The sequence below is a fragment of the Lampetra fluviatilis genome, chromosome 25 (genome assembly GCF_964198595.1).
Source record: "Lampetra fluviatilis chromosome 25, kcLamFluv1.1, whole genome shotgun sequence".
NCBI lineage: Eukaryota > Metazoa > Chordata > Hyperoartia > Petromyzontiformes > Petromyzontidae > Lampetra > Lampetra fluviatilis.
The window spans coordinates 13,350,044-13,463,058 of NC_136299.1; the positions used below are offsets into that span (position 1 = coordinate 13,350,044).

The 113,015-nt window shown below is 43.7% G+C and overlaps 3 protein-coding genes across 6 annotated transcripts in view; 2 read left to right on the forward strand and 1 right to left on the reverse strand.

The window, feature by feature from the left end:
• Nucleotides 1-21,389, forward strand: part of LOC144941840 (potassium channel subfamily K member 2-like) — a 151,189-nt gene extending 129,800 nt beyond the window's left edge. The window contains exons 8-9 of the mRNA XM_078868326.1: nucleotides 16,601-16,873; nucleotides 20,333-21,389. Of these exons, the coding sequence (XP_078724452.1) occupies nucleotides 16,601-16,873; nucleotides 20,333-20,725 (666 nt within the window). The 3' untranslated portion in view covers nucleotides 20,726-21,389. The remainder of the gene's footprint in view (nucleotides 1-16,600; nucleotides 16,874-20,332) is intronic.
• A 21,890-nt stretch (nucleotides 21,390-43,279) lies between these two features.
• LOC144941841 (uncharacterized) lies at nucleotides 43,280-49,064 on the reverse strand. The gene is made up of 2 exons (XM_078868327.1): nucleotides 47,654-49,064; nucleotides 43,280-43,839 (listed from the first exon to the last, which is right to left on the reverse strand). The coding sequence occupies exons 1-2, from the start codon at nucleotides 48,926-48,928 to the stop codon at nucleotides 43,825-43,827; spliced, it is 1,290 nt and encodes a 429-aa protein (XP_078724453.1). The 5' UTR covers nucleotides 48,929-49,064; the 3' UTR covers nucleotides 43,280-43,824.
• Nucleotides 49,065-50,960: 1,896 nt separating this feature from the next.
• LOC144941842 (pantothenate kinase 3-like) lies at nucleotides 50,961-85,225 on the forward strand. Of its 4 annotated transcripts, none has more exons than XM_078868331.1 (9): nucleotides 50,961-51,355; nucleotides 59,459-59,811; nucleotides 61,283-61,536; nucleotides 62,080-62,256; nucleotides 70,871-70,994; nucleotides 74,390-74,515; nucleotides 76,619-76,670; nucleotides 82,977-83,006; nucleotides 85,074-85,225. In XM_078868331.1, exons 1-7 carry the CDS (start codon nucleotides 51,058-51,060, stop codon nucleotides 76,667-76,669), a joined length of 1,383 nt encoding a protein of 460 aa, XP_078724457.1. In that variant the 5' UTR covers nucleotides 50,961-51,057; the 3' UTR covers nucleotide 76,670; nucleotides 82,977-83,006; nucleotides 85,074-85,225. The 4 variants fall into 4 exon arrangements, with proteins under 4 accessions (XP_078724457.1, XP_078724456.1, XP_078724455.1 ...); XM_078868330.1 differs by lacking the exon at nucleotides 85,074-85,225 and adding an exon at nucleotides 83,458-84,463; XM_078868329.1 differs by lacking the exon at nucleotides 85,074-85,225 and having other exon boundaries at nucleotides 82,977-84,463.
• Nucleotides 85,226-113,015: the final 27,790 nt, after the last annotated feature.

Here is a 113,015-nt window from a genome sequence, read left to right on the forward strand (position 1 = left end):
TCATTTCGTCTTGCTGGCATTTAGAGTGAATGCGTTCCGTCGTCACCAGAGGTAGGGGTTGTTTACATCGGCTCCGTGGGCCAAACAAGAAGTTTGAGAAGCAGTGAGTGAGTGGGGCTCTCGCGAGCTCCCTCCAGCGGGGAGCCCTTCTGCCAGCAGCGGCGTTGGCAAGCAGTTGCAGGGCTGCAGCTCTACCCGTTTTATAGTTTTGCTAAAACCACGAGCTGTATGCAGCAGTCATTATACATTGCATGTTGACACTAAGCTGCGAAAGAGAAAGCTAACTCTGATTGCATCCCTTAACGTTGCAACAAGTTAATCATTAAACTTTAAACTGATCTACTTAAAGAGCGGTGTTTTTACCAGACAAAATGAAGCACATATGTATTTGTTGACAGTGTGTACATAAAAAGAATCAATCACCACATAAACCAGTCGGAACGCCCCCAGCCTGGCGCTTGCTCCGCGAGGTTTCATTCGATGTTTGATTCGATGTTTCTGTGGTGACGGCTCACTCTGTAGTGGGAGTGCTCTTGCCAATAACAGCTGGTGAGGCGGCAGTGTTCACTCAGCACCATTCACTGTTGACAAGCACCCAGAAGAGTTTGTATGCTTGAATACATTCTGCTGGTTGACATGCTTGTGGAAGTCCAGTAGTCCAATATAATAATAGATACTGTCCAATATAATAATATATACTGTCCAAATATAGTTGGTGTGATAATATGCAAGGAAAACTAAGTTATTTAGTTAATTGGTTATAATGCGGCTGTTTTTGAACAAATACCAAATGGGTTTGATGCAGTGTTTTGAGTGTGACTATACACTGTACATATAGTGAGCTACAGACTGTATACTTTATATATAGTGAGCTACAGACTGTATACTTTATATATATAGTGAGCAACAGATGAAGGGATATGAATCCTAGACAAATTTAGGTGTAGCCAGGCAGTGCTGAATGCAGCAATCCGGATTAAGTGTCATAAGAGAGTTTGTTTATTGTATTGTGGGGGCCGTTGGCCCCCGGGGTCTCTCCCGCCATCATCCTCTATTCCGTTTATGTTACCCCACCTCCCTAATACCCGCTAGGGTTTCGCCGGCCTTCGAACGCGACGCCCCTACCCATACGGCTTCACGCAGCGCTCCCACACCGCAAGCATACGTGCGCACGGCATCATCAATCAAACGCCATACTCCCCCTCTTTACGCCGCTACGTACAGCGCTCGCACGCTGCGAGCGTGCGCCCGTCTACAGCCCTGTGCGGCACTCGCCTCCACGTCGAATAATCACGTTACCAATGCGCACCCGTATCCGACACGTAGCGAACGTACGCACACTCACGCACACAGCTCCCCGCGGCACTCACTCACCACGGAGCACTCACGTTGTGATCGCGCACCTGTATCATACACGTAGTGAACACACGCGCACCCACACGCGCAGCTCCGCGCCGCGCTCACTCACGTGGCGAACCACTGTGTACGCAGGACCACACACGTGCACACCTCTCCACGAGATCACACGAGGCCACGATTCGCTATTAATGATTTATTGTCCGCTACCTGGAACTAGGTGTTAAATCAGTGAGTCGACGAGGCTGGCCCACGCTGATACCTTTATGCCTATTCCCGATTTATCTGCTATGATTATAATTCACCTCCTTACTCACTGTTAGGTGCTCACGGCGGTTCGTTGATCCCGTACTCGCAGCGTGCCTCGATGCGTCTCACGGACGTTCGGGTCGCTGGACTGGAGAGCGTCCTGTCGCCTGGCGCTGGAGAGAAGAGAGCCCGATCTCTCCTTTGCCCCCCTTTTTTATCCTCCCTACATCAAAGGGATGCGGCTCCGCGCCGGACGGTGGCCCTCAGCTTTTCCTTAACAATGGGCTCGCGTCCTCTAGCACGCGCACCGCGGTTCCGGACGCCTGTGATATGCTAATCAGTGTGCGGCGTTGCGCGGCGTACATTCTAATTAATCCCTTTCCCTCCCTAACAATGGGGCCTGCGCGCTCAAGCGTAATTATCCCAACCATCCGTGACTATGCGCAAGAGCCCCTGCGGTCCCGCTACTCATGCTGTCCCGTCCCTCCCCTGCTTGCCCCGTCGACACGTGGGTGGTGTGTGTGGGGGATGCGCTTCAACCGCGGTGGCCGAATGCCCCTCGCCGCGGCCATGCCATCTTAAGGCAGGTCGCAGCGCCGCGGTGCAACGTAGCGTCGGGGGAGGCCGTCCAATTCCCTGATCGCCGGAAACCGTGAGAGTTAATCCCAATAAGGGTTTCTCGGATAAAAACCGGTCGATCAGGTGACCTTCCCTTCCAGCTCTATGGGGGGGGGGGGGGGGAATGCGTGCAGGTGTGTTCATGTGAGGTGAGGTGAGGGGGACGAGGGGTTGGCTCCGTTGCTTGGTGGTGGCGAGGTCGGGGATGGGGCGCCTGCTGAACGGCTTCGTGGTGGCGGCATCACAGTATCGCTGACATCTGCTCCTGCTGTGGAATCTGGCACCCTTTCAGTGGCTACTCAATAAGAAACGGAGTTGCCGCATTTCCAGCAATACTCACTTTCTTTCCAGCATGTCTTCAAAATTAGTTTTCTTTTAAAAGCTTAAAACTTTAAAAGTATCAGTGCAGTTCACCTTATTTTACTTAGCTATTCGCCTCTGTGTAAAGTGATTGTCAAATATAAAATGTTTTTTTTTTATATATATTGTATTATTTTATAAATGAGTCGATGCAATCCAGGTTGCCCTTGCAAAATAGGCCATTTATCAATGTGCCCGTATTTGATCTATTGGGTATATAAAGGATACTAACCAACCCAAGGAAATGTATAATACATTGCAGGATCTCTAGAATTGGCAGCAGCTTGGGGAGGCCTTCATTCAGCAGTTGATTGACCGTGGCTTCTTTTGGAATTAACGATAAAAAGCAATAAAAAAAATAGTCCATGTTTATGCTGAAATTAATACACGTTTGAAAACATGACCGTTAATATTATATTTCAACCTTACATTCCATTATAACAAAAAAGGTGTCCCATTTAATTACGAGACATTTTCCCATTACACCGTTACATTAGTGAAGCACAGGACGTTTCTTGACGTTGAACCTACGCACAGAACAAAATGTGGTCTGCATCTCTTTAGCCACTGGGTATTTGTACGCGTGGCGAGCTAGGAAAGTATTTAAAGGCAGCCTGGGTACACACGGCTACGATATTCGGCAGCCTTCTGCTACTGGGGTCCTGGGCCTTGAAAATTGTTGAACTAAGGAGGGATTTATTATGATTACCATTCTGACTGCCTGAGCATGAGATCGCAATGGTTGGGGTGTTGTGGTGGTTTTGTGCTCTGTCAGCGTTCAGCATGTTACGATGTTGGATTATTATAAGCAAAACAGACACACACATACTGCATGTATATATGCACATCTGTGCGCCTATCTAATATTTCATTATTTTGCCTTTCTTCTCAGAAGCTATCCGAATTGTACCGTGATACATTTGCAGGGAAGGCAACGTTTGTATTGTGCATCTTCTAGGAAGTCTATAACGCAACTGCCACACAGAGGAATTATATCAAAAGCACTGTAATACATTTCCCATGCGAGTTAAATTTGTATTTTGTGTTGTGACGTGAAAATAACCAGCCTTCACATTGTGCAGCTGTTCACTGTTATTTCCCGTGTTGGATGTTCTCTCACTTTTAGCCACGTTCAGAGAAACGTGAAAATGAGATGAAACAATAAATATAATCGGAGCGAGTGTGTTCAGGTGTGACGGGAGCATCGTCACTTCGATTTGAGGCCCATATTTCCGCGTGTGGCGTTGGGTCTGAGATTGTGCTTAGAGGTGGTGGGAGGTTGGCAGGGTCACAGCGGGGCTTTCATTTGCATTTAATAACAAAGCTATAATCACCGGCGCTTCCCAGTGGCATCGATAATGTAATCACACCCACAGCTGTTCAGGTGCATGCATGGTTCTGCAGTATTTGAGAATGCCGGGGTCTTTTAACTCGGGTTGCGCAAGTGTTGTTAAGCGGTCGGGTTAGCTATGGGGCGGTGACATGGCCGAGGGGCAGTGCTAATGCCACTCATTGCAGCGGTTTGCGGTGTGAGCCCGGCGGCCTTCCTGGTTAAAACTGCAGATGGTGTTAGCCAATGGTACGCCCCACCTGCTTCGTGCGTCGTCAAACAAAGACCCTGCGATGTTAATCGTTAAAATTAGGCCACGTTTGCCAATGGTACGGTCCAAATTAACCATATTTGAAGAATTACCCACAAAATATTTAATTTGCTAAAACTATATAGCACATTGCCTCTTACTGGACGACTTAACCATTTGCCAAACATAACGCCTCCATCATACTGTAGGTTAATGGTATGCCAATGACACAGGCATTAAATGTATGAATACAGTCATTATAGACAGCCTTGGTGCCTGTAAGTGAATGGTCAATGGACCAAGTCACTTAATTTATTAATGTAAAATAATACGTAATTGTCAACCTTAAATCGCATAATTGCAGAAATAAAACCTGAATATGTAATTCCTATTATCTTTTAGTGGATAGAAAATTACGTGAGAAATGTGATCAATCGTGAGTGCTGTACTCGCATTTCCTGAGTTGTTTCCTGGGACATCACCTGCTTCGCCACTCCCTGCCGACATTTATCATTTGGCGAAATTCGTTAAGTTCAGCTGGGGGAAGCTGCCCTGCTGTAATGGTTAGCGCAGCAGATTTGCAACTCGGAGGTTGGCAGTTCCATTCGATGGCCCTGCACAGTAGCAGGTTTTTAATTTCAAACCAGGCAAAGCACACGGAGCTATTCGGTGTTTTTCAGAAGCAACCTGGTCACACATTATAGCTTATCAAAGAAACATTTTTTTATTTTACCAGGTAAGACCCACTTAGCTATGTAGCGCTTTTTCAGAGCGACTTGGCCACAAATGATTGCCCAATGAAGTGGCTTATCATGTGGGAATGTATAGTTGCTGCCATATAGTCTAATGCATGTTTCTCAATGTGGAGTGCAATACTAGAGGACCCGGAGAAAATGTGTGTGAATAAATGCTGCACGTTTATTAAATCCTCCCGCTTCCATCGAGCCAGCAGAATAAATTGTTCACCTTAGTTAGTCGATGGACAACATACGCGTGGTGGGGTAAAGAGTGGGTAGCTTCCTCCTCTTGTCGGTGGAAGTAGACAGTTTTTCTTTTGAAAGTCTAATCACCTATTTACGTATAAAATATAGACCTTAAGGTTATTCATAATCATTAACCAATCGTTAAGATTTGGTGAAAAATGTCCTGCGTGATTACAGATGCGATTAAGAAATGCTACTTAGGGTGAGCAGCTAACGTCTACGCCAATGATGATTTCGCAAATTGCGTCCAAAAGTAATTTTGCTTAACTTAATATTCTGACGACATACTGGCAACAGATTAGCATAATTGACGTTCGAGCAGTTTTGTGAGGAGTGCTGGAAGGAGCCCCAGAGAGACGTCAATCAAGGATGACGCTCGGCAGCTAAATCCAAATCGATATTCTCTTCTGCGGAGGTGACGGCGAGAGTGCTTCACTGTTGTGTCACTTGTGAGCTGTTGAAAAACACATTTACTGTTTGTTGTGATGCCTTGTATTGTGTCACCACCAGCAGTGATATATCCTCTGCTGAGTGAAAGTGTGCCCAAGCCGTTGCCATACCTCGCTGTTGCGCGATTGTAATGCTCCAGCTCGCCCCTGCACACAACCTGATTTCATTGCTCCATGTTTTTTATTTGTATTGTGTAAAATTTTATTTTATTAATCTCGCTCGAAAATGTAAATTTTGTCAGAGACTTGAATTTATGCACGCGAGAAGGAAAGTTAAGGAGCTCCGCTTCATACAGATGTCCTATTTGTAGATAACGTGTTGGTGATGAAGATAAATGTGTGATCCCCTACTGAATGTATAAGTATTTCACTCTGTGAGGGAGGAACTAGAAATGTATTTAGCAGCTGTTGTAAATTAGTAATTTGTGAATATTAGCAGAGATGAGTGCTAACTTGATTAGTCGCTTCCTAACAACTAGATAGCCAATCTACGCTTGCACACAATTGCCTGGGTGAGAGTCAATAGCGCCATTTCCCACGCTTCAGCAGATGCTCAACTTGCAGGGATGTGTCCCTGACCTTACCTGTTAGATCATCAAACCTTCAGCACAGAGGCTTGCACACCACCACCTCAGTCACAATTAGCAGCTAATAAGTCGACCAAAGAGCATATTACAATTACGCAACCTATTACAATTGTATTTCTTTCTTGCATATGACAATATGTTTAGGAGCTAAATGCCAATGTTGAGGTCTGATAGCCACAAGAGAGCTTTAGGAGAAAGTTTGTGTCGTTTTGCCTTTCCTCCATTGAAGGATCGCAGACGACATTGATTTACGATATGGTCCATCATTGGGGTTTCAGGGCCACAGTCGCACTTTGGCTAGTCTCTAATTCCCCATTTATAAGATGTGTGCATCGGTCTGTTTATGTTCTAATGTAGTTGATCGTTACACCACCAGTATCTTCAGGGAATTTCAAAGCTGAAAGGTGCAATGTTTGGGTCTCGAAGGAGGTGTTTATTCTGGACATCTGCATTGTTCCTCTCTGTCCTCCAGCATTCTTCCAGATCTGGTTGGGATTTTATGATGGTCACAGCGTGAAGCCAGAGGGGGAATCGGAACTTGAGTGGGCAGTGAGGTACATTGTTGAGGTATTGGTTGATGGGTATGTTGTTGTCGTGGGAAACAAAACGTGTAGACTCCCTTGCAGTTTGCATCGCATTATTTAACGTTGCATCTGGCAGTTTTGTGTATGAGCTACCGGACCAGGCTGCAGCGCGATGGCTCTGCCACTGAGGAGATCGGTGAGAGAGAGGGAGGCAGTTCGCAGAACATCAGCTGAGGTGCCCCCACGTCATTCCTGCAAGTGTTTTGACGCAGGATGATTCTTGATTTGGTATAATTGTATTAGTAGTAGTTTAAGCACAGTTTCATTTTTATATTTAGTTTATTCCTGTTTGTCAGTGTATATTGTCTATACTGCTATATTTTTGAACATTGTATTTGGTCCGCAATTACTTTCACACAGAGTTATTCTCTTGTTATTATCTCAAATACCCTTTACTATTCCAGTACAGTATAGTATTTCACGAGTTTACCCAGGAAAGCCTCACCAGGGCTGATGATTATTTTTCCCAGGAGGGGACAATGTTGCAATGTGTCCTTTTCAGCTAATTTCACAGGATTGAGATGTTTGGTCCATATCAGTGAAATTCTGTTTTGTTTTTAACTTTGGGACAAAACTGGAGAACCCAGAAGAAGCCCGCGCAGGACAGGGGGAGAATACACAAACGACACACGGAAAGGCGCCCAAGTTGGCAATGTAACCCAGGCCCTTGTTGCTGTGAGGCGCGAGTGTGACCACTGCGCCACCCCTGCCGCCCCGACACCTTTTGCTGCAGTGCCTCGAGCTGCCCTGTGGGAGGTGTGGTATAAATAATAATAAACGATGATAATATAATCGGTGGTGGTACACGCCTGTGATCCAGCACTGTGGAGACGATGGTTGCTGGATCACTAACATTTTGTAAAATCTAAAACCCGCTGGGCTGTGAGGGTAGCCAAGAGATGGTAGTGCAGCCAAAAGGGGTTTGTTAACCCTTCTGTGCAGACAGTTCAATGTTTTCTGACTGTTCTCTGGTTTCCTGCCATATGCTAGAAATACACTCACGAAAATGAAATCGACCGAACTTCAAAGTACAAAACCTTCCTTAAAATGTCATGAGAGTTACGATTTCTTGCTTAAATAAATATAATCACTACCCATCCTGCATTATGCATGACAACACACCACCTACTGTATATGCATTTACTACCAGAGCATGTGTTTTGTTTGCATGGTCACCGCAAGTAAGTATATGTGGTTAATGCAGACATGATTTCTTGCAAAAGGTTTTAGTTTGGTGTTTTAACATACCTGTTTTATTTCCAGAAAGGGTAAAATCTATTCTTATAGCCTACTGTAACATCACTTAACATTTCTTTGGTCTTTTTAAAATTCATTGGGATTGCTGGAGAGTCATGTGTTGAACTTGGGCGTTATATAGACTCTCTAGGTACCTATTCTAGGATTTGACCCTCAATGCACTTATTCCAGTTGTGTCAACCTTCGTTCAGTGCAGAACTCAGTATAATGAATGGAATAACTTACCGGGATCAGGGTCCAAACCGAAGTTTAGCCCTTAACCCCCTCCCCAACCTATCGGCTGCATACGCTGCCAGCCACTGGGAACAGCAGGAGCAGGAGAGGCTGCATGCACAACGGCACGCCCCCGTATGGATTCTATCGTGCTCACTCCCACCCCCGCCACGCACTCAGCTCTCCTCTGTCCACCTGAGCCTTCCGCCACACGGGACGCTCGGCCAGCGTGCAGCACGGGGTCAGCCCACTTGGCATGCCGCTCGTGATTTGGGGCTTTGGGCTGCCTTCCTGCTTAAAGGCACAATTACTCAATGCAACCCTGCTTTTTTGTACGTGTGAAACACAGCAGCAGTATATGTGAAGACAAATGTTCCATTGTTGCCGCGCAGGCTTGAACAAGCATTGGTTGCATTCATCTGCAAAGATTTTCGGAATCGTGCTGCATGGCTCTCCGAGGTTTTTTCACATTTAACTCAATTTAGCTCCTGAGGAAACTGGACAGCCATGGCCCATGAATTTGCTTTAAGAAAGCTTGCACAATGCAACATTCACATGCTACACCAAGACATGTAATACATGCCCTACAATGCTAGAATCTTTATTCTAGCTCTGCCAGGTATATTAGCGTGTGTACATTTGTGTAGATGCCAGTAGAACACTCTGTATGCATCATATGCCATCACTCTGGACGTCAAACAGTAAAATGGTAAATAGAACACCGCAGTGTTAACTGTTCACCTGATTGTTGCTGGTATTGCGCGGGTGCATACTTTGTTACAACGGCAGCACCTTCAAAGAACGCCCCACGTGGACATTCTCTGACATACAAAAGAGGACACCTTCTCATTCCAGTTTCCCTCACCTCTCTCTAGTAGAGGCCCTTCTGCCAGCTGTGACCCGAACAGGAATTTGCATGACTGCACCACCGATGAGCATGATTGGTTATGTACGGTGTAAAAGAAATCCAACATACACACGTACATGTTCTTGGCATGGGTCACCTGCCTTGAGTCCGAATAATGAAAGCAGTATGTTTTATAATGTGCCGACATCCGCACTACGAATTGCACTGGGACCGCCCCCCACAGTCTCTCATCCTAACCCTAAATAGAACTTGCTGCAGCTGCCTCAGCATTAGAGCACACTCAACGGTGTCGGTATTTGTGCATGCGCTTATAACCGCCATTTTGTATATTGCAGAACATAATGATAAATACATAAAGATACATTTCAGCCTTTGTCAATCCATCAATGGATGCAAGCCTCCCCATGTCATGATGGTTATTTATCTATTTGTGTTTCCTTGCTTCATCAAGGTGGTCAGTGTGGGATTGGTGAATGGCAAGGGATGGCAGGACCCATTCTGATCTCACTCGCCATTGACATTAGCCGTGGCCAGGTATTAAACTTGGGTCACCGGTTTCACAATGTGGCATTGTGTACTGCACCTTCACCACAGATGTAGCCCATGTGGCAGTGTGACTTTTATAATGTCTGGCCAATAATAAAAACAAACAACATGCGGTTCTCTTTCGAGTTTGTGACTTGAATGTAGCTAATACAGAATATTTAGCTTTCCTTGATCCTCTTGTTTTAACGTTCACTTTCAATTCATAATTGTACATATTATGCTGTGTCGGCATAGGCAGTGCAAAGGAATATTGACACAGAAAAAAACTCCAGTATTATACAAACGTGTGTGGGTTTTTGTTATCCTGCTATGCTAATAACAGTCTTTAAGGCTCGCGTGGTGGTGGCCTCAGATTGGCTCACAATTGTTGCATTGAGACTGGTGAGCAGATAATTGGAGGCATTTCAAATCAGCAGTCTCATGAGTGATGGCTTCATCTTAGGTTTGCATATTGAGGTTTTTACTAGACCGCTTGGTAATGTGTTAATAGAAAGATTGTAGTCGGTCCGAGTTAGCCAACCGCTTATCTAAAATTACGTTTTTAATTGCTTCCTCGGGCTATATGTGGGGAAAGAAATTGTTGGAATATGTGTGTAGGATTTTTTAATGGTAGTTTTATTTTTTTAATTCGTCAGCTTGAGTCGTAGGCTGCATTGATTGTTACACATGAATTAAGACTTGGACAGGGGTTCGTGAGATGAGACAATTTACATTCCACGCCGGGATAGACGCTGGCCCAGCCAGATGCGGTTATTTGATTAACTGTCTCCCTTACATACTTGGCGCAGACAATATAAAATTGACTGCAATCTAAGACTACACTATTTTATCAGAAGCACTTTAACAATACGCATTTAGAAAAAAAATATTGTGTTTACAAATGGAAAGCTTTTTCCCCAAAATACATTTTGGGATTACATTTAAACTAGTGACGGAAACAACACATGACTGAGTAATTTTCACGGCTATCTTGTAAGTTGACAATAATCCATACGTGAAAACAATGCAGTGGATGTTGAAAATATCACCATTGCTCTAAACATAAACAGCAAAATGTCCATCATCGTATGTGCATGTCGGTATTTTTGTATTCTTCACACAGTGCACATTTGATCCTTAGGTACCCCGAGGTACCAAATAACACAAAGCGAATTTAAATATTTTATTTCTGGGACACTATTTTTCCCAAGGGGTGTACTTAACTCCGCGACTGGGGTACCAATCAATCCGAAATCAGTGCTACTCCGCGATGTTGAAAGGCAGCGAGGACAATCGCGCTGAAACCCTGAACGCTCGCGGTACGCACCGTGGTGGTGCAGCATCGTGTACAGCTCGTCGAGATGAGTCGATTGCCGTATCGCCGACCATCAACAGACAAAAAATTACTGCATCACGGACATTATGTGAGAGCCGGGGTACCGCCATAAGGTTCATTTACAAAAGCTATACCTTATCGATAAAACAATTTATACATAAAAGATACTGCTGGAAATATCATTTTTAGAAAAAATTACCTGAATAATGGATTTGTTGTAAAGTAATGTCTCAGACAGTGTAAATTATTAAATTCCCTCCAACTTCTCTCTCCCCGGCAGTATAAATGGGTTCACCGCAGTTCCTTGGCAAGTCACCTGTGGTGGGATACAGCAAAATCCTCCCACCTCTTACAAGATGTCTCGCTATAGTGGGAGAATGTCAAAATATCCTCTCGACACCATGTCTGGGAGCTCCTGCTAGTGGAGGCTTTTCTGCCGGCAGTGGCGTGTGGGATAATTACAGGGCCGTGCATATATTTTCATCTTTTATATTGCAAAAACTACTAATATGTTATGGTTAAGACGATTCTTGGATATGAGATAACCAGAGTGGCTTCTACAAGTTAATATTCTAGCAGATGCTGGTCTGGTTAGATCTACAAATGTACCTTTGCTCTACTCATTGTTTCACATGTTTGTGTGAAGGAGGATATTTGCTCTAGATTTATATAGGCTCTTGTGATTGCCTCGTAATTACACGCTATTTACATCACATTGATGCCTTCACACTTAAAAAAGGGGCCCATTGTGCCGAATTAGTGGATAGCACAATGTACTATTTATTCAGATACCTAAGTTTGATTCAAGGCCATGGCTAACAGTGACGAGTGATATCTGAACTGACCCCCTGAGCCTTCCCACCTACACCAACCCACACTTACTAACATGATGAAGTATGTTAGTCATGCCACGTTGACTAACGTTGACTAACGTGGCATGGGGAGGCCTTCATCCAGCAGTGGATTGACGAAGTGCTGTACCTTTTTGTTGCTTGATATTGGCTGCATGTATATGGCATGAAATAGCAAGCTCTGGGCACGTGTTTGACTTGATACATTGAGATGAGACCTCTAAGCAAGCGATCCAAACCTCCAGACCCTATCCCACTCCAGCCCAATTGGCACACAATTTCTCTGATTCATTACGGTTATATACTGGGGGAACACAAGTAAATTACAATGGTGTAACTTCCGTTTAGGCTGACGTTTTAGTAGATTTGGCTACTCTATAATGAACATTTTCTATACATAAGTCAGGCAGAGGAATATTTCCACCTTTTTAAACCTCGTAACAAAAACAAATTGCGATAAGGAGTTTGCTATTCATAAAAATAAGTGTGCACGCCTGATCACGCAGTGCTTAATTTGCTTATCATCAGGAGATCAAAAACGACACGGCTCTGCGCTGCACTGGAAATCACCGCTGCACCTTCCGTCGTGTTGATGTTTCCCATTGTAGGGGTCACCCTCCACTTCGCAATTGTCCAGCGAACGCATCAGAATAACGGGTCTCCCGGCAGTGTGACGTGACATCCAGCTCTGAGAAGTGCTTCTGCGTCCTAAAAGCATTTGCGCTTTTGGGTTTGGGACACTCACTGTTGGGAAACGCAATTACCTGCTCACGTTTAAGATGATTAATCGGCTTTTTTCACAGTTAAACTAAGCTTGTGCTTGCACCTGTTTGTTTGTTTGCCATGTATGTAAAGTTGCAAGTAAGGTAAAGGTAACACAGATGAAGGTACAGCTCTGCAATTGCTGCCCACAGCACTGCCGACAGAAGGGCCTCTACTCGAGGAGCCACTCTAAACGGTATATTGGCCTACTTTTCCATACTGCCCAGACAGCTTGGAAGTGGGTGGGATGACCCACACTTTGCCCCACCACAAGTGACCAGCCCGTCAACTAACAGCGGTCTTATCCGTTTATAACTGTGGAGTCGTCAGAGGCGGGGTAATTTAAGAAGGTTGCACCATTGTTTCAACTGGCGTGCTGGGAGATTTGAGTCGAACCGGTGACCTCTGGATTGCAAGTCCAGAGGTTGCACCATGACAACAAAGTATGAATGTGTGGCCATTGTATTCAGGTTTTCTATTGGCACAATTTTCTTAAAATAAACATATGTTTGTGTCTAGTTTGTTGTCCTTCCACCGCACCTCCGATTAGCACGGATGGCTATATATGATGTGAAAGAAGTTCACCTTTCTACATCATGACTGCATGTAGGTAAATACTTTTTGATGGTGAGTAATTTTTTTCTGCTTGGAAAATTATTAATTAAAAAGCTATTTATTGCGAAATAAATCATATCCCTTTATATCCAACACATTATTGCGTATTTGGTCTCAACTGTTAGGTATGGGATCAAGTATACACGAGTGCTCATTAGGCCTATGGTTGACTGTTGCAGGGAGAGCAGTCTTTGTGCGATTGGCCTCAAACACCTCAAAGGTCCTGGGTGATGTTTTTCTACCAAGGAACATAGCATCACACACTACTCTGGGTATGCATAGTCAATCTCGTACATGTACACTTAATTGTAAGACCTTTGCTTTACAATATTTACAAGAAAAATATATTTTGACATGTTGTAAAAAAATGTTCATGTCATTTCACTCATTTGACATCGGAAAACTATATCGCTTTTCTTTTTGGATAAATAATAATTTTATTAACAGTATTCATGCTGTCCTACCAAACAACTTTTTTTATACAGTTGGAAAATATCACAATTTACATACGTTTCTACATAGATGTTCTCGTTACAAGGGGACATTTTTAAACTCTTTTAAGAAAACGAGTTGTGCAGTGTGTGGTCAATTTGCCTGGAATGTGCCCTATCATATCGTATCCTGTAAGCTAAGCTGAGTTTGAGCCTGGAGAGTGCTTGGATGAGCTATCACCACGCATTAAGCAGGAGTTTCATGGCTACTTGCAGCGCTGTTAGAGCAGCAGAGAGCAGTGCATAAAACAATCCATCACAGTGCTGCATTATGCTGTATTGTCTACACACAGTGCTGCACCAGGCTGCACTGTCTACACACACAGTGCTGCACTATGATGCACTGTCTACACACACAGTGCTGCACCATGCTGCACTGTCTACACACACAGCGCTGCACTATGATGTATTGTCTATATTGTCGACATTTCCTCGCACCGTGAACAACCCGCACTGCGGGCAGGGGGATTGGTCCTCATCGAGCAATGGATAGTGGCCATGCTCAGTTGCTCACGTAGGGAACGGTGGCAAGAGGAGACCACAACAACAACAACAAGGAAACATTTCCGTGTCCATTAGTTTGTACATCCAGTGATCCAGGCCAAGCAGCTGCTAGTGGAAAGTGGACGTTCCATTTAGCCACGCTTCAATGAATCCTGGTAATGCAACTGGAAAACATGGATTGTAATTATTGTACATTTATATGCAGATTGAGTCTTACAAAGGGAAAAAGGCAAAAATTATCCGTCGAGCAAATGAGTAATGTAGGGTGTGATCAACAATGTTCCAAGCATTGAAAGACACAAACGCATGCGCGTGCGAGTGGCATTTTATTTTAAGCACCTCTCGTAGTAATGAGCTCCTGTTTCATTTGTGGGCAAAATTCGTCATTTAAAACAAATGTAGCACGAGGTCACGATGCTCTTATTTGCGAAGAATTAGTAAAGAGATATAGAACTGCATTTTATTTTAATTTTCACGGAAAATTAGCTGATGTGTCGGATGCCTTCTGACAGAGGCACACGTTACAATCAGAAGCCTGGAAACTCGTCCTTTTATCATCGAGAATAACTATGTCTGCCTTCCTGGCGAAGCTGACATCGCACCCTGTAAATGATGACAACTGCAAGAACAGACATTGTATATGCTATCGTATTTTATCTTTATTTCTGTATGTTTCATGACTGGTGCGGTGGTGTCAGACCTATGATCAAATCACCCAGAATGCACCCGATCTCATAAGACCTCGCAATCCAAGCCGGTCGGAGCTTGGAGAGTGCTCGGTGGGGTGGCCACCACGCGCAACACATCGGTGCAGTAGGCGTTGTGTGCAGTAGAGGGCAGTGTTCTATACTCTCCCTCACCTTCACCAAACCCTATTGACTAGCGCAGTGAAGTATGGTCAAATATCTCTCATGGCCCACATGCCTTACAAAAGTTCTTATCATAAGTGGATTGACATGTACATGCAGTGTTCTGAATGCCTGACTCGGTCCACTTAACCTTTCTTCCTCCTGTGGCTGATGGAATGAGCACTACTTTGTCGCATGTCAACAACCCTGCCATAAGATATGCGGTGGAAAGATGTTATCTCCCTCGCCTGGTATACAGGAGGTCGTGGGTTAAATTGTGACCCTGATGCCTGCTTCATATTTGGAGTTTGCATGTCTCTCTCTCCGTGGTCGCGTGGATTTTTCTCCGGGTCCTTTGTTTTTTACCTCCACATTTAGAATAAACACGCGTTTCGAGTATTTGGCTGCTGGGATTTTTCACGTGATAAGCCACTTCGTTGAGCAATCAATTATGGCCAGGTCGCTTCTGAAAAAGAGATATACAGCTCAGTGGGCCTTACAGGGTTGTGCAGTTGTGGCTGTGAGCAAAATCCGTAACCACGACGAACATTTTAGGTAGATTGACAGGTCACTCGTGATGGAGACCAACCGAGACAAGCAGTGATTGCCGGACACTTACTGTAATAAGTGATTTTCTCTGCAGGCACCTTCATGTGAAATATTTGGAAGTAGCATCACAGAAACTTTCAACAGCAACCCTCCACTTAATGAGTGGTGCTCGACTCCACTTGATGATCACCGAGGCTTTGGCAATGTCGGAGGCTTTCTCTCGCAGGCAGAGTGAACCGCACTCGATCATCTTGATGAATCTCCTCATATTTGTTTATTTGATGAAAAATGGCTCTCTTTGTGATTGAGAGAAAGGGGAGAATATTCGTTTTGCTGGCTTTTCATAGATTTAGAGATTTTTTGCAGCCCCGGCACAAGATGATAAAAGCAAGAACAAAGCAGGCGAGCCAGAGGTAGCAGCGGCCACTTTATTCACTTTCCTGCGTGTTCCTGTGTCTGTTGATGCGCATTCGGGGTGTAACAATGCATCAGTAGTTTTACAATTCTTATATTTTGTATGGAATGGATTATTGTGTCCTACAGGCACTATAGGCAGCTACTTTCATAGTGATAATAATTTGGATGAGTGATGATTATGATTGATAGCGGATGATACATTTGTTTGTCTGATATATGATTAACAATTAGGATGATGGTGATAGAGGATGATGATGATAATTATGGATGGTGGATGATGAAGATTCCATATGATATATGACGATGGATTATAGATAATGATGGATGATGATGACGGAGGGCAATGCGTGACGATGGAATCTGGATGATGATGATGACAACCCGCGGTGGATTCAAATGAAGATGACAAACGAATGGCTATCAATGACGGGCGACGATCGTGACGATCTGAACGACCGCGATTCGAACCCGCGACCTTCCTGTCACAAAAACTACGACCGCACCAGGGCCCCCACAACGCCCACCTCTCGTGTCCCTCTCTCTCCACTCTCTTTGCTCTCTCACCTCCCTCCGCTCTCTCCACGCTCCGGCGCGACAGGTGGGGGAGATCCGGGCGCAGGCCGCCGAGTGGAAGGCCAACGTGACGGCCGAGCTGAAGGTGACGCGGCGGCGCCTGAGCGTGGAGATCCACGACAAGCTGCAGCGTGCCGCCTCCATCCGCAACCTGGAGCGGCGGCACCGGCTGGGCCCGCACGAGCCTCGTCGCCATTCCATGGACGTGCTGACGGCCGAGCGACGCACGCCCTCGCGCGCGTCCTTCCTGGCGCTCGCCAACAAGGCTGAATCCGTCGACCGGATCGTGCCTCCCTCGGTGAGTCGAAGCTAAACTCTTTACGGATAACTATTTTTTATTTTACCAGGTAAAGGCCCACTGAACTGTATGGCTCTTCTTCAGAAGCAGCAAAACACTGTCGACGCGTGACGTTGGTTCTAAACGTGGAGGGGAAAACCGGAGAACCCAGAGAGAAATCCACTGGACCACAGGGAGAGAGACATGCAAACTCCAAAAATACAGCAGCAGGCATCAGGGTCGGAATCGTGCCCACGACCTCCTGTATACCAGGCGAGGGAGTCAACATCTCCGAGACACTGTGGCCCCCCCTACTCCCCGTACCACTGACACCCGAGCGATGCATCGGTCTTCTCGAGCGATGCCTCATTCTTCCCGCTGGAGCGTCGGAGCCGCACGCCGGCGCTGCGGCTCTCAGCCCCGGCCCTGAGCCAGCGAGGCAACCTCGTCCAGGAGGCCCCACGTCGGTTTGTTCCACTGTGGGAAAGCCGAGCCCGGCAGGCTGGTGTCGCTCGATGCGGTTGAGTGGGGAGTCGTGTCTAGACGGTGCAGTGAGATTAGGTAATGAAGAGAATATCCGCGTATAGACTCAGTGTGTGGTTGATAGTATTGATAACGACAATTAAGATTAAACGCAGTGAGCAACTGAGCTTTAATTCGATTGCAAATTGCAGTGAATTGATTCATTAATCAATACACACACTTGCATTTCCTGAATCAAGCATAGGCCAACACTGGGTATCTATTCTACCAACAATTTCAACCGATACCAATTCCCGCTCATGTTGCTGTGTAGACCTGTCCTATTGCAGGACGTAGCATTGACTCAGATTAGTTTAAGGAATTGAGAGCTAAGCAGCTCCTAGCGATGCGGTGTGGATTAAATAGATTCCCAGTTAAGGGGATGCAATGATAATAATTATCCCTGCCCTTGGCCTTGCTAGGCCTCGAGCCAGATTTTGAAGTCTTGTGCGGCCCACATATCACGGTTTTGTTCCAGCTGAACCTGGCAGATATCTACTAGAAAATCACCTGTACCGTGAGGGCTCCTCGCTGGCTAGGCTCACATATGACAGTGAATCTGCCTTGACTCGAACGTGGGGGTTGGTGGATCATGCCGAGATGGTTCTTGCAAAAGAGACCCTCTTGTTACAGCACGGTGCAATGCGCATGTAGGAAGCGGGACGCCAATTATGGTTCTTTGCAGTGCGAGTGTTTTCTCTGGGCACGTCTATTTGATTACTTATGCAAAGACACATCAAAGAGGACAACCAGTGCGGAGATGGAGCATTGAGATCAGTTCACGTGTAGGAGTCAAACTAAACTCAAACGGGTTTTATTTTACCAGGTAAGGCCCACTGAGCTACATAGCTTTTTTCAGAAGCGACCTGGCCACAAATAATAGCTGATACTCCTTAGTGGACAGAGGCAGGGGGATGCAAATTACCAGCACAGTTGTTTCAACGGCCGTGCCTGGAGGTCAAATCCAACCGGTGATCTCTGCATTCCAAGTGCAATGTGTTCACCACCACCCCTAACTAATTGCATACTGTCGTGTAAATGGAAGATCAATGGTTCAGGGAAGTACTTTGGCATCAGAGAGCCAGATAATCCAGTTCCATGCACCAACGCACAAGACTAGCGAATCCGTTTTCATATTCCGTCAATACTTGGCTTGACTTTGCAGGCTTGGCTTGCAGCCTCTACTTGTTTTTGTGCTCTTACACTGGCAATGAACAAGGGACGTGGGACACGCTGCTATGAAGAAGCCAATGGATGTGTGGCACGCCAATCAATAATAAAAATTTATCTGCACGGCTAGAAATGTCTTGGGTAACCCCACAAATACCGAGTGCATGCCTCGTTTAGTAACCTAATTGCATAAAAGGCAAAATTGGTTTAGAGATGTGGTCTGTTGGTCCCTTGGATAAGGGCACAGAAACATCTGGAGTCATTAACAAAAGCAATGCATTTTTGAGTGCTATTGGGGACCAAGAATAAAGCTCTGGGAGAGGAAAGGATTTTCTTTTTTTAGAATATCTTACAAAAAAATACATAAATTCACCTCTTTCATACATCATATCAAACGTGCCCACATTGGGAAGTGCCCTTGTCCATTGGTGGTGTTGGTCCACGTGCGGAAATAAAAAATGACTCAAATTAAGTGAACAAGAGAGCAGTCTCGAGTAGAGTTGACTTCTTCAATCTCATTTATTTATTTATTCTCGTTTTCGGTGGATGTATCATCTACACTGCATTGTGTTTGAGCATCGTAATTGGTCCGTAATCACTTCCTTACACTGAGTGAGTCTCTTGCTATTACCTTAATCACTCCTTTGTTCTGGTGCCTCGGGACGGGCTGCATGAAAGGCAACGTATAAATAATAGATGACAACGATAATCAAATATCTGTGGCATGGAGCAGTCTCGCTGTACAGCAACCAGAGCTGGCGTCCCAGTGAGCGGCGGTGCGTGCATGCTCCACAGCGTGGATGAACTCTCGCCCGGAGGATGAACTTGGCGCAATGCCACTTGGCGAGATTCTCTAATTCGTGAATCCCACATTGAAACCTTCAGCGTAAGAACACCTCCATTTTATTTAAACGAATATTGTAACTGCAATGCGCTCGTTTGGAACTATACATTATTTTTAGAAGGCAATATTGTTTTTGCACAGCCCTTGGTCAATCCACTGCTGGATGAGAGCTTTCCCACACCATGAGTCTTCAAGTTGTATACAGGTTGAAGACTTCCTTCCATATATATTTGGTACACTTGTAGATTTGTTTACGTTTCTTCACAGTGAGTTGAGGCCAACCCAATCGCATAAACGTGAATTACTGTGCCCTGGGGAGAAGTCAACAATAATGGGCATGCTCCCCTGCCTGTGTATGTGTGTGTGCGTGCTATGTGTGTGTGCGTGCTATGTGTGTGTGTGTGCGTGCTATGTGTGTGTGTGTGCGTGTGTACGCGTGCTATCTGTGCTATGTGTATGTGCGTACTATGTGTGTTATTTGTGTGTCTGTCTGCGTGCTATGTGTGCTATGTGTGTCTGTCTACGCGTGCTATCTGTGCTATGTGTGTGCTATGTGTGTTATTTGTGTGTCTGCATGCTATGTGTGTGTGGGTACTGTGTGTGCTATGTGTGTGTCTGTCTGTGTGCTATAGGGAGCAGTAGTGTAGCGGTTAGCGTGCTGCGCTAAAATCCCAGCAATCCGAGTTCGATTCCTACTCACGGCCACCAACACCAGTAACGAATATCTGAACTCGTCCTGGGCCTCCCCTAGGTTGACTCAACCTCAAATGAGTACCTGGTTCGGTGTGTAAACATTGCCACTAGGGCGACAAAGGTGGCCGGGCGTGGTGATGACCACCCACCCCCTCGCTGGCCGTACCGGCCTTCATAGGTGCTCGCTAACAGCACTTGCCCCAAAAGTCTGTTAAGGCTATATGGAGGATCGTTGTCTTTGTCTTGTACAGGAGCTACAGAACGGCGAGGTGCTGCATAAGCCGGCGTCGGGAGAGTCGGTTAACTTCGCCGAGAGCTGCAACGCAGGAGGGAGCGGAGGCAGCATGGGCAGCGGCGACATGAAGCCGTACAGCATCAGATCGGCGTTCTCACGACGCAGCGATCACCGCGGCATCCTCAAGCACACCCGGTGGCAGCTGCAGCAACAGCAGCAACACCAGCAGCAGCAGAGGAATCAGCAGCAGCAGCAAAGTCAACGTAATGTGGACAACAGTTTAGAGAGGGAGAGCGATAGTCAGCAACAGCTGGAGAAACAGCCGACGCCAGACACTGCACATGGATCCTGCGACAGCTTTGGGATTGGAAACAGCCAGGCCCATGCTGATGCTGTCAACCAGGGATGATGAAGCCACACGTGCATTTGGACAACAACAAAATCAAAACGATACAATGGAAACATTGAGGATTGTGACACCCAGCTTTGACGACTTGCTTGAGGCTAAAAAACAATTGTGGTGGCTTCTTGAAGCGATGACGATGACCAAACTGCAAATCGTAAAATGTGCCCGGAAAGTGCAAATGAGAAGAATAGATACGTTTAGTTGCAAGGGTGGCATGTTATCTTGCCAAAGCATCGTTTAAATCGGGAACGTATGTTCCATTGAAGACTCATCAAATTGATTATATTTGTTTTTTTTTCAAACGCCTCCTAACGCGAATAAAAATGCCGCTATGCACAATGGCAAAAACCCTGAAGAGTTTTAAACAGGTAGACAGGCGAGGAGTTTGCTAATACCTACACCGAATGGTGAATGGGAGAAAATTTGCCAAAATACTATGATACATTTTGAAATAAATAATATGAAATGAGCATGTCAGCATTGTGCCTCCATGCTGCGTACGAGGTCAACCGTTTGTCTTCAGTTATGAAAATGTGTCGTGTCGTTATCTGGACAACTGGAATATGTAGTAATCCATTATTCAAATATATGTTGAACAAATATTGTGCCTGCTTACAAAACAATGAGATTTAAACATATATGTCAAAAATATACTTATTTTATTATAAACCCCTGTGTCAATAAATAATCGTGAACCAAATCACATGTAGGCTGCCTCTGAGCTCCTTACTGGGCCTCATGGAAGGGAGCGGAGTAGCCCTGCAACCGCACTCCGTGCCACTGCTGGTGTGGGGCATCCGCCAGAGGCAGCGCTTGGGACTCGCCGCTCCCCCAGTGTATTTTGCCTACTCTTCCATGCATCGCAAGCGTCTTGGGAGAGGTGAGAGTAACCGCACTTTACCCCACTACACGCGACCAGCCGATGGACTTTGGTGAACCCATTTACACTGCTGCTGGGGTGGGGGGGGAGTTGTTTCAGAAACGTAATCATTGGTGTGCCGGAGAAGAGGCATTTCAGAAGGAAAACGTTAAACATTTACGTCCTTTGCTTCGTAATATGAAGCAGAGCAGAACACACATACTCTTTGGTTCTTTCGGTAAAGTCACGTAGGTATAAAATAAAATAAATAACGACGTTTCGGTTGCAACACAAGCATCCGTCATCAGGTGAGAAAGCATTTATTTTATTTTCTAGCTACGTGACTTTACCGAAAGAGCCAAAGAGAATGGATTCCTGCAGTCACGAAAGCTTAAAATCAAGACAGAACACACATCTCAAAGTTTAACTGTCATCCATTCATTTATGCAAGGAGAAGGCTAAATCTGGAATCGGAGACATTTTCATGAGATGACCTGCAAGATTATTTTAATGGCTATCTTACTTTTTAAATTACCAAAATAGTTAAATTTATACTTTAAGAAAAATCTAAAATAGCTATAAAATCTCATAGAAAACTCTAGAAGCCTTGTGCAATTCCTTCATCGCTCTTTCAGGTACTTAAATGAATTTGGGTCACAAAGACCACAACTGATGTAGGTGCACGCCTAGGCACTTTGTTCCTGGGTGCGGGACATCCGTACGAAGCTTTGTGAATGGGGTAAGAGGGCTGCTGCCACGGTGTAATAGATAGCAGTACACCGTGGACTTGCAATGCAGAGGTCGCCAGATTATTTCGATCTCCAGGCACGGCACTGGAAACAAATTGAAACATTTTCTAAATCCCCCCATATCTTTGCCCCAAACGGTACAAATGGGTAAACATCACGGTTGATCGGCAGGTCGCGTGTGGTGGGGTAAAGTGTGAGTACTCCCACCTCTCCCAGGCCGTCTGTCCAGCGTGGCTGAGTAGGCAGCACCTGGAGAGGCTCTGTAAAGTTCCCTCGAATGGGGAGATCCGACCGCTAGCGGTGGCATGAGCAAGCAATTGCAGGACTGCACCTTTATCTGATGAGAAGAAAATACTTTCGTCTGGAGCACACTGAACTGATGTCTGCAGCATCACCTCTCGAACGTCACTGCATACTGTCGCTGCGGTGACTGTGGCTACAATGCTTACTTTCTCATAATAGAGCATTGGACGCTTGCCAGACAGCCTGTGGCTCATAGCCTAAGCGTGTATCTATAAGGAAGAGTGCACTTGTTTCCCGTGTTGAAACTTCATTTAAATGTAGTTCTTCAAACATCGTGTCGAATACGGTCTTTTCTTCATTGAGGAGAACTAGCAAGATTCATCATCCTGCAGAGTGGGCCAACCAAAATCGGCAATGCACCAAGCACATTAAATAGTTTTTTCCCCCCTGGCAGAGGTAGGTCGCCATGAATTTGGTCGTATTTTTTTCCAAACGCTCATTAATTATGTTCACAAAGACACAGCCCAGGTTGTCATTTATGAGAAGATACACTCAAGCTTGTGATTATCAGGGGAAGTCGCCGCCACCGTTGCTCACATTGTTAATGTATTTCGCCTCTACAATTAATTTCCCTTTGGAGCCACTCGAATGTTTACCGTGTGGGTTATCAATCATCACGTTGTCCGGACAAGCCGTGGCCACACACCAGTTTCCTGGAAAACGACCCACGCACATCCTAAAACCACAATTGTAAAGCATGCCATTTAAATCATTAATTCAAGTTCATTTAACCAAAATGTGAGTTACATTGATCCACTGCAGAGTTAAAATAATGTGAAGGATGGATTTTGGACCTGAGAGAATGGGTGGGGAGCAGGTTGCTTTTCTGAGAGACACCACCTGTGCCCATAATGCACCTCTGTGTACCACGAAACATTTGTTGTGGTTTAATTAAATAAACGCATCCTGTATTACCTGGATTATAAGACGAATATAGTATCCCTGTCTTTTAGTTGGGGGATACATCTTATAATCCAAAGAATACACGCACCTTCGAGCAGATGTGTTTGAATATAGTTGCTCAGAATCGTCTGCCAGAAGACGGTTCTCCCCAGAAAAACATCACCACCTCAAGGGCAGAAGACCGACCACACGCAGAATCATTTTCCAGAAGCCATTTTAGAGCAGCTCATTCAGAATAATCTTCTGGAAGACGGCACTCCATTGCAATACCGTATTTCCATGATAATTAAACGCACTTTTTTTGTTCAAAATAACCCCACAGTTTGGAGTGCATCTTGTTGTGTGCATCTCACTACTCTCCGGTGCGTTTTATAATCCAAAGAATGCGGTACGTGCAAAAAACATTCCAGTTTAAAATTGTAGGGCATTTGCCATAGCAAGCCAGACCACACTGGTCACGTGTGTGGTTGTTTGTTGCTCTAAATGTCTCGGTGTTTTCCACACAGTAATACAACAAACGGAAAGTTGCGTTTTCATGTGCGTGCAGCCCGCTGGAGGATTTTCATAATATTGGGATCTTAAAATACAATTTCAGCACTGCTGTAAACCCATCAGCCGAGTCCAAAAAACGTGGTGGAGCAATGCAAAAGTGTTTATTATGTTAATGGTCGCCAGGCTGAATGCGCCCTAGGGTGGAGTGAAGTGCTTTGGAGAAGAGATACGGGACAAGTTACAACGTCGCTTATCTGACTTGATGGACACCAATGTCTAGGAAGATATGTGTGTCGAATTTGTGAATATTTGCAGACAATTATTTGTTATTCCATGCACAGATATTGAATTACGTGTGGGCGGTTAAATGGTCAGGGCGGATATGTGATGGTCAAATATGTGACACTAATAGGAGGCTGCTGTAAATTTTAAGAAAATAGGTTTTATTTTTGTTATTGAAGGAACAAAAATATTGATACAGCAAACATTTAAACCAAAATACAAATAAAAAAGTACGTATTTAAATTAATTACCCGGTGATTATTTTCCAAAGAATCTGAATCGCATGTATCCAGTGTAGCGTTCAACGTTTGTGAGCTTTATATTCGTTTCACTTGCACTCTCTTGGATGCACTCTGCTTGACCACCTTCACCAATACTTGCAAAGCTCATCTCATGTTCTGTGCGTAAGCGTTTGCCCAGAAAGACACTCCTGGAGTTGGACCACCGGACGCACAGCCCAACTATAATAATAATCAACGTCGATTGGCCGGAGAATGATTCAAATTGTGTGGCAGCAGTCCATCTCCACGAACGGCTTACTCAGCGAATGTAAATGTATTTCTAGTTGCCTTTTGCATCTGGGTAGAGAATAACTCTGTGCTGTGTGACTCCGTAAAGCAGGGGCAGCAAGGTTAGAGTTTAGTGATGCTGGCCCGAGTGGAAGAAGTGAGGCTCCTAAAGTTGTATTCGAGTGACTTGCCTATGAATGAAATCTGCCGGAATGCCGCCCGATCTCGTCAGGTTTCAGAAGCTAAACAGGTTTGAGCCTGGATGGATAACCACTATGCATACCAGGTAGTATAGACTGTGGGGATACATAACGGGCAGTAGAGGATACTGCAACAAAATACATTGTTGTACTGTACTGTGCTTCCACATCTATGCTCCACGCCCTGACCCACCCTCACCGGCCAGCGGGGTGAAGTATGATCAAATAACACCCCCCGCCCCCCCCCCCCCCATGATTCGCTTGGCAAGAGGAAGCGCCCTCATCCAGTCGTGGATCGACAAAGGGCTGTACATGTCCGAGTGACCGATTCTAAAATCATTAATGCTGATGATTTTGACATGAAAATTTGATAAATGTGCGTTAAAAGTCATGGTATAATTATATTCTTGCTTTTTATACATGTGTTGAGTGCCTCATTTTAATGGGAGGGGACATTGTTTGGGAAGGATGCTGTACACTTTAAAACACTTTTATGCAAGTGTAAGTACTCATTTCCACGTTAGCATAACATCACGATGCTGCAGAGACCGTTGGACCAAAACTCTTGCCACAACCATTGCCAGCCATTGCTCGGGGCAATGCACGGTTGGACTGGGTCAGCAGGCCACCAAAGCATTTGCCCAGTTTTTCAGTTCTGGAGTGGTTGGCCACCACTCACAGTTTCACAGCCCAAATAAAAGCTCCACTTCAACCGGCTGAAGAATGAATTGTTCACATTGGGTCGAGCGCGTGGCGAGCCCAACTCCAAGACCGGCTTTAGCTCGGCACATGTAAACGCAGCTTAATTTTTCTTTTGCATCGAGGTAAATAGGTACGAGAAAATGTGAATTATGGTCGATAAAGCCCCCATGATCGACGTGGTGCTAGATTGGCCTTCATCCAGCTGCGGCTTTACAAAGGGCTATACTTTACACATACAGATGTGTTTGATCATCTAAAACGGACACCTGAGTGGAAGTGGATGGATGTTGGCCCACGCCCATAGGGTTGTCTTTGGTCTTTGATATTTCAGATACCATCTCATATATAGCCAATAAAGAGTAAGTGTGGTTGTATACAATTTAAATTTTATTTATTTAACAACTTAAGCAAAAAAACATGGAGATGTCTAAAGCACATCACTCTGCTGTCTCAAACTGGCGTTTGTAACTTCTACGCAGTTATGCTGTTAAGTTGTGTTGATGTGGTTTTGGGTTGTACCCTGTGCAGTTTGGCTTGATGTCTGACGTTTCGCTCCGCGTTTTGAGAGCTTCAGGAACTCGGCACGTGGAGCGAAACGGTCGAAATTGTGCCAAACAGCACACGGTACAACCATAAAACGCATTGGAGAGCTGCCATTCAGAATGATTCCTGGGTAGTGAACTGCATCTCTAGGTTTGGAAGGAAGAGGGGAGTACTAAGCTCTATTCCAAATCCCCTTGTGTAATGTTCGTGAACAGCACTGCTTAACATGAGTAAAGTCAACCATTAACAACAACTCGATCTCTTGGTTGCACCCACGTGATTTAGAGGGGGCAGGTGGCTGTCTGACTGCCAAGGAGAGGGAAGGAGGATGAGAGGGTGTGGGGAGAGGGTCGAGGCAATGCTCCACCTTTCTTGGTCACATTGAATAGGACAACACACTCATTCATGTGTAAGTGACGGCTGTAGCTGAAGTCAGAGGGAAACTAGGGAGGCGAATTTAACATGCAAAGCCAACCGTTCAAATCCCCAGCTCAAAGTTTTTATTAATGAAAACAATCCATTAATTATCAAGGAAATACAGTAATATGTACATTTAAACTCAGTTATATTAACTGTAAAAAAACGTGGTACTATAATATTTACAAACTCTACATTTTTCGAGCGTGATGTAAGGAGAGGGTCCCTCGATCTTGGCTACAAGGTCTCTGCTGCGTGATGCTGTTTTTAAATAAATAAAATCTACAATTAATGAACCGTTTAAGATGCAACAGATATTTTAAAAGTCAAATGTTCGTTTAAAAAATAATAATGTTTGCTGTACTTAAATGTCATTAGCTACTACCCACAATCGGTTTACCAGCACTGCATATATCCACATACCTTTATTTTGGTGAGATATTTATTTTGCCTCTTTAATCACGGAACTACACGGTGATATATTGTGCACCCACTGAATTGCCCCACCAATATTGCCACGTTTCCAAAAGTAATTAGTTTAACCACAGGAAGTTATGTGTGTCTTTAGATACAATGCTGACAATGTTGGCATCTCATTTGAATCGATTGCCTCACATTCTGTGAATGTTATTCCAATGAATTCCAAAGTATAATGCGTACGTGTCTTGAGAGACATCGTGCTTACAAACTTTAATTGCGTCACTGGGCTTTTGCTAACAACTGAACAAGCGCATGGTACTCGGGTTGCAAGGCTGATTTTCGTGGATGAAAAAAGTCAACATTTCAAATGTTGCCTGCTAGAGTAGCTATTCAATATACAATCGCTACCATAGCTAAGTGTGAATGCGATGATGGGCTAGCAACAATAATAGTTTAACTGTCAAACCCATGCATCTGCAAGCACCCTCAATCCACTCTGCTCTTATATGCTGATGCCTTTAATTGAATCAGTTAACTTGTGTGTGTGTGTGTTTTAACATAAGTAGCAGAAGAGCTGCTGGTACCACAAAGGAAAGAACAAAACTGTTGGAATGTTGAACAAAATGATAATTTAAAGGTAAAGATAACACTCAGATTGACCTACCAACTATAGCAGATGATGTGATGAACATTGAGTTGACATGTCAATTATGAATGTAAATTATTGATGTTTGTGAAGGCCACTTTATGCGAGGGATAATACCTAGCGAGGTTGATAAGTAAATTAAGATTTGTTTTACACATGAGACACTTTAAATGATAATCTTTACATTTGAAATGCTCTGAAATCAAGCTACATTTGTTTTGTCTATATTTTATACGACATGTTTGAATTGCATCAATAAAATGTTTGCTTTTTGCATCTGTACAATTTTTTTTCTTCAGAGTTATTTCTCATGAATTTAAAACATGACAATTTCATTGTACTGTAAGAGTTGTTCTCAGATAAAGATTCAAATATAATAACGTTAGGTTTAAACATTACAATTTGGCAATAGAAAATGTAAGCAATTTCAGGTGAAGAATAGAAGTAAATTGTTCACATTTTAAATATTTGTTTTAGTGCAAAACATATTCCCATTTGCTTAATTTATTATGTAAACTGCCCAGATGTCAGCAAAATGTCATGAAAAAATTATCTCCATTAATATTTTACTTGTAACGTTTAATTATAAGATTATAATACCCAATCGCATGTATGTTATCTGAATTATCAAAATAAGTAAAGGTGTAGTCCTGCAGTTGCTTGCCCAACCCACTGCTGATGGAGGGCCTCCACTAAAGGGCGCTCTAGAGAGCCCCTTAATATGGTATTTGGCCTACTCTTCCACCCTGGCCAGACATGTTGGACATCTTTGAAGAGGTGGGAGTACCCACTTCTTTACCCCAACACATACAACCTGCCGATCAGAGAGTTGTGGTGTACCCATCGATACTGCTTTTTGGGTCTTACCTGAAATTAAATTAGTGACTGACAGAGAGGGGGATTCAAGCAACCTGCCGATTGCTTAATCGACCGCACCGGGAGATATAAGAGGCGACCTCTAGCCTTGTGTCAAAATACTTCCCATAAAAAATTAAATGTTGGATTTACAAGACACAAAGTGTGGCTTTTGGAGATATTCAAAGTCGGAAGCTTCATTGTCATCCATTGTTAAATGGACGATTAATGGGTGCCGAAGTGGGGGAGCTCATATTTCTAAAGGCAGTCTCAAAGATGTAGAGTTTTATTTTCCTCTCTGTGGTCGACTATCGTTTAAATGCTGCAGAATAACCAATTTCCTGCGCCGTCACTCAAGTCTGCACTGAACCACGTGTGACCTTCACGAGTCAATTTCACTTTGATGACTGTTTTGATAAATGAGCGCAGTAGACTCCCTCTGCAAAATATGTATCGATTAAAAATCATATGCGCCAGAATGGTTTGCATTTTCAGAAGTATGATCATTTAGAGAGATTGTTTAAGATGTACGTTTAGAGCTGTCTAAAATATAAAGTAACATTGGTCATTTTGGAAGTAAAATAATAGATGCATTGTATACCGATGTATTTACATATTTTTATAATAATTCACCAAAGTAAGCAATCAAAAGCAAAGCGATTTACGCACAAATGAATTACACATTTTGCAATACAGTACGTCACACATTTGCCCAACCAATTAACCTCCCGTGCCCAGTGCAGTGTTTGTGTATCATACACCTGTCCATTTCTATACATTTTCACAAATCTAACCGTTTCACGCGTGATATGTCTTCTTAATCTCGCACACAACCGCTTATTTCTAAAGCACAGGAAAACATATCCATACGTACTGAGCAGTTTTCACATTATTTCGTCTTGTAACCAACATGTGCATGACATAACTACACTTTGTTCTAGTTATGTATACATATCTCACATTTTCACATATTCATCCATACCTCAGTGTCCAGTGAGTAGGATACGAGGCATGCTGTATGAATGTATAAGCAAGCTTAGTGCACACAACGGGTGCTCCAGACTGAGCCACACAAGGAACCTGGCCTCATGTCGCAGCGCGAGACACATTCTTGGCTCACGAAATCACGGCGGATGGTGACGACTTGTGAAAGCGTTCATCAAGCAGTGGCTAGATCATGGCTGCTGATGAACATATTTATTAATTGTTACCATTTTTAAATGTACGCTGTCATTTTATGTCATTGGCATTCCCTTCGGGAGTATATTATTTTATCATTGTTTACGGAGCCACCAGAACATAGTTTGTCCATAATCAACGTTTTTGGGTTAGATCGCGTTATTTATAAATGTGTCGCGAGAGCCTACGTGTTAAACAAACATATTTTGTCCGACTGTTCAAAACCGGCCAGAAGTCTTGTAAAAGGTGGAAGTACCCCGCGCTTTATCCCAACACATTCAACTTGCTGGTCGACTACCGTTGGCAATCCCATGTATACTGTTGGGTGTACAGAGGCAGGGGATGCCACCCTGGGATATCAAACGTGGATTGCAAGTGCAGTGCGACAACGAAGACACGATGGCAGCGTCACACATAACGAGGAGTAAATTGAGAGGGTATATATCTGCGAAATTCACTGGAGTCAAATGCAAATTGTAAGTGTAAGAATATTGGCATAAATCATGTGACCTGAAATCAAAAGTCTAATTAACGTCTGCAATTTACACAAACAGTTGACATGCAGACCATTAAACAAAAGAAAAGTAAAAATTTGGCATCTTTCAACGGTCCAGCATTCGTGGTTAAAACGTCCGATATCAAAACCATGTGTTCAATGATGAGCTCTATGGTGTAGAGGTCACAACAAACCCCACCACTTAGTGTAAGAGTCAGCAAATAGCCTGGGACAGCCACGTCTAGAATTCCAAATAAGGCGGCACGAGAAGGTCACAGTCAATGGACCTTAAGGAAAACCAAATCGGGGCAGACCTCAGCATAAGAACATCTCATTAATCCGTAGCGTTTGTATATGTGGTGTATATAGAAATACTGTCATGTTTACAACACATGGCCGTGTTCAATTGCTCGAGAATACTAAAGGATTGCTTTTACTAGCATAGTGTTATTCCAATACATTATAAAGCGACATCACATTACAGTGTAACACCTTAAACACAGTGCTCTGGGGTGTTGGTAGAGGCGAAAATATGAAAAGGTCTGATTTGTATACCATAGCTTTAAAAGTACAAAATGCACAATTTCTGCACTGGGTGCGGGCTGTTCACTTGTCAGGGTGGATATGTGGCGGTCAGATATGCGACGTTGTACTGTTCTCACGATGGTCATTTGTGGGACGTTGTATACTCTACTCGTGTTAATTCAGCAGTGACGAGAACGCTGTGCTTATTTGACTCACTCACACCAGGTGGTCAATATTTCAATAAGTTCCCGAGTGATGTTCGAGATACAATTCACGAACAAACACTCCACGTGTCGTGGACGTTGTCACACAATCCCCACAGGCCAGATGAGGTTTGGTATGAAACTAAATTCCTATCCCACACTGAACGTGTTCACAAGCACTGGTTCACATATTACATGCCCCTGATGCTAGCCATGATTTGGAATTAAACTGGGGTCATAGGGTTCATAGCGCAGTGTGCTACCTCCTGCGTGAAGTTACTGAAATAAAATCAGATTGTCCTGTCCTGTAAATTCCAGGATATTTTGTAACAAAAAGGGTTGGCCCCAACCATAGGGTATTTGATGGTAAAATAGGTCATGCTGCACTGTGATTTATAGCGAAATGCGTTGAGTCATTGAATTCCACTTATCAGCTGTTTTATCTCAACCAGTGATGAACTGTCTCCTGACCCTCCCCATTCCTTTACCCTTCTCACCCTCCCTCCAATCCCCCGATAAACCAGCAATTTGTTAGGGTAAATAATGCGCCATTGCATCGCACTCCTCTTAATGATGCTTCACTAGATCACTTCATACATTGGTGGGTTTGTGTTTCCCCTCACCTGTCTGGTAGAACGCTGTGTGTCCATTGATCAGATTAGCTGCCAGCACATCCATTTGTCTCTGTTGCTGCCACGTTGCAACGGTCAGCGCAGTGGAATTACAATCCAGGGGTCACCGGTTCAGTTCGACCTCCAGGTGCGGCAGTTGAAACAATGTGGCAGGTTTCTTAACCCCCCCCCCCGCCTCTGTCCACCGGCAGTGTAAAGGAGCCCACTACACCACAGTTAGTCCTTCGTCAGATCGTGCGTGTCGGGGCAAAGTGTGTGGACTCCCACCTCGTAAAAGACGCCCGGTCGGTAAGGAAGAGGAGGCCGCATACCTGCGAGATGGATGTCTCGAGCTCCCGATAGTGAAGGCCCTTCCAGCAGCAGTGGTCTGGACAAAAGGTCTTGCAGATGTATGTTCTATACCCCTTTTGTGAAGAAGAGCGATGTATTTGTTCTAGCTAAGCGAATGTAAATAAAACCTTTAACAGTTATAGTTGCCACACCTGAATGGCTTCACGATCCCCGGGAGAGACACCAATGCGGCGCGTTACAACCTCCCAATGCGTTTTACCGTTGGTGACTCCATTTTGCCAATGAATTGCTTATAAATACACCAGGGCGTATACATTTGCACCTTTAGAGCATGTTAGTGAAATTAAACTCTCCATGGTATGTTGGCAGCAGTCTCCTGGTTACTTGCATAACCCAAATCGCTTTCTGACACCAGAGCAACCACAGTGTGAGAGCCTTTACGTTGGGGGTCTCATCGAATACTTAGTTCGAGTCCCTTAACCAGTGTGGTGTTTGATATGAGCAAGGCAAAGATTGAAGATGGGTGGGAGAAGGGGCAGATTGTCCATGCTTGAAATAGGATACAGCAATACATCACTTTTGTCCTGGTTATTTCCCTGTGATTGCAGGGTCACGCTTCGGAAATGACTTTACTCATTTCCTGTTGAAATCACTCTTTTTTTGTATTCACGCAAAACTAAACTGCTAAATTATTGCGTCCTGCAAGAATGTTGACACTCAAAATAAACATTTATTAAACAAACAAGTAAACTAATCTTGCGATTTATAGTAAAAAAAAACAATGCAGCCAGCCTTGGCTTCAGATAGATTTTTCTTCTTCTTATCTATATTACTTGCTCTTACAAAAAATAAAGGGAATTCATGAAATGGGCTCTACTAAACTGGATCTAATTTAAGCAGATTAGCATCTATTTCATCTATTGTATGCAAATTATCTGTGCCTTGCGGCATGTTTAACAAAGATAATACTAACGTGTGTGCAATTTATCTAAGTTTTGTAATGCAGTTGAAAGCAATACTGTATATTACTATCGCCTTTCATTATATTTTATTTTTTGAATGGGGATTGAATTTCGTGTGGGTACCCCCCCCCCCACCTCTGGCTATCGTGGAGGACGAGTCCCATCGTAGCGCCCAGAGTGAGGTCCCCTTCGCTCCCTCCAGCTGTCACTCCTGCAGTGATGTGAGCAAGGGCCGTCACCGCTGCACCTTCACCTTCTGTTTATGCAGACCTCAGTATGTGTGGTCATGTTGGGGGAAACGATATATATCACGTGAATAGTTTAAATGTAAAATGTTTAATTCTTATCCTTTTGTACTTTTTGACTGTTGCTTAAGAATGCAAATATACCAATGAAGAGTCACAATGAAGCATGTCTCTTCTGTTCTTGACATTCTGATTGAGTTACCTCTTCAAGGAAGACTGAATCAAATTTTTTTACTTAAAATTTTCGTGACTGCAGGAATTTACATTCTTTGGTTATTTCGGTAGAGTCACGTAGATAGAAAAATAAGAATAAATAAAGTGAATAAAAAATACATAAAAATACAATACAAATAATATTTTTATTCACTTTATTTTTTATTCTTCTTCTTCTACGTGACTTTACAAAAAGAACCCAAGAATATGAAGACTGAATAACTACAATTCAATGATGACACTGTACAGCAGTGTATTTTTTATTCGAATAACAAAAAAGATACTGTTTTATCCTGATGCGTTCACCTATTTGACTCCAATGTTAACACTTACGGTAAAGATATACTGTACTAAAAATGGTAGACAAAAAATTACAATGTGGTTCAACCATATACAGACTTGAATTATGTGCTTAATCGTATGGCCCATTTGTCTATTGGACATAGTGCAACATTTATGTTTGGTGGTACAATAATTGCCGATTCGAATTTGCAGTTTTCTAGCTCCGAATCTTAAAGTTATCACTGAGCATGGCCTCACCCTGGTGTGTGTGACTCACACATGTTCACGCATGCTGGAAATGAACATCAATTAGAAATACCCGGACATGTTTGGAATGTATTATGTACTTATATAGCATTAGAAATGCTATTTATGATGAATATAAGTACTGCATAATGCCCATCGTTGCTATATTTATAAACTGTCAGATTATACTTAAAGTGGGTTTGATCATTTAATTATCGTCTCTTGTCAAGCCACTGCTGGATGAAGCCCTCCATATCCCATGCCGTTCTCCTGGGCTTAATAGAGCATAAAAAACTGTTTATGCCAATGAGAGAATATCTTTGTAGTGTTAAGAAAATGCTTCATGATATCGTGTAGTTTAACATGTATAACTAACAGCAGTGAGCAGTAAAAACAAGCCCTTGTGTCATGCATCTGTGATTATTTTCCGGAAAAAATCAACTTTTTGATATTCGTTGTGTCTTTTGGTAAAGCCACATAGATAGAAAAAAAACATCACGACGTTTCGATCGCAAATATATCATATATTTTTCCTGCCTCAGCAGCTCTCCCGCTATATTTTTCACCTGATGATGATTGCTTGTGTTGCGATCGAAACGTCGTGATATTTTTGTGGCCCAAAAAATATGAATTCCTACAGTCACGAAAGCTTTAAGTCAAGATTTCACCTTTTTTAATTATGCATAGAAAGAATGTGCACACAATTATTTTAATTATAATCTGCTGACATATTTTGCTTTAAAATTTAAATGTATTTAATTAAAATTACATTTTCTCAGATTTAGAGGCTCGGTAAATTGCTTAATGATGTGCTATTTGAATATAATTGTATAAGTGTTCTGAAAACGTAGTGGGCACACTTTCCTGCAGAATAATTGCTGCACATCGTGCTTATGGCACAACAGTGCTGATGTGTGCATTTACAAACCTGACAATGCTTGAATAATTGGTTTAAAACTAATTTGATAAATTATGAACCATTGCATTCATGGTCAGCTCACAAGTAAATAAAGTCGTGTCTGTGAAGTGAACTATGCATCTAGTAAAGTTTATAATTTCACTTTACTATTGATAACTTGCAAGCAGCTGAATATGCCTCTCTCTCCAACACAATAGTCCAGCCGTGGTGGCTTGGTCAGGGCGTCCGACTCGGAATTTAAATATTATTTTGATCGTAAGCCATGCGCTTCTATTCCATGCCTCTTCTCTCGCCCCACGCACTGCCCTCACGTCTCACTCCACCGCATCACCCCATCCCACCCGAGGTCTCCCCTCGACTCCAACCGCACGGCACTGGTGGCATCTCCATCACACTTCTCTCATAGCACCATCGTTGTCTCTTCTGTACACGTGCATCAATCATCTAAGGATAGCCTCCCTGACCTCATGAATATTTAGTAACCACTGCTTAGAGTCTAACTTCTTCATGCGTATTAATTTCCCTTGGAGACTATCCCAATATCCATCCTCCATTGGGGCTGGCCAACGACGCTTAAAGGAAAGACCAATGACAATCAATTGGAAGGTTGTAAGTGTAACAGCTGTGATGTCTAGTATGAGTTACACATACAATACCATTTCGTTACGTCTTTGTTCCATGTTTGCTGTGGTGTTGGGTGCCTGGGGCAGGTTCACAACCTTACAGCTGTCCTCGCAGCTCGCGTGTCTTAACTTTAGAATGAAACTCATAATGGGGATTCTGCAGAACTTTCTCGAAGCTTCTGCGCCCTGCCCACCAAGAAAAGTAGTTGAGACAAAGTTAATTAAAATGTGGAAATAGAGTATTCTGATCAGCTGTTCAATTGTGGCTGTTGAAATGTGCAGTACACTCTGCATCTAATGTCGTATTATAATAGCAGCAATCGGGCATCATTAAACTAATTCTGCCCGAGGCTCATGGAGGACTGAAACATCATCTCGCATGCGAGGACTTGGGGACATGTTGCATGATTGTGAATGTTGATGGTCGCTAAAAAGAGCCTCATCGTTGGAACGTGGCGTGTCGGCTCCCTCTGGAGAGTGTGTGGGCAAAGTTTCAGCGTCAAGAATGCATCTGCAATCCAACAAAACACACTTCATCATCTACACAGAGTGTCGCCAAGTGCTTTTGCACACATGTTGTGGAATTTCATTGTTAGCTGCCTGTGTGTGAGTGTTGGGTGGGAGACAGTGGTGCCTGCCCAACGTGACGCGACAGCCCCACCAACATTAACGTAACCCCAGTTTGGAGTCAATTCAGCCGATGATGCTTCTGGGGTAGACAAAACAATCTCCCACTATTCTCAAGTCTGCCAACAGTGATATGTTAAAACTTTGAAATGTAATCTACATGCATATGTAGCGTTTGTAATTCCTGAGTAGTCTAAGAGGCTGAGCGCTACCTGCTGAGACCAATGTTGCTGTTTGGAGATTCAGACATATAATAATCGGTTTTAATGTGCGTTACCAATTTTTGTCTCCATATCCTGGCGATTATAAGCCCGTCATGATATTACTAAAGCATGCCACACTGTGTCCTATTTTGGACAATTTTCTCTGCATTGTTTTTTAATACAGGGAGGGACGGACACGCACAATAATGTGGTGCCCGTAGATGAACGGTTTTCCCTTAACTCTCACCTCTGCCTATTCATTGAGCAAAATAACAAAAATGTATCCTCTACTATGAAGTGGACACTTAATACCCTGTGACATCATTGTCAAGGTCAGGGCAGTACTTGACTGGTAGCTTGGATAAAATCAGAAAATGCATTGTTTTTATTTTCACTCATACTAAACGGAGCCGCCTTCTATAGTTAGTTAATACATCATTTTAAACGTCTGTCCTTGGTCAATCCATTGCTGGATAAAGGCCACAGATGTTAGACATCGCCAGCAATCAAACAAAAGTCACCCCATTTATAGCGATATGCACGAACCATTGCACCATCTCCCCCCCACATTCTATAATTATGCCTTTGGTTTCAATAAATCAAAGTCCTGCATATTCCATTGCATATGTGAATATGCTATTGCAGTTTTTGGGTTAGATCGTGTAAGTATAAATGTGTCGTAACCCTCCACCACCCGACACAGCCGGTAAAGTTTGTCACGTAAACAACGTGCCAATTAGTGGCTACTTCAACCCACCGGTGTGTTGGCGAGTAAATCCACAACATTTACAAATTGATTATTTACACCCAACAACATCGGGCGATTTGCCAGAAGCGTGAAGCAATCCACCTGGTTCCGGTCTGAAAGAGCCGCAGGGCGACGTCATCACGGAACCCAATCAGGTGCAGAGATCAGAGGCGGAGGAGGGGGGTATTGTAATTACATAATAGATTAGTAATCCGTTAATTAGTATGTGTTTCCTCTATAAGGAATGCAGTTGTAAGCTGCATTGCTGAAAAATACGCTTCCAGGCCGCACGAAGCCTGCAGCCGTCAGAGCGGTTAAAGTTGTTTTGTATTTCTTTACATTTCAATGGATTCTCGAATTAGTCTCGGCTTGTAATAATTGGTTTTACACAACACTTCAACGTTATCAAAATCAATTGAGTGTCCTTGTTGGCAAGCATGTTCTGCAACTGCCGACAGTTGTGTTTGAGAGTATTTAATATTTATTTGGTGTCCTCTTAGTCTTACGCTAATGTTACGTCCCGTCTATCCAATATTACATCTGCCACATAAGCAATTAATCCAATGCACACCTTCTGTTGATAACTTAGGCAATTAATCTTTAGTACAAGATACTTAATGTTGTGTACCGTGCCAAATAAACAGAACGTGCCAAGTCGTCACTAGTACAGCAACTAACCGGTTGTGTGTTGGAGAGCCAAGCCACAACATGGCTGTCGGGTGGTAGCGGCTTTTAACGACACATTCATATATTTACGCGATCTAACCCAAAGATATCTATTATGGGTCTAACGACCCTTTGCCAAAATGAGAACCACAGTCTTCGATACTTATATCTATGCTATTGTAGTAAAACCCAAAATTGCATGACAACAAAATAACATGTGCATCAACGGTTAGTGGTTCAGTAAGTCTATTATCTGGTTGCGTGTGGTGGGGATAGGTGTGGGTACTCAAATCTCTTGCAAGGCATCAGGTGAGCGGCATGGAAGAGCGGCCAAAATAACATTTGGAGGTATTCTCTAGAGCTCCCTCTAGTGGAGGAGACATTTTAAATTACTGTACCTTTAATAAAACAATATAAAAGTAGACAAACATTGTAATTAAGATCCGTCAAGGCATTTCCCTGTAAAATAATTAATAATACATTCAAGTTATAAAATCTCCCTCCAGATTGTATAAATATTGCATTGAGCAGAATTGTAATGAAGCTTCAAAACAGTTGCTTATTTTGATTTACTTATACATGAGGAAGCTCGTATACTGTCATGGAAAACGATATTGTAACTTTATATCCAGCAGATACATTACATTTAAACTTGAACTCTTATTAAATGCCATGGTTCATACCGTGTTCCCATCAAATACAAATCCTTACAATACAGTCAGCCTGTGGACAATATCTACCTTAATCCCACATGTAATTTATTGACTTGCGCGCATGCCGCGTAAGAATATTTATTTTAAAATAGCAAAGCAATCTTGTTTGCCGTGTTCATTAGCTTGTCTTTGAACGTACAGGTGTTACACATGCATTTTATTTGTATACCTGTTATAAACTATAAGCATGCTATTGTCTGTTGTTGACCAGGATGGCACATTCAAATTCTTCAAAGAAGCTCTTGATCAACTCAATGAGTTTTAGTGGGATGTCATATGTCAGTAAGATCTTCCAAAGACTGTCTCGGTGTATGCTATGAAAAACTTTCTTAAAGTCGATTAAATTTAGGTATCGTGGGGCTTTCCATTGCAGGCACTGCTCTATGATATTGCGTAGAGTGAATATGTGGTCCATGCAGCCTCTCCCTTTTCTAAAACCAGCTTGCTCGTTCCGCATGGTCTGGTCAAGGGCACTGTTAATCCTGTTGAACAGGATTTTGCAGAAGGCCTTATCTAGGAAGCGAAAGGAGTGTAATTCCTCGCCAGTTGTTGCAGTTTCCAAGCTCTCCTTTTTGGGAAGTCTCACGATTAGGCCTTTTGTCAAGTCCTTGTTAATGCTGTCACTCTCCAATGTGCGTTGGAACAGGTCTGTAAGTGAATATGCCGTGGTCTGTGAATCAGCTTTGAGCATCTCAGCATGGATGGTGTCAATGCCTTGGAGCCTTTCCTGATTTTATTGTGGATATGGCCTTGTTGACCTCTTCGTTGGTTGGGGGGGGGTCTGAATTAATTTGTAGTGATGGGCCATATATAACATAGAAAAACATATGTAACATCTTGTAATGAAGAAGTTGGTTGAGGTCTATTTAAGACGGTGTTAAAATGCTCAACGCATCTTTCTGCCTGGGCTTTCTCAGTGGCGATGGTCTTGCCTTTGACTGGTGGAGTTGACTTCTTGTTCCGCAAATTTATTTTGTCATTTTGATAGACTGTGCTAATGTCCCCTACAACCACGGCCTCCTCAACAAGTTTAGCTTTGTTTTCAATGTAAGCTCTTTTATCAGCTCTTGATTTCATTTTGACTACTTTGTCCAATGTTTTGTATGCAATTTTCGTTTTTTCCTTTAACCGAGAAGATTGAGTGTTGAGCAGGTTTCCTTTTTCCTTAGATCTTTCTTCAATTGCATTCCAGGTGGAGTAGGTCAACCATGGCTTTGAGTTCTTCTTTTTGTATCCTATAGTTTCCTCGCTTGACTCTTTGTAGGCTTTCTTGATGTCCCATTTATCCTACACTAGGTTTTCCTCTGTGATGTTGAGATCTTGAAGTGCTTTGAACCAGTTCCTGAGTTCTAGCTTGAACTTCTGTTTTAGTTCTGGGTTTTTGAGTCTTTTGCTGTCCAATCTCTTTCGTACCGGTTTTTAGTCTTGTGTTTTCTTCAGCTTAAGTATGATCCTTGCGATGATGAGATGGTGGTCGTTATACACGTTTTCCCCCCTATGTGCTCTCATATCCAAAAGTGACTTCCTCCACTTGCCATTTATGAGAATGTGATCAATTTGATTTTGATCTCTTCCATTGGAGATGTCCATGCTAACTTGTGATTGTTTTTATGTTGAAAAATAGTCCCTCCAATTACCAGACCGTTTAATGAGCAAAAGTTGGCAAGTCTTTCGCCGTTTTCATTCGTTTATCCATATCCGTGTTTGCCCATGTTCTGTTTGTGGTTTGAGTTGTCATTCCCCACTTTTGTCTCCAGTAATAAGTAGCATGTCATGATGTGGTGTCTGGGAGGGCAGTGTTTTCAAGGCTTTATAGTATGCATCCTGTTTGTTCTTCTGCGTCATTTGTTTGTGCATAGCACTGAATGATTGCTAGTTTGCAGAAATTAGAGTTGAAGCGTGCTCTGATGAGTCTCTTGCTAACTGGTTCCCATTCTATGAGTGATTTAGCATGATTCTTGGATATGATAATGGCCACTCCCTCTGTGTGTTTGTCGTCCTTCCTGCCAGAGTGAAGGATGATGTATCCACTCTGATGAAATTATCCTACCTGATCCAGTCCAGTGACACTCGCTCACTTCGAAAATGTCAATTTGGTAGTGTATCAATCATCTCGTGGACAACTTGGGCCATCTTGCACGTCTGGTACATGAAAAGTACGTTCCAGGCTCCAACCTTGATGTTGTGCTTTGGATCTAGGAGGCCCCCTTTCACCTTTCCAACATCCCTCTGAGGGTTTTGATTGGAGAGGGTCATCTTGCCAGTTCCGTGGCTTGGTGCTTCCTAGTGGTCCTGTATTGAATATGTTCTTGCTGCAGTTTACATAACAATTCAGTTTTTTTTCCGGGGTGGGGTTGTTAGCCCCACACCAAACCCCCAACCTGGAGGACCAGGGATTGTCCATTTCCTCTGTCCTCTACCCTTTGACCAATCCGGCATGGTTGGACCTGCTGGGAGCCTAAAGCTCCTGCCAGCTTTGCTCTCTGGGTCATGGAGGCATACAAGCTTCTCTACCACGACAAGGCGACAACCCATGAGAGAAGACTACTAGATGAAGGTTTTCCCAAACTGTCGCGATCCTTCAAGGTCCCACAAAATGCCACACAGCCAATCTAGCTCCTGCAAATAATATGATCTCATCACTCAATCTCTGCGGTGGACACATTCCGTGCATGTAAAAAAAGTGTATTGATAAGTATATAACAATACTTACCTAAGGCATTTCAAAATATAATTATACAAATGTCATAATAGTAAGGGTTCTCAATTCTCAAACTTATATTTCCCATCATTTCGAAAGTACATGTTTATTATGATCCACTGCTAATTAATCACAATACTGTAATTGTACATTTGCAGATATCTGCTGATTGTTGAATGTGGAAATCTGGGCCAAATGAGGTTTAAATGCTGGAGTTTAAGAACCGCCGATTTTTACTAAAGGCTCTATACAAATGGCAAGCACAGCAGCACGTGTCATGCCGGTGAGATGCATTGGGATTGCAACGGTTGGTGAAAAGGACGCTTCTCTGCTAAACGGCGCAGGTGTCATGTTTTGACATATAGTGATGGTTTAAAATATGAGGTCGGTGCTTTTTCTATAACATTTTATTATGAGGAGTATTTTTAGCTCTCAGCTTGACATCCATCCGATCTAGGAAGGTTGCCATATGACTACACATAAATTACCAATCTTCTAAGAAATCACTTAGCCTTTTAAAACATGCGTGCAACGGAGCTCATCTGTATTAAGAAAACAAATGTTGCCTAGATTTACTATAACATGTGTCATTTATAATAAATATTCCATAAAATATGTATAAGTATGATTGTTCTGCTTGTCTCATATTCATTTGAGACAGCAGAGCGCAGCACCTATTTACAGGAAGGTGCCACCTAGAAAACAAATATTGAGCACAGACACTGCTTTCCTTAAAAGTCAGAGATACTTTTTTTTTATATTTAGCTCAAGTATCACCTATTGGTATGGGAATGGTGCAGTGGTTAGCACAGTGGTGCAATTAATTTATATACCAACCTGCAGTGACCAGCGTGGCAACTATTTCTATCTGGCCATTCCAATTTTTTTGCCAGCACAATACACAATAAATATTTGCCAATGAGGCGAACTAGTTAACCGAGACGAGTTGCTACACTATATGACAGTGTATTGAAGACCTGCTCTTTAGTTGTATCAGCGTGAAGTGTTCTGAGAAAGTGTAATAAAAGATCACCATGATGCTGTTTCAGACAAGCGACAGAGGAAGGTGCTGCCTGTTTGTGTATTGAGTATAGTGAAATATAATGCAGGATACAATAAATATACCACTTTTTATTATCCACCCTTTCCCGGTCAAGTGAAGCAATTTAGATTAAATATATACTACCGAATGCAGTGATCGTAAACGTTAAAAAATTTTGACACATTCAATGCGTGAACACTGCTATCTTGTGGTTGCAAGACGAATATTTAAAGATGGTTGTGGTTTAGGCAGGAATTAAAGTGAATGTGCTGATGAGTATTGAGAGATTTTTGATTGACAAAGCTTGTGAGATGACAATAGTAATAATGACATTACACCACTTTGTGATTGGGAACATGTTTCCATTTTCACGAATAGCATTTATCATGACTTGTGCATCCAGAAGTGGATTTGCAAAGAGCTGCAAATTGTTAAATATGTAGTGTACACACGAGTTGAGTTGGCAGGCATCAGAATTGACAAGTGATGCAATTAAAAGATTGGGCCATATGTAAGCACAGCTTTCAATGCAAGATTATAGAGGGGTGTTAAGGGGATGCATAACGTCATGTGCACACTTTTGTTGATATTGAGGTTACCGTAATTGCAAATATATTTGCAAACTATTGTAGTAACGCTCACGACTCGTTCACACCGGAGTTGGAGGCACACTTGTTTATTTAACACCAACGTTGTGACATACACATTTGAGGGGGTATCGGCCCCCTCACCCGTCTATCTGAGGACACACCTCTCTAGCTAACCCTAGCCTGCCTCTGAGTCCTCCACTAATGGGCTAGGGGAGGCTATCTTGGCCCGACACTGGTCAGTCGGGCCCGGTACCCAGAGTCCAGACCAGCACTGGCTCTGGCTCTGGTACCACGCCACTGGCTCGAGCCTGCGCGGTCCTGATAAGGACGGCGTACCAGGGGGAGTCCAGGGCTCTATCTCAGACGTCTTCCGCCTCCTCTTCTTTAGCTAAACAACACTCCCGAGCCCTTCGATACAATCCCCTTTTATACCCAACCCCTCCCTGAGGGGTGGGGCCCCGGGGGATCATAACGACCGAATCGACCCCCCAGGGTGTCTGGCGCGGACGTCGCAGAGGGCACCTGCTTGTGCACACATGTAGCCCCGCCTACTGTGTTTGTTTACCATAGGCTGCCATGCATAACGGGCTCTCTCTCTAACACCCCTACATCACTCCCCCCCGCATAGCATGCAGCCGTCCCGGCTGCCAACATACAAAAATTTGACAATAAAGGTGCCTTCACCCCCTGACCGCGCGTGTGCCTCACTATTTTTTGAACAATAACAGGAACCAGAACAAGAACGCAACAACAAGATGAGAAACAACCCGACGCACCCCCCCGAATAAATACGAATTCCGTAAAAAAACAGCTTATATACAACCAGCAGGGAACCCACCCCGCACACACAACAAACGGTGAACCCAGCATATGTACATCCGAGGAGCGGGAAACACACCATCCACACAACACCCAATAAACACAACAGCTATGTACACATTTTCCGGCCTCACAACAGTTTGCGCATTTTAGCGCGCGTCCTTGCAGCGGGCCCCTCACACGGGGTAACCCCGCGTGGCGGACAATCAGGTGGCGACTGTCCGTCTTGAGGTGAGCATTCCTCTGACTCCGCGTGACCCTCGGCATCCGCAGGAGGGGTGATCGGGCGTGAGCCCGTCACTCCTGATGCTCCTGAAGGTGGCACAGCCGGCAAGGCATTAGGTGAGAGCGACGGAGACGGACCCAGCAAGTCGGCCGACCCCCCACATGTTTGGCCACGCGCGTGTGAAGTGGGGTTGTGAACCGCAGCGAAGGGTTTTAATCTGGAGGGGTGCACGAACCATCGCCGCTTCCCCCACTTGATGCGCACGCACTGCGGACGTAACACCTCCACCACTTCCACAGGGCCCCGCCACGGCCGCACAAGTTTAGAGGAGGTTGCCAGTGGCACCTGGGGGCAGTGCAACCATGCCTTGTCCCCCGGCTTCCACTGCAGCATGTGCGCTCGACTCAATCTGAGGCGCTCATTTGCCTTCTGACGGAGGTCAGAGTTTTGCATTGCAGCATCCCGTGCCTCGGTCAATTTGTCCAGATTAAATTTAACGTGGTCAGCCAGATTAGTTTTTCCCTGCGGCACGGGGATCCGCAACTGGGCACGAACAGGCGGGTCTGGTTCTCGGCCGTACATAAGGTAAAAGGGAGAAAACCCCGTAGCCGCATGGGGTGCCATCCGGTACGCCGCCAAGACCCCCTGAATTTGTAGGTCCCAATCCGTTTGCGAGTCCGAAACTTGTTGTGATAACATGGACGAGATGGTGCGATGCAAACGTTCGACCATCCCGTCAGTTTGTGGGTGATATGGGGAGGTCCGAATTTTCTTTGTGCCCAGGAGATCGCAGACTTGTCTGAGTAGTTTACCGGAAAAATTTCTGCCCTGGTCGGTCAGCAGCCTCTCCGGAGCACCTTTGTCCAGGACATAACCCTGAACAAAGGCCTCCACGATGGCTGCTGCCGACTGGTTGGCCAAAGGCCAGGCCATAGGCCAACGTGTAAAATACTCGACACCCGTCAACAAATATCTATTCCCTCTGGGGGTGGCGGGGAATGGTCCCAAAATGTCCAGAGCGACCAGCTCGTTTATCCTGGACACTTTGATCGATTGCAAGGGCGGGTTAGACTCCCGTGCCGGCGGTTTGCGTTGTGCACATTGAGGGCACGATCCCAACAAATCCCCCACATCCCTCGTCATGCCAGGCCAGTAAAAATCAAGTTGCAGCAAGGCGAGAGTCTTTTGGGTCCCCAGGTGTAGGAGGCGCTCATGAGCGGCCCATACCACCCTACCCCGCAACCCAGTAGGGACAACCAGCCGATGTCGACGTGACTTCCCGTCCCAATGCATTAGCAGACCTTGGCACATTTCCCATGCGTCGGAACCACCACTTTTTCCCCCCGCCGCACCGCCAACGCGACGTCGCCACCCGAGGAGGGAGACATCCTCCATCTGGAGGCGCCCCCATTCAATGACGGGCAACCCCAACAGGGAATCTTTGCCCTGCTGTTCGATCGAATTAGGAACCATTGCATCGTCGTCGTTGGCGGCCGCCAAGACAGGTACCGATGTGTCCCCTGGAGGCCTGCAACGTCCAGACCCCAGGAGGCATGCACACTCGGAGGTGGTTGGCAAGCGTGACAGAGCGTCCGCGTTGGTGTGGCGAACGCCCTTACGGTATGTGGTTTGGAAATCGTAATCCTGGAGGACCTCCAACCATCGGGACAATTGTCCCGATGGCTGTTGAACCCTCAGGGCGTACTGCAGTGCCGCATGATCTGTGCGGACGGTGAAATGCCGACCGTACAGATATGGGCGATACTGTTGGACGAAATGGACAATTGCCAACAGTTCCCTACGGGTGACACAATACCGTTGCTCCGCTGGAGACAACACCCGACTGCCGTACGCAACCACATGTTCCACGCCGTCAACCACCTGGGAGAGCACGCCCCCAATACCCGTGTTGCTCGCATCGGTGTCGAGCAAGAACGGTTTTGAAAAATCAGGGTAAATCAGGGGAGGAGCGTTTACCAAAGCATCCCGAAGGGAGCAAAAAGCAGCCTCCTCCTCCTGACCCCAGCAAAACCGAACCCCTTTAGATGTTAAAGCATGTAGGGGTTTGGCGATAGTCGCAAAATTAGCGACGAAGCGTCTATAATACGACGCAAACCCAATAAAACTCCTAACCTCTCCCACTGAGGTGGGAGTCGGCCAGGAGCTTACACACTGCGTTTTGGCGGGATCGGTAGAAATACCTGAGCGCCCCACGATGTGCCCCAAATAACGCACCGACTCGCGTAACAAATGGCATTTTTGGGGCTTAAATTTCAAATTAGCAGCCCGCATCTTTAGGAAAACCGCCCGCAACCTCTGGAGATGTTCCTCAAAAGTTTTGCCAAAGACAATGACGTCATCCAAATAAATCAGGCACGACTCCCATTGCAATCCAGCCAAAACCAATTCCATCAACCGCTGGAAAGTTGCCGGCGCTGAGTGTAAGCCCATCGGCAACCGGTTGAATTGAAACAGGCCGTGCGGAGTACGGAAAGCAGTTTTAGGCTTTGAATCATCGTCCAGAGGAAGCTGCCAGAATCCCGAAAGTAAGTCCAATGTGGAGAAGAATCGCGCTCCCGCCAAGGCGTCAAGCGATTCGTCCATCCGTGGGAGCGGGTATGCGTCGGCAACCGTAATTTTATTAAGGCGCCGAAAGTCAACGCAAAACCGCAACGAACCGTCCTGCTTCTTAACCAGGACGATCGGCGCTCCCCAAGGGCTGTTGGAGGGAGAAATTATGTCGGCGGCTAGCATGTCATCAACAGCCGATTTGACATGGTCCTTTTCGGCGGGACTCAACCGAAAAGGATTTTGGCGTATTGGCGCGCTGTCACCCGTATCAATATGGTGACGCAGCAGATGAGTGCAGCCCAAATCGTATTTATCCCGACTGAAAACGTCGGAAAATTCCCTCAGTAGTGTCTTAAGACGTTGGCGCTCTAAATTTGACAGGTCCGTCGATCCCGCGCAAAGCGCCTCGAGCCACCCTTCATCGCTGTCTGAATGTGGTCGCGGTGCAGGGGCAGCACCGACATGACTCGCGACGGGTTCCTCACAGGGCACCGGCGTTGCGTGAGCAAGCACGGTCCCCTGTGGGACCACCACCGTCTGCGAGCCCACATTGAGGACCGCGATGAAGGGTTCTCCATCCCCTCTCACTATGGTCTGGGCCGGGAGTAAATTAGGTCCACTGACCCCGGCCCTAGACGGTCCCAGCAAAACCCCTTGAGCCCCAATGCCCTTAGCGAAGGGCCGCCGAAGTCTCAAAGGAATTAACATTTGCGCCCCCGGAGGAACGCGCACCGTTCTATCTACGTACGCCGGCACCGTCGCGAACGCCGTCCGGCTCGTAGCGGGGGATGGCAAAAACGCCATGCGTCGGCCCGATGGGAGCTCAATGCATCCCTGGTCGATTAATATCCTAATCGGCATTTTGGCCAGGAAATCCGTCCCCAGCAGGCACGGAACCGCCAGCGAGGAGGAAACAAAAATCGGCCCAGATAATTTAATATCCCCGACACAAATTTGGGCTCGAATTTGTCCGATGATGCCAAGTGAACCCCCGTTAGCAGCAAAGAATGGCACATTAACAGGCATCAAAGGACGGCTCTGGGCAGGGAGAATGTTATAAATCAACTCCGAAATAATGGTCGCCGATGCTCCTGTATCGACCAGGATGCGCACCTCGACCCCATCGATGTGACCCACAACGGCCGACGACCCCGATGACGCGGCTACAACCCGATGGGCCAACACGGACCACTGGCTGGGTTCAATGTGAGTACCCAGAGCGGTGCGTGTTGGTGCCATGGTACGCGATATTTGCCCCCCCTTCGCTGCGGTGTTCGAGTGTGTGACGGGCGTGTGCGTGGGCCAAACATGAGGGGTGCCGCGACTCGCCGGATTATGATGGTGGAGCTTGTGACGAGGGCCGGCGTCCCGTTGAGGTGTCGTTCCGCGCTGCCGAGGAGAGCGGCACCCCGAGGCGACGTGGCCCCGGATGCCGCAGTTATAACAGCGTGGAAGCGCTGGTGGCGACGATGGACGTTGTAGACGGCTTGAACCGGCCCGGTCCTCCCGCGCTCCCGCTCCGTGCTGCCGTTGATGGTTGATGGCGCAAACCTCTTCCGCCGGGAGGGTGGCCGCAGCGACGGCGCGCCCGCTCGCCGCCTTGCTGGCCTTCCGTCGTTGAGAGGACAGGTTTGCGTGGAGGAGACGGGCCGCTTGGAGGGAGCACATCTCTGCATCGTCCTGTGCGACAATGACGATGTCTAAGTCGTCCGCCAGCAAAAGTATCTTCTCTGTCACCATGGCGTCGACACCCTCGTCATCCATTCGTGGAAAGGCCTCCTTCGCCAGTGCCAGGAGGCTTGTGCGGTACGCCAGGGGCGACTCCTTCGTCCCCCGCTGGCGATCGTAAAAGAGTTGGCGACAGTCCGATGGTGGACCATATACCGCCGACAGCACCTGCATCGCCTTCCGCAGCGTGGAGCGCCTCTCCTTCGAAGCCGATGTTAGAGTGGCGAGGGCGTCGCTGTCGAGAAGTGCTGGCAGCGCGCGGAGAGCCTCGGCGTCTGTCCACTGTGCCATCTCCTGGTGAGCGAGGAAGCGCCGCTGGAAGCCGCCCCAGTCGCCATCCTCGCCCACAAATTCCTTGAGTGGAGGTAGCCGCTGATGTAAGGCAGCGGCTGCAGAGGAAGAACGCACTCCCTCGTCCGCCTCACTCAACTCAGCGTCGGCACGAACCAGCGATGGCATCGCCGGTCGCACCCGTGGTGACGCGGCAGGCACTGTACTCCCGCCGTTGGACGCGATGCTTAGAGCGGCCACGCCCTCAACAGCAGCTGCGGCGATGGCGGGAGTTTCAAAATGTTGCTCCGTTGAAATGGCGGGAAGGCGCTGTGGTCGTTGGCTGCTGTCGCCTCGTGGCGGTCCCGCAGCCCCCAGCCGCGTGATGTTGTCGAGCATGGCGGCTGCGGCGTACAGCAGCTCGGCCAGCTTCGCGTGCGCCTGCCTCAGCCCCTCCGTCGACGGCTCCCCTTCCTCCAGCTGCTGTGGCGTGGATGCACCCAGCCCCGGCTGCTCGATGGCATCTTCAGCCATCTCGGGCCCTCCGACTGCAGCGGTGTCCTCCGCCCCTGGTACTCCGACTCGAGTCGTCCGGCGTGTATCCATGTTCGTACTTTGTTTCACTTCTGACGCCAGATGTAGTAACGCTCACGACTCGTTCACACCGGAGTTGGAGGCACACTTGTTTATTTAACACCAACGTTGTGACATACACATTTGAGGGGGTATCGGCCCCCTCACCCGTCTATCTGAGGACACACCTCTCTAGCTAACCCTAGCCTGCCTCTGAGTCCTCCACTAATGGGCTAGGGGAGGCTATCTTGGCCCGACACTGGTCAGTCGGGCCCGGTACCCAGAGTCCAGACCAGCACTGGCTCTGGCTCTGGTACCACGCCACTGGCTCGAGCCTGCGCGGTCCTGATAAGGACGGCGTACCAGGGGGAGTCCAGGGCTCTATCTCAGACGTCTTCCGCCTCCTCTTCTTTAGCTAAACAACACTCCCGAGCCCTTCGATACAATCCCCTTTTATACCCAACCCCTCCCTGAGGGGTGGGGCCCCGGGGGATCATAACGACCGAATCGACCCCCCAGGGTGTCTGGCGCGGACGTCGCAGAGGGCACCTGCTTGTGCACACATGTAGCCCCGCCTACTGTGTTTGTTTACCATAGGCTGCCATGCATAACGGGCTCTCTCTCTAACACCCCTACACTATTGTTGTTTACTAGTATACTACCTTGTTTTACTGCCATATTAGGTGGTCAATATTTACTTGAAGACTAACACGATTCTCACTGTACAGTATTTTAAAATTATATAACAGTGTAAGCAAGTCTCAAACGAGTCACTGTATACCATTTTTTATTTCTATACTTTATTTATTATTTCAAATGTATTTCGTTTAGCTGTATTAAAGTAGAATACATTCACATTTTAATAACCGTGCATATTAATTCTCAATATTACTCTATGTGAATGAATATTTGTTGGTATGGCCTCGTAAATGTTTAGGCATATAGTGCATAACTATTCATCACTAGAGTTGGGACGGTGAGTCGCCAAAGGTAATGACTCGACTAACATTTGTAACAGACTAATTGTGTGTGCTTAACTACGTTCTCTTCATAGCAGTGACGTGCGGTGAGGTCAATGGCTGAGTAGGAGGCACTGGCTCGTGTTAGAGCCAGATTCACACTGACGGGGGCGTGGCCTCACTGAGACCAGCAAACCTAAATATCTTAATACACACACGTGAAATAAGTTACCTGGAGTATGGAAGGCGAGGACATGAAATGAAGGGGTCTACAAACATTACATTGGTGACATACTGAGATAGTAACAGGCACGCGCTTATTGCCCGCGCCCCATCCAGTTGCTGAGGGGTTGCGCAATCAGAGGGGAGGCTGAGCTCGTCGCTGCCTCACCTCTCGTCTCTTCCTGTATTTGCAGCGGAGCTCCGCAAATTTGGCGATTTTGACCATAAAAATGATTTGAATCGTACAGAAATTACATTTATAACACAGATCAGTGGGAAATCTTCATATTTATTTCATTTGATTATTCTTTTTTTTCGTAACAGCTATTTTTTCATTGGAGTATGGCAAGGGGAGGCAGAGGCAGAGCCTCCCCTGCTGCTTTAAATGTCCACGTGATAAGCCACTTCGTTGAGCTATCATTTGTGGCCAGGTCATTTCTAAAAAAAAGACTTATACATCTCAGTAGACATTACCTGGTAAAACAATATATATATTACGTACATGGAAAAATCGATATACCATTAGAATCTTTAAAATTGAGATTAAAATAGAAATCTTTAAAATTGTAAACTATTTAATTAAGGACCGCCCCCATCCCTTTCCTCAGTGCACCCGGTCCATCACCACGGAAACCGCAGTCCGCGCCGCTGATTGGCCGAACTACCAACCAATCACAGCACGGCCTAATTTCCGCAACATAACTTTTTTCATTTTCACTTAAAATATTAATCTTTGAACTAATAAATCAAAACACTTACAAAAACTATACCGTAAGGGCACACATAATAATTAATAAAAATGCGTTTAAAACTAATTATATTTTAAGATCATGTTTGGTGATGACGTCACCCGCGCGCGTTCATTCCGCGTACAGTGCGCGCACTGTCCGCACGTCCCCATCGGAGGCGACGCGCGCTCCGCCTCAGGAGGGCCGCCTGCAAATTAACGCAAAATCCTCCACAAACGGAATAGAATTCAACATGCAGCAGCCGTCGGAGCACGACATGGGGGAGCAGAGCGGGCGAACGGACCTGCCAAATGGGCTGCACCGCTGCCGCAGTCACCGCCTGCCGAGCGTCAGCTTGGAGGACGCGGCGGCGGCGGCGACGTCGGCGGCGGCGACCGCCGGGAGCAGCACCGACGATGCGGCGCGGGAGGCTCCGGGATCCCCTCTCGCCTCGCCGCGCTCCCCTCTGTCGCCCTGCTCGCCCAGCAAGATCCCACGCTGCTGCGCCGCCACGCGCAAGCGCCTCGACTCGCTGCGCCGTGGGAGGCCGCGTAAGTGGTGGAGGTGGTGGAGAGAGAGTGGTGGTGAGGTGCTCATGGTGGAGCGAGAGTGGTGGTGAATGGGGTGTTGAAGATAAATGCAGTCGTGATAGGGTGGGCATCGGGTGACTTGGGGTGGCAATGGAGTATTAATTGGCAATTTAGTGGTACTGGAGGGGGTGATTTGAGTGGAGGCAACGGTGTTGGGTGGTTAATTGCGTTTTGGGGATAGTGGAAGGATTTGTTGGGCTGGTGGGGAAGGGAGTGGGTGTGTTTTTGCTTTAGTATCTTCATAACAAATGCTGACATATAACTGAAAACAACGTATACTTCACAGTATCTCCATGCTCAAAATGAGCAAAGGAGTTGGCACTAATCTTCATTAGGTTATGGAAATTATTCCCATATCGCTCCGAGTGTGTGGGGGTGTGTCTTGACGTCCCATCAAGTACGAATATCGACCCATGAAAGGTGATGCGCCAAGGTGACCCTTGGCAGATATTTGAAAACGTGACCTTTCGATTGAGGACTAACCGCCAGGCCCCGCTGCCGAATATAAACAATGCATTGGTAAGTACGTTAAGGGGTAAGAGTCAATGTTTGCAAAATCAATGTATAAGCCCAGATTCATATTTATGGGTCTTTCGGTAAAGTCACGTAGATAGGTTCAAAGAAAATAACAAAAAACTACGACGTTTCGATCGCAACACAAGCGGTCGTCTTCAGGAAGAACCTGGGCTTAGACATTGATTTTGCAAATAGTGACTCTTACCCCTTAACAAGCGGTCGTCTTCCTGAAGACGTTGCGATGTGTTGCGATCGAAACGTCGTAGTTTTTTTTGTTATTTTTTTGTTCTTTTCTTTGAACCTATCTACGTGACTTTACCTAAAGACCCAATAATATGAAATCCTGCAGTCACGAAAGCTTTAAGTCAAGATTTTGTTTGCATTCTGACCACGAGTATTGTGGTTAATGCAGACATGATTCCTTGTAAAAGGTTTCAGTTTGGTGTTTTAACATCTCAACACCTGTTTAAAGCTTTCCTGACTGCAGGGATTCATATTCTTGGTTCTTTCGGTAAAGTCACATAATAATGTATTTTATTATGTTTTATTTTTATTATTTTATTATTTCCCTTCTACGGGACTTTACCGAAAGAACCAAGAATATCTTAACACCTGTTTTGTTGCCATAAAAAAGGGGAAAACTTATTCTCATAATGGTTAAGGGTTTATATATTTTGTCTGCGTATACTGCATATGCACTCTGTAAAGCTTTTCCATATAATACAGTGCAGCTCCAAATGCTTGTTTATGGATTACGTGATGGATTATCAATTGGTAATACATCGTCGTTTAGTGTTCTTTCTTCATCAATGTTGTAATTTGCCGATGGACGGACTTTGTAGCCTATTGATGAAGTGACTCAATATTGAGCCATACATTATAAACACACCAGGCTCTTTATCCTCAAAAGTATACAATTACATTTAGTTCGTTGGTCTCTTGGCCCTCTTAGTCAATATTTTCCAGCATAATTTGTGTCTCAACTTTCCAATGTTTATTATTTACCACAGATATCCCAAGTAAGCTTTTAATATTATTCATAATTGAGCCAGTTTCACAGTTCGATAGTTATAGACAGTTGCACGTGGATTCAATTCAAGCGTGCAGACTGTTATGCACTTAAAGTATTTAAAATGTCCATGAGTTGATTATTTAGTATGTTTCATGGAGTATGTTTCATGGGTTAACCTTAACCACCCCTTCCACCTTGGTTTTTAATGCTACTGTCATTGCTTTCGTTGCCTTTTTCGCCATCGTGTGTTTTAATAGTGATACTACTAAAGCACAGCATTTCTCTGATTTTGAAGGACTTTGCACGGGGTGGTGGTGTGCACATTCAAGTATATTAAACAATCCTTGGCTTCATTCACAGTTGATCAAACTTGGCAATGCAATACATTTCCCCCCGTGTATAAGGATTAATTTATATCTATCATTGTTTATACTAAGTGTACTGTCTGGATGATTACCTTTGTGCTGACATCAACAATAACAACCCGTTTTTCTGCTCTCGAGTTGTGCCGTGATGGCAGACATTGACCTCATATCAAATTGACTTTCCTTTTAATAATATTTTTAAGGTAGCATTTATGGAATTTCCATTATGTTCTGTTCTTTAAATAACCATCAGATCACCCTTTGTACATGTATGTGTGTTGAACTTATTTCGAACCGTACCTAGACACCCATGCTAATTGGAAGTACATGTGTGTATGTAGTCTGCTGTACTCCATTCCAAATATTCACGAGAGTGTCTCTCAGAAAGCATATAGGCCAGAGTAATAATTTTCAAAGAAAATACATGATAACATTGTTATTTGTAAAAACCCACATTATTATAAACTCTGCTATATAATGAGGGGTGGAGAGGTGGCGCAGTCGGTAGGACACTGCGATATGAACTCTGCTACCTGTTAGCTAAGACTAACGACAGGAAGGGGTGAGTAGAATATCTGAACTGGTGCTGAGTGCCTTCTCTACCAGCCCAAAGTGGCCTGCATGGTGAATTTTGGTCAAACAAGTCCCACAACAAACACTGTTCTAGTACCTGACTCTATGATATTGTATTTCATTAGCAATATCATTGCTATAGCTTTCAAGTACTTTTGTATGCAATTATAATTGTTTTTACCGATTTCAACAAGTTTTGAAAAGTAAATTGGCCAAATGTATTGATGTACGCAGAAGCCTTCTTGTGATGGATATTGGATTATTTAAATGGTTTTAAAATTAAACAATGAATCTATTGTTTTTTGCAGAAAACCTTAATACTTATGTAATGAGCGACTTCCGAGACACAACGTGTAGAGGGCTTCCTATTTATTTCTCACACTTGGACACAAACACTGGGCGATATATATAAACATAGCTTCACACAGCCGACCTTTTTACACAGCCCCATCGTCGGCATCTAACTACATAGCCGGTTGACTAATGTAGTGATGACGACGATGGGAGCCGTGCAGAGGATCGGCCATGCGGCCAGACGACGAAGAGAAATGACGGCGAGCAGCGACGCAGCCAGGAGCCGGGACCCCGTGACAGCCCCGAACCTTCGGTTACGTCCCCCCTATACACTTCCCGGCGTGGCCAGGGCCCGCCTCCGGCCACGCCCCGTTCTAGAGCCTTTGAGCAGGTTCCCGGAGCTTCCCGACTGACCCCGCCCTTGACCTTTAACCCAGACACGCCCCCTTCTAGTTTGTTATTATATAACGCGGCCATACCCGTGATTACCCCTCCTGGCCGACAGGTGGCATCCTGTCATTACACTTACATACCAGCTGAAAACTGAAACATGTCACTTGAGCAGTTCTAAGTCTTTTGATGTTACTTCGTACACAAAATCATGATGTTGTGCAGTACATGTGTATTTGTCAAGACCACTACCATTTACAAAGTAGTTTAATCAAAATTTCAAAGCCATTTGTGCTAATTTGAATATGGTAGTCTTGAGTTTGTGCATAAAGAGCATCAGTGATGCTAGCGTTTTGGCAGTGAGTGATCAAAGCTTATTGGTATTGCCGATGTCTGAATTAAGATACATTTTCTTTACAAATTTCACATTTTTGCGCATAAATATTTCAATACAAGTTCATTGACCATTTTTACAGTCCAAGATCTTTCACTTAAAAGGTTTATTTATGTTTACTTGTAATACCTATAATACTATAAACGTTTCATATGTATTGCACCCAGGTCAACCAAAAAAACCCAGAAACCACTACCACAAAGATGTAGTTAATGGTGCATTGCACATCAACCTAATGCTTGCATAATTTACATAAATAATTTACGTGTGATTGAGCATGTTTTTTGAGTGATAACTCTTGTATAAAATTGCTTACAAAGCTAAAATGAGCACTGCCTGAGAATATCTTGTTGTATACAGACTGTAATAAGGAGTTTGTGGTACACAGGACTGTATTTAACTGCCCTGTCATGTCTAGAATGAAATTAATTCTCAATGCCATAATTTTACTGCTGCAAAACCAAGCAAGCTATGTCTGTAAGTGTGACCTTAAACTATGATTACTACAAGTGGGCCTTTTTCCAGCATGCAGGTATAAACCTCCATGTAAGTGTAATGTCATAACAACAATACCCTGTTAAATTTTGTTTTACGCTGATAGAATTAATGTATCCACAGAGACTCTTGAAGCCTTTGTGTAGAGTTGATGATTATGAAAAAACTCAAGTTTTGACTCACAGCAGCAGTGGTGTCCTTGAAAACTCGCATAACCTTGACCGATAAATGTTGCCACATCATGTCACCCTTTAGTTGGATAAATACTTTTATAACTTACACACTCAAACCAAACAAGCACTTTTCCCCATCATATATAATACTGTAACTTAATTCTAAACAAAATTGTACATATATTACAAAAAGTATTTTATCGTACTTTTCATCCCTTTGTCGATTCACTGCTGGATGAAGAACTCACATCATGGGGGGGGGGTTGACCATATTTCACCACATTGGTCATTGCAGGTTGGTGAAAGGGTGGGAACTCAGAACCATATTCTTGGTTCTTTCAGTAAAGTCACGTAGAAGGGAAATAATAATGATGATTGCTTGTGTTGCAGTCGAAACGTTGTGAGAATTTTATTGTTTTATATTTTTATTATTTTATTATTTCCCTTCTACGTGACTTTACCGAAAGAACCAAGAATATGAATCCCGGCAGTCACGAAAGCTTTAAATCAAAATTTAACTCAAGTCTTTAGGATAATTGTGCAGTGTATAAATACACTGCTCTGGCATTCCACCTGTATGTATCATATTGGTTGATAAAGACATTGCATCAAGCTATCATAATGGTTATTTGTCTAAATTAGATCAATTTATAAAATGGATGCATGTGTGCAACAAAGGCTAAACTTCCAGTTCAAACAATGCGAGTTAACCTTTGGTCCAGAAGACTGTTATGTTGGATGATGTATTGCTTGGCAGCATAGCTTGCCTATAAGTAGTGCCTGTACTTAAATTCAAGGTTAACTGGTCAGAAACCTAATACTGACTCTCATGGCCATTTGATGGGCACAACAACACAGAGTACAAAGCGTCCTATACTTGGGAAGAGAGGCCTCTGCAATGGCTGCTTCCCAATGATACATGCTAACGGTCCCAGAATATGCACAACTTTTAAATACTGTTTAACTTTACCTGCATATTGGTTCAAACTGAGTTGTGCTGAGTGACTGATGATGCCAGTTTAACTATTGCTTGCCAGGTAGGTGAAGATAGAGTTTAGCTGACACGCAATTTTAATGGCAATGATTCAACAATGTTACGCTGCATTCCCACAGCGATTAGATACCAGACCCAAGCCATGTTTTGCCTCTTCCTGGAATGGCGAGATGTTAAATACCTCAGCTGGTATACAGGAGGTGGTATGTTCGATCTCGACCTTGACGCCTGTATATTTGGAGTTTGGATATTTTCCCTTAGGCTGCGTGGATTTGCCATCTTGACCCTTAAACTTCATTACTGTTTTTAAGGGTGGCCAGGTTGAAAATCAGGTACAGTGAGGGAAAAAGTATTTGATCCCCTGCTGATTTTGTACGTTTGCCCACTTACAAAGAAATGATCAGTCTATAATTTTAATGGTAGGTTTATTTGAACAGTGAGAGACAGAATAACAACAACAAAATCCCAAAAAACGCATGTCAAAAATGTTATAAATTGATTTGCATTTTAATGAGGGAAATAAGTATTTGACCCCTCTGCAAAACATGACTTCGTACTTGGTGGCAAAACCCTTGTTGGCAATCACAGAGGTCAGACGATTCTTGTAGTTGGCCACCAGGTTTGCACACATCTCAGGAGAGATTTTGTCCCACTCCTCTTTGCAGATCTTCTCCAAGTCATTAAGGTTTCGAGGCTGACGTTTGGCAACTCGAACCTTCGGCTCCCTCCATAGATTTTCTATGGGATTAAGGTTTGGAGACTGGCTAGGCCACTCCAGGACCTTAATGTGCTTCTTCTTGAGCCACTCCTTTGTTGCCTTGGCCGTGTGTTTTGGGTCATTGTCATGCTGGAATACCCATCCACAACCCATTTTCAATGCCCTGGCTGAGGAAAGGAGGTTCTCACCCAAGATTTGACGGTACATGGCCCCGTCCATCGTCCCTTTGATGCGGTGAAGTTGTCCTGTCCCCTTAGCAGAAAAACACCCCCAAAGCATAATGTTTCCACCTCCATGTTTGACGGTGGGGATGGTGTTCTTGGGGTCATAGGTAGCATTCCTCCTCCAAACACGGCGAGTTGAGTTGATGCCAAAGAGCTCTATTTTGGTCTCATCTGACCACAACACTTTCACCCAGTTGTCCTCTGAATCATTCAGATGTTCATTGGCAAACTGCAGACGGGCATGTATATGTGCTTTCTTGAGCAGGGGGACCTTGCGGGCACTGCAGGATTTCATTCCTTGACGGCATAGTGTGTTACCAACTGTTTTCTTGGTGACTATGGTCCCAGCTGCCTTGAGATCATTGACAAGATCCTCCCGTGTAGTTCTGGGCTGATTCCTCACCGTTCTCATGATCATTGCAACTCCATGAGGTGAGATCTTGCATGGAGCCCTAGGCCGAGGGAGATTGACAGTTCTTTTGTGTTTCTTCCATTTGCGAATAATCGCACCAACTGTTGTCACCTCACCAAGATGCTTGGTGAGGGTCTTGTAGCCCATTCCAGCCTTGTGTAGATCTACAATCTTGTCCCTGACATCCTTGGAGAGCTCTTTGGTCTTGGCCATGGTGGAGAGTTTGGAATCTGATTGACTGATTGCTTCTGTGAACAGGTGTCTTTTATACAGGCAACAAGCTGAGATTAGGAGCACTCCCTTTAAGAGTGTGCTCCTAATCTCAGCTCGTTACCTGTATTATAGACTGATCGTTTCTTTGTCAGTGGGCAAATGTACAAAATCAGCAGGGGATCAAATACTTTTTTTCCCTCACTGTAGCTCCTATAGCCAAATAAGCCACTCGGCGCAGGTAATGCGAGGCATATGATCCCTTGTACAGCTCACAGGCTGCCATGTGAATCCTGAAGCAGTGGAATGGATATCAAATCTCGTCATCATTTTGTTATCTGTTGCAATCCCGCAAAATGCCATACGAAAAAAGAATAGTTGATGAAACGACATAGAAACAATGTAATGCTACATTGAAACAATATATTTAGCCCATGTTTTACATTCGTAAGCATTTACATATTTCTGTTAATTTAATCTGTACCCAACTAACAAACTTGTTTTTCTAATTATTGTTGGTAAACATGCCCATTCTATAATTAGTTTTATGCTTTTTTGAGATAATTTCACATTGAGTAGAGCACGTGTATAAATCGAGGGGGGTTTTCTTCTCCAGTGAGTTGTTGGGCAACATCCTAATCACTTGCAGAGTAGATATGCTAATAATTATCTTGTGTCTGTTTTCGTGTCATGGTTAGATTACTTTTTCTCATAAGATTAGCACTTTATTAGTGTCTCAAGTGATCTCGATGGTGGAGTATGGCCATCCATATATCACCTGAAGTTAAGCTTGGCTTAACACGTATTATTTCCTTGTCAATATGTGAATCAGCTTGTTGGACAAAAGGCATTTTAATGTAAAACATCACTGGAAGGATTTATGTCAGGTGCTTTCACGTTTAAAATTTGTAATGTAGCATATATGACATTGCAGTAAATAAAATAAAGACGTTTTAATGGGTTAAATGAGTCATGAGCATGTATATTAAAAGGCTATATTACTAATGCACACAGCAGCTGGGTGGCAACTGATTTTGACAGGGACGCTGGATTGTTGGTAGGCAGTGGACTGCTGAAAACTCTGGAGAGCTTACCCTTCACAGGATTGCTTCCAGTCTATTTCACCTAATACTTGCCACGAGCATTTGTTGCAACTCAAATAAAAACTCTCGCTTTGTGTAAAATAGAACATATGATAAGTGGTATTGCCAAATTTCACGCAGTCTTTGGGCAACTATGGCATCGCTCGCTTGTTAAGTCGCACATGGTGAAGTGACAACCCTGTTGTCGGCAGCGTTCCCCTGGTTTGGCCTGGACATTGGTGGCACGCTTGTCAAGCTGGTGTACTTTGAGCCGAAGGACATCACGGCCGAGGAGGAAGAGGAGGAGGTGGAGAGCCTGAAGAGTATCCGGCACTACCTGACATCGCACGTTGCCTACGGCCAGACGGGCGTACGCGACGTGCATCTGGAGTTGCATGGCCTTACCATGTGCGGCCGGACGGGTAGCCTGCACTTCATCCGTTTCCCAACGGTTGACATGCCGGCCTTCCTGGCCATGGGTCGGGACAAGCACTTCTCCAGCCTGCACACCGCACTCTGCGCCACGGGAGGGGGCGCCTACAAGTTCGAGCTTGACTTCCGCACGGTATGAGCAATGCAGGGGACTGGCTGTGTTGGAGAGTGTGTTTTTTACAGATACATTTTACAAGTCTTACCCAGACAAATAGGGATGTCACGATGCATCGATTTATAATTGACATGAATTATTCCAGCTCGTGATCCATGCATCACTTTTGTAAAATCAACATTTATCAATTGTGTATGTTGAATGAAATGAGAGTATGTGATCCCTTCCAGCCACTGGAGGCTGCTATATTCACTACAATACTGAAATAAATGTGATTCTTAAAGTGAATCACGACTCTTAATTGTGGAAATTTAGCGATTGACCTCTTAAATATTAATTGTACAGACACCGTTTGGGAAAACTCAATTGTAAACAAGTAGATGTGAAGTTCAATAAAAACACACTTTTTTTCATAAATGTTTCATGTAAGAAAATATATTTTAGCTCAGTAGTGTGCTTGTTTATATATTTCTTAGGATGGTGTGTACATATTTAAAATGTGTTGCATACCAGTGAGCACTCGACAACAGGGGGATGTTGCAAAATTGGTCAAACCTTAAGAAGTTTTGCAGCAACCAATAAATTGTGAAAAACACCTTTTAAAAAAATCATAACTTTATGTTGAACATCATGCAACAAAAGCAGGACATAATATAACAAAATATGGAGAATGTTGCTAAAACTTCAAAAAAAATATTCCTAAATGTGTAATCCCTAAAGTAGAATGATTAGGAATAGGAGTGCAAATACCATACAGAAATAAATAGTGAAATTAATGTCCATAAACTGTCGAGCATTTCCGTAACCTTCCCTATTGGTTCCTACTCCCATGTTGAGGACTCGGTCTGCCAAACTGACCAATTCATCTCATTCATGTTGTGTGCTGCCACCAAACTGCACTTTCCCTTCCTACTTAATTCCTCTCACTGCTCGACTTTGGAATTCCCTCCCATCATTTTGTTCCTAAATCCTTATAACCTTACTAAATGCAAGGAATGTCATAACTGCCATCTATTACACTTTAATATGTGATTTGTGTTGCTGCTGGCTGTTTTTTGAGCCTTTGGGCTCATCTCCAGAGAATGTGGTAAAGAAACAAAAATTTGATGCAACAATAGTGGGGCTCTTGCAATGCCACGCTGGCGTGATGTTATTATTCCTCGTTTGGTATGCAAGAAGTTGTGGGTTTGATCCCGACCCGGACGCCTGTATATTTGGAGTTTGCATGTCTCTCTCCCCATTGGTCATATGGATTTTTCTTTGGGTCCTCCGGTTTTTCCCTCACTTTAGAATCAACATACATTTAGAGTATTTGGCTGCAACAAATGTCCACATAAGCGCCTTAGTTGAGATATCATTTGTGGCCAGATTTCTTGTGAAAAATATCTATATAGCTGAGTGGGTCTTACCTGGTCAAATAAAAATAGTTTATCGTTCCAAACAGCACTGGCAGCAGCAGCAGTAAGCACTGGGCTCTCGCTTCCACTAGATGGCCGAGCTGCAGCTGCGCAAGCTGGACGAGCTCGACTGCCTCATCCAGGGCGTGCACTACATCGACTCGGTGGGCTTCAATGGCGTAGCCGAGTGCTACTACTTCTCAAACCCCACGGAGCGCGAGCGCTGCCAAAAGACCCCCTTTGTGCTGGGGGACCTGTACCCCCTGCTGCTCGTGAACATCGGCTCGGGCGTCAGCATCCTGGCCGTGCATTCGCCCAACAACTACAAGCGCGTCACCGGCACGAGGTGCATCCCCTTGTTCTGTGCTATCATGTCCAAGGTCTTGGTACGTGGTATGGCTGGTTTTGCCAATCCGCTGCTGGATGAGGGGCCTCCCCTTGCCTCATGAGTCGTGATGGATATTTAGCCATACTTCACCACGCTGGTCAGTGTGACTTAATGGGAGTAGTGGGAGTGCAGTGCGAGTGATTCTGCTGCACTGCTGTTTACCGCTTTTGGACATTGTGGTCACTCATCCAAGCAGTGTGCAGATGACTCGACCTGACTTAGTGTCTCTATTCTGGGTGATTTGGTCATAGGTCCAGGTTTTCATAGGTGGTAGTTATTGAGTGAATACACATAGGGCAGTTGTAAATATGGATATTCACGAGAAGGATATCACTTGGATGAGTGGCCCTCATGCATAGAACAGGTATTATAGGCTGCTGCGGGTCTACATTGTCATCAGAAATGAGTGCAAAATCCATTGTACTTATTATTCTCCAATTGTCTATAGCGATCCTTTAAACATGACTGCTTTTGTTGTTGCTGCCCTATTCGCTCTTGCAGCCTGGGAGGCGGCACGTTCCTGGGGCTCAGCTGCCTGCTGACGGGGTGCAAAACGTTTGAGGAGGCACTATCCCTTGCCGAGAGAGGGGACAGCACCAACGTAGACAAGCTCGTGCGAGACATCTATGGAGGCGACTACGGTCGCTTTGGCCTTCCCGGCTCTACTGTAGCTTCCAGGTGGGTTCATTGGCTGCCCTGGGTAAGTCTAATTGTCGTAGCAATGTCTTGTGCAAGCGGTGTACAACTCGAGCCATGAAGGGATGCCATCCTGCAGGTTTTATTGATAACTTGAAATCTCTAAATGCTTGACCACCTACGTTGAGGGTTTTGATTAAGTAATTGAGAGCTCAGTTGGACCAAAATACCAGAAGGCAATTGTGGCCCTCGAGAAGCGTAATTGTACACTCCTGGTTTCGTGTGCAGAGTCTGGGATATCAATACAGTTTTAAAAAATCAGGACATTCGGGGATATTAGCCATGACTATTTAGAAGCTACATAGTCTCGGGTATTTTCTCTGCAATCTCACGGTTCGATTACCAACAACCACTCTCGATATATATTGTTTGGACTCCAGTGTACAGGTTTCACTTGATGACTTGGATCAGGTCAGGGATATTGACTAGCAGTATGAAAGACCTATAAGATTGTCAGTGTGGGCACATTGGGGTCTTATTCTATTGGACAATTCAGCCTTGCTCATCTGCAGGTCTGTAGGATACAAACCGACTAGGTTAAATGTTGCATTTCCCATAATCTATAAGTAACCATTGTGATGACTGCATACAACCAAGGTAAGTTTGTGGGTATGCCACTATCTTAAGTGATGGTTCTGACAATAGATCACAGTTACGCCTATAATGCTTATGGGGTCACAAGACCATTTTCAGGTTGTATATTTGATATATGGTGCTCACACATTTAGCATATATAACAGTAAATAATAATGTATAGCCTATTACCAGTCGACTGGTAAATGTGTTTCAAGTTGAGGGATTTTCAAATGTGATGCCCATAAAAAATAGACCAAGTACAGTAGTTGGAACTTTCCGACCCGCCCCTACTGGAAATCTGTGAAAAAGAGCTTCATGGCTCATCATATTTCTCCTGGATAAAAAAAGAGTCTGATTCTGTATGCTGCTTAGCATTTTCAATGTTTATATCCATTAATGTCAAATCTTCACAAAATTATTTTCTTTTTTTATATTACCGCCTTTTATCAATCCAGTAAAATGGCACATTCATTTGATCTTTGTACATTTATAGTAGCAGCGCATGTAGATGGCAGCATGTGCAAGGAGTATAATGTGATTTTTCAATGTCACAGCAAGACAAAACCTATCAATAAAAAAGCCTATTTAGTCTTATTTTACTTTGTCAGAGCCATTAAGGTGTGAGAACTATTTTGCAATACTTGCCTGACCAGGATAATATTAACAGCAGTTACCAAGTGAGTATAGAAGATTTATTGCCTGTCTTCAGTGACACATTAATGCTGATGTCAGCTTTGTCGAAACATCGTGAATTATTTTAAACATTTAGAACAAAATGTGGCTTTCTAACAGAGTGAAGAAAAACCAGATGTTAGGACAATAAGATTGTTTGTCGTTTTTATCCATATACTAGCTTATTAGCCCGTCCTAGAACGGAAGCTGTAATATTTAATATGTAAATTATCGTTTTATTGTGTGATTGATCATTTTATTACGAAATGTATCAAATAAAGAACATTTTCTTAACTTATTACCATAAATTAAATTTAGGACTGTGGAAGATTTCTCGGTATACGATATTTGGAATCGTAAAGTAGACTTACCTTTTGTGGGACGTGCCGAAGAAATAAATTAAGGCACAAAATGCACTGTGATACGGCGTAGAATATATTTATTGCCTTAACTTTCTATAAAGATACGTAAAATCGAAAGAAAATTTGCGTATAAAATTATCATAGCTGCTCGACCTTCTGCTTTAGTAAAACAATCCAGGCACACATAAATAATAACGAGGGGGGGGGGCGCATGTGGAGTGACGTCATACGCGGGACTCGCACACACAGCCTTTTTTGGCTCGTTATATTAGTTGCTGTGTAGATTTATTTTCTAGCTTTACTTTCCATAAAGAAAGCTCAACATGAAAGCTAATTTGCGTAAACAAATTTTCGTTTCCGCTCCACCTTCTTCATGCGGAGTGACGTCATTGATTATGATGAAATAAAAAAAGATTTGAGCTCGCAATGTAGCCTAAAATTACATAGGTAAAATATTGCTTTTTATTTGTATATACTACACATAATCCCTGTAGCCATAAGTGGCCACTACATTCATCACATTGTAAAAAAAAGCTTATTGAATCCAAGCGTGAACCTAAATAACTAGGGGATATGAATATTGGATGTACAATGAACACTACACATTTTAGACAATTAAGTATAGCTAATTATCGGCTTACATTTAAGCCACGTATTTTTACTAAGCTTATAATATAATGAGTTCTGTAATGCAAAGGTTGACTGCAGTTTGTTTAAAATAATTCTATGTGTAATTCACTAAATATATCTAATTACATGTTCCCAAAAATATTTTGAACATCCCTGATATATTACATTTTATATCATGAATCGGTATAGTATTTTAATTCACTGCCTGTACTGTTCAGCTTAAGCAAAGCTCTTAATCATCATGTTCTGTGTATATGCTTAAAGAACACCCTTCTCACCTACACTCATCCAGATTTGTAACCAGTATCCACTTTGGACACGATTAGTTGATTTTCATACAAAGACTCCCTGAAGAAGTCCCTCACTGCTTGCTGCATCGATCACCGTCAGTGGGCAACACAAGCAGCTGATCGCAACTCCTGGCGGCACACAGTCCACCAGGCCACCTCCTTCTTCGAAGATTCCCGCAGGGCCCGTATGGAGGACAAAAGGAGGAGGAGGAAGAACCATGATCCCTCAGCACCCATCCCAGATCAGACCTATACTTGCAGCCATTGTGGCAGGACCTGCTTGTCCCGCATAGGCCTCGTCAGCCACCAGCGTGCCTGCAGAAGACGTGGATGTCCTTCCTAGATCTTTGTTCGCGAAGCCAAGCCATGATGAGTTGATTTTCATATAGTCCAAGGGTCGGCTACCTGCGGCTCCGGAGCCGCATGCGGTGGCTCTTTAAGGGCTGCTGCTTCGTGACGTTGTTTATTAAGGACCACCACAGTGTCATATTCACAACATGCATTGCGGCTCTTGAAATATTTTTTTTACTGAATTCGATCTAGTCTGTATTGAGATTGAAAGTGGAGTGAGCTTTAAATGTTCGTGTAAGTAGTGCACAGTAAACAACTGCGTAATGTCACTTCCATTACGGTAGTGGGGCAAAGTTGCGTTCCTGTGACCCGGGTCCTTAGGCAGAACATGGTGACACCCTTGAAAAATGACACTGCATCACAACGCTTATGATTTACCATGCCAGTGCTGTCACATGATGCAGCTTTCTGTCACGCCAACGCTGCAATTCGTCCAATCGCTACGTTTTTGGCACATGGAGAACAACTTGAATAACTTGGTGGGCACTTTGCTTTCACAAGTCAATTAAATTATTATCAAGGTGCACGCTAAATACAGGCTCTGGTTTATCCCTAGGCCATTAAATAGGTAGCTGGGTGGTCGAGTGGGCATCATCCTCCATTAATTGAGATTGAGGATCTGCAGTTTCTTTTTTCATCTCTGCTATCTCGATGATGTGTCTGTCCACGAAGAAAACATTGAGCATTCTGCTTTTTGTTCCTTTTCACAGATATTTGTAATGATAATAATCTTTAAAAAAAAAATCCAAACATCGTAAGAGACCAGTGCGTGCCCGTGCTGTGGCCAAATTTGCGAATAAAGTATGTCTCCACCAGGGGGAGAATGTTGCCACTTTTAAACAGCACTTCATATGCAGTCAAACAAATACCCAGATGAGTATAAAGGTATTTAGTACATGAATGTGGTTATGACATTTGTTATGAGCTTTCAGAAGTAGAGCAGATACGCAGTGGTTAGCACACTACGCTAAGAACTGCCTTAGTTCGATTCCCAGCCACTGCTAATATTATTGGTAATGCCTGAACCAGTTTTGGGTCCCACCCTTCACCAACCCACACTAACTAGTATGGTGGAGTACATAAAACATCTTACATGACTAACTTCGGCATCCATAATTTGCTAAGAGATATTTGAGTAAGCCTATAAAACCTGCAGTTTGGCATTTTTATTTTACCAGTTTGGCCACTGCTTAGAGAAAGCTGTTTTTCTTGCTTTACGAGTATTATCTTTCATATGAACATACGTAAAATATATCCTTGAAACAATAAACCAATGCTGTTAAGGAGGTGACCAGGTGGCTCTCCGATGTCAGGGTGCCAAGCTGGCGCTGCTGAGAATCCACGGTTTGATCGGGCAGCGGCTCACGAGTCAACCGGGGTCTCTGCCGTCGGCAATTAAACCGGGGTCTCTACCCTCGTGAGTTGTTGGTCTCTGCCCGGACACAATGCCCGTACAAAAATACGTACAAATAAATATGGTTTTGCACTTAATCAGGCTAAAATCCAGGTCTATTACTTTATATGTATATTGGTGTTTCTGTCATGCGACAAATATAGCTGGGCAGGTGGGGAAGTGTTGCCCCTGAGTTGCACTTGAGATTTTAAAAGCAGTTTTGTGATATCTCCTTCTGTGGACTGTTCTCTAGCATGGGATACCAATAGCACAAGTGGGATAAAATTTCGGAAAAGACAACATAACATGGTTATGACTCTGTGGTTGCCAGGCCCCCCACGTTTGCATTATTAGTGTTTTTTATGTATTTTCTTTCCACTAAGTTACACCATTTGTATTTATACTTGAAATGCTAACGTATGAATGATGCATATAAATTATTGCCCGTTATAATCGGACATGTATTGGTTTTATGACAGGGAAATATTTAACATGTAAATGTATGAGATTAGTTGTGTATTTGTGTACCATTTAATTTAACACTTTAAAAAATAACCAGGTACTGTACTATAATCATTAACACTCAGCAATTCCTGCAGGAATTGTCTTAGAATCCTACAATGTTTTGGTTGGAAACGCATACAGGAAACTCAATATCTCTGCTATGGGGGAATCCCATGCTATCTCCATTCTCTTGACTCATTTGTGCTCCGTTATAACTCTATCTTGTGGTTATCCTTTGAATTGCCTCAATGATTGCATTCATTTGAATAGAGATTCAGGAATCTCCATTGAATTTAATCGGGATTATTTGACAACCTAGCAGTCATATATAGGACCCCAAATCATTTCAGTGGTAACTCCGATCGTTATTTGTATGTATGTTCAACTTCTTTCGCAGAGAAGTCCAACATACATTATGCACCATTCTTAGGCGGTCGAAGAATCCCATTTTTTTGGATCGAAATTCAGTAATCACTTTTGAATGAGACCCTTGGACTGCCTTAGAATTTTTCACAGCATTTCTACTATTTTGAATATCAATTCCTTGGTATCCACTCAAATGATTAAATTCTTGATTATGAGATTCACCACTAGATGGCATACTTTGGCAATGTCTTATCGAAATCCTGGCAATTCCGCCCATCTCAGGAACCTATTCAGAGTCGCATGATAATTTGTTGGGATCGCTCAGAACTAATAATCATATTAGTTGTATGGTTTTATTCTGTTACCCCATTACATTCCTAAGTTATGTTTGCAGTGCATTCTTTTGACTGCCAAAGTACGACACAATCGGTTTACGTGTAGACTGCGTTGGGAATGCCTCTTATTCTCGCCTTAGCGAAATTCCAACAGAAAGTAATTTTCAAAGCTCGCAGCCCACGTACTTTTTTTTTTACTTGATTAATCCCCATTTAATTTGGATTTTTCTATAAATCCTTCACTCAGACATGTAAGAAAAACAATCTGGGTTCCGAAAAAAATACAGCTCCACATCTGCTGCATTAGACTCTATGAATCACATTTACAGTAGCCTTGATAATAAGCAGTACTGCGCCTGTCTTTTTCTTGACTTGTCCAAAGCTTTTGATACAGTAGACCACAACATCCTGCTTAGTAAAATAAGTTGCCTCGGTTTTTCCGAAAACACAGTAAAATGGTTAAAAAATTACCTCTTTTCTCGCACCCAAACTGTATTCACAGATGGTTGGAGGTCAAACAGTGTTAAGATAACAAAAGGGGTTCCACAGGGTTCCATTCTCGGCCCCCTCTTGTTCTCTCTTTATGTAAATGACTTGGGCACTGAACTGGATTATTCCAGGGTAAATCTTTTTGCAGATGACACGGTACTAATTACTGCTGGCCGCTCTCCGGATGACGTGATTGCTAAGCTCCAGAGTGATTTCAACAAACTACAACATCAGCTAGTTGCTCTTAAACTAGTCCTAAATCCTGCCAAAACCAAGGTGCTATGCTTCTCACCAGGACTAAAGCGGGAAGTTATTTTCCCCAAATTACATTCCTTAAATAATGATCAAATAGAGCAAGTTAAGATCTATAAGTATCTTGGGATCATCCTGGATTCAAAACTGAATTTTGAAGATCACATTGATTATATTGGGAAAAAGACAAAAATTAAAATTGGTTTTCTATATCGACACAAGCACTGCTTCCCCCCTATGTTCCGTTTGGAATTGATTAAAGCTACCATACTGCCTCTACTTGATTACTGTGACATTGTTTATAAATCAGCCCCAAGTACTGTACTGAAGAAGCTTGACTCAATGTATCACTCGGCCTTAAGATTTGCATTGAACTGCCCATATAGGACTCACCACTGTGACCTCTACATTGGGTCAAACTTAACATCTCTGAATGTTCGACGGCTTGTGCACCAGATCTTATTTATTCATGATGTACTTGCAAAAGAATCTGCAGATTACCTGCTGGATCTCATCTCTGTTTCAAAGAACAAATTTGACCTAAGGTCTACACTCATTTACCAGCTTAATATTCCCTATTGCCGTACATATACTGGAGGAAGGGCCTTTGCTATTGATGCCCCCAGGGTCTGGAATGCTGTTGCCAATAAATTGAAACTTGAGTCACTACCTATGAGATCTTCACTCAAAACTGCTCTAGAGGAGTTGTACACCCCTAGCTGCCAGTGCTATTCAGTGACCTAAAATAAAATGTTTCGCTCCGGATGATCGCTACAAAGTATGACCTGTGTTTTGATTTAGTGTACTGATCTTAAAGGTGGAGTGACTCATGCAGCCAGCTATGGCTGCAGGGTTTTGGTAGTACATGTTGTTTATGCCATTTATTGTGAAAATTCTGTCACAGTTCCTATGATTGCTTTTTCATTGCTTTCATGGCTTTATTTTGGTGATTTCGAAAAGTTTATTGGTTTAGCCATGTTTGTTTGTTGTAGTACAGAGTTAGACTGATGGCCTTAATTTAAGCTGTCTTGTGGTTGTTGTTGTTGTTGTTTGACTTGCATCCCACTGGGATTTTTGCACACAGCGTTGGTGTACGGTGTTTTTTCTGCAATATTTTGCTGTCTTTTCTTGGATTTTCTGTTTGCACTTAGTCACATATTCACTTTAAGATGTTTTTTTGTTCATGTTTTTGTTTTTTGTTTGTTGCGGTTGCACCCGATTCAAGAGCTGAATGGCTCACAGGGCTATACCTAATAAATGAACTTGAACTTGAAGAATGTACTCCAGTGTTCTGCAATTCGGTACGACATGCACAAAGTGGGTGAAGTTTAAGTAAGTTATGTTTTGTTCCAAGGTTACCATGGATGCAGAGTTACACTCATATGTCTGAAAAGTATCGAATTAGCTATGAAGAAACTACGGTTTTACTTGGAATTGTTATTTTTTCAGTAAATCATGGTATGAGTTTGGTGTATCACAGTGTTGTAGGAAGTATAATATAGGCTTACCAATACTTGATGGTTAAATGAACTAGTTTACGTTTTAAATTCCTAATGCCATGTTGAACTTCTTTCACACCGTATGTAGCCAACCATGCTAATTAGAGGTGCGAATTACATGTATATTCATAAATATCTAAACAACAACTTAATATACAATACTTTGAGAACCTTTTTTCCTGAACGTGCCGTCAATTATATGTTCAAATGTATTCACCTTTTAATAAATGTGAATTGCCATTCTCACTGAAAATGTTAGTTATAATGGTGTGGCATGTTGGTGAGCCCCTTTGAAGGCAAAACTCATCCACAGATTTAGGCTCATGAATGTCCGGTGCTTTTTTTGTATACTTGTCAAAATAACATCTACGCCACATTTGTCAGCTCAAACAAATATCTTTCTCTTTTTAAATGTTTTGTTTTGACTTCATAAGTAGTATAAACTTATAGTAATATAAACTTACACTACTTATACAAGTAGTATAAACATGTTTTTTATAATTACATACAGTTCTAAACCAAGTAACAAGGTTTTCTTGTGCAATGTACTTTCAACTTAAAAAATAATAGCAAATTAGGTCATGCGGAGCATTTAAAAACTTTGTCTTTTGAAATGCATTGCACAAGCAACGTGATAAATTGCTGTCTAAAAAGAGAAAGTGGTTAGGGAAAATGATCGTGGAAAGTATCCTTTTGATCAACTTTCTCGATAACAATTTTCATTATTCTAAACACGCCAATGTGTTTTTTAAAGGACAGTGTGTATGGTTGACTCCCATCCCCGAGAAATCCACTTCAAGTACTCCACTGTTTAGATTTGTGACCTCCGAGCGAATGCTTGACATGATTGCCGATGCATCACGATGTTTGCGGACAGCTTCGGGAACATGATGTGCAAGGAGAGGAGGGAGGCGGTGAGCCGGGAGGACCTGGCCAGGGCCACTCTCGTCACCATCACCAACAACATTGGCTCCATCGCACGCATGTGCGCCCTCAACGAGGTAAACCCTGACCTTAAAACGTGGCTTTTCGCGGTCAGTACAAAGATCTATATTTGCTTTTGGGTTGAACTATTACTATTTAAATAAATAAAATATTTTACCAGGTAAGGCTCACTGAGCTGTATAGCTCATTTTCAGAAGTAACCTGGCCACAAATGTGGAGGGAAACACCGGAGGACCCGGAGAAAAAATTACACGATCACGGGCAGAACATTTAAACTGCAAATATACAGGCGTCAGGGTCGGGATCGAACCCATGACCTGTATACCAGGCGAGGTAGTTAACATCTCGCCATCACAGATTAGGCGTCGTGGTAGTTTTATGCCTAAAATCTTGTCATATTTAACCCTCCACCATCCAAAAAGATTGTCACGTGCAAATGTACGATATCATTTTGACCAATAAAAAATCTTATTTCCCTGTAGCCTACTCTTCCTAACCTCCCCTTTTCAAAAAAGTTGAACCATAGACTTTCTTACTTAATGATTAGCTGCTGTGGATAATTAACATTTTATTGTTAGTTTTCACATAAACAGATGCCACAGATGCCAAACACAGTGTGCAGAGTGTGTTGTACTCATAGTTTATAGGAGGCAATAGCACTGACCGGTAAGCTACTCAGCCACTTGAAAACAACTACAAGAAAAACAAACAACAAGTTTGCAGCAAAGTTCAATTTGTAACATGAAGACCTTGTTTCTCATGCAGCCTGCTCTGGCTAGCCACTTCAGTGAATTTCTCTTTTAACATGTGTTTATATAACCTCTTGACATAACTGCCAATAATTAACATTGGTCATAAAAAATCAGACCTTAAGCATATTCCAGATACATTGTGGAACATAATACACCGTTAAAGACTATTTGTGTATGCACCGTTTCTTTTGGATATTCTCAATGTCAGCATGATGTCATGTTACAACACACTGGGGTGACGTTGCATGTGCTTTGTAATGCTGTCCTACAGGTTAATACACTCAGTGTCAGCTGAGGCTGCAAATGCAATCTGTGTTTCTACATCATTGTCAATACAGTCTCTGAAGTTTCACGGTGTAAATCTAGCAGGCCATTGCATCATACTTTTGGTAAGCAGTGTCGAACAGGAATAATTCATTTCCAGTTGGAAAGAAATTATCCATCTATTTTCGACCCAAGAAAACATGTATCGAATAGCTTACCCAAAAATATTTTTTTAATGCGGTATATATGCTTCATTTAATATCCACTTTTTAATTGACTGAAGGCCATAAATCCAGGGTGTGGGGGAGGTGTTGGAAGAGGGGCTTTGGGTTTAAAGGGGGTATACGGAGGGGTGAGTGGGGGGTCACTCCAGGGATGGGGAGGTGGGGATGTTGGGGGTGGGTGACCATCGTTCTACGATGAGTACTTCCACGAGCACAATACATAACAAGAATACAAAATTAACTCGCATTTACTACAATGGAAATAACACTGTTCAACAATGTATTCGCCACGCATTATCGATACTATGCATTGAATTATCAGAGGCTTGAATCATTTCAGACTGTATTTTTCAGGTCTCTACAGTGAGCTGGGCAGTTTACCCTGTTCTCTCGGCCTCTTTACAGTGCTATCTTGTCACCTCAATCAAGCAGCATTGTACAGGGCTATGAGAGAGCAAGGGCAGCTCTTCAAATCATTAAAGGCTTCAGCTCGTAAAATGCATCTCCACATCCATATGTGCATCTTCGTAGACCTTGTAGTACCCTGCTTTAAGAAGCATTCTATTTTACAAATACTGTGTGTATAAGAATGTTTCATTGCATGTGTTGCACTGACCCCCATGTAAAACACCACCATGTGCAATATAGCGAGGTTTACATGGTCAGTTCTGCACATGCACATTGATAACAAAATACATACTCCAGTTTTTCCCTTTTGTTAAGCATTACTCAGGGTGTGCATTTAAATCCAATTTATTTCCTATTCCTACCACGTAGGTTTTCACGGTTGTGCTGTGTTGTTCAGCAGTCCATGGAGCAAATCGTTGGACATTTTGCGGTACAACGTGAAAGCACATCGGAGAGAGAGCTGTTGCTGCGCTGCTGGTTTCCCATTGTTACTGCCCAGTTAATTATCTTGCTTCATTCAACACTTTGTGTAACACTTGAAAAAGGAAAAAAAAACGATTCATCAGGCTGCATTGTGTTTTTTACTTCACAAAACAACTTGATCATACGATCTGGCCATGGTATTAATAAACATTTTTCACACTGAACCTATTTCAATCGCAAATCAGCTTTGCCTTCCAACAGAGCAACACAAAAATGTGATGTGTTTTGAAAACGTAAGAGTGCTGCGCATTTGTTTTTTATAAATGTGCCACAATTATTTTGCTAAGTTTTTAAAATAATTTGAGATTAGCCATCTGGATGTAATTTGGTCATACTGATGACCATACTCTGATATGTTAATCGAGATGCCAGCATTGTTGCCCCTGCTATTCATCAAAGAGTTTAATAGGATGAATAATAATAATGATGTCAAGATGGCATGCACATCATATGTCTTATTGGTTTCATCCCAAGGTAGCAGTGTCTCCAAAAACCTCAATGCAATGTTTTTAGAAGTCTGGCCAAAACATTAACTTAAGCTAAATATATAAAGTTTAAAAGGCATGTTTATTGTAGAAATTGTAATAATTAATGTCCCAAAAATGTCCGTATTCTGAGCAGCAAGCTGGCTGGGATCATTGTTTACGATAAAATTGCTATTGGACAAACAAAACGAATCAATGTGGTTGATTTGGAAAAAGTGCAAGGTGGGTTAGATGACACTTTGAAGCAAGCTGCTCAGAGGCTGGTGTGAAATACATTATACATTCAAATGGATGTTTCAAACTCTTTAACTCTATGCTCATATCTGAGGTATGCTATTGTGCAGTTTTTACTCTAAGAAGTACATCTATAGTCCTACTCGTGTTCATTGTCTTGCATAATTTGTGTCTACAATAGGAATATCCTTCCACCTAATGAAATGTCCTGCTAAGTGCAGGAAGTGTACTTGTCTCCGTTCCAAGAATGGAGTCATTGAATCACGAGCCCCTTTGGTTTCACCGGATGCTAACTTTGGTAGTGGTATTGGCTCGCCAAACTGTTTTGACCAATTATACTTGTGTAACACTGCCACATTAGTTTAAGGAAGTCGAACATTGGGACTATTTCTTCCAGTTTTGATGGTTAACATTACATACTAAGTAAATATGTATTCCCATTCCAATGTACACAATAAATAATAGCGCCATTGTAGTTGAATTTCTTATAAAGCAATTACATAATTTTGTTGATCTTTTCTTTGCTTATCGTCACAATAAACCGAGCTCCTTGGCGTGCCATTTTTATCCCCTTGACGTTGGGCGTGTGGAATGCGAACAGAAAATCGATCGGGTGGTGTTTGTAGGAAACTTCCTGCGAGTGAACACGCTGTCCATGAAGCTCCTGGCCTATGCCATGGACTACTGGTCCAAGGGCCAGCTCAAAGCACTGTTCCTGGAGCATGAGGTGAGTGCCTTCATCCTACATTCATAAACAGGGCAATGGCTTTCTTTAAAGATGTTTTATGTCATTCCCGTTAAAAGTAGACAGGCCCAAAGTACGAAAAATGCCAATGACACCTACATCCTTTGGTAGTTGGTGATGTCACGGCAGGTAGTTAAAGCACAGAGTCAGATGAAGCAGCCTCACTCACTTGTTGAGTTCTCACTACCTGATAAAGTTCGAAGCAGAGCGAACCATGAAATGTTGATGTTAAATTCAGTCATGAAAAGTCTCAAGCCTCCGGTTCGCATTATTGGTCAGAATATGATCAACACATTGACATGTCTAAATATTGCATTTGTGAACAACATGGCAACCTTGTAAGGTGGTGGAGGGTTAGTGACAATAATTTTTGTATAAAACTACCATGTGGCCAAACCCCAAAAAAACATGGATCAAGACAAGTCAAGCAGGGAACTTCACATGGGTGACAGCTAAAAGCACACCACAGTGAAATTAAATCTCCTGTCATCTTTCCCTAATGGGATACATACGTTTGATATACCAATAAATATAACTCAATATTTTGTATTCTTTGTGCCTTAACATTTTAACACGTTAATCATTCTAAACACATCCAAATTGTCCTTTGGGAATTGTAATTTTGTTGAAAAATTTGGCCAATGTTTTGAGAATACTTTGCAATAATTTTAATCGCCATTCAGTTTCGATCAATATAATAACCAGGGGAGATCTACGCATGAAGTATCAGCAACAGTCCTAAATGGATCCCTGGCATACTTCCAGATCACCACTCACCATGGTCATATGCTTGACTCCACCTACCATGTCTCTTAGCCAAGAGCTTATGTCACTTATGCCATTTTTTAAATGGGTTCCCTGATTTTAAATTTTAATATCAATGCATACCTTTGGCATAGATGAATAGATGTCGGGATAAAGTATTTAGCATCCAGTCTAGGCAATGCTGCCAGCAGTGGCATTAACGCAAGCAAACTTCACGTGTAATATAAAATTGTCACGATTCTTACATTCACCCATCACACAGGCGGCAATGTAGCAATACATTAAACCACGTGATCATTTCCTCTGTTTTCTCAGTAAAGCAAATTGGTATTTGCAGATAACCGGCTTAAATGAGCATTGTACTATAAGACTACATAGTGGATAGTTTTGTAAATTGTAATTACCGACCTACCTTGTGAATCTGAATAAAACATTAATTTTTCAGAGTTAATATGTCTAAATATAAATGCATTTTAATCATGTTATTATGTTAAAGCCAGGGAAAATGTGTTATTTTATAATTATTTTCTGAATATTGTATTTTGTTTATTAATCAAGCATTACGTAAAATGGTTACCTATTCGGTGTTGTTGCAGCTGCTGTAAAGGGCAGTCCTGTCATTAAAACAACAGCATGTAATGTCGGTATTCAGTCAATCCCACATGTGCCATGTTTATTTAGTTAAACATATTCTCAAGTTACTTTAAATAAAGGTCAGCATTCATACATTTTTTTCTGGTTATTGTGTTTTTTTCATCATGGTAAATTCAAAGGGAATTTAGGGCAGCATGATTCATACATCCAGTGATATTTTTATATTAAAATGCATGACTAATGTGCACCAATACAGTGAACATCACAAAGCGAATGTAACTGTGTGATACGATATTGCGTTTTTTGTAACTATACAAGGTACGGATAAAGGGGTCACCCATTATAAAAAATATAAATTAGACGGTAGTTTGAATTTGGTCAATAAAACGTTACGCACGCAACTCGAACTTGGTGCCGTGGTGTGAATAGTTATCCTGTGAGTTGAATCTCTCTCTAGACAGCTCCATGTCTGCCGTGGCCTTGGCATCGCATCACGGTTTCAGAGTCTGAGGTGTTTCCTAACATCTCAGGTGTGATTGCTTTAAATGCTTATGTCAAACTTTTTCTCTTAAGCAGTTCAAACTGCTTTCCATAATTCATTAATAATGGATGATGGCCTCTTTGGATAACTTGTACATTATATAGTGGCAGTAGAGCAGTCTTCTTATAACCATGATGGTAGCAGTGTTTCTCATTATGTTCCTTGCTGCTGTTCTGTGTTGGCAGGGATATTTTGGTGCTGTGGGAGCTCTACTCGAACTACTGAAATCCAACTAAGGTGCACGTCCCTTCACAGACTGCACCCACTCTGACCTGTACTGAGACCTCACTGTTCATAATCTGAGCAAACACCGGTGCTCAATGTGCTACCACTCTTATCGGGAAAATATGCGAAAACAAAGCCGACACAAGGTTGCACTAAACGATGGCTGACCTTACAGCCGTGAGTATGCAGCAGTGGTCAGAGAACAGCCATTGCTGTGTTAACACTCGAGTTCCAGACTGTCTGGGCCAGGCTGTGGCCACCCTTTGCATGTTGTTCTCAAGCGTCTAATTTGAATGCAGTGGCCATTGTTCAAGTTGTGTATATTGTCGTTAATGTGTAATGGCTGCTGTTACTCGGACAATTCAAGAAGGGCCATGCAGTCACATGCAGTCACATGCAGTCACATGCAGTCACATGCAGTCACATGCAGTCACATGCAGTCACATGCAGTCACATGCATGCAAGTGAAAGCACCACCTTAAATCTCTGCCACAAAATCTGAGAGAAATATTTTCCCCTCAGTTGGTTGATGGTATATAAGGCCTGTATGAGCTGTAACGTCGAGTATATTTTATAGCCTTTTAAGCCCTCACATTTGTTGTTGTATATTTTTGTGTTAAAATTAGTTTCAGTGCACACTTTGCCAATCTATTTACTTAAATCGTCACATGTTAGGTTACATGTGCCTTCAATTTAAAGACAACCTTTCCAAACTTAACTGCTAAAATTATATTACAAAGAATGCATTGCAAAGCACCCATACATTACAGTTACCAATACTGAAAAACACAAAATTGGCATCTCATACAAATTACAGAACTCGACCACTTGGAATACAGATGAATGATAGTCACCCAATGATCATCTGTTAACGTATGTTTTAGGATCAGAACACCAGGGTAGGCTGATCAAAATTCCCAGCCACAGTCACGAGCCTTCACTTATGAGGTTTTAATAACCAAATAAATGCATGTCTCAAACATAGTTATAAATACTTCATTTCCTTAAAGCCCTTCCTTTTATGTTTAGTGATACGTAAATAACATGGGCCTGATTTAGATATTTCAGCTTGGATTTTTTTGTTTGAAATAACTTTTTTGTTGTCTTTTTTCCCCAATTGCCAATGTGATATGAGCTTCATGTGATGAGATGAACAGTGTATTAGTTCATCTCAGAGTAGCGACGGCTGTGTGCCATAGAACGGCCCACAAGCAATCTTTCACAGGACTTCTGAAAAATCCTTCAAGTGGCCTTTCATTTACAAAGTAGGGGGAGAACACTTTCCCAAAAGCTCTGCTATGAGATTGAAGCATGACAGTGATAAATATATTAATTTTCAGAGCTCGACTTTATCAAAGCAAGAGCGTTATTGATCACCAGGCTGATGAGGGTTTAAATAGTTATTCAGTGGCCTTCCACCATGTAAGAGTACTTCATACGTATTTCTATGGATATTGAGGAGTTGCTGTCATGTTATATAATCTTAACGTTTTGGTTATACAGAGCAAAGGAGTAGGCAATGAAGTTAACAAAAAGACACTCCCACAACATTTCTGCAACATACTGTTGTTATCCTTGAGCAATCTAAAGTTGATCATCTCCACCAAAAGCATTGCTGAACATTGACTTCCATTTATTTTGGTTAAGGAAAAGAATTGGGAGTGTGATGTCACAATGGAAACAAAGGCATGCTTTGGTGTTAGCACGAGTCAGTTTCTCCCAACATCCCCTTCTAAGTACTTTGACTCATCTGTTTAAATGTTTAACTTTTTATACATGGTTTTCATTTACTACTATAATGAGCTAAGAATGTCTGTGTGTCCGACGCGTGACATCATGTCGACCAGCCCCCCTCATTAATAATCATGAGCAGGTGACGTCCTCCACATGGACCCCCCCTCATTAATAATCATGAGCAGGTGACGTCACTCCGCATGGGGGTGGCGAGGCGCCTCCTCCCCCCTCAGCGTCAACTTACAATCCTCACTACAAAGGCAGAACCCTCACGTCACGCGATCTCCGTCACACTTTTGAGACGTAGAAGTAAAAAGGACGTCATGATGAACAAGGAATAACCTTAAAATGAAATAAGTCTGTGTCACCACGGCCTTACAAATTGCACACGAATTGATGCAATGAATATCACGTCGCGGTCTTCTTTTCGCTTGCAAGTTTCAAATTTACTGAAATACATGCGTCCTTGGACAGGATAAAGGCTAGTAGATAGATATTAGCCTGACTTATATTCCGTGGGTCTTTTGGTAAAGTCACGTAGATAGGTTCAAAGAAAATAACAAATAACTACGACGTTTAGATCGCAACACAATCGGTCGTCATCAGGAAAAAAGTGTTTTACTTTATTTGAACCTATCTACGTGACTTTACCGAAAGACACAAAGAATATGAATTCCTGCAGTCACGAAAGCTTTAAGTTAGGATTAAGCCTGACTTGGTTTAGTAACTGGCATTCTACTGGTGAAAGTGTGGCTGGACCACCTATGGCGTGCTGCAAGTTATTAACTATTATTTACAGTTGGCTCGGTGAGTCAGAGTACGTCTTCAAGGTACTTTTGTAATACCATGCAACAATTGACGTGGAAATTGAGCACCTGTGCACCCCGATGTTCGTCTGAAAAAAATGTGAGAGACAAATTGACGAATGAGGACCAATAGCGTGCATCGACTGATGTGTTCCTTGCACACCGAATTTGGCTTTTTATGCAGCATATCTGTGATGTGCGGTGTGTTGTGCTACAGTATTTCCACATTTCATTGTTATAATGCCGGTTCAGAAAATGTGTAAAGCTGCTTGTTCAGGATAAACATGTCAAGGTCATTTACTTTTTTACCTCCTCTCTTGTTTATAGCCCTGAGCCAGCTGTGAAGATTCCCCATTCGAAATTTTACATCAACATGGAGCAGTTAATGCACGTTTTTGAGCATGCCTCTTTATTGTGTAAATGGCATCAAACTACGAGTCATTACAGTGCTTTTAAACAATAATATTACTATTTAGCATGTGCATTAGAGTTCAGTATTCGTAGAGTTGGAGCACGCAGAATTTGGTCATTGCTAGTTGTAATATTTGCTTCCCTGGGGGGGAAGGGGGTACTGACGAAGGGCGTGACGTGAACACTGAATCATTGTCCCCAAAAGAAAATAATAAAGCAGTATAATCTCTGTGTAGGTTCTAATAGTTAATATTTTGACATTTGTAGTCATCTTCATATTCTTTAGCTTGTTTTTACCCAGCCAATGTCTCAAGGGTAGTTTCCAATCATAACACATCTTAAAGGCAATTTCAGTTATTTTAACTTGACTTTGAGATGTTCGCCCATGATTGGAGCCTCTGTGTGGAAATTGTCAACATCATAATGGTTCATTTTACTATCGGTTTTGCTATTCAAATTTGGTTAATATTTTATCAGTGATTGTGTATGATGCAGATCTTTTTTAAAGTGACTTGAACATGTATGCTTACTATTGTGTTTGTTAAATTTTGATTTTAAACTTTCATGACTGCAGGAGTTAATATTCTTTGGTTCTTTCAGTAAAGTCGCGTAGATAGAAAACAACAAAAAACAAAAACCCACGACGTTTCGATCGCAACACAAGCGGATCATCATTAGGTGACCGCTTGTCTTGCGATCGACACGTCGTGTGTTTTTGTTTTTTGAGTTTTTTGTTTTTTATCTACGTGACTTTACCGAAAGAACCAAAGAATATTATGTTTGTTGTTTTGTTTTAAAGAAAGCATTTGGATTAAGGTAGTATTTCATCATCCAATGGTTGAAAGCAGAGCAGTCTTTTCAGGTTTAAGATGCTTCACAAAGTTACAATGTAATATTCCATCTATCATGTTTTTTCATTTCCCACAGACTGCATTATTATGTGGTAATAGTAATTGTGAAGGATTAGGGTTGATCCAATATTACAGTGTTAAATATACGATTTTGTTTAACTTGAACAGCAATACAGTAATACATTTTTATATTTTAATAAATTTCTAATTTTGCATAGCATCAATTATGGTAACAAATACTGAAATATTAACATGTATTAAATAATGATATTGCTTCATACTTGGATATTTAGCATTATATTAAAACATGTAAGGTTTGCTAGAAAGTTTTGCAACAATACAGTATTTGTAAACAGTCATGTATATTTTTAGTATTTATATTTTGAGCCTGTATGCAAAGTACAATATCCGGATATTAAGGTAACTCTTACTACGGCATTCATATATCATATTAGAGTCAGCATATCAGATATGCCCATTCATTGTTTTACAAGGTAATTTTTGTTCCACACTTTTAAGAGTACATATTATTCAACATCATCAACATGAATTACAGATATACAAACAATATTCTAGGCCAGTGGTTTTCATCTCGTGGGTCGCTCCCCCAGGGAGGTCACAGAAGCCTTGTGGGGTGGGTGGGGGGTGTAGGCTGCAGTATGGATACCTTGGAGGAGAAGGGAATATCAGCGTAGCGTTGTGGCTTCAGGACAGACTTGTACACAACATGAAACAGATGGCTTACTGATCCCCACGTTGACTCGAGGCTTGGACATCTTATCCTGCTTTTTTGTGTTTACTTTGTTGTTTTCTCCTCGCACTTCTGATGACTACGTACTGTATGAAAGAAGTTCAACATTCGTCCTGGGGGGATGTGGCACGGGGGCTTGGAAGAGGCAGGGACCAGTGGGTTTAACAATTATTGGCCCACCTTTCTAAAAGGCTGGGAACCACTGCTCTAGTGGGCAGGTCAGTCATGAGCAATTATTAAAACACTGAAATATGTATTACGCTCCTAATATCTACATTTTAACGCACTGTTTTTGAAATGTGTAGGGGATATAGGAAAAAAATGTCTGTACACTTTTGAAAAATGTTGGTAATATTGAGATATGTTCTATTAATTACTTCTAAAAATGTAAGTTACCCATGACTGAGGCTCTTTGCTATGAGCCATGCCTGTACATGATACATTGTACAGCCCATTTTCTCAATCTACTGCTGGATGAATGCCTCCCCGTGCCTTACAGGGGATGTGGGATAATGACCAAACTTTACCATGCTGGTTGGTGCGGGTTGGTGAAGGCAGAAGGGGGGGGGGGTTGCAGAATAACAGTGGATTTTTCTGCACTGCCCTCTACTGCGAACAACGCTTATTACATTGCATTTTATGCATGGTGGTCACCCATTCAAGTACTATCCAGGGTCAATCCTACAAATATTAGATAATGCACACATTGCATTACATCATTAACATGCCAGAAGTCTGTAATTTGCACATTAACAATGTTTTTTTTAACTTGCAATTAAATCGGCTTTTGTACACACCTTAATCGACTTACCAAGATGTTTTTCAGTGATTGATTTTCAAACACGCAGATACATTTCCTGTAAGGCACACAATAGGTATGTTCTTTCTTAAGTTGATCATAATGAGCTCACCAAAGCACTTGTGTTGCTCGTGATATCAGCCTTGGCACTGGATTAATACCAAAATATTGGATTTGTAATTCCTATTAAATGTGAGGATGAAGTGAACACTGGCTAATATCCATATGGTAACCTCTTCTTCACATGACTAATTTTTTTAATAAATAAAAGTTGCAAGAGTCCTGTGAAATGGATTTCACTGTGATGTTAAGTGTTCCCACCAGACACTCGTGATTTCACGCCTGTGAAAAATACGTTTCAGGTTCTTTCTCGTTATCTGTCACGAGTGCATGCCTTTTAACATTTTTCTGATTTGAATGAACAGTCAACACAATGGTTATATACAATTATTCTAGCCCTCTGTCAATTTACTGTTGCATGAAAACCCATCCAGATACTGTGTTGGTCATGAGCGTTTGACCATTTGTTATTTTAATTCGTGCTGGTTGGTGAAGTTGTGGCCCATAAATGATTCGGATATCAATCGCAACATATGATTCGTATCCTTGGCTGGGAATCAAACTCAGGCAGCCGGGTTCATAGTGCAGTGGTTCAAAGTAGGTCAAGTATTGACTTATGCGTAATGCTTATTGAGTACAAGTGGTACATTTATCTGCATGAACTACATCCAATCAGAGTTGGTAAGCTGCAATTGGGGCTGAGCCGTTTGCAATCCACGCAGTTAGTAAAAAAAAGTGCTACGTTTTTTCATTTCAAAATTAGTCATTCGAAGTAAAGGAAAATTGGTCAGGATTGAATATCTTGATACAGATTTCTTACTTGCTTGAACATCATTTGTATCAAATTCAAATAACATCGCATGATGACCTGTTTCATTCACCAATACATTTATGTCCACATTTCAGATTGTTCAGATTGGGCCGTTGAAGGCACAGGTAAACCCATGCATTTGGATTGATCACAATTCAAGAAACTGCACTAATTATTATTTCTGCTCAAACAGTTCAACATCAGTGAGCACCTGTGCCATACGTTTACATTTTCTAAGCTGTGAAAATATTGTACCCATAGCAAATTAATAGCTGCCCTGAGTGTGCGAACCATAGGTGTAAATCATCAAGATTGGTTTCTGGTATGTGTATGTCACGTAAGTGCCACTCGTTTAAATATTTTCATAGCTCTCGGTCGCTAAGAACAACTGTTTGGTTGGGTGAAAATGCATTAAAGTTTGAATGGAGGTTATCCAGAAGTTGCTGGCATGACCACCTCCAAGCCTCTGTGGATTGTGCTCCACCTAATGAATACCTCTTCTGTAAAGGAACACCATTCTACCAACATGTAATACCGGTCTTCTGGGTGTTTCCCTTTCTATGAACCTCGATGCAGAAGTGTAGTGTAACATTTAAGCGTTGCACAGAAACGAATCCTTTTATGTACAGCATACTCTTACAGGCAATTATTTGCAATGCATCGTCATTCATAAAAAAATGTAAATGTGTTTCTAAAAATGTAAAACATACCCATGATATATTTTCCTGTTTATTGCAATGTTCTAACAATTTGTGTTTATATATGTATTTAAAGCTACGTAGAATGTGTTGTTGTTGCAGTGTTGTCATTGTATATACATTCATATTGTGATTTCACACTATTACATTGGACCCCAAATTAGCCATTGTCCAGAAACGAATCAGCCAATGATCAATATATGTTTTTGATCGCTGAACACATTTTGCATCATTTAGTAAGACAAGTCTCTTTGCTGGAGACTCTTAGAGCACTGCATGTACTTTATTTGGTTTACCTTAAGGGAAACATTCAGGAGTTCAGTGTTTCTACAGCGATATGAAATACCTATACACTCCCTGTAAGACACGTGCACCACAAATGGTGAATGCAACTTTAGATGGGATTGAATTTAGATGTTTTAGACATCCACATTTGTTACAGCTGTAAATGTCTTTGAAATATATTAATTAATATCAGTTCTCAATAATTTGATCATTTCTGTGGGGACCATATTGGAGACTTTGAGAACAGTTTGCTATACTGATGTCTAATATGGTTAATTGCATGCTTTGTATTTAAACCTTAAAGGTAAAAAAAATGTTATTTTATCAACCCACATGTTGCCTTTTTATTTAGTTTAGTCAGATTAACTGTAAACAAAACTCAATATCTTTTTAAATAGCAAAGTAATGTAATAATGTTCATGCTGTATATGATTAATGTTACAAGGCAGTGTGTGTGTGTCCTTTGAAATCCTGTATTTTAGATTTCCATTGTGTGCAGCGTTGTCAAATTCAATGGATGTGTAATTTAGGTATTATGTTAACTAAAAATAAATTAATGCAACCGGGTTGGCCTCTGCTTCTTCTGTTTGCATGGTAACAAGTGGAGTTTCTGGTATAATATGTACTTACATATACTCCGATACATCTTATGTAAAATAGGCCAATTGTATTGTGCGTAATAAGCCACTGCTATTCATTGCTATTGTAAAAATGATTTTTTTTAATGTATTCATGGCCATGCCTGGTATGTCTCTTGAAAAGTAAGAAATAATATATTTGCGTAATAAAAATGTATTATATTGGTATAATGACATTTGGCCAATGTTAGAAATACTTCCATACGCTATTGAAGTTAATTAACTTTCAGTTAAGTTGTCCAACTTGTACAATATTAGTTGTATCTGATGTCTTAATAGATTGCAAAGTGTTTTTCAGCATTAAAGAAATATCACATTTAGAATCTAGCACATTAACAGATGTTGATTAGCGAATGTTAATAGGTGCTGTCTTGGTGTTTTATGGTTAAAAAGTACACTGGTGTTTTTCATGACCACATGAAAGACTGAGTTGATGTAATGCTATGCATATAGTAACAATTGCTATACTTCACAGGCAAGTAACAATTGGCACTATGCTAGAATTCCGTGTCAAGCATGGTAAGCTCGATCCAATTCACTTGTACGGTATTGTATTTGGTTTCATTTTCAGGATGCTGCTGTAAAGAATTCTTCAAGCACATGTTTTGCATAGTTATTTTCTGCTATACTCTACACGTTTAATTGATATATCATCTGATTAGTTTTCGCTGTTGCATGTTTTTAAAAGGAATAACATCACTTGTTTACTCCAATAGTTTTGCCATCTTTATAGTCACCAAACTACCACACCACCACGTGATTGGACAGTCGTGCTTATACACAATTTTAAACCTATGTTCTTTTTAAAATATAGAGATTACTGTAGACTGGTATGGAATGCTGCATGGTACGATGTTTAACACACGGGACGCTGGTTCCATCTCCCAGGTTCTTGAATCCCCTCTGCCTCTGTCCACACACCAGTATAAGTAAGTAGACCACAGTCGATTGGCAGGTCTTGTGCGATGGGGTCAAGTGTGGGTACTCCCATCTCTTCCGAGACGTCTGGTCATGGTGAAAGAGTAGGCCAAAATACCTTCGTTGGAGGGGTTCTCACGAGTTGTCTTGTGGAGGCCATTCTGCCAGCAGTGGCGTGAGGAAGAAATTGCAGGGCTGCACCCTAACCCACCCTAGTTAATATAAACAGTCCCTCCAGAAAAACGCGGAGTTTTTTGGTGATTGTTGCGGGCAAAAATCGTTGATTATGCGGCACGTTTTCTTAAAAAATGCGATGGAATATGCGGGATATTTATGCAATTTTACGCGATTAAATTGCGGGAACTTGCAAAAACTGTGGTTTGATGAAAAAGAGAAAAAAAAGTGATTCCCCCAACACCCTATTCACTAGGCTACTACCTTAATGTAAAGAGTCATTTCTTATTACTTCCTATGATAAGCAAGCATACTACATCACAGAAAGTGCTGGGAATATTTAAGTTCTCATCTTGTTTTATTTCAGACCTTAACAAACAGATGGCTCAAACTTACAAAACATTGAGTCGAACAAGTTCTGTAGCTTTACAAAATGAATATGCTACAACTTCTGTAAAAATGAATAAATAAAATATTAAAAAATAAAATGTGTGCTTCCTTTTTACAGAGGTAGCTATACAAAACAGACATCTGTTAAAATAAGTGTTTTCAGTGCACAGTAACGTAAGCAATACAGTAACAGTACAGTCTTACAGTAATGTAAATTTACATACTACTAACAAAAAAGTGCAATCTTACAACTGTAAAGTTGCATAAACTCCTGAATAAAACTAACTACGTAGCCTCTAACACTGGCCAATCATTCACCATCCTCATCCTCCATCCCCTCTCCCTCAGTGTCCATCTCCTCCCCCTCCACCATCTCCCTCTCAAATGCTCCACTGCGGACTCGTTGGTTATGGTAAAGGAAGACCAAGGCTTTGAGGTTTTGGTTGGTAGTTGATCTTCTTCGCTTAGACAACACTAGTTTGTAGATGCTGTTGCTGCGTTCAGCATCAGCTGAGTTTGAGACAGCATCTTTGTACCGCTTGGCCAAGGAACTCAGCACAGGAAGTCTCTCCTGTAGGCCATCCCAAAACACATCCAAATCCACCACGCCGAATGGTGCAGCTCTGAGTGCTGCTGGACCAAGAGTCTTGAAGTAAGAATCAAATTCATCACCCTGCACTTCAGTGAAACCTGGAATGGCCTTGTAGCTTGCTACGGAGTCATCTAGGAATGCAATGTGGCGAGGGTCAAACACCCTAACCTCCTGGAGAAACTCAATGGCCGGCTGCCCATGTGACATGTACTTGGTGAGCTTTTCTTCAGCGTTTTCATATGCCTGACCAACTGTGCAGAGGATCTGTGTCTTTGTGGTGTAAGGTAAGTTAAACCCTTCAAAGTATTCGGCACACGCCTCATACTGCAGCTCTTTGTTGGCAGCAAAGACCACCTGCAGATCCTCCAGATAAGTGAAGATCTTTGTGGTCACAGGACGTCTGCTCTGGAAGATATCGAGAAGACTTAGGAAGCGTTTGCACTTGTCAGCCATGATGTTGATCTGGACATTCAGGGACTGAGCTAGGTCTTGGTCTTGAAGCATCTCGTGGAGTCTCTCCACAGACTGTGGAGCACTTCTGCTACACACCTATAAAAACACAAATAGAAAGAAAGGAATTAGGTCAAACATACAATATGTTCAATGCAATTTTTTTTTTTACTTTGATCTTACTAAACTATTCATGTTTGTATGTGCAAATGGGGTTAACTGATGAAGAAAAGGAAGTGTTAATTGTATTGAGGAATTATGTGAAGGAAGTTTTTACCTCGATTTCCATCTCTATGAACTCCTTGTACAGTCCAAAGTGCTGTGCGTGGTACTGCACTGCAGAGAACCAGGAGTTCCAGCGTGTTGCACAGGGGTTTGGAGGCATGACCGCCTTTTTTCTAGGCAGCTTGTTTGACAAGAAGCAGAGGTATCTTCTCTTGCGTGATCCAGCATTGAAGAACATCTGGGAGAAACTTAGCATGAAGCTGTTCAACTGAACAAAAGGTTTGCGGAAGGCATTGCCAATGAGATTCATTATGTGTGCCATGCATGTGATGTGTATCGAGTTGGGGAACAACGACTGCAGAGCTGCTGTGAATGCCTTCTTCATGTAGGCTGCATTATCAGTGTCGAACACAATCACATCCTCGTTGTTAATGCTGTATTCTTGAAGGCACCTTACGACAGACATGGATACAGTGGAATGATTGCATTGCTCAAGGAAAACAGTATCTGCAAGGTAGGCCAAGATCCTCCCAGAATGATCCTTCTCAAGTGGTGCAAGGAGGATATTCAGGACACATCTCCCCTCGACATCTGGAGTCTCATCAAATATCACAGCAAGAGGTTTTCTGGCAAGAAGTGTCTTCAGCTCCTCTTTTTCCTTCTTATATACTGCTCCCAAGTACATATCTTGAAGCTGGTGAAACCCTGGAATGGCGCCGCCATTGATGACTTTCTCATTCAGAAATTTCCTCAGTGCAGGGTGGTCAGTCTTAGACAGTGGGATGTTGATGGCAGTGCAGGTGGCAACCCAGGTTTCACAAATCTACAAACAGAAAAATACTTTTGTATCATTGGGCTGTATTACACACACACACAAAGTCCAGTGTAACCTACAGAAAACTGCTGTATAAAACTGAATCATTTACAGTAAGCCTTTCACAGAACAGTAGTGTTTCTGCAAATAAAACATAATTCTTTCATGCCAAAATCAATCATCTTGCATGGGAAATTACACTACTGTTAGTCTATCTAACCCTAACGTTAACTTACATCCACACACAACATACTTGGAAATCTCATTCACACACCTCTCTCTGTTTCAATTTAACTATCAGCCTTTTCATAATTTTACAAGCTTTAATCTAATAGGCTACTGACCTTGATTCTTTCAGCCCTAGCAACTGTTTTGGAAGTTGACGCCTCGGTGTAGGTGAGCTGCTTCATCTTGGCTGATTCCGCTGCTGCTTTAACCATCCTCGAATGTTTGTCGGTTGCAAAGTGACTGTCCAGCGTCGACTTCCGCCTGTGGTCCAACACGCAGTTGCACGGAGTGCAAAATAATTTGCCCCCACTGTCATGTAACACACTGGGAAACTGCTTTGCGCGGTCTTTTGCGCTTATGTTTGTTGGCAAATGAGAAAGATTTGCGGGCTTCATCATGGTTTCATTGGCATCGCGGGGTTTGCAGATTTTCAATGATGTCGCGTAATGAGTGATGTCACTTCATAACGTTCCCATGGCAACAGGGGAAATGGCTGCGCTTGTGTGAAGTAAACGCAACATTTTTCAACTTTCTGCTAAGATATATGTGACTTTTTGCAACGAAAATGCGGGGATTATGAAATCATGCAAGCCCGCATATTTTGCGCGCGGAAATCTGCAATTTATGCGGCGAAAGTGCGGCGTATTTGAAAAAACGCGCCCCCGCATAAATATGCGGACTTTGGCTGATTTTGCATGGAATCATGCGATCGCATAATCGCGTTTTTCTGGAGGGACTGTATAAAACATAACATGCTCCATGAGTTGTTCAGAGCCATGACTTATATTTGAACGTGATTGTGTGTGAGGAAGTGGATGACCAATATGCAGATGTATCATTGAAACGTTTCAAGAGTAACAATGTAGAAACATTTGTTGGAAACAATGAAGTCACAACTGTTAATAAATCACATTGCATATTTGCTTGAGAGGAATGGACAGGTTACATGGGTATTAAGTCGTAGGTAATCGTACACCATTGTTATAGATAAGGTAGTTCACAAAGAGCATCTTGGTTGTCTAAGCTGTGTGTCTTTCCGTTGCCAAACAATCGTTGCAGTATTTGAAGTTAAACCACTGGTAAAGCCTGGTCAGGTCGGAAGGTGTCTTGTTTCTCATTGGGCGCTGCTTTCATTAACAACACATCAGATTACGAGCTGTGCTGTTTGTGTGGCTCATTCAGTTTTTATTGAACATGTGTGATACATCATATGCGGCAATGTCGGATGCTGTAGTGGTGTGATGATTAGCCAACTGGGCTGGCAATGCAAAGGTCGCCAGTCCGGTTTGATCTCCCCGCCCGGCAGTTGAAACAATGGACACGTTTTTGAAAATTGGGTACTTAATGTTGCAACCTTGATTCAGGAACTTCCTGGTGGGTTAAAGGGAATTTTAAACAGCCGTGTGCCACAATTTACCACCGCACTTCCACGAGCGAATGTTATATGTATTTGCCATAAAATGTCAGTGTGACCTGGAATTGCGTATGCTATCGCTTGACTAAGAATGTCGCGGTCATAATTGACGTCCTCGTAAACTGCAACACGTTACAAATGTTACCAAGACACGTGTTTCTGGACACACTCCGTGCCTTGGTCCTCTTTTCAGGTAATGAGCCCTCGGCTCGCTTTGTTGACAACAACCAAGCCACCATCAACCGGAACGACCTCGGTCGCTGTTTGAAGCAACCTCACATTATGGGATGTTGCCGTGGTCTCATGATTAATACGCTGGATTTTCAATGCAGAAGATGTAGGTTCGATCTCCCGGTGCGGCATTTTAAAACAATGGTAAAGTGTTTTGTTTAACTCCCCGCGCATCTGTGACCCAAAGAGTACAAATCGGTACGGCACAGTCGACCAACGGGCAAGTCGTACATGGCGGGGTAACGTGCGTGTCCTCTCGCGTCTTCTAAGACGTCGAACCGGCATGGAAGATGAAGCCAAATACCCTCGAGTGGGTCTTTCTCGAGCTCCTCGTGGAGGCCACCCTGCGAGGAGTAGCATCAGCAATCCATTTCAGAGCTGCACCTTTGCCTAGCATTGTAAACCGGAGAGTTTTTGTACGTAAAATGTTGTCTCTGCAATGAAGGGATTTCAGGAATCAGGATATGTATTTATACTGCAGGAGGAATCCGATGAGCTATAAAGCTTTTTTTTCACCGATGTCCAGTAGGGCCGAGGAATGGGCACACACGGGGGGGGGGAGGGAGTCATGGAAGGGATCTCGGGTAGGGAGGGGACGGAGTGGAGGGAAGAGGAAGGGAGTGGAGGTGAGGCTGAGAGAGAGGACCGGATGGAGGTTAAGGAAGGGGACTGTGAGTTTGGGAGGCTTTCACCCAGCAGTGGATTGACCACGGCTGATGATGGTGGTGGTGGTGGTGATGATGGCAATGACGATGATGGTGATGATGGCGACGATGGTGATGATGATGATGACGGTGGTGACGATTATGATCGCCACACCGAATGGAACGTGACGTGACGTGACGGAGCGCCTGTGAGGTCCGTGCCGATGACCTCTGGGCCACGCACGGTCGAGCGCCACGCTCCACCCTGCCGCGGAGAGTGACGCTCGTCAGCGCAGGTGGCAACGGATCCCAGATTGTTGGGGATGACATTTGGCCGATGGGAGCGAAGATCCACGTGGGACGTGATATTGTTTTGAGATATCTAAACTAACACTAAAAATAACGTTTTATTTTACCAGGTAAGGCCCCACTGAGCTGTGAAGCTTCTTTTTTCAGAAGCGACCTGGCTATCACAAATGATAGCGCAACGAAGTGGCTTATCACGTGGAAATTTATAGGATCTAAAAACTGGAGGACCCAGAGAAAAATCAATGCGACCACGAAAAGAACACAAACTCCAAATACAGTGAGGGAAAAAAGTATTTGATCCCCTGCTGATTTTGTACGTTTGCCCACTGACAAAGAAATGATCAGTCTATAATTTTAATGGTAGGTTTATTTGAACAGTGAGAGACAGAATAACAACAACAAAATCCAGAAAAACGCATGTCAAAAATTTTATAAATTGATTTGCATTTTAATGAGGGAAATAAGTATTTGACCCCTCTGCAAAACATGACTTAGTACTTGGTGGCAAAACCCTTTTTGGCAATCACAGAGGTCAGACGTTTCTTGTAGTTGGCCACCAAGTTTGCACACATCTCAGGAGGGATTTTGTCCCACTCCTCTTCGCAGATCTTCTCCAAGTCATTAAGGTTTCGAGGCTGACGTTTGTATACAGCAGGCATCCGGGTAAAAATCGAACCCACGACCCCCTGCATACCACGCGAGGTAGCCAACATCTCGCTATCGTGGTGCCCTGGTGACCAGCCTGAGACTATCAACTCATGACACCAGAGACCCTTGCGTGATCACCATCCCGTCTAAGTGAGTCCATGGGTCTCCGTGCGAGTCCACGGATCTCCGTGTGAGTCTATGAGTCCCCACGCGAATCCATGGGTCTCTGTGTAATATTCAAAAAAGCATATATACTAAACCTGACGCCTGTAGGCTGTTGGTTTTATCGCTGATAGCAAAGAAAACATAAACAGGGGTGTACTCATCAGGTGGGACAACCACAGCAAGAAACAATTGCTGAAGTGGCCAAAAGGGCTGCCGTGACAAGAGGCTATATAGGTGTAGTAAGGTTCCAGGGAGACTTGACACGTAGTTGGAGGCACACGCTTATTTATTAACACCAGCACGTAACTCGGAAGCTTACAGTAACTGAAGGGGTATCGGCCCCTTCACCCGTCTAGCTACGGAACACAACAGCCTAGCTCACAGCTAGCTTACCCTAGGTTACGGCACCCCGAATACCCAGAGCCCGCTCTTAGAAGAGCGTCGGTTCTGGGCTCTGGGGGCCACGCCGCTGGCTTGCCTGGTCGGTCCTTAAAAGGACAGCGATCCCAGGGAGTTCCAGGGCCGGTCTAGCTGGTCTTCTTTCTTCACTGGTTACAGCTTAACACGAGACCCAGAGCCCTTCGGCTCACCGCCTTAAATAGCCATCTCCCCTCGAGGGGAGGGGCTGTGGGGGATCCCAGCGTACGGCGAGGACGTCGCTGCGAGCACCTGCTCTGCGTACCGACGTAGCCACGCCCATTGTGTTTGTTTGCCACCCGCGGCAAGTCTAAATCAGGCCGTCTACAACGGCTACAACGGCTCTACATAGGTAAGAGAGGGGGGAGGAGCAAGGGAGAAGAGATAGAGAGGGGGGTGTGGGATAGGGGAAGTGGAGCGCTGCTTAGAGGGATTAAAAGACGAGCAAGGCAAAATGCCGGGGTGGGGGGGGGGAAGTGAGCGGGGGTGGGGGGGGAAGTGAGCGGGGGTGGGGGGGGAAGTGAGCGGGGGTGGGGGGGGAAGTGAGCGGGGGTGGGGGGGGAAGTGAGCGGGGGTGGGGGGGGAAGTGAGCGGGGGTGGGGGGGGAAGTGAGCGGGGGTGGGGGGGGAAGTGAGCGGGGGTGGGGGGGGGAAGTGAGCGGGGGTGGGGGGGGAAGTGAGCGGGGGTGGGGGGGGGAAGTGAGCGGGGGTGGGGGGGGAAGTGAGCGGGGGTGGGGGGGGGAAGTGAGCGGGGGTGGGGGGGGAAGTGAGCGGGGGTGGGGGGGGAAGTGAGCGGGGGTGGGGGGGGAAGTGAGCGGGGGTGGGGGGGGAAGTGAGCGGGGGTGGGGGGGGAAGTGAGCGGGGGTGGGGGGGGGAGTGAGCGGGGGTGGGGGGGGGAAGTGAGCGGGGCTGGGAGTGGGAAGCTGAAGAAAATGGAGATACGGATATGAAGGCAACACCGTAAAAGCATGTTAAGGTTTTACCTGGTTAATAACATCCTTCCAATGATTGCTCCATTTGTATCCATCTTCTCGGTTGAAGGTATGTCTATGTTTATATATCTGGATGGCGTCATGAACAAAGGGGTGTACTCTTCACATTTGCCTCTGCATAGTATCCTTCATGAGGCATTAACAAGGTCTAGACAGGCGCCCACATCCCCATGCCAGCAAAGCAACACGTGGATTTCGCATTTAGCCTCCGTTCAAATATAAAGTGAAAGAGCAGAAAAATATAGTGTTGAAATAAACAGTTATTGCTCGATGGCACCCTTATTACGAGATACGTATACAGGGTGCTTGAACGTGTTTTTTTTACACTTCTGAGAATTTGCAAAAATACACAAGAAATGTGCCTCCGGGCCCTGGAGACCACCTGAAGAAGATTCCAGGCACGTGTTTGACTTTTGAAACGATTAACATACATTTGTTATCATGTTACAGTGTATTATCTGTTCTTTTTCCATTAAAAAAAGATAGTCCCATTATAAGTGTTAACATTGTTTTGAAGCACCCTTGTATAATGCATATATAAGCGATAACGTTGCGGGTGCTGCTGTTTTGTGTAACGGTGAGCACTGTGGGCTTGCAATCCAGAGGTCGCTGGTTAAATCTCCTGGCGCGGCAGTCAAATAAATGGCACACGTTTCTTACATTTCCCTCTACCCCTGTCCACCCATCATGTGGAGGGGTTAAATGTGAGTACTCTTCTGAGACGTCTGGCCAGCATGAAAGAATAGGCCAAACACCATAAAGAGACGCTCGCTAGCACGCCCTCCAGTTGGAGGCCCTTCGACCAGCAGTGGCGAAAGCAAGCAATTGGAGGGTTGCACATTATCCAGCATCTTTTAGATTAAAAAAAAGGTTACAATTGATACAAATTAACTTTGTGATATTGACCATGCATCGGAATTCAGGGTACAAACTCAAAGTCCTTGGGTTGATGTGGACAGCAACAAGAGCGGCCCTGTGCAACAAGGTGACGTCATGGATAGGTTTCATTCTGCATGGAAGGTGCACGTATTTGTTTGACTTGCTCTCTCAATCTTATAATGCACGGTTATGCAACTTTCGAAATGGGCATTATTAAACAATCTTTATTTTCTTCAGGTAGGTATTTTACATCACATTGTAGTACTGTCATTGTTTAAATTAAGTGCATTGGTTGATATTTGTAATTTCTTCTGGGCAGCATTCCACATTGTGCCAGCATTCGCCTAAGAGTGCCCCCCAACCTTTTAGAAATAACAATAGATGACCAATTCGTGCGTACATGCTGTTCCGGTACACTTTATGTCACCGATTCTAAGCAAAATTTGTAAAAAACAAAAGTTCAGCCCTGCAATTTATTGGCCACTGAGGGAGTCTAGGAGGTGATTGGTCTACTCTTCCATGCTGGACACACATCTTGGAAGAGGTGGGAGTCATCTTCTTGGTTCTTTCGGTAAAGTCACGTAGAAGGGAAGTAATACAATAATAAAAATAAAACATAATAAAATCAAATAATTCTCACGACGTTTCGGCTACAACGCAAGCAGCCGTCTTCAGGTGAAGAGGTGGGAGTACCCACACTTTACTCCACTGCACACCATCTCCTGATGAACTGTGGTGTAGCCACGTATATACCTACTGGGGACAGATGGGGCGATTTAAGAAACCTACCCATTATTTAAACAGCCACGAAAGGCGATAGAATCGAGCCAATGACCATGTAAAGTGTATTTTTAAATCCTTTATATTAAGTTGACTTGCTTGCTTGCTTGTGCGCTTACGACAGTGCAAATCTTTCGGTCGTTTTTTAACCCACTTCCCGTGATCCAATCGAGCTGACATTTTGCACACAGACTCGCTGTGCGTGACAATTTATTTTCCATAACTTTACACTTTTTAGGAAAAAAAAATTTCAATTTAATTACCAATTGCTTAATGGTGGCAGGCAATCATCTGACTCATAGGTGGCAGCCATCTCAAGCCAGAGGACGAGAGGACTCTAGCCGCCACGCATATAAAGGATTTATAGTAAAAAACTTTGTTTTTACGGGTTAATTTTTTATCTCCTCCGTGCAACAATTTCAGGAGCTCGTGGTGATGTTAGGCACGTTAAAAGCTGCCGAAGGGGTGCTGCAAGTACCTCTGGGGGAAGCGGGGTGGCCGCCTACGACCGAGAGCTCCGCGGCCGAGCCCGCTCGGTCATCGGCCGCCATTTCGCGGGAAGCAGCGCAACCGATGGCCGCCATTTTGCGCAGGATGCGCGAGGCAGCACAGGTGACGGCGGCTCCGGTAGCAGAAACAAAGACAGAGGAGGCGGTGGTAACCTAGGCGGTGGGATGCAAGGCAGCCGATCGACCCCGCAGACTGCCCACCGTGAGAGAATTAATGGCGCGGGAGGTGATTGGGCTGCTTTCACCCGCAGATTTAAGGCTGCATACCTGTCCGTGGACTGGACAGAGGGGGAGGCTTTGAGAGCACTGCCGATTGCATTGGACGATGACGTTCTTGTAGTGTTCCTGGCTATTCCCGACGAGAGGCCCTCGCTTACCGCAGCGCATTGATGGCGCTAGGGCAGGCGGCGTACCCGCTTTTGAATCAGGCGGCACTCGACTCCCTCATCATGGACAAGATGTTGGGGGTAGTAATGGAGGGGGTCATTCTGCTGGTGACGGAGGAGGACGCGCAGACGGCCTTATGGGCTGCCAGGTGCCTGGAAGCACACAAAAATATGCGGCGGTGCTCTTGAATGGCCGCATGGACCGGGGAGCCCAGCCCGGGAAACAGCTCGGTCACCCGGTCAACGACGACCGCCGCGGGGCTGACATAGGAGAACCCGGAGCCAGAGGGAGAGGTGGCAGCAGCGGTACGTGGATGGGACCGGAGACGAGGAGAGGCGTCTCAACGGCCCCGGGAGTGGAGGCCGTGGCAGGAGCCGACTCCTGCGCTCCAGCAATCAGCAGTCACCTGCTTCCGCTGTAGACAGCTCGGACACTTTGCGCAGGAGTGCTCGAATGATGCCAGGACATCAACGATGTCGCCTGCCTCCACCATCCCGCCGACGGCTACAGCCTAGCCCCGACAGGCGAATCGCGACACATCAGACACCCGGCCCCACGTACCACATCACGCACCTAGGCCATTACACATTTCAGAGGTCATCTCCACCCCTCATCCTCTGGTCATAGCGTGCAACCGACAGAGCGGGTCGGTAAAGGGGTGGCCAAGTTCGGGCATGCAATGGCGAAAACTGGCGCGCCGAGTAATAACAGCCACAGTAGGGTCTTCGGCAGTTGCCGGCTCCATTCAGGGGGTAGAGGTGTGAATCTTAGTGGACATCATTTCCGACATAATTTTAAGTTGTTACTACTGAGAGACCACTATGTCAGGCCTGTGGTCAAGGCATGTGTGGCAGCTAACAGTGGGAGCTTGGGAATTGTGGGGCAAATAGAGGCTTGTATCAAAATTGGGGAGATTGAGATGTCGGGACCGGTGCTGGTCTCAAAAACACCTTTTGGGTACTGATTTTTTTGTATAGGATGGCCTCACATGCCTCCATAGGTGTTTCCCCGTTTTTTTTATGTATGGCTAGGAAAATTAACCACCCATTGAGGCTCAATTGGGCATAGTATCAGGGAAAAAGAGGTCGACCATGCCTGTGCCCCTGCAGGTCAGGCTAGAGCGGATATCGGAAGCACGTGAGGCAGCCAAGGAGAACACTGCAAGGGCCACAGGCCGCTAACGAAAAAGAGCACTGCCCGCCTTGAGCACGTGCTCCCGTGGGCTGTAAGGGACAGAGCATGGTGTCACTGCCCGCAAGTGTCACTACATACATCTCCTAAGTTGCACCATCCGTGGCACGGTCCGGTGGAGGTGATAGAGATTAAGCAGACGCAGTGTGTGCGTGTGCGGGCAGGACGTCGCCGGTGGTGTATTAACCCATCGCGCCTGAAGCCTTATGTACATCCCCAGCCAGAATAATCCCCAATGTCTATGCGGCCGGTGTCTGGTGTGTCCGATGAGTCGGGGCGGTGGGCTGGAATAGCCAAGAAAAATGCGTTGTGCCGGCCGCAGTTCACGAGACCCTGAAGTCAGGGGAAACCCCGGATTCCGCCACGGGCGAGGGGCCACCGACAGGAGATTGGTCGATGTCTTCAGGGAAGACTGGGGATGAGCCTTCCCCTCCACGGCTTGTGGAAAAGCTCCCGCCACCCAACGAGGCGCGACAACCCACCAAGAATGATGGTCCAGCGTCCAGGACCCGGTCAAAGAATGGGACATTCCGTTAATTTGCGATCGGTTGTTTGGGAAGGTCTGTTGGTTGTTGTGGGGATCGGGTTGGTTCGTGCCGCGTGCGTTATGCGAGTTTTTTTGGTTCCTTGGGTGAGTCGGATTTTACCGCTCATCTGTCATTGGATGGTTGTTGTTTACGCAGATGGTTCTGCTCTAAAAAAGGCTACGTTAGGCTTGTGTTTGCCGGGATGGCTATATTTTTAAGGGGGGGGGGGGGTGATGTAAGGGCAGTACGTGGCCTAGTGGCCGCAAATAATGATTGCAGAAATGAGGACAGGCAGGGTCAAGTGAGGTAACTGGGTGAGGAGTCACCGCGGGGGGAGGAGTGAAATCCACGAGGTGTTAGTGAGGCTAAGGAAATCTTCGACAGGAGAGAGTTCAGGAAAAGGGGCTTGGAGGAGCCGAGGTGAGATCAAAGGCAGCGCAGAGCAGGGCTCGGGGCTGCCGTGGAGGATTCGGGGTCCGGACCTTCGTCGCTGTCATCTCTGTGGATCGCCCTCATCATCTTGGAAGGCTAGCGAAGGGAGTTATATATCTACGCCGTAGCCGTAGCTACTACACCGACAGCTCCTATATAGTCAGTCCGTTATGTAATGAGCGTCATGTAGCAGTTACATGAAAGTCACCCAGTTGTAAATTAGTCAACCTGCGTCCATCTGATGACCTGTCATCAAGTCGGGTGGACTGTATTGTATAATAAAAATATATATCTTAAGCAAGACAGCGTCTCTGAGTGCTACACTACACATGCATCAGTGGAGAAAAAGTAAAGGCTTTGCGAGTCTTGAGTCCTGCAATTAGACATTTTGGCGAATTCATTATTGATTTCATACTTATAGGTCACCAACATCCTTGTTTTACTGCCATTTACAGGCCACCTTGTAGCCTAGTAGGCGGGTGGTTCTTGATGTCTGCATGAACCGCCGCACCCATCTCTAAAACCCTGTTGACAGTGCCAGGCAAGGTGACTTCTAATCATCCGTAACTTTTACCCTGCAGCAATGTGCATGTCTAATTAAAAAACTGTGGTTGTAAATTGCATACGCATTGCTTTTAGAGAAGCACGGGCATGCTTCGTGGATTTACGAATTATTTCATATAGTGGAGAGTTGACAAGAACGTGTATATGGTCTTGAGGTTGGTGGGTGCGACAGTGAATGGCTTCATAAGTAGCCGCATGGTGAATATCTGAAACTGTGCAAGCAGTGGTGTCGCTATGGGGTTCAGAGTGATGACTGCCATTGCAGTAAGCACTCTGAATCGCAGGTTTTAACTGGAAACCCTACCCGATGGCCAGCAGGTATGAGCTCGAAGATGTAACTTGACATCAGCGCTTGCAGTGGCGATGAATACTGCTTGGCATCAATCCAACACTGCTATCCAGGGCCTACCATTCTGAGAATGCAATGTGAGAAGTCACACGGCCCGACTCGTCCGTTTAAACACGTATGTGAGATTCTTTCCTCACTCCAAAAAAAATTACAGCAGCTTCTTCCTCTATCAACGTGCTGCTGAATCTGAGCTACTGTCTCATCAGCTATTCTAGGTGAGTACAGTTTTGGATAAATATGTATTTTTTATAGTTATAGCAATATTCCCTTTATCAGTTCACCACTTGGATGAAGGCCTCCCCCACACCCTGTTGGTCCAACGGTTTGTTTGATCATACTTCACCACGCTGGTCAGTAGCAGGTTCATTGGTTTGACTCGGGACCGGTTTATCAATCACTCGCCACCAGAGGTGTGGACTCGAGTCATGTGACTTGGACTCGAGTCAGACTCGAGTCATGAATTTGATGACTTGCGACTCGACTTGGACTTGCATAACAATGACTTTGTCCCACCTATGAGATGTGGACTCGAGTCATGTGACTTGGACTCGAGTCAGACTCGAGTCATGAATTTGATGACTTGCGACTCGACTTGGACTTGCATAACAATGACTTTGTCCCACCTCTGCTCGCCACTGTTAGCTGTGATTAGGAATCAAACTCAAGTAACCACGTTCACATTGCAGTGCGTTTGCCACGTCGCCACCGCTCGAGGCCAGTTGTTTCATAGTCATTAATTGTACACGAGTCACTCTTCCAACCCAAGCTGGTTCAGTGCCAGTTGCAGACTTATTTCTCTGAACATTCTAACCAGCTTCAACTGGTTGTGGACTCCAGAACGCGATGAGGCAGCTGGCCCACGTGGTGTGTGGCGTTTCTGTAGACTGGGCAAATGCTTTTGCGTTCTGTTTAAACTTGCAAAATGATGTTTGTGCAAGCTGCCTGCTGTTGCAGTACTGTCCCGCGTGCGCTCGACATCAGTGTGTGTAATATTTTATACATACGTACATCAGAAGTCATCTTACCGAAACTATCTTAGCTCACTCACTATTTAGGCAAGTTTCAAAGCCCGATTTATTTTTATTCCTTTTCCACCCGTATAATGATGCTACCAGAGTGTAATGGGTAGCAGACTACACTTGCAATCCAGAGGTCGCCAGTTCAATCAACCAGCATGGCAGTTTAAACAATGGGCACGCTTATTAATTCCCTCAGCCTCTGTTCACTCAGCAGTATTAATGGGTAGACGAGCGTTCGTTTATTGGCATGTCGCATGTGACATCTGACCAGCATGGAAGAGTCGACCAAATACCCTCTAGAGGGGCTCTCGAGCTCCCTCTAGTGGAGGTCCTTGCGCCAGCAATGGCGTGAGCGAACAGTTACAGGGCTGCGCCTTGACCTACTCGTGTTCTGTGACTTGACACACTTGTCTTGAGATGGTTTCTTTATTGAGGAGACACCTTCACTCAAACAGGCGGAGACCCCACTGCAACAGCCCCGAGTCTCCCGCGCATCTCTCTTATATACGGACCGAGGCCACGCCCCCCCTTCCCGAACCTTCTCGCTGGCTCTGGACGCTTGCTCCACCAGCAGACCCTACCATCCTCTTCCGTCACCTGGCCACGCTCCCATTCTCTTGGAGGGGAGGGGGTCGGAGAGGGGTGGGGGGTCACGCCTTGTGCCGGGTGTGAACATACCTCGCCACAGCTCTGTGTGTATTGTGGTATATGTGCGGATGTATGAGGCTTGGTTACGAGGCTTGTTTTTTTGCCAAACGAATATACCAGGTCGCACTCATTACACACAAAGTGCTCGCCACAAATGAACCACAACACCACCTTGCTGATCTCGTCAAGGAGCACAAACCATCACGCGAACGTCGATCATCCTCGCAGCGGCTCTTGGCGAATCAGATGCACTTCTGCAGCCGTCTGGAACGCTCTTCCTTCCGATTCTTGGAAGCTCCTGGAACTGTTATCTATTTATTTTCTATCTACGTGACTTTTTCGAAAGAACCAACGAGTATGGATTCCTGCAGTCACGAAAGCTTCAAATCAAGATTTAAAACTTTTCGTGGTTAGTTTTTTGTCCTTCCTCCGCATCTCCAATTGGCACGGTTGGCGACGTACGCTTCGGAACAAGTGCAACATGCACAAGTAAAAACCAACAACAGGGATTTGGGGCTCTTTTTTAATGAATAACTTTCTGCCGACACGTAAAAAAATGACTGCAACTGGTAAACACTGCTGATTCGTCAGCACAAAGGTCAGCGGGTAAAATGTTAAGATGTTCATTATTTACTCTGATTGGAAGAAACAACCCTTCATCCAGTATTACTTAAACGATGTCTGATCATGAAAACAGCAACACTTAAAATACCATTGAACTAATTATAATGTGAAGTATGCATTCCAGACATAAATTGTGATGATAATGTACAGACATTTGCGAATCATACTGCTTGATGAAAGCTTCCCCACACCATGCGTGTCATGAGGATTGTTTGACCATACTTCATCATGCTCGACAGTGTGGACTGGTATAGGGTGGGGACCCAGAACCAAAACAGATACCAATTGACACTTATGTGAGCTGTGGTAAAAAAAAATTAAATTTGGTTACCGAATGTATAACCCAGCGATGCTAAACACTGCGCCACCACTCCCCCAAACATACATATTTCACTATTACATCTCTAGATCTTTTCAAAGGGTGATTAAGTCCTCTTATAATAATGAATACAACTTCTCAAAGTATGTGTTACTTTAAGTTTCAGTTAAAACATGAACATAACAAAAAAATGCTATTTTCAGTGAGGTATGAGGTTTTTTTATCCTGATAAATTTTTGCAAAGGTATTTTTTTTTATCAAACATCGTTCTAAAAAACAGGAATATTGCACGCACATGGGTTATTGGACTGCAGTGTCTCCGAATTATCTGGCCTTTTGTCAGTATAATATTGCATTTCCATCATTATAAATGTGTTCCATGTATTTCTTGAAATGTCATTTGTTTCAAATGTAATGCTTGGCAGATCACGATATTTGGATTTTAATTAGATCGACAAATAGATAAGAGTTGTAGTAACCGAACGTGCTCCCGTTTTCAGCGGTTTCAAGTGACATTACATATTGTACTTCACGTGAAACACACTTCACTCGTGCGGTTTTATGAAAATAAATTAGCATTAAAAACTGCACGTGGTGCTCATTTGCACTGCGGAATGCCAGTAAACGCTCAATGCTGCGTCTGAATTTGAGTACCGCTTTTGATTGCTTTCCAACTTTCCGACGGGATGTCGCCTTGAGTTGGCCTCCTTCATTGGGAGTTCCAGAAATAAACGCGTTTAAACATAGCACTTGTTTACAAGATCGCGAAGCTAATTTAAACATAGGCATTTGAAGACTTTTATATGAAAATTATCAGAAGTGCATCGTGAATGTTTTTCAACACCAACATATACAAACTACCGCTTGGGTTTATCGCCACGTGGAGAGAATTTAGCTCCTGAAGCTCCCAGTCCACGGAGCGGAACTTCAGACAATGCAAAACAAAATGTTGGCACCTTAAACTCAGCTGTGGGGATATATTTTGTTTTTAAAGAGAAAGCCATACAAATGAGGAAAAGAGTGGTCCAGGCGATTCGTCATGGGGATTCGTTATGTGTAGTGGGTTCCACAGAGGCGCACACTCGAACACGTTTATTCTTAATACAACGGGGGAACCATATAACCACTTGACGGGATAACGATATAGGGTGGTGACCACCACGCGTAACTACGTAACCACTCGACGGGATAACTACATACTCGGAGCAGGTCAGCTAACTCCCTGCCTGGTCCACGATACTGTGCGCGAAGACCGAAGACTGAGCCGGGGGGTTCCATTCCCAGAGACGAAGAGCCCAGCTCGCTCTCGCGACTCGCCCTTGATGGCTGCCGCGTAGCCACGCCCCCTTCCAGATCCTTCTCGCAGACTCTGGGCCCACACCACGTGTCCCTCTCGCCTCCTCATTGGCCCTCGTTACTACCTCATCCGGTCACGTACCCGCTCGGGTTCACCCAGACTCCCTATGTCCTCACCTGACCTCTCGCTGCCACCCGAACTATGCCCCCTAGGGGCCCTTCCGTTCCGTGCTCATCCCGGAGCTCGAGAGAGACTCCACACCGACAGTGACCGCCCTTCTCTCGGTACCGGCGCTCCACCACAGAGACACGATACACGCCACGACATATGTATGCATGTGGATCATATTTCACACCGTACATAGGAAACCGTGCTCATCGGAGGTTATGTAATTGTCAGGCCTCACTATACCCGTCCTGATACACAGATTTTGTTTTTACACACAAGTGAAGTGTGTGTGGGATGGAAGCAAAGAGTTAATTGCCCATCTATGGAGATTATTAATGGGTGGAGTTATTTATAAGCAAATGAAAATGGGATTGTGGGTTCAGTCAGGGAAAAGGAGCGGAGGGGATCGCAGATCTTGAGGTAAGCTTATTTGTGTTCATCTCAAGTGTATAGTTAATATATGCAGTATTTTGTCTCTTAAGTGAATTTGAGTTATACTATCCACGAAGTTGTTATTTAACAATGGGGTTGGTCGTGCTAACCATGTCCATTGCTGTCCCAGGATCATCCTGTAAATTATACATTAGGATCTAAAGATTGCAGGTATAAACGCATTCAATAATCATTTAAAAATAAAAAGCAGCTCTCTCATATGGTTAAGTTAACAGGTAAAATGTAAATTTTGTAATAAGAGAAGTTCAGAATGATTTGTGTCAGCAATATTTATGGAACGTCTTGCTTACCAGCCTTAGAGCATCAGGAAGAGACATTGTATGATTTGAGTTTGTCTCTGGTCAAGTGTGTTGCATATGTAAATTGTAATCAAGTTATATTGAGGGGTGGATGCTGACTTGGTGAAGGGGATAATGCACACTGGCTTTGCAATCCAAAGGTTGCCGGTTTGATCTTCTGGAAATGTTTCTAAAATCTCTCAGCCTCTGTCCACCCAGCAGTATAAATGGGTTCACCAGTTAGTCGATGATGGGGTAAAGTGTGGGTACTCTGATACGTCTGGTCGGTGGGGGGAAGTAGGTAAATACCCTCTAGGGAGGCTCTCTACCAGTTGTGACAGTTGTTTTTGTTCCACATTTCCGTCCACTCTCTATTAAAGTCGGTATACCTAAATACATTGTACAAAGTATCTGAAGGCAGTCTGACGTGTTGATGAACAATCAACTGCGACGATTTTTGTTACTAGCAAGTCCTTTATTACATGTGAAATAAAATCACAGGACATGGTCTGCAAGAAGCAAGATACTGAAGCTGTGTTTATAGAGACAGCCTCGTGTCTTCATATACATGCACACAACAGATCCCATTCATAACTTCAATGGAAAATGGGAAAGGAAATTATGGTGGAATAAACAGCACCACTGTGTATGAAAGAAAAAGTTACATTTCAAAGGGTGGGTGTATCAACAGCGTTTGGAAACGGGCTCATTGTACGGCCTGCGTGACATCACACTTATTCTTGGTGTCGGCTGTAATTCGTATTTTCAGCTGCATAATTTTCTTCTTTGGTGCCGGTTGACACATGTGAAAGATGAAACAACGATTGAGCAGAAAGAAAGTAAATGCTTTAATGACTTTATCCTAGATTTAATTAATGCGGTCTATTGGGACATTTAAAACGACGTTGAAGGGATTACAGTGCATGGAAACTGCTGTAGTGAGAGCTCCGTGTAAGTTTGACATTTCTCAACAAAGGCGATGTGCACCTGGCAGGCAATCCACTTACAGGAAATGTTATGTAATTAGTAAATCACAGGGATGTGTAAGAACGGCTTTCCAAGAAAAGCTCAAGCATTATTGCTGGTGAAATACTACCGGTGAGCTAAACAGAGCATTGTTGTAAGTACATCGAGTAAAGGTGAAAGTGAACCATCTGCATTTGCTTGGTCACGCGACTGCTGGCAGAAGGGCCTCCTCTCGAGGGAGCTCTAAAGAGCGCCCTCTACAGTGGTGGTTCTCTACACGTGGTCTGCAATATTTTTCACTGCACACCGCACAATGAGCAGCATCAGCCACCTCAAAAACGTGAGTCAATAAAAGCAAATTGATTAACATTTTACAGTGCTTTAGAGTACAGGGTTTCCTCGCTTTATGCGCTAGTAGTAGATGCATTCCTAAAAAAGGGCGCAAAAAGCGAACCCGCTCGAGACAAGCTGCCTGCTGAGAAGCGCACGCAGTGCACACACAGTACACACGCAGTACACACACAGTACACACGCAGTACACACAGCACACACGCAGTACACACACACAGTACACACGCACTACACACACGCAGTACGCACACAGTGCACACGCAGTACACGCAGCACACACACACAGTACATACACAGTACACACGCAGTACACACACAGTACACACACACAGTACACACACAGTACACAATACACACACAGTACACACACAGTACACACGCAGTACACACACAGTGCACACACAATGTTGTCCCACGTCTGACCACATCGTCGCGTATGAGTGAATTAAAACCGCATATATTGAATTTTGGGTAGAAATCGGTTTAGCCGCATATACGCGAAATCGCACAAACCAAACCCGCACAACGAGAGGGAAATGTAGGAGTTTTTTTTTTTACTCTGTTGTTGGTACATGGTGTTCGGTGAAAGCTTGTTGAGTGTTGACAGTAGTCCATACAAGTGTTGGCCCACTTTTCCATGCTCGTCATACGTATTGGAAAAGTTGGGAGTCTCGTCCTGACGCTTGTTTTACCCCACTGCACGTGACGTGCCGGATGACTGAGGCGTGCCCATTTATCCTGCTGGGTGAACAGAGGTGATGGGATTAAACAAAAAACTTGCCCAATGTTCCAAATGTTTTTTTAGGGAGATCGAACCCGGGGCCTCGGTAAGTCCAGAATCCTATTATTGCAAGTATAAGTATTTATTTAGCCACGAAAGCATTTCTGAGGCTCTGCGTGAAAAAAATATTGGGATCACTATTACAAAGCAAAAAAAGCCAGAACAAATGTGTCAATAACACTTCAGAAATAAAACATGTAATCGGTGACGTTTTGGGCAATGGCCTTCTTGTTCGCACGTTCAGACAAAGATGCCGGAGAGACGGACTTAATAATCGGGGTTGAGGACTGCACTGAACACCATGGTGCCTGATGAAAATTACAATTTTTAAGTATTTTCCGATGACCAGTTTTTAAATAGGCATCTGATTTGTTACCTAATAGTAACTATTGAGTCAAACAATCCCTTCCATTAAAAAAAAGTATTACTAAATAAACACCTTTATATTAAAAGTTAAATTCTGCTTGTGCAGCATCGCCAAATTATTTGCGTAACAAAGCAGTTCTTTAGATTTTGGTTTCCTTTGATCGGCGGTTATGTAGCACGTTATGCAGCGTTTCAGTTTTAGTCCTATCAAATTTCCTTTACAAGAAGCCCTTTGTCAGTGTTGGTACGAATAAGCAGTTGAAAGTACCTTGTTACCCTGTCAGTGATGTCAGATGAGTTGTAACACATTTATTGTGAGCAGTCTCTCCTGCACAGAAAGATGCACAACAATTAATGTGCACATTTGCGAAAATGCGCAAGAGTGTAAATTGACTGTATGTGTATGTCTGTCTCCAGTTCATTTCAGTGTTGACCAAAGAAAATACATTTTATGTGTTTTTGTCTTACGACTGTAGGACCATATTTAGCTAAACCATGAAATGCCACGACCGCCCGCACCCTTCTCATCAGGAGATGTTTCTCGATCCGCCTCGGGGCTTTACAACTCCGCTTGAAATTAGATTTCCAATGATGCCCAATAGTTATGTTCTGAAGAATGATACTGTTTGTGCCGTGGGGTTATAGTCGGCACACCGGACTTGTCACAATGGGCTATGGACGTAGATTCAAACTCTTTATGAACGTCCGCAGCCCAACCCGGCTCATCGGAGGTGCAGCAATCGGCGGTGTTCACACTTCTCCACGCCTCTGTCCACTCTGCAGTACAGAACATGTACTGCATACGGAAAATTAGTCCACCACAGTGAGTCTATGATCGGCAAGTGGGGAAAGTGCGGGTACTCCTGAAGAGGGAAGAGTAGGCCGATATACCGTCTCTCGGAGCTTTACAGAACTCCCTCTAGTGGAGGCCCTGTTGCCAGCAGTGCCGTGAACGAACGCTTGCAAGGGCTGCTGCACCTTTCCCGACCAAATGCCCCTCGGTGTTTAAAGCCGCTGGTCTGGTTTTTCAACTCCCTCGACGCTTGCTTGAGTCACGATGAAAGATGACGCTTTATTGTTCTCTCTTTAATAATTACAATCACATTGACATGTGGTTGTTTGGGTTGTTTTCCATTGAATCGTACTCTTTCCCTTAGAGTACTTGCAAAAGTTGCTGTGATTATATATATGTTATTTGAGAATGTAACTGGACTTTCCAGCCTATCCTGTGAACCTGCATACTCACAGTTACACCGGCACTCGGATACAATGGTGGCACGGACATTCAGTGTCGTTTTAGAGTTGAATACGCTTGATGCAATCGAGGTCTAAATGCAATGCCAAATGTACATGTAATGGATGTTTATACAAATGTGTAAGTGTATCATGATGCAATGACGCATGACTGTGGTAATAAAAAGTGGTGCTTTGCTCAGTGAGGTAGAACACAGTAAACGTTTAATTGATTGGGTGTCTGTCGTTGGTCTCAGTCTGATGAAAAACAAAACAAAGTGTAACGTCTGCCATCTGCAATTCAAAAACTAATTATTCTACGCAGTACAATAACAAAACGGCTGTGCTAGCAGGGTTGTTAGGGCTTATATTGCTTGATAGATATTTTCCAAAACACTGCTATGCTAACATAAGGCATTACCACGAGATATCTATATATTTGGGGGGGGGGAAATGTTGTATCCGATAATCTTATAATCCTATGAACTGGTTTATGACAAGTAATGTGAGATGGAAGTAGCTTTCCAATATAATTCCTGGAGCAGCATTCCAGTCTCAAGTTAAGCTTGGCATGCTGATGGAAAGATAAATGCTGGAAAAAGCAGTGGGCGATGTCTGCGATATATCGCTTTATGACTAGAGTTGTGGTGGTGCTATTTCCACAATAGAATACAATATAAATGTTGACGATATTATACTTATTGTGATATCAGTTGTCTGTAACTTTGTCATCGGACTTTTAATTAATCCTGTATTGATCGTGTGCTTTGCTGTACTTTCAGCACGAAGCTCTACACAACTTAAGGTCTTCTGATCATTCTACCCTACAAAATATCATGCTCATACACCACATCCTTTCAGTTAAATTATACATAATTAACTACATCTACAAACGATGAAAATTATATATCACCGCCCAAATGACAATTACTTTGGAACATTTTGTAAAGCACTCATTAAATGGTTAATATCCGCAGCACGTATCAATGGCATTACTGATAACGATAATTACGATGCAGAAATAATTTAAGATCGTGGATCCTATAATGTAACATCGTATATCAAATGTATACTACTTTATTACCGATAAAATACTAGAAGTCACCCCTTTATGATCATGCACTCGGAGAGTTCCGTCAACATTGTGCCGTGTGCCCCTTGCACCAACAGCCTGTAGAGATGCATGGGGGGGGGGAGCTGTCTTCGTGTCTGTTGTCATGTAAACAATGATGCACCGCACTCCGCAGTCCACTGCTGGACCAAGCCCCCCCCCCCCCCCGCATTGCGTCCGTCGTGGGAGTTGTCTGACGCTCCCACGCTGGTCAGTGGGTGTTGGTGAAGAGCATGGGGGGCAGTCAAGGCCGGTCGGTGGTGTTCGCCGTGGCTGGGAATCAAACTCAAGTCGTCGTGTTCAGAGCGTGGTGTGCTCACCACTGCGCAATGGAGCGCGTGTGGGGTCTCAGATACATGGAGTGCTGCACTTTGATCGCTCATCCAGTCCCACTTGAGGACTCAAGAGGGCATACAGAATATTGTCTTCAAGGTCCTGGGGCTCCTGAGCCTCTGATGGATGTGGCTTACAAATATTAGCCTGAAGAAAAGGGTCTGTGCATGTTAGCGCCTTTGCGTAATGTTATGGGCAATGACACGGAAACACAGAGCGGGGTACAAAACCTCATGATCGCGCAATGTCACGCAAGGGCCACGTGGCCCTTTGTGTTTTAACTCTATAAATGTTATTACACAGCACAATTGGTACGATACACAAACATCTACTCTTACCGCCATTTATATTATGCCTAATGGAAGTAAATGGGAGAAGCATTTACCCAGGTGTGGGAAGTCACAGGCCGACAACAACAACAGGAGTAAACCTGCATTATTCTTGCCCAGTTATTCTGTTACCGTGGCATCGCCCAAACGCAGTGCTCACTGCATCTTGGCGTGCATTGTCGTGTTGCCTGCCACCCCCCGCGGTTTCCCCAGGATTGTCCTCTTGTTGAGATGGCTGCTGTTGTGGCAAATCTGTAAGTCTGCCCGGGACATTAAAACTCTTCTTTGATGTCAGTAGTAAAACGTACACCATTCCAGACAGTACGTTCAAGATGTTCATCGTTATGTGATATTTCCCGTTTTTATGCACCTAAGAGGTGGCAACCCTCGTGTGTTGTTGACGCCTTTGCGCTCTGTCCGCGCACCGCACGGCGGGGCAGTGTCCCCAGGCACCGAGCTGCTGCTGCTGCGAACTCAACCCACAGAACGCGACGTGGGGGTACAGTGTCTCCCAGGAAACTGAACAGGCGCCACGGTGGCGAGATGTTAACTCGCTCGCCTGATATTCAGGAGGTCGTGGGCTCGATCCCTGATGTCTGTATATTTGGAGTTTGCATGATCTCCCCGTGATCACGTGGATTTTTTTCCAGGTCCTCCGGATTTTCCCTCCACATTTAGAAACATACGTTTAGAGTATTTGGCTCCTATACATTTCCACGTGATAAGCCGCTTCTTTGAGCTATCATTTGTGGCCAGGTCGCTTCTGAAAAAGAGCTACACAGCTCAGTTTGCGGTTGTTGGCGGGGGCGCCTGTCTTTTATGGGTTTGAGTGGCACGTTAATTTATTTTGCTAAGACTTCGCTGAGCTGTACTGCCTTGTTTTGGTAACGCTTGAAAAACATCTGAGGACACGGTCAGATAAAAGTTGCGGTTTGAACAAACTGCAGAGCTATTGAAGAGAGGGCCATAGCCCGAAACGTGCCCATGATATAGTTTTCATCTTAAAGCCACAGTGTTAATGATGAACGCGTTGAATCTTTTGGGCCCATTTAAGTCCAGCAGACAGCATTGCGAGTTAATACTTTCAAACGAAAAATGTCCATCTTTTTGTCAAATCCACTGTTGGATGAAGGCCTCCCCACTCTGTCAGCCATGGGGGTGGGGTGGGGGGCGGTGGGGTTGTCTGACCATTTTCACCAAACTGGTTCCCTTCAAGTTGCTGAATGGGAGCCCAGGACCAATTCAGATATTGCTCACCATTGATGGTATAGCTGTGGCCAGGAAACAAAGTCAGGACGATGGGTTCAATAGGCAGTGCACTGACCACAATGCCACTGCTCCACCCAGTATTAGTTGCACACTGACATAAAAACATATGTACATAGAATGCTGAGGACACTGTTTATATTCAAATTAAACTCAAAGCTCACTACCACGAGCTCTGTTAATTACGTGTATTAATTCACAAAGTCAAAATGATAACAATTTGGAAGCATCATCATCAGGTAATGTCTTCAATCTGAAGGTTGGCAATCACCTCCTAAACATCCCAATGTTTTGTGATTCTTGTAATAGCTTTATTTTACGTCATCTACAAATTTGTCCGGGCCGACCTCTTGCATTGCTCCACATGTTCTCCTGTCCATTATACAGGGTTATGCATTTATAGATGACCCCACTGATTTTATAATGACCCTCTTACTGTCTCTCCACAGCTGATTGAATATTGTGCAAGCGATGGCTGTATATCTTACAGAGGAGACTTAACAGATTTAATAAGTGTATTGAGAATGTTGGGAGACGTGCAGAGGTATTTGGATTAAATGTTTCTCTATATTTTCTCCATATTACTTTAGTGGTCTATATGTAAATGGATCACCCTATATAAAGGATAAATTCCCTACCTGAGTCTCTCAGCACTTATCCTGCAGACGCCATTCTTCTCTGTGCTATAGTTATTGAATGCCGATTATTTCATTAGCCATTCTTTAAAAAACAAACTTTCGATATTAACGTTGTCTTTCCAGGGAATAATTTTCAGTACTCTCTTATAAAACCACAAATGAAGATTAATTTTTGTTTCAATTATCCATTTAGATTTGTAATGCTTCTAAATGCAACTGCATTTCCAGACACTCTACAAATAGGGGTGGAGACATGCACGTCTTTAGGATTTTTAAAAATGTTTTTGTGTTGTTGTGGAGAGGCAGATTGCGGGAATCAAGAGATGATGTTGGAGTCGAAAGCAAATGAAGTCCGGGAGTCATGTGCAGTAAAGTAAAAACTTGTAAATGTTTACATGCTCACGCTTGCGCAGTTCTCATTTTCGTTGGTAGCCCTAAAACATTGAAAAATAAATACATTCCACATTCTTATGATGGGGGCAAGGCTACCCATAGTATAACAGCTGCTATAGTGCAGTGGCAGGTTATAATGAGTAGGGTCAGGTAAGTTGATGAGTGTGATCTACTGGTGTGACTCAAGCACACAATTATTCTGTCTGTGGGGCCACTTAATGACCTGTTATTTTTAAAACCTTTCCCATGTGACGCATGTGCAAACGTAATCCGGGTTATTCTGTGGGGGCAGAAACGCCAACTTCGTACTCGACCACTTCTGGTTATGAATCCCCTTACGCGATGTTTTCCAGAAGCGAATCAACGTCCGCCTAGTTTACGAATGTTTTCCCAAGTAAGCATTGCACTTGGGGTGTGCGATTTTCAGCCCAAAATGTCACATGTGCTCCCCATTAAATCCAGTGGGCACCACTGGAAGTGGCCTGCAGCTCTCAGAACAAAGACCACAGAAACAAACTGTGAAACAAAGAAAAGCATTAGCGTTACACTACGCCACAGCTAACATCAGTGGCGAGTAAGATCCGAGCCAGTGCTAGGTCCCACTTCAAAAACCCGCACTGACCAGCATGGTAAAGTATCATCAAATAACCCCCACGATGAGCGCGGTGTGGGGAGGCCTTCATCCAGCAGTGGAATACGCGTTTTTATTCTAATACTTTCATTTTCTATAACCTCATTCATGTTAATAGCATGCCATAACGCTGTGCATTAATTATATATTAGGACCAAATCCCATACACAGCCACTACCAAGCAGATGAAAACCTTACGACCAAGCAAAACCAAAAGTGAATCAACAAAGAAATGGCACTACCTTGCAACAATGTGTTTTTACAACGTATTCCTGGACACTCCGATATAAAGTAACACAGCACATCCCGTATAAAAATGTAAATTACTGCTGCATAGGACGTTACACATACACACCATTACACAGATGAATGAAACAATACAATGACTACTGAAATACCGTTTCAAATTGTCAGAACACATGTGAACATAACCAGGTGAAATCCGACTGAAGCCTAAATTGGCCACAGAACAAAAATGTCAGCTTAACAAACTATAGAACGAATGCAACAGAGGCCAGGTTTAAGTTTTAAATAGCTCTACTGCTGCGTAGGTTCGCACAGATGTGCTGTATAGCTCTCAGCATGTGGGGAGAAATGTTGGACATCATACCAAACAACATGTGGCACAACCCAAACACACATGAGAGAGCTAGAAAGAGTTGTGTTTGTATGTACAACAGCAGTACGCATGTCACATATACTGGGTTTAAAGTTACATGTTTTAAAAATGTAAATGAGTGCCGTTTATTTTAATCAAAGTCTGGAAAATCGATAGTACAATTGCAAATGCATTGGTCGTTCCATTACAAAAATACACGAATGCCTTTATTTGTTGATGAAAAAATATGTAAATGTATTTTGTATGCAGTGAATGGGTTTTAATTCCATATCAGCCACACGTTACAGATTCCATCAAATCACAGATTTTAATAATCAAGCGTAAACTGTAAAACAATACACAAATCACAGGGTCAGCAGTGGACCATAAAGACGAACAATTCAGTTTCGGAACATGATCAGTTACTCAACTTAAATACGAAAACATTTGGGTTAAACATTATTTGAGTTATTCCTCCTACTC

Coding starts and splice junctions, on each gene's coding strand:
- LOC144941841 (XM_078868327.1), bottom strand. CDS start 48,928: ATGGATACACGCCGGACGACTCGAGTCGGAGTACCAGGGGCGGAGGAC.
- LOC144941842 (XM_078868331.1), top strand. CDS start 51,058: ATGCAGCAGCCGTCGGAGCACGACATGGGGGAGCAGAGCGGGCGAACG. Junction 51,356..59,458: donor GCTGCGCCGTGGGAGGCCGC/GTAAGTGGTGGA, acceptor TGTTGTCGGCAG/CGTTCCCCTGGTTTGGCCTG. Junction 62,257..70,870: donor GGCTCTACTGTAGCTTCCAG/GTGGGTTCATTG, acceptor GTTTGCGGACAG/CTTCGGGAACATGATGTGCA.